The sequence below is a fragment of the Leuciscus leuciscus genome (genome assembly GCF_965113295.1).
Source record: "Leuciscus leuciscus genome assembly, chromosome: 7".
In the NCBI taxonomy this organism is placed as follows: Eukaryota; Metazoa; Chordata; class Actinopteri; order Cypriniformes; family Leuciscidae; genus Leuciscus; species Leuciscus leuciscus.
Window position 1 is genome coordinate 6,346,169 of NC_138731.1, and position 144,179 is coordinate 6,490,347.

The window sequence follows — 144,179 nt, forward strand, 5'->3', positions numbered from 1 at the left end:
ACTGTTAGGCCCATAAATAATAATAAGGATAAATAATATTTAAAAAGTATATAAATATATAACATATGACTAATTAAAAATGAACCACTAAACATAACATGCTAAATGGGGGATATCTATACCTAGCATAAAAAAATGAATTGTCAGAACGTCGTCTCTCAGTTGCTGAATGTCGCGTAGCAACGTTGCTACAGCCCTGTGGCGTCTTACAATTCTACGTTGTTCAAATGTTGCGAGCACGTAGACAGCGACGTTGCCATAGCAGAAATGCAACGTGCCACAGACGTTGCCACAATGTAAATGTGTTTGCTGGGCTCCTGCCTGTATACGTGAAGTGTACTGTCTTTGTAAAATATCTTCTTATTAAACTGTCTGTGGTCGCAGACCAATAAAGGTGATTGACCGCACTCTTTCTCCACAGCCCCACGTCCTTACCCTTACTAAGGGCATCCATTTTTTTACCAAGCCCTGAACACATAAAGAATAATAAAAACAATTACTGTAATCAGTGTTTCCCGCAGCACTGTATAGACCAAGGGGGTGGACTAACATTCAGTATAGGCTATAAGATAAAAATAAGTTTATGTGATAAATTAACCTTTTTGGGCCAAAGACTGGACCACAACGCCTCTTTCCTCAAAAAGAGACTTCTTTCAAATCCCTCCTTCTCCATCCGTTGGCTGTTTCCAACTTCATTGCACTGCAAACACAAACAAATACTTTAGATCAATGCACAGTATATAGTAATTCACATAAAAAAATGTTTTCATTGTGTAGTTGTTTACCTGGACTAGTTGGATGTCTATGACCCTATTGGCTTTGAGGTCCATCATGGTGTAGCTGCCATATTTTGCTGAATGTCCTACAATTGTGATATTTGCACTTTAGTCAATAAAGCCTGTGAATGTTGAAGTCAGCAGGACTCTTCAGTGGGGCATCTGGTCCCTGAAAAAAAAAACCCCGCTGTGAACATACTGATAGAAAGTGAAACTATAGGGCTGCACGATTTGGGGAATACATTTTAGATTTTTCAGGTTAAAATTGCTTTTTAAAATGTACAGAATACACACACACACACACACACACACACACACATATATATATATATACAGTACAGGTCAAAAGTTTGGAAACATTACTATTTTTAATGTTTTGTAAAGAAGTTTCTTCTGCTCATCAAGCCTGCATTTATTTGATCAAAAATACAGACAAAAAAATGTATATTGTGATATATTATTACAATTTAAAATGATTGGTTTTCAATTTATTATACTTTAAATGATCATTTATTTCTGTGATGCAAAGCTGAATTTTCAGGATCATTATTCCAGTCTATCACATGATCCTTTAGAAATCATTCTAATATGATGATTCATTATCAAAGTTGGAAACTACGGAGCCCCCCTAGTCCCACTTTGTCAAAAAAAATTAATTATAACTATCTCGTGGCCTCAAGATAGTAACTCGTGGCCTCAAGATAGTATCTCGTGGCCTCAAGATAGTATCTCGTGGCCTCAAGATAGTATCTCGTGGCCTCAAGATAGTAACTCGTGGCCTCAAGATAGTAACTCGTGGCCTCAAGATAGTAACTCGTGGCCTCAAGATAGTATCTCGTGGCCTCAAGATAGTATCTCGTGGCCTCAAGATAGTAACTCGTGGCCTCAAGATAGTATCTCGTGGCCTCAAGATAGTAACTCGTGGCCTCAAGATAGTATCTCGTGGCCTCAAGATAGTATCTCGTGGCCTCAAGATAGTAACTCGTGGCCTCAAGATAGTATCTCGTGGCCTCAAGATAGTATCTCGTGGCCTCAAGATAGTATCTCGTGGCCTCAAGATAGTAACTCGTGGCCTCAAGATAGTAACTCGTGGCCTCAAGATAGTATCTCGTGGCCTCAAGATAGTAACTCGTGGCCTCAAGATAGTATCTCGTGGCCTCAAGATAGTAACTCGTGGCCTCAAGATAGTATCTCGTGGCCTCAAGATAGTAACTCGTGGCCTCAAGATAGTATCTCGTGGCCTCAAGATAGTAACTCGTGGCCTCAAGATAGTATCTCGTGGCCTCAAGATACTATCTCGTGGCCTCAAGATACTATCTCGTGGCCTCAAGATAGTATCTCGTGGCCTCAAGATAGTATCTCGTGGCCTCAAGATAGTATCTCGTGGCCTCAAGATAGTATCTCGTGGCCTCAAGATAGTAACTCGTGGCCTCAAGATAGTATCTCGTGGCCTCAAGATAGTATCTCGTGGCCTCAAGATAGTATCTCGTAGCCTCAAGATAGTATCTTGTGGCCTCAAGATAGTATCTCGTGGCCTCAAGATAGTAACTCGTGGCCTCAAGATAGTATCTCGTGGCCTCAAGATACTATCTCGTGGCCTCAAGATAGTAACTCGTGGCCTCAAGATAGTATCTCGTGGCCTCAAGATAGTAACTCGTGGCCTCAAGATAGTATCTCGTGGCCTCAAGATAGTAACTCGTGGCCTCAAGATAGTATCTCGTGGCCTCAAGATAGTATCTCGTGGCCTCAAGATAGTATCTCGTGGCCTCAAGATAGTAACTCGTGGCCTCAAGATAGTATCTCGTGGCCTCAAGATAGTAAAGTGTCTGACACATGGACCCTTTATTATTAAACTGGACCCTGTAGTTCAATACTTCACATTCTGTGCAATATTCTCTGTTTTAATATTCATTGTGCAATATAGTTTGCTGCACTTCTGCTTCTATTTATTTACTAGTACTGTTCATCACAATTCTGTTAATACAGTAATGTAAATCTTGTAGGCTGCATATCCATAGTCCTTTATAATTCTTCTTCATATTTTAAAGCCTATATTTATACTTTTTACATGTATATACTTGTTTATTTACCAACTTCTATTATTATTTATATTCCTTTAAATGTCCTGATGTGCACATCAACTGTGACACAATAATTGTCCCCCGGGTTATCAATAGCATCAATAAAGATCAATAAAGTATTTCTGGTTCTGATTTTAAGTTAGCCTATAGTGGAGTGTGCAGACTGGTTCATTAATTATTGAAGTGTTTCACATTTTGGTAGTTTTGAATGTAAGAAAAGCATGTGTCCGTGTAGCCTACGAAAAAAACGTCAGCAGAGGGCGTTCTAGGCTTAGGTCACGGTACCTCCGTCTGGCTGTATTTCCATGTGTATTTCCCGGTATTTCCCAGTTGACGGCAAGGAGCTGTAGAAAAACAGCAGATGATCATATTAATCATTGTGACGGCTTTACAGAGGTAAGAGTGTTTTAATTAGCACGGTGAACATTTAGTTCGATGGCAAATTACTGAGTTAAGATAACTGCAAGACTGGCTAGGTGTTCAAGCTGGAAGCATTAGCGATTAGCATATAAGTTAGGCAGGCTAATTCAACGTTAACGGCTATCATTATTCTAACGGTTCTTTAGCCTCGGTAAAGTCCGGTCAAATTTGTAACGTTAGTAACAGGGTGTATCAAGTAATCATATAATAATAATAATAATAATAATAAAGCGCTATATAAATTAAATGTAATATTATTATTATTATATGATTACTTGATACACAGACATTCTGATATTTCACTGCATCCACTAATAGTCAATGGCCAAAAACTAGTGTTGACACCATCAGTTAACGTTAACTAAATAGAACAACACCACACAAACTGCCGGGCTTTGTCCCTGTTACTAATGTTACAAATTTTACCAGACTTTACCAAGGCTCAAGAACCGTTAGCCTAATGATAGCTGTTAACGTTGAATTAGCCTGCTTAACTTATATGCTAATCGCTAATGCTTCCAGCTCGAACACCTAGCTAGTCTTGCAGTTATCTTAACTCAGTAATTTGCCATCTAACTAAATGTTCACCGTGCTAATTTAAACACTCTTACCTCTGTAAAGCCGTCACAAGGATTCATATGATCATCTGCTGTTCTTCTACAGCTCCTTGCCGTCAACTGGGAAATACCGGGAAATACACATGGAAATACAGCCAGACGGAGGTACCGTGACCTAAGCCTAGAACGCCCTCTGCTGACGTTTTTTCGTAGGCTACACGGACACATGCTTTTCTTACATTCAAAACTACCAAAATGTGAAACACTTCAATAATTAATGAACCAGTCTGCACACTCCACTATAGGCTAACTTAAAATCAGAATCAGAAATACATTATTGATCTTTATTGATGCTATTGATAACCCGGGGGACAATTATTGTGTCACAGTTGATGTGCACATCAGGACATTTAAAGGAATATAAATAATAATAGAAGTTGGTAAATAAACAAGTATATACATGTAAAAAGTATATAGGCTTTAAAATATGAAGAAGAATTATAAAGGACTATGGATATGCAGCCTACAAGATTTACATTACTGTATTAACAGAATTGTGATGAACAGTACTAGTAAATAAATAGAAGCAGAAGTGCAGCAAACTATATTGCACAATGAATATTAAAACAGAGAATATTGCACAGAATGTGAAGTATTGAACTACAGGGTCCAGTTTAATAATAAAGGGTCCATGTGTCAGACACTTTACTATCTTGAGGCCACGAGTTACTATCTTGAGGCCACGAGTTACTATCTTGAGGCCACAAGATACTATCTTGAGGCCACGAGATACTATCTTGAGGCCACGAGTTACTATCTTGAGGCCACGAGATACTATCTTGAGGCCACGAGATACTATCTTGAGGCCACGAGTTACTATCTTGAGGCCACGAGATACTATCTTGAGGCCACGAGTTACTATCTTGAGGCCACGAGATACTATCTTGAGGCCACAAGATACTATCTTGAGGCTACGAGATACTATCTTGAGGCCACGAGATACTATCTTGAGGCCACGAGATACTATCTTGAGGCCACGAGTTACTATCTTGAGGCCACGAGATACTATCTTGAGGCCACGAGTTACTATCTTGAGGCCACGAGATACTATCTTGAGGCTACGAGTTACTATCTTGAGGCCACGAGATACTATCTTGAGGCCACGAGTTACTATCTTGAGGCCACGAGTTACTATCTTGAGGCCACGAGTTACTATCTTGAGGCCACGAGATACTATCTTGAGGCCACGAAATAGTATCTTGAGGCCACGAGATAGTATCTTGAGGCCACGAGTTACTATCTTGAGGCCACGAGTTACTATCTTGAGGCCACGAGATACTATCTTGAGGCCACGAGATACTATCTTGAGGCCACGAGATACTATCTTGAGGCCACGAGATACTATCTTGAGGCCACGAGATACTATCTTGAGGCCACGAGATAGTTATAATAATTTTTTTTGACAAAGTGGGACTAGGGGGGCTCCGTAGGAAACAGTTCTGCTGCTTAATATTTTTTCATAACCTGTGATACTTTTTTAGGATACTTTGATGAATAAAAAGTAAAAAAAAAAATAATAATAAAGTAGCAAATTAAAAAAAAAATAGAAATCTTTTGTAACAACAATATACACTACTGGTCAGTAATTTGGGGTCAGTATTTTTTTTTTTTTTTAAATAAATCAATACTTTTATTCAGCAAGGATGTGTTAAATTGATAAAAAGTGATCGTAAAGAAGATTTATATTATTAGAAAATATTTTTTTATTTTGAATAAATGCAGTTCTTTTTAACCTTTTATTCATCAAATATATTAGGCAGCAGAACTGTTTCCAACACTCATAATAAATCAGAATATTAGAATGATTTCTAAAGGATCATGTGATAGACTGGATGTCATATGTGAAGACTGGAGTAATGATGCTGAAAATTCAGCTTTGCATTACAGGAATAAATTATTTTTTAAAGTATATTCAAATAGAAAACTATTATTTTAAGTTGTAATAATATTTCACAATATTACTGTTTTTTTTCTGTATTTTTTATCAAATAAACGCAGCCTTGATAAGCATTAGAGACTTCTTTCAAAAATATAAAAAAACGTAATGTTTCCAAACTTTTGACCTGTACTGTATATATATATATATATATATATATATATATATATATATATACAGTGGGGAGAACAAGTATTTGATACACTGGCGATTTTGCAGGTTTTCCTACTTACAAAGCATGTAGAAGTCTGTCATTTTTTATCATAGTGAGTGACGGAATCTAAAACAAAAATCCAGAAAATCACATTGTATGATTTTTAAGAAATTAATCTGCATTTTATTGCATGATATAAGTATTTGATCACCTACCAACCAGTAAGAATTCCGGCTCTCACAGACCTGTTAGTTTTTCTTTAAGAAGCCCTCCTGTTCTCCACTCATTACCTGTATTGACTGCACCTGTTTGAACTCATTACCTGTATAAAAGACACCTGTCCACACACTCAATCAAACAGACTCCAACCTCTCCACAATGGCCAAGACCAGAGAGCTGTGTAAGGACATCAGGGATAAAATTTTAGACTTGCACAAGGCTGGGATGGGCTACAGGACAATAGGCAAGCAGCTTGGTGAGAAGGCAACAACTGTTGGCGCAATTATTAGAAAATGGAAGAAGTTCAAGATGACGGTCAATCTCCCTCGGTCTGGGGCACCATGCAAGATCTCACCTTGTGGGGCATCAATGATCATGAGGAAGGTGAGGGATCAGCCCAGAACTACACGGCAGGACCTGGTCAATGACCTGAAGAGAGCTGGGACCATAGTCTCAAAGAAAACCATTAGTAACACACTACGCCGTCATGGATTAAAATCCTGCAGCGTACGCAAGGTCCCCCTGCTCAAGCCAGCGCATGTCCAGGCCCGTCTGAAGTTTGCCAATGACCATCTGGATGATCCAGAGGAGGAATTGGAGAAGGTCATGTGGTCTGATGAGACAAAAATAGAGCTTTTTGGTCTAAACTCCACTCGCCGTGTTTGGAGGAAGAAGAAGGATGAGTACAACCCCAAGAACACCATCCCAACCATGAAGCATGGAGGTGGAAACATCATTCTTTATGGATGCTTTTCTGCAAAGGGGACAGGACGACTGCACCGTATCGAGGGGAGGATGGATGGGGCCATGTATCGCGAGATCTTGGCCAACAACCTCCTTCCCTCCGTAAGAGCATTGAAGATGGGTCATGACTGGGTCTTTCAGCATGACAACGACCCGAAACACACAGCCAGGGCAACTAAGGAGTGGCTCCATAAGAAGCATCTCAAGGTCTCAACATGGACTGCGTGTTCCCGGGGGTGGGGTTTATGTAAATTTTAGGGTTGGTTATGTCACTAACCCAGGAGGAATGTTGTGTAGTCCCTACCAGCCGTTTGTTGTAGCTGTAGTTTTTTCTTTAAAAGCAAATATATTCCTTTGCTTTGAACTTTGAGCGTTGTAACTTTGCAGATGTTGTTTATGCTCAAACAGCAACATTACACACTAATCACCCCTTTAAAATACTATTGAAGTAGCTCCCTTTTTAGGTACTAAATCATCATCGGAGGCTGACATACTGCTCTTACTCTTAGACAGGTGTTGTTGTGCACGCTAGGGAACGTAAATGCGCCATACGTCATTGCATCGCTATATCATTGATATCGCGATATTACACTTCTTTAACATGTAAAAATTTATACCGGTGTTATCGTGGACGGTATGATATGGCACACCCCAGTAAGCAGATATAGCCGCCACATATACCTTTAAGATGGAAGGAGATAATCCAGCAGAGAAACGTTCTTGCAAATAATCAAGTATTGAACCAACGGGGCAGTTGACCGGATCCAATTGACATTCTCTACACCAAGAAGAGAATAGTCTCCACTTCAGTGCAAACAGTCTTCTCGTGGAGGAAGCTCTGGACTGGAGTATGGTCTCCACGACCTCAGTCTAGAGACCAGATTCTATGAGGCCACAGTTTCCACAACTACGGGCGAGGGTGATAAATCGTGCCCCCTGCTTGGGACAATAGGTCCCTCCTGATCGGAATCTCCATCGGAGACCCGTCTAGAAGGGACACCAGGTCTGAGAACCAAACTCGGGCCGGCCAGTACAGGGCTACTAATAGTAGACGGGCCCCGTACCGGTGAACCCTCTCCAGAACTCCCGGGAGCAGAGATATCGGACGAAAAGCATACAAGTGTAGCCTGGGCCACACCTGAACCATCTCCCCAGGGGAGCTGGATGTGTGAGGGAGAACCACATGGGACAGTGAGTTGTCTCTGAAGATGCAAATAGGTCTACTTGTGCTTGACCAAATTTCTCCCATAGGAGCTTCACCGCCTCGGGGTGAAGTCTCCATTCCCCGGGCCTCAGCCTCAACTTTATATATACAGCGCTGAGAGACATTCATTTCCTTTGGGCCCACAGGAGGATCTGGTGAGCCAGTTTGCATAAGTGACGACCTCAGACCCCCCTGATGGTTGATGTAAGAGACCACTGATGTGTTGTCCATGCGGACAAGCACATGATGGCCCCCTCAGGTCTGGGAGGAAGTGTTTGAGAGCTTGAAACACCGCCATCATTTCTAGCCGATTTATGTGCCAAGAAAGTAGAAGGTCCTGCCACAGTCCTTGCGCCGAGTGACCACTCATGTTCGCCCCCAACCTGTGAGGGAAGCATCTGTCGTTAGCGTTACACTGCGACAAGAAGCCCCCAACACTGAGCCTTGGGCAAGGAATCTATGTTTCTTCCACATGACTAAGGCACGTAGGCATTGCCGCGTGACCTTGATCATGCGAAACGGATTTCCCCTCGGAGCAAACCCCTTGGTTCTGAGCCACCACTGCAGAGGTCTCATTGACAGGAGGCCAAAAGTTATTACGTTGGACGCAGCTGCCATTAGACCCAACAGTCTATGAAAGTTTAGTTTAGTTTAGTTTAGTTTATTTGTTTAGCACGTTTAGTACAGGTACAAAACTATGCAAGGAGAGAACGAAGCCACTCTAGGCTTGTACAGAGTTCCACTCCTGCTCATATTAACTCATGAGACATGCAGACTAAAAAAAAAAAAAAACAATTTTGAAACGAAAACAAAACGAAACAAAGCAAGAGCATAAGCAGAATAATAATAAAAAAAAAACAATACAAAACAACAATTCAATAACATAAAAAATGATCAATCTAGAAAGAATGCAGAAAAAGCAAGCAATACCTAGAAAGGACTACATAAAGGCGTCAAGCTAACAATAGTAGTCTCTTCAAATGCTTTTTAAAAGCAGAATAAGAGGACATTGATCGCAACGTTGGACTTAAATCACTCCAGAGCTTAGGACCTCTAAAAGAAATATTAAATTGATGTCTTGTAGTTCGTGTGTATGGTAAGAGTAAAGTATTATTACTATGTCTAGTTTGAAATGAATGTACATGTGAGGTAAGGATAAACAAACTCTGAAAAGAGTCTGGTAGATCTTGTTTCCTATATATAAACTTATGCATAAGTAGACATGTTTGATAAATATTTACCTTATCAATAGGGAGAACTTTGAATTTATTAAAAAGGGGTGCCGAGGGTGCATATCTATTTGAATGAGAAATAAATCTAAGATATTTCTTCTGTATGACTATTAATTTCTTCAGGTAGGTAGGATAGGTAGCTGCCCAGACAATATTGCAATAATTAATGAATGGAAACAGAAAGCTATAATATAAGGTTAAAAAAGCTGAGGAATGTACTAAAGGACAAACCTTCCTCAATGTACCCAACATTTTAGCTGATCTCTTAGATACGAAGTTGATATGATTAGACCATTTAAGACCACTATCTATAATGACTCCCAAAAATTTGGTATGCTGAACCAATTCGATTTGAGTCTTATTAATATTTTTTTTTGATAATTCTATAGGGTAATGTTTGTTAGTATTACAAAAAATCATAAAGTTGCATTTTTTTTATATTGAGAGTAAGTTTGTTCCATTGAAACCATTCCACAATGTATGATAGTTCCTCATTGACCGTTTTGATTAAAATATTAAAGTCTTGGTGAGAGGCTACAAGATTTGTATCATCTGCGAATAGTACTGGGAGGAATTTGGTACAAGTCGTGGCCATATCATTAATATAAATTAAAAATAAAAGAGGCCCCAAAATTGATCCTTGAGGGACCCCAATCATAATTTGTGACTTCATGGAGGTATAGCCTTCCAGGTATGCATATTTCTCTCTGTTAGCTAAGTAGCTTCTAAACCATCTCAAGGCAACATCCTCCACTCCGTATCTGCTAAGAAACTGTTGAAACTGTTTCACAGTGAGTGACTGGCCTAGTTTTACCCCATTTATGGCTGAGAGCATCAATGCTATACGAGCAGGGGAAAGTTGTGCCTGCATCGTCGTTGAATCCCAAACCACTCCTAGAAAAGTGGTTCTCTGAGCTGGAATGAGCACACTCTGTTTGGTGTTGAGCCTCAGTCCCAACTTTCTCATGTGAGACAGAACGACATCTTGATGCCAAACAGCCATCTGCTCAGATTGAGCTAAAATCAACCAGTCATCAATATAATTCAACATGTGAATGCCCTGGAGTCTCAGTGGAGCCAGAGCTGCATCCACGCATTTCGTGAAAGTGCAGGGTGATAAACCTAGGCCGAAGTGAAGAACCCGAAATTGGTAGGCTTCACCCCCGAAAGCGAACCTAAGGAACTTCCTGTGATAAGGGTGGATAGATACATGGAAGTACGCATCCTTCAAATCTATCGTGACAAACCAGTCCTTGGACTGAATCTGTGACACAATCTGTTTGAATGTAAGCATTTTGAACTTAAGTTTCTGAACCCTGCAGTTTAGTTGACGCAGATCTAGAATAGGACTGTAATATTAAATACATCGACTCTGGGTCAATGCGAATTAGCTCAAGAATATAGGGAATTTTGGAAATATTACTAATCATAACTCATGGTCATAATTAATAAATCACATATATATTTACTTTATTAATTTTCGAGATTACCTTGTTCTGTAACTGGTTTGGTCATCAGTCATTCGTCCAGCGAATAAATGTAAGATTATCACAGTTAAGAAGGGGTATCCCGTTTACAAACTCCAATAAAGTTTATCTTCTGGCCACGAACATAAAACTTTCTGAGTTTATGAATTAAAACTACTCAAGGTAGTCTATAATATCGAGCTTGTAGCTTAATTAGATCTTTTATTTCATTGACCTTATAAAGTGGGTTTCAAACACAGAGACAGTTAAAGTATAAATTAATTTTAATAGATGTAAACTAGAGAGATTATATGAGCTACAAATATAAACGTACGTAAAAATGCAAACAATAAAAAAAAAAAACATTTAACCAACAAGAACATAAAAACGTGATCAGAGTGAATGAAATGAAAGGGAGAAAATAAAGTGAGAGAGAGAGAGAGAGAGAGAAAGTAAAGTGAGAGAGTCAGAGAATTGAAGAAGAGCCTGGCAACTTATTACAAACAAAGAACCCTCTTGAGAGACACCATCGATTCAGCTTTAAAATATGTCAGATTATATACTTGCAGTTTGATGCACTCTTTTGTGGAGCTGAGAAAAAGGAATAGGTGTGTGTTCCTTTTAGGGCTGAAATGCGCGTCCTGGTCTTCTTCCGGAGTTGTGTAGCTGGAAGATTTGAAGGTTCACTTGAGCGTACGTTACCGAGAATGATTCAGCTCGTGAATGAACAGAGGCGAATAGGAAAACGAAACTAGACTTATAGAAAAACATACAAAGAAATAAAAGAGAAGAGAAGCAGGCCGAAGCCGGTCCGGACTTGGGTTTCCAGAGTTTCCGAAGGAGGGAGAAGAGAAGATGAGGGTTGAGAGAGCGTAAACTGAAGGTTCGGACTTTTAACAGTGTCCCGTGTACGCCTCCTTTTGCGTGGAGGACGAATCATCTTAGCGCATTTCGAGCGGAAGGTTTTCCTTTGTCCGGTTAGACACGCCCACTCGAATGAGTCATGATTGAGATCGAATTTGAGAAGATTTGCTCAAGACATGAAATGTGTCAAACGATACAAATTACTGCAATTGGTTATCGAAATTCAACTCCGTTAGCTGGAGAGGATTACAGAGATATCAAAAATAGAATATAGACGTTGTAGCAATGCAAAGATACATTATTATGCATTAGTATAGGCATTTGCAGTTCTATTAATGTTACAATAGGACATATATGCTTTCCTATGGTTTACACACACCTCTTAACGCAAAAAGGGATATATTTAGTACATTTAAGAGTGACTTTATGGGTAAAAGTCCTTTTCTGTTTCTGTTTCAAAGTCCAGAGTGTGTTTGTGTGTGTGCGTTGGAATGTCACGAGTCTATAAAAGTCATGGGGAGTTCACGCTGAACTGGGGGTATTCCAGTCACCCTGGCGCTGGTGAATTATCCCGTAGGGAATAATAATAACCAGAGCTGTCTTCCTAAGGTGTTGAGGATTTTGAGGAAGGTCCATCTGCAGGTGACATTTCACTCACTTCACCTACACTTCAGACTCGACGTCAGAGAAGGAAGGGCCACAATAAGAAGCCTATAACCAAGGGTATTCCCAGTGAAGTAGCTGGTTTGTTAAAACACATGACTCTCTAAAAATATGATTTTGAATAAAGAGTTTTTGTCAATTGATGGTTTTCTCAAGTCACATGAGGGAACAGTGACAAGGGTCTTTGTCCACTAATACAAAGGAACTGTTGTATCTTCGGAAAGCAAGCTGAAAACTGGACAGTCATCACAAGACCCGTGCAGTCATGTGCCTTATAGTAAATATGATGAAGATTTCTCAATTCGGACTATAAAAGAAGAGACCTGGACGAAATCAAATTGCTCTTCCTTGCAATCTACAATCCAGAACCCCTGCAATCTGGACAGCAAGAAGCTTTTAAGCCTAGCTAGCATTTCTCTGTTAGTTCAGTACTCTATGATAATCTGTAACAAGTGTTCTTTTCAATTTTGATTCTTTTAATAAATATTGTTAAACATTTATTCTAAATCATCTTGTCTGGACCTTGGATTCTTGAGTATTTGCCTCCTTCCTTTATCCGGATCAGGGAGATCCTAACTGAAGGACACTACAGGAGGGTAAGCATTATTTCTGATATATGAATAATCAGTGTGAACTTTGATTGATTGATAGCCTAGCCAAAGAGGCAGCTTACAACAGGGTTATTGTTGTAGAGCGAACACGGTTGAAGAGTACCTAAAAAGGTAGATTTATACTACAAAGGGAAATTTATTATATTTATAATCCTTATTATCTTTATAATAAAATACTAATTTGTAGAGACTATTCACCTAACTCTTAAATAGCACGACTAAAGGATAGGCACTTTAGTTACCGCGGGATTATTTATATATCCAAGTAGGACGTAAAATAATTTGGAACGGTTTTAATCGTGATAAACTATTACATGGGGGCTCGCCGGTCTTTAATATAATAAAACCCGGAGCAAAAATAGATATTAAATCAATCACTTGAGTGACCCAGAAAAAATTTCGCAAATAAAATAGGGGACGCCCTATTAAAAAGAAAAAAGCGAAACCGCGCGGCAGAACCAGTGAGTATCTGTAAAACATAGATAAAGAATTCCTTAAAAAAGAGAAAAAGTTTTCCTAGTCTGCATTTCCAAATTAAAAGACCCAAATGACTCAAATGGCTCAACTACCAAATGATTTAAATGTATGTCCAGCTCCTCAGCAGGCATCCGTATACCAAATCACTATAACTAAACGTGATAATTTTCAAAAGCAAAAAGCTGCTAAAGAAAAAAATGAAGAATGGTATATAGGAGACTATGAGATAAATAATGGACAGGAATTCATCTGCACTTCAGCGGCAGATGTGAGGGCTATAATAGAAAGAATTAATGGCACTAGGATGAAAGGGGACAAAATTAAAGTTCATTTTGATCCGGGTTTGGAAGTAACATATAAGCCAACCACAGACCCTAGTATAGAAGTGTACTATGGAAAGACAAGAGTGATGTATGATGGTACGGTGATGCCTCAGAGAAAGCGCAGGGATTCTCATGATACAGAAATGTATTTTTCTGATGTAGAAAAACCTGGTCCTAGCGCTCAAAAAAGGCTAGACTTCCAGGAACCTAGTCCTGGCCTTCAATACATACCGCTGGCAAATGAATTAGTTCACACTTTGAATAGTATGAATAAAACTGTCCACATTAAAAATAGAGGTGAAGATACAACCACCGAAGGTGAAGAAACTGAGTGGGATGGTGAAGGAAGTGTAGTGTATCAGTGGGATGAACCCATTCCGCAAAGAAATAGAGTTAATCACAAAAATTCTAGACCATTGTCTCGAGAGAGAAAGAGTAGTAGTTATGCTCGGGAACATATCGATCTAGCGGGAAGAAAAACTCTAACAAAACCGGGGCATAATCTGAAAGAGAAAATCAAAAGAGAAGAGCCTGAATATATGCAGAGAATTTTCCTAGCTGCGACAGGCCCAACATCTGATGAGATTTTGGATATGCCTGACACAAGCATAAAAGCTAAGCAGGATATGATCGCAGAACAAAAAGACTCTTGTCAAAAAGCTCTGTCTTTATTACTTCGCTTGACCCTGTCAGAGAACAGAGGAAGAAGTGGAAGGGACCCCATTATGGGTGATATATTTGAACTCAGAAGAGAAGTTTTAAATGAATCAAAAAACCCTATTTATTATAGGAGACCGTTACCTGAAATTTCAACAAGAAATAAAATAACAGGAGATGATAACCTCTACTATGAGGAAGAAAAAGAAAAGTATAGGCCCAGAGGGGGTCTAGGCATAGACTTAGCCGAAATAGCAGCCTCCTCTGTGATGAAAATTAAACAGGAAGAAAGAAGCCCTCAGATGAGGGGGACTTATAGAGAACAATGTGACTATTATGACGAATCTGTGTCCAGTGAGTCTGTTTGCTTGGAAGAAGTCTCTGACCAGGGGCATGAAAGGAGAAATAGGGCGAGACCTAAACATACGATAACAGCCACAGAAATAGGAATGTTCAATGGAATGAAACTAGATCCGAAAGATAACATGAGAAGTTGTCAGAAAATAGTGGACCTAGGCAAGAGGCTTAATATTCATGATGAAGATATAGAGCTGATGATTAATCAGCTATTGAGTATAAATATAAGAATTAATGATGTTTCCTTACATAAGAGAAACATTTCAGGGGAAACTAAAAAAGAAACGTATGACAAAAGACTGAGAGAAATAAAAAGCACAGGACTTTTAATATTCTGCAAAAATAGAGCTCATGATGGAAAAGACCCAGCGCAAACTGTGGAAGAATTGCTGCAGTTTGAAAAAGATCTTCCAGGTCTTCAACACTTGAAATATTGTGGACATGAGACTAAATGGGAGGAATTACAAACCTTTGCGGTAAGGTATGACAGGAGGTCCAAACATGAGGCAGAGAAAAAAGGTAATCAAGATTCTAACTACCAGGGAGATAGTAAACAGCAAGGTCTGAGACGGTCTGAGAGACTCAAAGCCCAAGGCCATTATGCACAGCAAGGGCCTAAATATGTAGTGCAGTCCAAAAGTTTCAGAGAACAAAGGGACCAATTCAGACCTACTGACTTCCAAAGGAGAGGCAGATCTCAGAGCAGAGGAGTGCAGAGAAAGCCTAACTTGGAACAAAGACCGCCATTCATTAAAAATGCCAGTAGGCAAACCAGCTCTACATATGTCTCTAAAGAAGAATGGGACAGGTTGACTCCAGAACAACAAAATAAAATCAGAGAACAGAGAGCCAAACAAAAAGCAACTGTAGAAAAATCGTACAGTACTGGACAGTCTAAGCCTAAATATGTGAGAAACAACAAGCTTGAAAAAGCACAAAAATAGGACATCCCTGAAGGAAAAGCGACCATCCAATCTGATCTAATTAAAGAACATGAAGGTTTCTTTTATATAGATTACAATGGTAGGACATTTATTTTAGATACAGGTGCTGAGATTAGTTGCCTTACTGACTTACCTGAGGATGCCATTAAACAAAAAGGCATGATGAGGGTATACAGTTTTAATAAAGCTCAAGGTCCAATTGACACTGACTGGTATATGTGGAAAGACATAGCCATTATTCCTAATCAATCAGAGAATCTCATGACATTACAGGATGCAACTAAAATTGTAGGTGAATTTAATAAAGAAATAACAGTCAGATGGATGAAAATGGTCGACCTAAAAGGGGAGATAGCGAGAATGGTGCGAGAAACCATGCTTGATAAAAATAAATTGAGAGAAATCCTTGAAAAACATAAAAAAGGAGCAGCTAAATTTAAGAATGATGTGGGCCTTTTAGGTAAAGAATATGAGTATGAAATCAAGGGAGGTGTGCATAAACCACAAAGGCAATACCCAATCAATAAAAAAGCTTTACCTGAGATTGAAGAAACTATTAAAGAATTAGAAAAATTAGGAGTGATTAAAGAAATAGAAAACCCAATCACTAATTCACCGCTTCAGGCCGTACTTAAACCTGATAATTCTTACCGCGTCGTTAATAATTTCAAATCTTTGAATAAAGTATCAGAACCAGACAGAAGATACTTAATTAATGCAAAAGATGTGACCAATGGTTTACCTAAGGGTAAAATTTTGACTAAAATTGACCTAGCCAACGGTTTCTGGACAGTTCCATTAGCTGAAAATAGTATGGCTAAAACTGCGTTTACCTGCCGATCAAAAGCCTATTGTTACACAAGGCTTCCGCAGGGCTATTTAAATTCTGCAAATGCTTTCCAGTCTATAGTCGTCACGCTAATGACAGGTTTGCCGGTAACAGTTTATATTGACGACCTTTTAATTGTAAACGATGATCCAGGTGAACACCTGAAAATCTTAGATGAAGTGTTTACTAGACTGATAAATGCAGGTTTTAAGCCCAGTTACAAAAAGATCGAAATAGGTAAAGAGGAAGTGGATTTTTTGGGCTTTGCTACGACTGGGATGGATAGAGGACTCTCAAAAACTACCAAAGAAAAATTGGAGGATTTGAGACAAAACAGCCCGAAAAGCCTGAAAAGTTTACAGAGTTTCATGGGACACATGAATTTTATCAGGGATCTGATACCAGGATACGCTAAACTAGCTAAACCTCTTTATGGAGCCACAAAAGGAAATGAATTTAATTGGAGCAATGAATTAGAAAATATTAGGCTACAATTAATTGATTTAGCATTGACCTCAGGTAAAATAGCGAGACGAGAACCAGATCAAAAATTGGTTGTAAGTGTTGAAAATACTGCGGATGAAATAGAACTGGTATTGTACAATGAAAAAGATAGGAAAAATCCAATACAGTTCATGTCATACCCGAAACCTGCTAATCAGCTGAAACAAGAACCAAAATCAGCAGCTGACATCTTAGCTAGTATTGCTAAATGCTTGATACCAATAAAAACACTAGCCCTTGAACAACAAATAATTGTAGAATCAAGAGGTGAAGGCATCACTCAGCTGATGAGGGAATCTAAAAACCTAGTGAGTGAGGCACCTAAAATTCATCAATTTACATGGGCAAAGTGGAGTAAATTGCTACAGGATACTCAAATTATCTTTGGCCAAAGTAAACTTCACAAGAAAGACAAAATAACAGAAATCCCTAAAGGGGCTAATATTTGTTATTTTACAGATGGCTCTAAAGAAAATGAGGAAGTTTGGTGGGGCTTCATTAGAAAGGAAAAAGGAAAAATAGTATTCAAACAAAAGGGGCAATTGTCTAATGAAGACTCAGCACAACTGGCTGAAGTGAAAGCCGTGGTGGAAGCCCTAAGGCATATGAAAGCGACAGGGACAAAGGAATCTATTATTGTATCGGACAGTCATTATGTTTACAAAGCACTAACTGAGTATGTTGCCACTTGGAAACTGAATGGTTTTTGCACTGCTAAGGGAAAGCCATTAAAACAGGACAGTTTATGGAAGGAAATAGCAATATTATTGGAGGAAGTTAAACCGCAGGTGTTACACCAAAGCAGTCACACAGTGCAAACTACATCAGCTGCAAAAGGTAATGCGGAGGTAGACAAATATATTAGACATAAGACAGTTCGAACAACAAAAATTATTAAAGCTATCACTAAGACAAGTGAAGATAATATTGTTGAAAAAATGCACATGGATTTAATGCATCCCAGCCTATCTTATATGGCAAAGTATTGTAAAGCCACAGGGCTTAACATACAAAATCTAAAAACAACCTACCTGAAAATCAGGAAAAAATGTCCTGAATGTAGAAAAGTTATGACCAGCAGGTTTAATGAATACGGATCAATAAAAACAGATAAAGAGAATGAGGAGGTGTCAGTGGATTGGGGAGGACCGGTCAGACCCCAGACGAAGATGAAGAACTGCTACTTCTTAGTAATAGTAGATAACTGTTCTAATTTTCTACAGATATATCCGTGCAAACAAGCTACTGGCTCGGTAGTCGTAGAAGCACTTAAGGAATGGATTAGGTTTCGAGGACCACCTAAACGAATTAGAGGGGATAATGCACCGAACCTTACAGGACGAGAAGTTGAAGAATATTGTAATTCGATCGGAGTCAAATTAATAAAAAGTGTGAAATATCGACCAGAAAGCAATGGGATAGCGGAAAACGCTGTTAAAAGATGTAAACAATTTTTCATCAAGAACGAAAAGGTGGGTGAATGGGATACGTTGATTAATCAATGTACACATTTTCTAAATTACAGAATCAAACCGAGTGAACTCAAAATTGAAGATCAGCCTGAGCAGGAAAAATTTAGCGCCAATCCATTTAAGGTAGGCGACCAAGTAATAATACTGCATAAAATCAGAGGTAAGAGATTTAGGCAGAAAACTGGAACCGTGGATACGGTTACAAAAGTTACTTCAAATACTACTGTACAATTAGAAAATAACGGAATTTGGTCTTTGAGGGACTTAATTAAGGCATAATCATGAAGAAGGTAGTATTTGAGTCCATTATTGAATCAAAAACAGGATGGGTCAGGTGCCAAAATGAAGCATATGCACTGCTAAGAGTTAAAAAATGGCATGAAGACTGCCCTGATGGTACCATTAGTAAATTGATACCATTCACAAGCTGTTGTATTTGTGAAGCAACAGATGTGGCAGAATTACTTTGGGAAGGTCCGAATGAGTCTAGACCAACCAAAATGAGCTTAAGAACACTCCCTAGCATGGGAGAACAAAACCTTTTTTCCTGGTACAATCCGGAAAATAGAATCGGCCACTGCGCCCTGGGCGAAATTTCAGTGTGCGGAAACTGCAGACTAGGTAAACAAAAATGGGTCATTCAAAAGATACAACGAGGAGAAACCAATTGTGTCTGCCGAACCTGTAATTTATGTGAAGAAAAACTTATTTTACTTGGCTCGAAATGTTCGTGTACGTTTAGAGATTCTCAACTAAAACTATGCGAGAGATGTGAAAAGCTAGAAGAACGGAAATGGCTACAGACTGTCAGTAAAAAAGAAGTCTGGTTAACCCGGAAATCGAAATTAGCTATGGGATGTGTTTCCCAGGGTAAGATAATGACCTCATGGGTTAGCAATCCACTACAATTAATGGAAGAAGATGAACAAGCATGGCTATATCGATACTGTGAATTGTCAGGGCTTGGTAATCCCTCTTATACCGACCCTCTAGAGATTGGATCCGTATTAGGCCAAATATTGTAGACAGATCACTTGTTTAGATGCGTGGGAAAGAGTTATCTCACATAATCTAAATGAACCAAAGCAGACCATCTTTGTAAAAAGACAGGGACAGTATGAACGCAGCTCAGCCGAACAATTGATTATTACGGAAATTTAAAAAATGAACTTCCTAATTGAACAACATAACTGGGAAACCAGAGCATGGGAAGTGGGAGTAAGAGAGACTGACATCACTAGGATGTCCAGAAGTCAAATTATCATGACTGGGCAAGCCTGTTATAAAATTAAGTATCGAGAAAATGATGCATCTATGATTAAAAGACTGATGGTGAATCTCTGTTGTACCAGGAGTTATATGGGCATTGGATTTGCCATACAGGGTTTTAATATTAATTGGATAACAGAAGTTAAACCTATTAAACAAAAACTCAAGGACTGGCTGCGCAGAAAACACTTCTAGGGTCAGACAGGCAATTCTTTGTTCTCTCACCCACAGCAACATGGCTAGAGGGGGAAGGGGCCGGAGGCTGAAAACCATATACAGAAGGATCCATGAGGAAAAAGCTGAGAAATTTCAGGAAGTCATGGCAGGAATAAGTATGGCTTTCATTCTCCTTATATCCATATTGGCTGGATTCGGAACAAAGGAAACAGAAGAAATCTATACTGTCTACCCTTGTACTAAAATGGAAAAGATAGTTAAATTATACTGCTATAATCAAACAATAATGGTTGAAGGTTCACCTTTGATTTTAGCAGGAGTAGTATACAATTCTGAGAATAATGCTAAAGTAATAAGAAACTGGATAGCAGACATAGATCCAGAATACTGGAATTGTACTAACGAAGGAAGTTTTCTAAAATCAGTAGCAGAATATGGCCCCACAACAGAGAGAGGGATAACCGTAATGAAATGGAATAAACTTGAAGTGCTGAATCAAACACACGTGTTATTAAAAGGGCAGAAAATAGATGAAGCTGCAGCTAAAAACATTAGTGTGATAAACTTCGACCTAGTATGGTGGACATATTCGTATGGAAAAACAATCTCCACTTTAGAATGGAATTGTGAGACAGGAAAAGCAAATATAAAAAGATTAAAAATATTAGACGAAGTGAACCAAGGCAAATTAGAAGTTGCAGATGACTTAGAAGTGGTAGATGACTTAGAAGTGGCAGATGATATAGAGGAGACCGAAGAAATGGAGTCACCAAAGTCAAGTCCACTGGCACCTGCTGCGCAACGCGCAGGGCCAAAACCAATAGATCGTTGGATTCGTATGAGTGAGTTCAGAGATAAAACTATAATTCATTCAATCCATGAAACCAAACCAATAATTCCTGCAAAAACCACAGAGTGGATAAACTGCTACAATAAGCCTCGAGCTACGCCTATGTGCCATAAAGTTCCAGGTTGTCCATGGTTAGGGAAAATGGTTTGGCCGAGTAACAAAGACAGGTCAACTATTGATCACAAAAAACAGTGTGCTCGTAAATTAAACCCAGAGAAGAAAGTTTGGTATTGTGTCATAAAAGCTGAAGCTCCCTGGAATCAAACCCTTATGGAAAAATATGAAAAAGACACTATTACTATATGGCGTAAATGGATAATGAAAAATTATAATTTCACAGAAGGGACAGGTAGTGAAACAGATAGAACTACATGGACCGTGAAGGCCACATTAGAGGGAAAGAAAAGAGCAAATGGCAATTATAGACATCCATATACCCTAGAATATTTTCCGAATGCAGGGATTCCAGAAAAATTTATAACATTATCAGGAATAGCAAAATACCTGACAACGAAAGTAATAGATCAACAATACAGGAGTGCATTGTTGCTATACATGATGCAGGGAGGGGAAGCCTTAAAACACTATACTATTACTAAAAGACCTAATGGTTACGTAAGATACCACGGAAGACATCAAGATATAAAGGATGAACATACTGGGAAAAAAGAAGTTGATCTCATTTGGCCAGTGCATATGAAGTATCTAGGTTCACACAAAATTGTAAACTCCTATAAATCCCAGAGGATTGGTCAATGGGAAAGTGGTTACTATTTAAAAGTATCTGATCCAAATAGCTACTCATGGGGGACTAGGAGTAAAATATATATCAGACCCACTAAAGGAAATTTCAACAAAAGATGGAATGTCACAGACTGGTATGGAGAGCCATGTACTAGACGACAAGAGATAAATATAGTAAAATCTTCAAAAGGAAAAAGATTAGCTTATAACATGAAATGTGTTAAGGAATTTGATTTAGGAACAGAAGTATTAATGGTAGGTCAAAGAATGGATACGAAGAAAATAGAATTTTGGAGTGATAGAGTAGAGACAAAATATTTATGCACTGGGGACCTATTTAACAATTGGAAGCATGCAACTTTTAGTGCCCCCATTTTCCAGTCCTATGGGGCTAGAAAGACAAAGGGAGGCATTGATAGAAATCACATGTCATGCAACTTTGAAGCCATGGAAGGCGCCCTCTGGGAAAGAGAAAACTTGAAGATCACACCCTTGATTCTAAAACAAATGACAGGGGAAGTGCAAATCAGAAAGGTATGTGCTATTATACCTTATATTAATTATATAAGTGAATGGAAAGATTTACTACACCCTGTTGACAGTTACCTGGAGGGAGAGAGCATTGGAGGGCATTGGATACATAGGATCGACTATTGGTCAAAAACCAGAAGCCCTTCAGAGAATGAGAGTGAAGGAGAACTGCCTGCGGCTAGCGTACAGAACATAAAAAGTTAAGGGCTCGTAAAAATCACTCCATTCTTCTGAAATTCAGCAGACTGAACTGATCGAACCTACTAAGGAGCTTTCTTTGAAAAATTTGACCATGGAATCAATGACCAGACCAAATTGGGGAAACAATTCCAATGCGACTTGCTCTGACTTGCCGGTAAATAAATTTCAAATTATAATCTACAATGTCATTTTGATCCTTTACTGGATATTGATGTTTATGGGGTTACAAGGATTATGGCAAATTCCTATTGCAATATGTAACATAGCCTCATTTAATTTGGAGAAGAGGCTAAATCTGGCAGGTATATTACTCGGACAAGTTGTGAAAGGCCCTAAGATAAAATCCATTTTTGGACTTAGGAGCTTAATCGGACTGGAAATACTTAATATAATACTTGTTGCATGTGATTTACTGAAGTATTATCTTGGGCTCCAATCTGTAAAGTACATAGCATTTTCTTCTACACTATTGATGGTTATGTATCTTATGATACTTGCCACCAGGAGAGTAGAAATGGAAGGTACAAAAAGGACTGTTTATGAAATAACTGTAATTGCAACTGCATTTATGATAATGGTTATTGCAAGCTACTATGATGATCATATAATGTGTGGTATAGCAATAATGATAGTTAGTAATGATTGGTTTTATGTGACAAAACTGATAAAAGCCGGTAAAGAATGTTGTCTCAATATTGAGCTGACAAACCCTTTTTGTAACTTGTAATTAAGGATACAACAACCCCTGGACAGCAGAGGAAGAGATTCCTGGATGGCACCTCAAATGAAAGTTGTGGAAAAAATGTAGTAGAAGTTAAGAGAAACTGTGATATATGTGGAATGCTTCCAGGAGGTTTAAGGATAAGATGTTTTTTGATGGGTCAATGGCAAGATCTATGTTCAAACTGTACTGCAATACAAAATGTGAAAATGGATGAAATTGGGGTAGTGGCTATATCCCAACGAGGAAGAAGAATGGATGTTAGAGGTCCTTGGGTGTCAAAGAGCTTCCTCATATGGTGCATTGAAATGAAATTTAGGTGCTGTAAAATCGATGAAATTCTATCGATGCAGGCTGGTTCTAGAAACAGTTATACGGCTACCGGGTATCACCTGGAACCCAGGATATACCAAAAGAAAAAGAGAAATGGAGGCTTGAAAACAATAGTAGGAATTATTTACAGGCATTGGATCCTGGATAACCCAAGCCAACCCGAAAGTGCTGGACAAAAATTTAAATATAGCTGTGTGTATGTCTCAGCAGGTAGTTCTCTTACCAAAGGCCCCTGGGAACTGGGCGGTGGCACCTTTAACCCTGGACGTGGCCGAAAGAGGACTCATCTTCGCAGTAAACCAGTTAAATCTGGACAAACTGCCGAAAGTCTGGCGGAACAAACACGAATTTCAGTGGCAGCCAGCACTCAAAATGGGGCAAAGGCAGGCGGTTATCCAGAGTCTGAGAACCTGGTGTCTTCAAGCAGGGATGAGTCAGAATCAAGCCAACTCATTAAAAGTGATGATATGTAAAAATGATGGAATTGGTCATCGCCTGTATGAGATCGAATTTGATCGGGTTACACCTAGCGTGTACTGTACTGATTTTGTAAGCAAAATGGATAGATTTACTGTAAGAAATTTTGTGAGTAAACCGAAACGAAAACCTAGAGTTAGATTGAACAAGTTTAGAAGAAATAAAGAAGCTCAATCAATGTCAAGAGGGGGTGTTGAGGATTTTGAGGAAGGTCCATCTGCAGGTGACATTTCACTCACTTCACCTACACTTCAGACTCGACGTCAGAGAAGGAAGGGCCACAATAAGAAGCCTATAACCAAGGGTATTCCCAGCGAACTAGCTGGTTTGTTAAAACACATGACTCTCTAAAAATATGATTTTGAATAAAGAGTTTTTGTCAATTGATGGTTTTCTCAAGTCACATGAGGGAACAGTGACAAGGGTCTTTGTCCACTAATACAAAGGAACTGTTGTATCTTCGGAAAGCAAGCTGAAAACTGGACAGTCATCACAAGACCCGTGCAGTCATGTGCCTTATAGTAAATATGACGAAGATTTCTCAATTCGGACTATAAAAGAAGAGACCTGGACGAAATCAAATTGCTCTTCCTTGCAATCTACAATCCAGAACCCCTGCAATCTGGACAGCAAGAAGCTTTTAAGCCTAGCTAGCATTTCTCTGTTAGTTCAGTACTCTATGATAATCTGTAACAAGTGTTCTTTTCAATTTTGATTCTTTTAATAAATATTGTTAAACATTTATTCTAAATCATCTTGTCTGGACCTTGGATTCTTGAGTATTTGCCTCCTTCCTTTATCCGGATCAGGGAGATCCTAACTGAAGGACACTACAGGAGGGTAAGCATTATTTCTGATATATGAATAATCAGTGTGAACTTTGATTGATTGATAGCCTAGCCAAAGAGGCAGCTTACAACAGGGTTATTGTTGTAGAGCGAACACGGTTGAAGAGTACCTAAAAAGGTAGATTTATACTACAAAGGGAAATTTATTATATTTATAATCCTTATTATCTTTATAATAAAATACTAATTTGTAGAGACTATTCACCTAACTCTTAAATAGCACGACTAAAGGATAGGCACTTTAGTTACCGCGGGATTATTTATATATCCAAGTAGGACGTAAAATAATTTGGAACGGTTTTAATCGTGATAAACTATTACAAAGGACAAAGAAGATGTGTTCGACACCCTCATGATTCACTTAATGTGAAAAGCAGCTGGCCGGATGTCATTGTTGCTACAGGACGCAGCCCTCCATCCTTCTTTGGAACAATGAAGTAACGGCTGTAAAACCCTGGCTCCCTGTTGGGAGAAGGAACCCTTCCTATAGCCTCCTTTCACAGAAGATTCTGTACTTCTTGCTCCATAACCAGAGCCTACTCTGGGTCCACCACTGTAGGGAGGACCCCAAGAAATCTGTGCGGACGAGAACTGAACTGAATTCTGTAACTCTTTTCTATTGTGAGCAGGACCCAATGAGATATATTTAGCAGTTTTTTCCACACTGCCAGAAAATCTGCTAAGGGGACCAGCCTCTCTAGACTGGCCTCTGGTATTGGTCGAACAGCCACCTCTGCGCCCTGAAATGGCGAACCGGCAGGGAACAACTGAACTGACTGTTCTACGACCCTCCTCAGAGGATTGTTGGGGAAAGCAGACACCTCTGTGCCCTGAAGCGGCGAACCGACAAGAATCAACCGAACTGACAGAACTGCGGCCCTAGAGGGTGCCGAAGAGAAATGGGCACCATGTAATGAGGTGGAATCTGTTTCTGCCCTCTGCGTCAGGACTTCTTCCTAGTCGAAGCCTTCTTCGAGATGTGGACAGTCCCCAGATCGACAGTTTCGACTGCGACCGCCACCCAGACCCCCCTGATTGTGGAGGAGCCCAACGCTTTGCTTTTGTTGCACTCTGTGGGACCATCAACGAGGAAGAATTTTTTTAAATGCCGCTGCTTGTTTCTCCGCCTCCTGAAACCTCTCGACAACATTATTTACTGAATTGCCGAAGAGGGCAGAAGGCGAGAGCAGAGCGTCCATAAGAGACAAATCTGTAGCGGGACACAATTCTCGAATTGCATCAGCGCTTACTTCCTCACTTTCATCTAGGTCCCTTAGCAGGTCAGCCTGATATGCTTGCAATATAGACATTGTATGCAAGCATGCTGCAGCCTGACCTGCTGCCGAACATGCTTTACCCACCAGCGTCAATGTAGCTTTGAGAGGCTTGGTGGGTAATGACTTTAGTGATGATACAGACTCAGAAGAGAGATAGATCGCAAGCGTCTCTTCAGCCTGATGCATCGTTACATAAACGTTTATTCAGCAGGCTTTTCTTTTGTACTTCCTTCTTTTTTGGCTGGTCAATCGATATTTAATTTAGCTACAGCACGAGTCACAACCTCCAATCTCCTCATAAGCAGGGGTATGAGGTGGTGAATCCTCAATATCCCCTGCATCAATGCTTACAACATCCAGATCTTCAGAACTGGATAATTGTAGCACTGGTGCTTCATCCCGAGGAGAAAAAACTGCAGCAGGTGCTTCTTCCTGAGATAAGGCACTGGATTTGGCAGGTGAAGGCTGAGATAAGGCTGGGCCGGTCTCAAACCCCTCTGTCAGAACCATTTGCGAACCCCATCCTCAAAGAATGATCGGCGGGAGCGGATCGTCCTCATGGACAGCTTCTCACAATGCACAGTCAGCCCCCTCGCGAACTGACTGGGCATGATCCATTTCCAAACAAGCAACACAAAGATTGTGTGTATCCCCACCCGTAAGGAAACAAGGGCAGGGAAAAGCACACTTCTTAAACTGCTGCTTGTTCACCATAATATATATATATATATATATATATATATATATATATATATATATATATATATATATATATATGTATATGTGTGTGTGTGTGTGTGTGTGTGTGTGTGTGTGTGATTGCATTGCCAATAGACAGAAACAGTATCACAGACAGCGCTTGCTGAGGACACAGAAGCTAGCGCGGCCTGTTTCTGGGTATGCTTTATAGTTTCCTGGTCTGTGACATCACCCGCCTATGATGTCTCATCACACCATTGGACTGATTTCACACATGCTTCATGACGCAATCACGCAGGGGCTGAAAGGGAACTCAAATTTTTTTAGGTAATCGGTTACATCAAAATTTTTAAGTTAAGAAATTCAAAGTTTAAGTTAGCAGAACTGGTAGAATATTTTTTTTTAGCATAACAATTGTTGAATGAGTACGACAATATATAACATATAACATATATCTGTTCTCAAACCAAACTCATGCTCCACTTGTGGCCATGATGGAAACCCCCTAAACACACCACATAACAGAAACTCTTCTAAATTAGTATAGCAAATCATTAAACACTACTACATCTCCCACTTAACATTAATCTTGCACAAAAAAACACACATTTTATAACACTTAATTTAAGCAATTACAAAGCATTCTGAGATATAGAAATCCCAGCCCTGTTTCAATTATATATAAGTTTGTCTAAATTCAAAGAAACAAATTCATGAAACTCAAAACAATAAAAAAATTCAGATTACTTACAATGTGTCAGTTTTGTGAACTCAGAAGAAAAATGAAGTTCTAAATACATATAAAAGATAACTAATTTGTTTAATTTAAATTTACCCTTCTCAAACCAATTCATTATTTTTAGCATTAGGGTTTACAGTGAATGTTTTTTGCATTTACTGTTGTAGAATCTGAACTTTAAGGGTTAAAGGGTTTATAGACTTGATAAACCTGTTTTGCACACGTCACTCAAACACAGAACCAGGAAGCAGGAAGAGTTCGAGAAAGAGACTAAAGTGCAGTTGAGCTGTTGTGTGTTTGTGTCTCAGTATTCATGCAGTAAAATGGCAGAGGCCAGATTTTCTCAGGATGAGTTCCTGTGTCCAGTGTGTCTGGATCTCCTGAAGGATCCAGTGGCCATTCCCTGTGGACACAGTTACTGTAAGATCTGTATTACAGGCTGCTGGGATCAGGAGGATCAGATGAGAGTCTACAGCTGCCCTCAGTGCAGACAGACCTTCAGGCCAAGACCTGCTTTAGCCAAAAACACCATGCTGGCTGAAGTGGTGGAGAAACTGAAGAAGACTAAACTTCCTGCTGACTGTTACGCTGGAGCTGGAGATGTGCAGTGTGACGTCTGTACTGGAAGAAAACACAAAGCCGTCAAGTCCTGTCTGGTGTGTCTGAACTCTTACTGTCAAAGTCACCTTGAACAACATGAGAGTTGGTTTAAAGGAAAGAGACACAATTTGACTGATGCCACTGGACGACTGCAGGAGATGATCTGCCAAACACATGATAAACTCCTTGAGGTTTTCTGTCGCACTGACCAGAAGTTTATATGTGTGCTGTGTTTGATGGAAGAACATAAAAACCACGACACTGTATCAGCTGCAGCACAGAGGACAGAGAAACAGGTATGAAACTACACACTGATGAAATAATGTTGACACTGTTTATAATGGCACCATATGATCAGGAAACATCATTCACACTGCAGACGTCACAGAAGTGAACAGAAGCTGCAAGTGGACTTTCATATTTTTATATTATCTTAACAGAAAATATGGTGAAAATCGTAATCATTTATCAACACAAACTTTTTTTAAACTCTTCACATGATGATATAGTGACAGTATAAAGTGCCATCTGTGTTATTGGTTTGTGCTGCAGAAGCAGCTAAAGGAGACGCAGAGGTCGTTCCAGCAGAGGATCCAGCAGAGAGAGAAAGATCTTCAGCAGCTGAGAGAGGCTGTAGAGTCTCATAAGGTGAGTCTGGAGAAGAAGAGAAGTTTGAGAAGTCTCAGTCAGGACTCACTGAAGCTCACTGTGTGATTGTGATGTGTGTCCTAACAGCGCTCTGCACACACAGCAGTGGAGGTCAGTGAGAGGATCTTCACTGAGCTCATCCGCTCCATTGAGAGAAGCCGCTCTGAGGCGACACTGCGGATCAGAGATCAGGAAAAGACTGCAGTGAGTCGAGCTGAAGAACGACTGGAGCGACTGGAGCAGGAGATCAATGATCTGAGGAGGAGAGACGCTGAGCTGGAGCAACTTTCACACACACAGGATCACATACATTTCCTGCAGGTAACAGAGATCGAGAAGAACAGGACCATGTATTTTTAGTTATTTAAAGATGCGTTACTAATATGCGCCTATAGGCGGGTCCACAACGCGCGAACACTTTGTCCCGTAGATGGTTTGCTTGCCTACTTTAACCTTGCATTAAAGATCCGTTTTTCCACTTGCAAATAGCAACTGGCTTTTAAAGGAAATGGGAGATGAGACTCTGATTGGTTTATTGCACGTTATGCCCAAAACACACCCATTACTCATTAAGAGAATAGGGACGACCCTTTTAGACCATGCGCCGGGAGCGCCGACCATTTTTCCCGTCGTTAAATTATCAAAAGTGGATTCGGACACGCTGTAAGTGCTCTTGCGCCGTGCGCTTTAGACCATGAGCTTAGATCATTAAAATAGGGCCCATAATGTTAAATGATGACAGAGTTGATCAAACGATAAAAGCTTGATCATCAAGGTATTCTTTTTGTAACGGACCTTTAAGAAATTTAATAGCTTCTCCCACTCTACAAATCAATGCTCTAACTGCAGAAATGAAAGTGATTATTTTTTGAGGATGGTAAAAAGTAGCAGTGCACCGGTGATGACTTGAGCTCATCAGTCCACAGTAACCAGGGTCTGAAATAGCACTATTGTGGCACTGACCACACAAGACATACAGTAGTGGCCAAAAGTGATGTGTGGAGGTTTTTTTAAAAGTTTTTTAATGAATTATATTATTATTATTATGAATTATAATATTGATTAAACCATCAAATTATGAGGATTTTTTAAAATATTTATATATTTTTAAAATATTTTAAAATATGAGGGAAGATCAAAACACTAAACTTAGTGAAGGTATTTCTCTGACAAAATTATTTCAAGTCAATTCATCTTTATTTGTTATAGTGCTTTTTACAATACAGATTGTTTCAAAGCAGCTTTATATTGATTATAGGAAAATAATGCAACAAAGTTAGTTTTGGCTGTACAGCAGATCTAGAAGACAATAGTGTCATTGTCCAGCTTAAGTGAGTTCAGTGTTGACTCATTTCCATTGTAAAAATCATTAGTTATCTATTTAGTTCATTTATCTATACAGCCGCTCTGGAGAAAACAGTGATGTCATCGGCCAGCTCAGTTCAGTTCTCAGACAACGGTGTCAGTGCAGGCAGATCAATAATATTGATGAATATTAAGTGACAAAAAAGGCAAACTACAGCTACAGGTTTAGAAAAACTAAAATGCTCACAGGAGAAAAAAAATCATACATTGACTTCAACATAGTCAGTTGTTAATATTTCATCATCCTCTCTTGTTTTTTCATGTGTTCATAATTTCTTTGTATGACAGCCTGGCTAACAATTACGTCTGTACAATTTGGCATGTTTCATTGTGTAACAAATAAACCCTTGACTTCAAGCACAATATGCTTACAAAATCTTTAACACGTTTTAATACTATTTACTATTTATTAAAAGTTATATTACCCTAAATCCAAGCATTTATTTATATTTATATTTATATTCAAGTATTGTTTCGTACTTCACGTTTCATAGTAAATTAAATTAACAAAGACAAAAATATCACATATTAATGCCTTTTCATCACACAAATATAAATTTAGCAAAGTTTTCCCTTTAATTCTGTGAATAAAACAAAGGCTTTAATGACATTCCCATTAAAGAATGTAATTTAACTTTTTAGAGTCCAATTTACATGATATAATACAGCTAAGATAGAGATTGATGCATTTGATCAGGATAATAATATGATTATTTAAAGTATTTAATATGAGATGTTGGTTTATTACTGACCTCTCGATTTTATGAATGACTTTCGAGTTTTCTGGAATTTAAAAAAAATTTATTTGGTTTATTCTGCCAATTTATTTTTTAAATATATAATTTCAAAACACACTAAATTTGGATTTATTTCTATATAAATCGCAGTATTTCTAATAAAATCATGTATTTCTCAAGCTAATATTGAGCTTAAATTGATTTCCTAGAAAGTTCACATATAGTGTAAATGACAAACGCTAGAACTTGTGTCTCTAATGTCACATAATGAATATGAGAAGAATGAAGCTGATGCTGTGAAAGTGCTGGATTGAGGAGAGTTACTAAAGATCAACAAGAGCCGCACAAATCTGACAGTAGAGCAGGTTATTGATGAAGTGTGGAGGTGATGAGCTTTGATTTCTGTTTTCTCTAGAGTTTCCAGTCTCTCTCAGCTCCTCCTGAATCTACAGACGTAAATGACAATCTCTTCAGTTCTCTCTCCTCTTTTGATGGCGTGAGAGAATCTGTCCGTCAGCTGAGAGACAAACTGGAGGATTTCTGCAAAGAGGAGCTGAAGAAGATCTCTGACAGAGGTAAAGTCCTGGAGATTCTGCTCTCAGAAATGATCCTCCATCATCTCAGATCATGTAGAAGATCCTATTAGAAATGTCTTTGGAACGGATGCAGGGATCATTTTCTCTTGACATGATAATCACACTCTTCATGTCTGTTGATTTCCACAGGCACTTTCTCCAACATTGTTCCCAGGACCAGGAACGACTTCCTACAATGTAAGTCACTGAGAAAACCAGCAGAAAAACTCACTGAGTGTGTTCATGTTCTTCCTGGAGAAGTGAAAGAAAACATGACAGAAGAGTTTTAGAGTTGATCATGTAAATGATGATTTGCTCAGGATATCTGGTAAACTGCACTGAGACACTGATGATATATTGAACATGAAGAGTTCAGATACATTAAAAGATCAGACAGATTCATAATTCCTGATTCTGATGTGTTTTATCTCCATCAGATTCCCATCAGCTCAATCTGGATCTGAACACAGTGAATAAATACCTCCGTCTGTCTGAGAGGAACAGAGTGATTACTAACACTCACCCAGATATTCAGTCGTATCCTGATCATCCAGACAGATTTGATGGATATTATCAGGTGTTGTGTAGAGAGAGTGTGTGTGGACGCTGTTACTGGGAGATTGAGTGGAGTGGTGGATGTGTGTGTATATCAGTGTCATATAAGAGCATCAGCAGGAAGGGTAATGAGTGTTGGTTTGGACGTAATGATCAGTCTTGGAGTTTGATCTGCTCTTCTGACAGTTACTCATTCTGGCACAATAACATAGAGACTGAACTCCCTGTAAAGCCCATCAGCAGTAGAGCAGGAGTGTGTGTGGATCACAGTAGAACAGGAGTGTGTGTGGATCACAGTAGAATAGGAGTGTATGTGGATCCCAGTGCAGGAACTCTGTCCTTCTACAGCGTCTCTGACACGATGAGCCTCATCCACACAGTCCAGACCACATTCACTCAACCGCTCTATCCTGGGTTTAATGTTTATAGTGGATCATCAGTGAAACTGTGTTGATGAATCAGGATAGACTGTAGAGAGATTCTACCCATAATGCTTTGAGCTGCATGATAAATCATAAACACTGAGATGTTATAGAGTCTCTTACTTTCTCTTTTTTACATTAATACTACAGCTGAGCTTCTGTCAGTGAAATAACATGTTCAGATTATGGTTGAGTAAGTGCTGAGCTTGAAGATGATATAATATTCCCTGCTAAACTCAATAAACATATTTTCTCATTATTTCTTATGTGTGCCTTGTGTATGTGTGTATGTGTATATATGTGAATATGTGTGTATATGTGTGTATATGTGTATGTGTGTGTATGTGTGTGTATATGTGTGTATATGTGTGTATATGTGTGTATATGTGAATATGTGTGTATATGTGTGTATATGTGAATATGTGTGTATATGTGAATATGTGTGTATATGTGTGTATATGTGAATATGTGTGTATATGTGTATGTGTGTGTATGTGTGTGCACCCCCCCCTATGGCACTTTAAAAACGTTCCCTTTGCGCAGGTCTCCACCTCTGACCACGGTGTACAATACTCTGATCTCATATTTGGTTGAAGTCTGGCGGCGATGGGGTATCTGGTGACGGGAGCAGGGAAGAATGGCCTGGAAGCTTCTAGCTAGAACCCTACACGGCAGCGGCATGGGGTATATGGTCGCTAGCAGCTTGGATTGAGTGGATGCTGCTTTCGGCAGCCCCCCGTGCGACTGAGCAGCCCTATTTAGGGGCCACACTGCTCACCCTATTTGGGAAGGGCCTAGAAAAGGTGGCCTAAAAATTGCCCACTCTACAATCTCCTGGGTAGGTTACCGCGCCTACTGGGAATTCCAACTTGCGGTCGAAATAAGAAAATAATTCCTTTTAAATTGGCAACATGGAATGTCAGGACTCTCCTGGATAATGAGGGTAACAGACCTCATAGGAGGACTGCACTGATCTCTGAGGAACTGAAGCGCTATAATGTGGATATCGCTGCCCTTAGTGAGACAAGGCTGCTGGGTGAAGGCTCGCTGAAAGAAGAGAGAGGAGGGTACACCTTCTTCTGGAGAGGCTATCCCCCTGGTAATAAGCATCAGCACGGTGTGGGAATGGCAATCAAGAACAGTCTCCTGCCCTGTCTCACTGAAACACCCATCGGAGTAAGTGAGAGGTTGATGACCCTCCGTATCCCCCTAGCAAAAGCACGCTATGCTACTCTACTAAGTGCATACGCGCCCACATTACCATCAGATGACAGTGTGAAGGATGGATTCTATCAGCTATTAGATGACACCCTTCAGCGTATCCCTAGGAATGATAAGATATTCCTTCTGGGTGATTTTAATGCTAGGGTGGGAAGAAACAATGATTTATGGCGTGGAGAAATGGGTAGACACGGTGTTGGGCAGGTGAATGCAAATGGTCTCAGGCTGCTAACACTCTGCGCAGAGCATGACCTCACTATTACCAACACATTGTTTCAGCAGAAAACCAAATATAAAACATCTTGGATGCATCCACGATCTAAACACTGGCATCTGATTGACTATGTCATAGCAAGACGTGCTGACATTAGTGATGTTCTGTTGACCCGGGCCATGAGAGGTGCAGAGTGCTGGACAGATCACCGCTTGATTATTACCAAGCTCCATTTCAAAGTGCGCCCCCCACAGCGTCTCAGGAAATCCACCAAAAAGCAACTGAATTGTGCTATGCTAAAGTCAGCTTCACCAAGGAATATGTTCCGCCGTTCAATAGGTATGAGGTCATCAGAGTGCGAGTCTATTCTGTGTTCTGATTACACCATAGATCAGAAATGGGCATCCATTGCCTCAATGTTACATGAAACTGCAGTCGATTCTATAGGCTATAAAACCAGAAAACATCAGGACTGGTTTGATGAGAACTCTAATGCCATCATGTCCATGCTGGAAACTAAGCGCAGAGCATACAGGGCTATCATCAGCTGCCCTGCATCCACCATCCTTCGGCAGCAATGGCAAACAGCACGCAAGGAGGTACAGACAACTTTACGTACTCTACAGAATTCATGGTGGGTGAACAAGGCTCAAGAAATTCAATCATATGCTGATAGAAACGATATGTATAACTTCTACAACTCTTTAAAAGTCATATATGGACCTAGGAATTGTTCTATTACACCTTTAAAAGCAGCAGATGGACTAACAATTTTGAAAGACAGGAAACAGATCTTGGCAAGGTGGGCTGAATATTTTGAAGTTCTCCTTAACCATCAGTCACCAATTGATCATTCCATCTTGGAGGAGCTACCAAATCGACCAACTATACAAGCCCTTGATCATCTTCCAACATTTCAAGAGGTGCTAGCAGCGATCAACTCCCTCAGAGATAATAAGTCCCCTGGCAATGATGGCATCCCATCGGAGCTCCTTAAACAGGGTGGCTACCTGTGTACCAGGATGATTCATCAATATATCCTGCAGGTCTGGGAACAGGAGTGTGTCCCTCAACAATGGAGAAATGCAAACATTGTCACTTTATATAAAAACAAGGGTGACAAATCTATTTGTAGCAACAGTCGAGGTATATCGCTACTAGCAGTCGCAGGTAAGGTCCTGGCAAAAATCATGCTACGTAGGCTGGTAGAAAACCTAACTGAACATTTGTTGCCAGAGTCACAGTGTGGCTTCAGAAAGAATCGGAGTACTGTGGACATGATTTTCACAGTGAGACAGCTCCAAGAAAAATGCCGTGAACAACATCAGGACCTCTTCATGGCATTTGTCGATCTCTCCAAAGCTTTTGACACTGTGAATCGAGAGCTGCTCTGGGACATCTTAATAAAATTTGGCTGTCCAAAAAAGTTTTGTAACATCCTGTCACAGTTCCATGAAGGGATGGTAGCTCGTGTGACCACAGGTGGTCAGGAGTCAGAGCCTTTTGGAGTATGCACTGGGGTAAGACAAGGATGTGTGCTGGCACCGGTACTTTTTAATATCTACCTCCTTTGTGTCACAAAGCTTCTGTGTGATAAGCTTGAAAGCAGTATTGGGATCACTGTTGACTTCAGGTTGGATGGAAATCTCTTTAATATTCGAAGGTTCCAGGCCGCCACTAAGATCTCAGTAATGCGAGTCCTTGAGTTGCAGTATGCTGACGACTGCGTGTTCGTGGCACATACCCCTGAAGACCTGCAAATTATCCTTGCTGCTGCTGTGAAGACCTATAGCAGATTGGGCTTGACAGTTAATACCACCAAAACTGAAGTGATATGCCAATGGAGGCTCAGCCCTCCACCTACCATGCCTGTTTTTACCATAGAACAACAACCACTTACAATAGTGCCATCCTTTAAGTATCTAGGCAGCATTGTATCAGAGGACTGCAATCTCGATCACGAAATAAATAATCGGATAAGGCAAGCTTCTGCAGCCTTTGGCAAACTTCGACGCAAGGTCTTTCAAAATAAACACCTTCAATTGGGCACTAAAGTTACCATCTACAAAGCTGTGTGCATCACCATTCTTCTTTACAGCTGTGAAGCCTGGGTCATATACAGCCATCACCTAAGGTTGCTGGAGCGTTTCCATATAAGGTGCTTGCAGCGAATCTTGGGGATCACATGCTATGACCATGTACCACATTCTGAAGTGCTTGCTAGAACAAACTGCAAGAGTATGGAGGCAACAGTCACTGAACATCAACTACGCTGGCTTGGGCATGTTATTAGGATGCCTCAAGATCGTCTTCCACGACAAATCCTTTATGGTCAGCTGCATCAGGGCCGCCGTTCTGCAGGGGGTCAGAAAAAGCGGTACAAAGACCAACTAAAAACATCTCTAGGAAAGTGTCAAATTAATCCATCATGCCTTGAAGAATTCGCAGCAAACCGTACCACCTGGAAGCAGCTCTGCCACACAGGAATAGTGCAGCTGGAATCGGAGAGGAATATAAGGAAACAACAAAAAAGACTACGGAGACATGCAACCATGTCTGCCTCTACAAACTCAGACTTTACATGCCCAATATGTAATAAAATTTGTGGATCAAGGATTGGCCTCTTCAGTCATAAAAGAGTACACCGCAAATGAAGTGGAATGTCATCATCGGATACGATGGACTACCAAGAGAGAGAGAGAGATATGTGTGTATATGTGTATATATGTGAATATGTGTGTATATGTGTATGTGTGTGTATATGTGTATGTGTGTGTATATGTATATGTATTGTTTTATGGTGCACAATTTTTAAACACCTTTTATTATACCTTTTATATATAATTTTGATTATTATCAGGTTAATAAGGTTAAAGTCAAATCTGTCCTAAATCATAAGCATTTGAATTTTCACACTTACAGTAAATAGGTCACAGAAGACTTCTCCGTGTTCAGTTCAGATCAATCTCTGAGACTTTTGGCAGGTGAACTACAGGTTAAATAGTTTACATACAAAGTACTAATATATAAAAAGAAAAGAAAGTCAAAGACAAATCGTTTACAAGCTTTGTCTGCAGGAAATGATGATAGCAAGAGCATCGAACTAGAGGCCGTTCCTGAGAGTCAGCGTCTGCCTTGATCTCCTCATGTCAGCCTTGTGTTCACAATCTGAGTTCTTGAGGTCTAATAAAACCGGTTTATATAATCCCCTATAAGAACCTGCCAGTTCAGGGTGCATTATCTGCTTCTTCGAGAGAGAGAGAGAGAGAGGCGGTATTAACATTAAGTGACATGGCATCTGACGCACAGAAGCCAATGGCACATGTCACTATGCGCATTGGCACATCCGGTCTTCATTGGCATGTGCCATTGGATAGTGACATGTGCCACTGACACTTGCTGAGTCCCAATTCGCATACTATCCGTCCTAAATAGTATGCGAAACTAGAATTAGTACGTCCCAAATCGTAGTATGTTGAAATGAGTATTCCAAAGATACCCGGATGGTCTACTATTTCCGGTTAGAATTCGAAGTGCAGATCAATGCACACTCTAACGGCTAATATTGCCCACAACCCATTGCGTGCGGGAGGGAGGAGCTTTGTGGTGATGGTGGTGATGTAGACATGGCAGTCGGATGCAGCAGCGGAGATGCGCCCTCAGTTTTTAAGTGTAAGAATTCCAATGTTTAACCCTAATTAAAGTTATATTTTGTCGTCTCGTAATATTAATGGGTTTATGTTGTGCCAAAAAAAGTACCGTGTTTATCTTGTAGGGTCCGATGAAGATACTGAGCGCCTCATTGCAGGCTACAAAACAATAAATAAAAAGGCTGTAGTACAGTGTCATGCAAGTGTCTTTTTTATGTATTTCTTTTGATGTTTCTGTCTGACTTATTTGTAGTAATACTGTGGCTGTACAAATGTTAACTTTATCAGTCCAACCAAAGAAACATGGTTACTACACTTTTACTATAGTAAAAGCATGGTTCATTTTCATCGGGGTATTTTTAAGTATTATACATAACTTAAGTATAAGATTAAGTATAAAATACGTTAAACAATAGTTACACTATAAACTTTGAATATTTTAACTCAGAAAATAAGTAGCTTTCGTTACAGACATTTGCACATGAACGTCAGAACCAGCCGCCTCACAAACGACCTGCGTTTGGTTGATCTACGACGACGCCCTGCTTCACTCCTCAATTTGGTAAAACACATTGCAAATGTATTGTGGAAAAAAAGATGGGAATAGTAAATACAATTATATTGAATATATAAGAATGAATGAAATGTTAAATGTTTTGTTAACAGTCGCGGTGTGCGTAACTAGGCAACCACGTACGTTGCATGACGTCATCGAAGTATGTTCCAGAACGTGCATACTCTTTTGCTACACACTCAAAAGTATGTACTTTTTCATCACAAAAACAGCACATACTTTTAGGTCGTAGTATAAGTAGGCGAATTGGGACTCAGCCACTGTGTCGCGGAACAGGTTTCCGTGTTGTGACACCTCGTGGGTCCGTGTACTTGGCGGCCAACGGATTTTCGTTTTGAAAGGAAAAAAACAAAAACGAAAAACGGCCGGTTTCCCAATTACCATTAGTAAATAGGAAAACGAAAAACGGAAAACAACCCATTATTCGTTTTTTTGTTTTGATATTAAAAAACGGAAAACGAAAAACAAAATCGTTATCCGATTGTCCTTGATGTGTTTATAGATGGAAATCGGAAATCAAAATACGTATGTATAAAGTCGTAATCCTTAATTCTGCATTGGTATTTTTTCGTGACCCGGAAGCGATCCTAAGTAGTAAGCAGTTGTCATAGATACACATATGCTAGATGTTGCCTTGGCTACGGCAGTTCATTGGAACGAATGCATATATATATAATGTTATTTATATATATATATATATATATATATATATATATATATATATATATATATATATATATATATATATATAGCCTATATATATAAATGAGAAAAACTTGGCCACTAAATATTTAATATTAAATTATTTTAATGATCACAATTAAAGTTTTAATTTTATTAAATTGAACAAGTAAACGTTGCATTCATATTCTGGGCTCATCTGATTTTTTTGTACATAGCATAGCCTACTTTGTTATGATTTTAGTATCATAATGATTAATAAATGCACGCACAATTATCCGTGAACTTGATTTGAACAAATGCCTTTCAACTTGTGTGTGCAAAATTCAGAATTAAATGAATGTGCAGCAGTTTGTACAAATAGAGAGTCTGTAGGCCTATTATACTGTTGTAGCCATTAAATAAGCGCTTTTAGTTTCATATTTGTTCAAATATTATAATGTAATTTTTTTCCCATTTATGCTTGCAGTGAACAGCACGAGTAAGATGCGCAATATATCGAGAGACATCCCAGCAAACACAGAACGTTCCCCTAACGTTCCCGTTTGGTTCCCATTTGGTTATTTTTTTGGGAACCAAACAAGAACGTTCTGGGAACGTTCCCTGTAGGTTATTTTTAGGATTAAATTTATAACCTAAAGAGAACGTTCTGGGAACATTCCCTGTAGGTTATTTTTAGGATCTATTTTTATAACTTTAAGGGAACGTTCCCAGAACGTTCCCTGTAGGTTATTTTTAGGTTTAATTTTATAACCTAAAGAGAACGTTCTGGGAACGTTCCCTGTAGGTTATTTTTAGGTTCTATCTGCATAACTTTAAGAGAACGTTCCCAGAACGTTCCCTGTAGGTTATTTTTAGGTTTAATTTTATAACCTAAAGAGAACGTTCTGGGAACGTTCCCTGCAGGTTATTTTTAAGTTCTATTTTTATAACTTTTTATAACCTCCAAATCCGAGACCATGGTCCTCAGTCGGAAAAGGGTGGTTTGCCCACGCAGGTTGGTTCAGTTCCTGCCTCAAGTGGAGGAGTTTAAGTATCTTGGGGTCTTGTTCGCGAGTGAGGGAAGGATGGAACGGGAGATTGACAGACGGATCGTTGCAGCTTCTGCAGTAATGCGGTCGATGTACCGGTCTGTCATGGTGACGTCCAACCAAGTTTTATAACTTTAAGGGAACGTTCCCTGTAGGTTATTTTTAGGTTTAATTTATAACCTAAAGAGAACATTCCCTGTAAGTTATTTTTAGGTTCTATTTTTCTTAAACCAATTGAATGGTTTGCAATGTTTTGTGCTTTAACACCATTTATCAAATGCTTAATTACATGACCATTATCAGGCAGTAGATAATGCCTAAGTAATCAATAACTTTGCTCATTGGTAGGCAGTCTTTTTTAGTTAATTATTATTAGGTTTTATTTTTATAACCTAAAGAGAACGTTCTGGGAACGTTCTCTGCAGGTTATTATTTTAATATCACTTAACAGGCAGATTACCAACTGACAACGTCGTCAGTACGGTCCCCTAAGGTTATAAGATAACCAACAACGTTCAGATCTATTCGCAATAACTTTTTATTAATGATATTTTAAATTATGTTATACATTTTAATTCTATATGTTTATTTAAATGCTGCGTGACTTTGAAGTGTTTTAATGCGCATGCGCGGAATCAAACACTGGAGCGCGCACGTGCGCTCCTCAGCAGATGGAAACCAGAAACGTCATCAACAACTGACAAACAACAAAACTCCCGTCTGTCGCTGTTGGTTTCACTGCTTTCAGGTAAGTTTAGTCAACAAAATCTCACAAATAATACACACAAACGTCCCTGACACATTTCTTACGTGTAATTGACACGCTTCTGTTGAATATTTACTTTAAAGAAATGGTTTTGTGTCTTTGAAAAAGTCCGTTAGCATCTAAGCTAACCGGTTTCAGAAGAGAACGTTAGGCCTAAGTTACGTTAAGTTAAGGTCTTATTTATGAAAGTTTGGGTTTTTAAACACATATTTAGTGTAGATAACAGTTTTTTATAGTTTTGCTGGTAATTTGTCAATGGGTGATTGGAAGTAAGCTAATTTATTTAACCTAAAAGAATGCACTGTATTGTTAACTTAATCAGTGACGTCACTTACCAATATTGCTAAAATGTGATTTCAGAATAGCGAGAGAGAAAAAAAAATCCTCTACAACAAGGGGTGAGTTATTGTTTAATCATGATAATAATTCCATATGCATTTATTTTACAATATATTATCTTAAGATTTTTATATATTTATCTTTTCTGCATTTCCCCTCTGTTCTAGCTTGGTTCCTTTTATTAAACCAATCCCATGTAATATTGTTGGCTCTGTGACAAATAGCATGTTATGTTCCTAGATCATCATGCTGTGATGGCCTGCTGCACCCCCGTCCAAGACAATCTCCACAGCTATGAACCATATGACTAGTAAGCAAAACCACCTCAAACATACAGTGCACTGCTGTTCAAAGGTTTGGGGTCTGTAAGATTTATGCTTTTGAAATAAGTCTCACATTTTAAAATCATTAACCCCAGGGTTTTTCAGTGAGATTGTCCTTGAGAAGCCTGTAGGCTAAATAATCAGCTAAATAATAGGCGACTAATACAATATTATAATGGTCATAGTTATAATAATAATTCATTTAACTATTATGATAACATGATATCCTGATCATTAGTATATTTTATTTTATTTCTTTAGGTCTGTTTTGAATTATGTTGGCCAATGAGACTGACACCATACTGTCCAACTCAAAGGTATTTATGTATTTGTATGTTTTTTTTTATTGATCAATACTGAAATTCTTTGTACTTTTAAATGCTGAATGTGGTTCAGGGGGTCGACAACTTTAGGCAGTTATTTTTCACAGATATCTTGGGCAGCTGTGGCTCATACTCTTAGCCTTTAAAAATGTTTGAATTGATATCCCCAATGCAATATCAGGGGGTAAATATATCATTAGAGTTCTTAAAGTTATGGCTTTGCTCTTGTTACCAGATGAGATATAATCCCTATTGTTTGGCCCTGTGATTCTTCAGGACAAGACCTTGATGCCATCCATAGTCAGTAGATGAAGAAGGTGAGTTTAGCCCATCTTGTCAAAATGCCCATCTTGGCGAGTTTCCTCGTAAACAGTCTTGTGTGTTTTAAACAGAAAGAAAACAGATGCGTGTCATTTATATTAGGTCTGCGCATTCGTCTTAAAGGGACAGTAGCCTAACGTACCCGCAGCTGTTTGTGTCGCCAATGGTGATCAAACATCAAAAGAGAAAATGACTTGTAGCTTTAGCAAAGATACATTTAATTAATTTATAGTTATTTTATTTTTACAGTGAAGACTTATTTTACATTTTGATAATTCAATTTCTGTACCTGATGTTTTCAGATTTAACTGAAAAACATAATGCACTGCTTATTTCAACTGTATTTTTCTTCTATTGTATTTATCTATACTTGTTATCTATTGTAATTTTCTATGCAGGTTCACTCCTCTACAAAATCCCCCCAATAGGGGTTATGCGGAGCGCCCAGCGGTCGAACCGGAAAGAGGTCTAAGCATTTCTGCTTTTCACTTCTGTACACATCTGCAGCGGTAGGTGATCTCGGTTTACTGTTCATTTTCGCTTATTACACTAAAATTCTTATTTCTGTTTTAATTAAAATGTCACGAATGCTAAAATATCAGTAAAGGGAACATCCGAACAGCAGTTTTTGTTGTGTGCCGATCTGCTCTATGTCGGGGAAAATGAGTAGTACAGAAGTACAAATGGGTTCTGTACTCATAAAGTGACATCAACATTCGCGTCAGCAGTAGCATTCGCCATCAGGCAAATGTTATTTAAATAAACTCCTGATTTTACTTACAAACTTTCCAATGCCTGGTTTAATGAGTACAGAACCTATTTGTACTACTGTAGAAGTTTGGTGCCATTCTGGGCATTATTAGTGGGGTAATTTACGAGATACAAACCTGGAGCCGCGCATGCACTAAACCATACGGCTGATATCTCTAAATAAACTCTAAATTTTTCAATATTGTGCAGCCCTAATATTGAGCATATCTTAAAGTGAACTTGGAATGATAATTTGTGATACCAGATGAGATGTATGATAGATAGATTTTGAACTGTAATATATATATTTTTTTTTTTTCAGGTTTTCTGGGATCCCAGCGGAAGGCATCAAGGCATCAGATGTTGGCCTGGACAGATGTTCCTGTAAACTACACCAACCTTTGCTTTTGCATGGATGGCTGATTATTACCATGTTCTGTGAGGGCATTATTATAGCAAAACTGAGCACCTGTGACAGTGGAATTTGTAGGTGTAAAGTCACAGATAAAAAAAAAAAATTGATAGTAGTTTCAAACTTTTTTTCTCTTTCTCTCTCATAAACAACACAGCAGTTACAGGTTTTCAAATTCTTCATTGGAGGTGAGACTTATACGTTATATGTAGAGCGAATTCGCAGGTCAGAGTTCACTAGACTTGAATATTATTTTCTCTGTTTTTTATTTGACTTCAGAGTTGAAAGTGGGCTTAAAGGGTACATAGGCTTAATGGATATCCTTACCCTAAAACATTCCTTTTTTGATTTGTAGTCTGAAATAATAAATAGTGCAATATAAATAAATGCAATGTAGTGTTTTCAAATATATACATTTTTCTATACACATTGATGCTGAAATATCTGAATAAATACACGATACCAGCAGTGCTCGTGCTCTCATATCTCCTACAGCTTGTGACACACAATCCCACCTCACTCTTTTCATTTGCTCCGGATGAATTTTAATGCCATTACAGGGCTTGAATTTTGGCATGGGATTGTGTGTACATGTAACGCGTTGTCTTTTTATTTTCTTGTTAAATTTGCAGATGGTTTTGGGAGTTTAAATGTTTTGAGCGGAGTGAAGATTGGCACATTCATGTATATTGTATATAAATGAAGACTTTTTCAATTTTGTTCTAAGTTATAGGCTACAGTTTGCAAAAAGATAGTTTTAATTAAAATGTTTGTGCAGTTTTATTTATTGAAATATTTTCATGTTTGAAATATTAAATGTAAATTACTGTTCCTGAATACATTTTGCTAACGCTGTTTTTGATGACTTATTTTAGGTTGATAATTAAACAATGAATCAACAAAAACATGGATTGTGTGCTGATTTATTTATTTAATACAAACTGATTGATTTACTTATTAATGATAGTTTCTGTAAATTCAATTTATTGTAATAATATATTCATAGGATTTTAAGTGTTTGAACAATAAACAATGTAGATTATGTTGTTTGTAGACCTATAATTTGTGTACAGGCATATCAGGATGTGTAGACGTTAGGAGAACCTTCCGGGAACGTTCCGAGAACCTTCCGGGAACGTTCCGAGAACCTTCCGGGAACGTTCCGAGAACCTATAGGGAACGTTCCCCTAACCTATAGGGAACGTTCTATTAACGTAAAGAAAACTTTCCTGGCTAACCAATAGGGAACGTTCTTGGGAACGTTCCGGGAACGTTCTGGGAACCAAAAACTAACGTTCCCAGAACGTAAAATTGTTAGCTGGGATGGAGCGGGTCAGACATGATTTTGACCACTTCATTAAGTTTTGTTTTGTAGAAAGCCGTTCTTTAAAGTGTATTTCGTTTTGTATAAATTGTATCTTAATTTTAATAAATTTTTCATCAACATAATTGCCTGGATTGAATAAATAAGAAGGAAATATAACAGCCAATATAATCATGGAGGCGCTCGCGCGGTCACTTGCATTGCACGTTAACTGGAGCTCATCTCATCCTAACTTAATGAAACTCAGTGTATGCCTCACACAGACATGAGAAATACATCAAATACACAAAGCTTGAAATGTCTTAAAAACTAAATAATTCAAAACGAAAAGAAAAAGGCTATTCTCTGATTATGTAATCCATGATGTGCATTTCTCTCTATATGCACGTTCACTACGAATATGGCGATCGTCAACTTCATCTTTGCAGTCGACACTGTCAGAAAACACTAGTTTATTAATAAAAATCAATGCATGCGTCACCGGATTTACAAATGCACATCTTGCTTGTTGCACGCACACATAATTATGTCGAAATAACGAGATATTATGTTGAAATAACATTATTATTAATAATACATCTTTTAGAATATTTGATTGAATGCTGAATGTTGCGCTTGTTCAATTTAATAAAATTAAAACTTTAATTGTGATCATTAAAATATACGCATTCGTTCCAATGAACTGCCGTAGCCAAGGCGACATCTAGCATACAACCGCTCATAGGTGTATCTATGACAACTGCTTACTACTTAGGATCGCTTCCGGGTCACGAAAAAATACCAATGCAGAATTAAGGATTACGACTTTATACATACGTATTTTGATTTCCGATTTCCATCTATAAACACATCAAGGACAATCGGATAACGATTTTGTTTTTCGTTTTCCGTTTTTTAATATCAAAACAAAAAACGAATAATGGGTTGTTTTCCGTTTTTCGTTTTCCTATTTACTAATGGTAATTGGGAAACCGGCCGTTTTTCGTTTTTGTTTTTTTCCTTTCAAAACGAAAATCCGTTGGCCGCCAAGTACACGGACCCTCGTGACTGACAGATGAGCTGAGCAGCTATACTGACGTAATTGTGAAACAAAAGCCTATATCTAGCATATTTTAAAAATAAATAAATGTCAATTAAACGTTTTAAAGTCAGTAATTTATTTTCGCAAACAAGTCAGTTTGTGACACATCAGTAGCCTATCTAAGAGGAATATCAGCCACTGAATGTATGTAATGCCAATGTTGTTGATCACGCAAACTGCCCATCCTATGAAACACAAGGAATAATTCAGAAGTAACTAATAGTGCATTAACAGTCACATCCGTTACTGTAACATTTATTTTTGCTTGATGCTCCATGCTCGCCAGTAGGTGTCAGTAAGTCCACACTGGCTAGCACAAAATAACCTAAAACTTGCGACAGTTGAGGAACATCTGGTTAAAAAAAAAATATATATATAATCATAATCAGAGTCTGATATCGATATAAATAACCTACAGATAATGATACTGTCGGTATCATTATACCACAATACTTTTGGTCAAACATGAACGGTAAGTCAGTCGGTTTCTTCGTCGATACTGAGGATGAGTAACTTTAGTCAATGTAATGTAAGCCATCGAGATAAAAATTCCCAAAAATGAAATACCCTTAAATATAAATAACTTAGAATGATGTAGATTCCATTGATTATTATATTATGTATAATATGCATGCCATGCAGTGGTATAGCCTGCTATTGTTATGGTTTAGAAGGAGAGAACCCAATCGCAGACATCTCTAGGGTTTATTACAGAAAAAACAGGGAAAACAAAACCCACGAGGGGGCAAAACAAGACAGGATTGACAAACAAGACTAGACTAAGACTGACAGAAAACTGAACAATAAACTAACAGCTAAGACAGGATCAAAACACTTCACAAGACTTCTCAACAGGTTACTCACAAATGAATCTTCACATAAAGATTGGCAATGAACCGGCACAGGACAGCAAACACAAGGGGATTAAATAGGGAGAAACTAATGAGGGAAACAGGTGACGGCGATGATACAATAATGATAACAAGATGAGATAACAAGGGGGCGGGGTTACATGACGAGACAACGCAAGCACATGGCCAAACAAATGGCCATGTGCTGCACATAAAACATGGGTCTGTCATGATCCTGCCTCAAAACAAGAAAGATCTAGGACATGAAGGCAGAACCATGACAGAACCCTCCCCCCAAGGAGCGGCTTCCAGACGCTCCCTAGAGGGAACATGAAACTCGGGACAAGACCGACTGAGACATAGACACAAACCAACAATACATGACAAAAACTAATAAAGGCAGACAGGAATACACAATGACAGGATTGGGGTGACATAATAAAAATAAAAAACAAGGAAGAGGAGGCGGAGACAACACAGAGTTCATGGGGGAATGTCCAGGGTGGGTGGGTGGGACTGTGGTCTTGGGTGGACAGGACGATGGCTGAGGGCGAGGGGTCCGGGCAGACTTGGATGGGGACACACGAGGAAAAGTCTTAGGGGAAACAGTCCGGGGTGAAGTGGTGACAGAGGGAACAGCTACAGCCGGCAGCGGAGCGAAGACAATGGGTGAGGCAGGTGGTAAGGGAGTGGAGAAAGAAGTAGACTGTGATGCTGGGACAGGGCTGGACACATCAGCTGGGACAGGGCTGGACACACCAGCTGGGACAGGCATCTCCAGAATCTTGGCTAGACTGGACAGATACTCGGACAAGGCTCTTGCAGCGATGACATTTGGCATCTCGTGGCTCGCCGAAACCGACCGCAAAACAGCCTTAGCAGCTGAATCGGCCGCTGCTCGCTCTGCAGCCCTCATGACTGCAGACTCTGGAACAGCGCTTGCCGAGGCTGGCTCTGGAACAGCGCTTGCCGAGGCGGGCTCAGGAACAGCGCTTGCCGTGGCGGGCTCAGGAACAGCGCTTGCCGTGGCGGGCTCAGGAACAGCGCTTGCCGTGGCGGGCTCAGGAACAGCGCTTGCCGTGGCGGGCTCAGGAACAGCGCTTGCCGTGGCGGGCTCAGGAACAGCGCTTGCCGTGGCGGGCTCAGGAACAGCGCTTGCCGTGGCGGGCTCAGGAACAGCGCTTGCCGTGGCGGGCTCAGGAACAGCGCTTGCCGTGGCGGGCTCAGGAACAGCGCCTGGGACAGCGCTTGCAGTAGCGGGCTCTGGAACAGCGCTTGCAGTAGCGGGCCCTGGAACAGCCTGAGATGAAGAACGAGAGGCTCCCTTTCTCCTCTTCTTTCTCCTTGGCCGCGGAGCTGATGCCATGGACGGACTGGTGACAGGAGAGGGAGGTGAAGCTGGAACCGTTACAGGAACTGGGGAGCTCAGCGCAGGCGAGGAGGACTCCGGGCAGGAAGACTCTGATGCTGACTCCCACGACGGGTGCCTTCCACGCTTACCATGAAGACTGATGGACGTGGAAGGTGTCTCAGGAGTCGCGGCAGGGCTGGGTTGGTCCCCATGTGTAGCAACGGCTAGCAGGCGACCCTCAGGGATCACAGGAAGTGAAGCAGGAGAAGACCTTGTAGAACCCTCTCGATCACCTCTACTGCGGCCTCCACGGATCCCGCGAAACACGACCAACCGGGTCCCTTCAAAAGGTTGTCGCTTGGCAGGAAAGGACATACTGTCTGCTGGGTTCAATATTGGCTGGTTCATTCTGTTATGGTTTAGAAGGAGAGAACCCAATCGCAGACCATTTGCAGACATCTCTAGGGTTTATTACAGAAAAAACAGGGAAAACAAAACCCACGAGGGGGCAAAACAAGACAGGATTGACAAACAAGACTAGACTAAGACTGACAGAAAACTGAACAATAAACTAACAGCTAAGACAGGATCAAAACACTTCACAAGACTTCTCAACAGGTTACTCACAAATGAATCTTCACATAAAGATTGGCAATGAACCGGCACAGGACAGCAAACACAAGGGGATTAAATAGGGAGAAACTAATGAGGGAAACAGGTGACGGCGATGATACAGTAATGATAACAAGAAGAGATAACAAGGGGGCGGGGTTACATGACGAGACAACGCAAGCACATGGCCAAACAAATGGCCATGTGCTGCACATAAAACATGGGTCTGTCATGATCCTGCCTCAAAACAAGAAAGATCTAGGACATGAAGGCAGAACCATGACAGCTATAGCTTAGTGTTAGTAGGCTATATGAGCGTATAGGCCTACTACAGTCGTATCGTAAAATGTTATATTCGCATATACCACTATAATTTATAAGCTATAGTTTAGAATTGTAGTTATATAGTATTATATTATAAAATATATGATTATATAAATGCAATTGTATATTAGGTGCAGTATTGTATTGTTTTGTCCCTTAGGTCTTCAAACGTTCAAAGACCGTATTAGTTTAATTAAGGCCAATGAAGGAAAAAACTGCCAGCTATGCAGACAGGCTGTGGATGGGTCAGAAGAGCACCAGGAAAAAAAGCATTTTAAATATGCTGTGCACTTTAAAGATGGTGATTTTGGTGAGCATATGTTGGTTTTGTAACATATTTTATTCACTAAATTATTAGTTTTATTATACACTATTCTCTTTATGTGCTTTTTAACAGTTCTGTTCACTGTACCATGCTTTTGTGACAAAATTGACAAATTAAAAAGAAGTCACTGGCATTGCTTTAAGTGTGACAGGATTTTACAAAGGCGAAATGCATTTGAAGATCATCTGCAGAAACATGGTAGGAATTAATTATGCTATTACATGATTATTAATCATGCTATTGCCAAACACATAACCTATTAAAAGTACTGTTTTCACTGACTTAATATACTTGTTTTGCAGGTTGCATGGTAACACCATTCAAAGACCTGCCAAATAAAAGTATGCATTTGTTAATTTTACATTTGCATAGTTATAATTTTCTGTTGATATTTCAAGCCTACGACACTTAATGTTTTCGGTCATTTCATAATATCTAAATTGGAAACTGATTGTTGTAACAGATGACATTTAGTCTTGGTCTACAGTATGTGTACATAACATGGTCCATAGCTATTAATTAAGCCTGGTACATAACAACATATGACATTCTAATCAAACTCACTCGCTAATTCTGAAACTGCTACTGTAATTTATGTACATTTTTAGGTGAGCCAAAGAAAAATGAAAATGCAGCGAGTGCTCCTGTTGGTGAGCAGAGCTTTCTGTGTTGCCACTGCTTATCCTCTTTTACCACAGCAGGGAGTCTTTGTAGACATGAGAAGTAGTTGATGTACAGCAAGGCGTCTTCATCACAGCCAAAAATAGTAGATAAGAGGCCAAAGAGTGCCGATACATATGCAGAAAAGCACCACCTCTCAAGTCATTGCCTGTGAAGTAGCAGAGTGCCGGGAGTTCATGACTCTGGCCAAACTTAGTGGAAAGCCTGGTGCAGAGTGTGAGCATTTAATCAGAGTTTCTTCTGCTCCACCATACATTCCTCCTGAGCCTGTGAGAGAAGAATCTTTGAAGACGATGCAGGAAAAAGGACTGATTTCCACCACCAGACTGACGGAGTGCACTAAACTTAACAGTTCAGCGTCATTAGAGGGAATCTGCTCTGTTTTTCCTATTTTCTTTGAGAAACATGGATATTCTAGCAGATTTGTTTACTTTTCCATTTATTCGGGAAAGAAAGAAAGATGGTGCCTCTTTGGGCAGACATGAGTGTCCTTTGACAAATTGTTGGGGCACTGGTATTGCCTTTGTAAAAGCACAAAAAAACAGTATCGATGTGTCCATATCTATATGGCAATGTGGTGGCTCTTCCAAGAAAGAGAAGATTTATTAATTGAGTCTTCCAGAGCAGACAGTGACTTGTCAGGGGACCCCTCTGAAAATGAAGAGATTGAACTTGGTGTTGTAGGGGAAGGACTAAAGAAGCATCAACTCGCTGCAATGACCAACTATCTCTGGCAAAACAAAAGAATACCAGAAATTTTGCCACAGCAATTAAGGACTCAGGCAAGTCAGGTCCCGATAAGGTTTGAGCCCACAGAGGCAACATGTCCTTATTGCCCTGGGCCAACCCCACCAGGTCTTACAGAACCAGTGGTTGCCACAAAGACTGCGTCAGTCTACGATATAGATTCAGTGAAGAAAGGTTTGTACATTAAATAAAAAAAATTCAAACATTTGTAAATGTGTGATAATGCCACAGTAAAGTATGTTTTTTTTTTTGTTCTCTCTCCTAATAAAGGTGTTACAGTGTGTGTTAAATACTGCCTGATCTGCAAGACACCAGTCAGATTTCAGGAATACACTTCAGGTTTTCATAATTTCAATAATAGAATCATTTTGACTACTCGTCTATGTGCTATGATGACATCTGCCCTAAAGGTAAGAAAAAGTTATTTGTAATACATATGAACAGCATGTCAAATTGATTTTCAAGTCAAGTCACTGCTTTATGTCAAGCAATTCAAGTCAAGTTGTAGCTTGGGTTAAGCAAGTCACTGGCAATTCATACAAATGTTTGACGATTTAACTGAATTTATATATTAACATAAGTTAAAACTGCAGTAGTTACGGACTATGGGATTTTTATTTGCAACAAAATTTTTTGCAATATGCATTTCTACTCAAAAGGACTCCACATACAGCTGAGTTGTTAATACAATACAAATCTAAAAATAAATAAATAAATAAAATGTAAAACTACATTGCCTAAAATGTAACTAAAATTAGGCCAACATAAAAGCATGTAAAATTCTGAAACAGCTGCTGTACCTAAATATGCCTCAAACATTGCAGAAGACCATTAAAAAGTATTAATCAATGCAAGTATAATGGTTTCTATGCCACCAAATGGCATTCTTCAAACAAGCATCCCCTTTATGGAACATGAACATATATATCCTCAAGTTAGAGTTAGTGTGTGGAGAGAGAGAGAGAGAGAGAGAGAGAGAGAGAGAGAGAGAGAGAGAGAGAGAGAGAGGTGATTTGAGTGTGATTAATATTTGTGAGTGAATGTGTGTGCATCTGTATGAGTGAAGAGTGTATTGTTTGTTTGCATGTGCATGGTTGTACTTGCAAGTTCGAGGTTTTTCTAAATGTTTTGTTTGTTTTGATTTGTTTATTTGTGGATGCATGGTTGGGTTCGCAAGTCTGTATGAATTTTTTTATTTATTTGTGTGTGTGAAGGTGTATACAATTTTTTATGTGCATCCCCAAAAACTATCCATAGGCGTTTCACTCAAAGTCTAACACTGAAGACCAATTATTAGACAGTGTACGATTGCAAAAAAAAAAAAGTTTACAGTTTGACAAAAGCACAAGATTGTGTTTTATTGCGAGTGTACACAAATATAAGTAAACACTTTGCAGTTTGAATGATGTCCTGTACTATGAACTAAATTACAGAGTATGTTTTTATGTTCCCACTGTTCGATCGCGCCCACGCCTCTCTCTCTCTCTCTCTCTCTCTCTCACACACACACACACACACACACACACACACACACACACACACACACACACACGCAACATATTTCAGCATTGCAATCTTGACATTGCACTCGCAGCCTGTTCATTATAGCCACAGAGCTAAGGCAGGACAGATTAGGTGACCGTTAAGAACCTGCGTATCTAACAGTAGTTCCGCATTACATTCATTAATTTGCACGTGAGTGTTATTTATTTTTATACCGTGTAAATTCATGCACCAACCGTGACGCCCGTACCGTTTCGGTTCAATATGAATACATGTACCGTTTCACTCCTAGTCTGTGCAGCGCCAATTCCAAGTCGAACAAGCCTGTTAGCACTCTCTGCTTGCCTGCTGCGTCACGTGATTAGGTTGTGGTGCGTTCAAAAACAGATATTTATTAAACAGAATACAAGTTATTTCGAGTCATTTAACTCAAGTCCGAGTCAAGTCTCAAGTCATGAATATAAAGTCAAAGTCAAGTCAAGTCTTTTATAAATATTTGTCAAGCAAGTCTCAAGTCCTAAAATTTGCGACTTAAGTCCAACTCAAGTCAAGTCATGTGACTCGAGTCCCCCACCTCTGGGTCTTAACGTGTTACCGTGAGGCAAAGTATATTTTTTTATTAAATGCAATACGTTTGAATATGTATTCTCTCGTTATTTCATCTGACTCCATAAATGAAAAGGTTTTAATGATATCTGTGGATCATTAATTGTAAGTGAATGTTTGACTATTCCTTTTAACTCTTTAATGAAAATAATGTCAAAGTCAGTTAGAATAATCAAATGTAACAATTTATTATATCAGGTAAATGTATCATGGCAATTTCATAATCAATTCAAAGATAATCGATACAAAACATCAAATGCTCTGGAATAGAGAGAAGAGATGCAAACCCAACATTAAGAAATACATGAGGCTGAGAGCTCTCTCTCTCAGCCTCACGGGCCAATCTGAGATACAGAAAAGGCCCTGAATTTCCTGCTGCATTTCATTATATAGACAAACCTTTCACATGGAAACATGTATTGACAAAAGAAATTTGCATTCAGAGGTTGCACCTTTTGGGGGTGTGTGACCATTTGTCAGGAGATCATCTTCCTTTGTCTGCCAGTTATCTTTAAACTCTTATTACCTTTTGTGTTACTTATTTGGGAATGCGACATTTGTACCAGTCGCACTGTGACATTTTAAATGATACCAAACATGAAAGATACTCTGTGGTAGTCATTCACATAAAACTATACATTTTCTTGGGTGAATTCAGGTGATCATCTGAGCATGAGAGAGAGGGGGTGAGGGGAGAGGGAAAGAGATGTAGATTAGGATGACTCGGAGGTGAGACTTTCGTCTCGATGGTGCACGAGGGCTAGTTCAAATGGTAATTTGTCCTTTGTCCTCTCAGGGTCTGGTCTCTCTTCAAACAAACTGTCCGGCATTTCCTAATTTCTCAATTCTTACACGGCCATTGGGCGATTTCTGTCAATGATGGAGGACCTTCTTCAAGTGACAATTCACCACAACACCCTGAGGAAAGCAATTTTTCATTTCTGGCAATGACCAGATATAGCTATGACTTTTCTTGTATTCGCTGTGGCCATGAACCACCTATCCTAATTGCTGATGGTAATTGGAAGGTGGCCTTTGATTTACCTGGTAAGCTATTTATAGAAATCACAGTGTATATAAATAACAGTCATTTATGATTGGTGTAGTGAATTTATGACAATTTTTTTAATTTGTGTTGGTTTCAGTTATGGTAAGAACTATACTCACAAACACTAATTTATATGATCATATGGATTGTCATTTAAAGGGATAGTTCACTTTGAAATTAAATTTTGGTATGTTTTAGCTTACCTCAAGGGCATCCAAGATGTAGGTGTCTTTTTTTCCGCAGTAGTTTAAATTTGTATATTTTTAGGTCAAACCGTTCTTGTCTGTCAGTCATATAATGCAGGTCTATGGTCACTGTCTCAAACAGCATGCACAGAGTCCAAATGAAACAATTCCCCATCGTAAGTACACATTGATGGCCTAAGACACGAAACGAGCGGTTTGTGTGAGAAAACGAACAGTATTTATATCGTTGTTACCTCTTGTACACAGCCACGTCCAAGTGATCTGAGAGCGCGGGCGGGTATAGATATATACACTAGATGTCGCCTTGGCTACGGTTTCGTTCCAATGAACTGCAGTAGCCAAGGCGACATCTAGTGTATATATCTATACCCGCCCGCGCTCTCAGATCACTTGGACGTGGTTGTCCAAAGTGAACTATCCCTTTAAATACTACATAATTGCTAAGATATATAATTTGTCATTTCCCCCTTCATCACCTATAGAAACAAAAGAGAGAAACCCTTTCTCCAGTGAACTGTCCTACTCATCTCATCATTTTGCCCCTTGGCTTGGATCCTCCTGCAGAGCCGGAAAAGTTTTAACAAAAACAGAGATCCTCAAAGGGTTTTCAGATCGTCTAAGTGACAAGTCGCCACCTGTGGACTCGCATGCTGTTGAGGACACAGTGCTAAAACTGCTAGAAATAAAAAGGTGTTACTATGCCATAATTATTACTTATAAACACACATTTTATTTTGAATCAAAAAACTAAATAGTTACATTTCTTTTTCAAGCCTTCCAAAAGTGAGCTGCTGGCAGCATGTGCACAACTTGGAGTATCTGTTGCTGGCTCTGCCTCAGATATCATTAATCGCTTGGAGGAGCTACTTCTATACAAAGACATTTACCCCAAAATGTTCATCAAACTACAGAAGACTGGAGGTGTGGCAACCATGTACAATTTTTCAATTGAGTTTGTTAGAAGAAATGTTTTAGCTTTTGTCAATTCTTTTTTTTCAGGTGGTGTTCTCCATGTTGGCTGCCCACATGCCATTGTTTACGTTTGTTCACCTCTTTGGTGGTAAGAGTCAGCGAGGGACCACGTTGACGCGCTTTTGAATTTAAAAACTCCACCGACTATCTACATTTCAGATGTAGCTGGACGTGTTGCACGACATGCTAACAATAGAACTCGACAGGCATTTTTCAGACCTTTTGATGGCAGATTGTGTGAGGCCACAGCTGAAAATGTGGCCAAGGCCTCAACCAAGGAGCTTGTCGTTTATTTACCCTGGGTTAAAACCATGATAGAAGGTGGACGTGTCCAGAGTCAAGATAATGAAACCACTGAAGCACTTGACAAACCTCACCCTATCACAGGAACTTCAGATAGACTTTCACTGTATGACCGCTTCCATCAACGTAACCAAAAACAGGAAAAAGAGAAACTGAGAAGCTTTGATCTTGTCCCAGATCTCCTTGGTCTCATTAACTCTTCAATGGCAGAGCAACTCAACCGGGAACTTGCCAACTTTCTTTGTCAGCTGAAAGATGTTCATTTTATGTTTGCACTTCGTTTGGTGTTCCATTTGCATAACAGTAAAGTGAATAAATCATTCATGGACAAAATGATGAGACAGACACAAGGGGCAGCTGAAGTTGGCCTGGATGGCAGGCTGAGTCTCTTCACTACATGTGAGATTGATATCGTATCTTAATTTGTGCATTTAACCTTATAACTATCTTGCATAAACGTTGATCTAATCAATGTGAATTGTTACAGATAGAGGCACTGACTCAAGATTTCAAATTCCTGAGCATGTCAAGGAAAAGAAGAAAGAAGTAATCTCGGGTGAAGGACTACACTTTAGCACATCACTTTTCCCCATCTTGAAGGAAAACAAGGTATCATTGCAAATATTTAGATTTGGTTTAGCACAAATTGATTTTCAATAACAAAATCATGCCATGTTGGAAATGTTATCATAGTGTGTTATCATTCTACATGTCATTATTTACCTGTAGGACAAGCTTTCTGAATTGTACTACACTGTACAAAATCATACTTCAGTCCTTGTGCAAGTTGACAACTGTACAGCAACAGTTAAAGACTTAAAGTCACTCTATCCTGCACAATCCATTTTACCCAACCTCCTACATCCTACCCAACCAACCATGGCTGACTGATGAAGTATGTACAGTATTTTTGTGTGCCATGGGTATTACAATGTAAGCATGGTTTACGAGGACACTTCCTGTAAACCAAATGGCTTAAAAAATATATATACTCTTCTTTTTTTGTATTCTAAAAATGCAGGAAGTTTTCTGTGATGAGTAGGTTTAGGGGTACGGTTAGTGTAGGGAGATAGAATATACATTTTGTATAGTATAAAAACAATTACGCCTATGGAGAGTCCCCTTAAACCACATATTTGTGTGTGTGTGTGTGTGTGTTTATGAAACATTAACACATATTTATGTGTAATAGGCTGTCAATACTAGAGTAGCACAGCTTGCATCTACAACACCCATTACATATACTATTTTCAAGAGATTTAAAAAAAAAACTGAATTAATTATAAATATATGTAATAATTATTTATATCAACTTTCTGCAAGGTTGTGATACTTCCAACATTTACATTTATTTGCTGGTGGAGAGACTGGATCACTCAAACAAAAATATCCCCTCGAAATGTATCATGCTTGAAGGTATACTGTTCATGTACACGCAATCACACATATATATGTGTAGGTGTGTGTGTTTCTAGATTGTTATGGAAATAGCAATTATTACACAGAATTGTTTTTAGGAAGCGACACTGTGGTTTTTCCTCGATGTGTCAGTAAGAGTGAGATCCCTGAGATTGGGAACCACTTCATTTTGTGGGTTAGTTGAAATAATTAGATCCTACAAATTTCCTTTAACATTAACTATTTTTTTTCAGTCTATTTTCTTCAGTCTCTTGTACATCTTTTCTTTTTGATATCTTCAAACTCAAAGGTGTTCTGTGGTCAAAGTCATGAGATCCGGGTGTTTGATTCCATGGAGCTTTACAAAGATACCTTTACCAAAGCGTCATATGGAAATACTTTGGTAATGTATTTGTATCCTTTTTTAAATTTCTGTGCTGCAGCATACTAGGTAGATATAAAGCACATTGACCATTAAGTCAAACTGTATTAAAGATGTATTTTTGTCTACTGTAAAGTAACCATGTGTAATCTCTTAGTCATAAATGACTATTACATATGGTTTATTTCACATTAATATAAAGGCAGGGTAATCTGAATTAACTTTCAATATAAATGTACAGTCTAAATGCACTTTATTACGTTCAGATCAGCAGTGTCTAATATTGTTCTTGTCTGTGACTGTCTATGCATCTTTTTCTTCATCAGTGATGCCTTCAGTAACACATGGGAACTTGCTGATTGGATTATCTCTTATCCACCACCACAGTGGCTTCAGAGCCAGGGTGATGCAAACAACTGTGGAGTGTTTGTGTGCACTGTAAGACTTAAAGGGCCCTATCTTGCACCCAGCGCAATTGACTTTGTACAGCGACGCATGTATCATTCCTATTTTGCACCCGCGCACAGCGCGCTTTTCCCTCCACAGACGCACGTCGGTTAACTAAGAAATACACTTGCGCTCCCGGGGGCGGTTCAGCGCAAAGAGGAGGCGTGTTCCGGCGCAAACGTTCCCTCATGCTATTTTGCAGGTTTAGAAAACAATTCCGCCACTGACCGAAAAAAACTAGTTTAAAGTCAGTGGCGCGTTGCGCATGTTATTCATATGCTATTTTAAAGGCGCATGTTTGGCCACAATCAATGTAGCGTGTGCACAACGCACATACACTTTGATTCTCTCATCTACACAGAAGCAGCAGTTTTCATTTTTGCAAATCATACATTACGATAGATAGATAGATAGATAGATAGATAGATAGATAGATAGATAGATAGTTTATTATAAAAGCATACATCTAGCTTACACATTTACCCAAATTAAACCATCCCCAACGTCACTTCTCTGTGTTTTACGGCCCTGACGAGAACGTCGGTCTCCTCGGCTGTGAACCGCTCCTGGCGCGCGCCTGGCAAATCCGCCATTATAATAGGAATCCGCTTTAGAACAAGTGCGCCTGCTCTTAAAGGAAATGTGAGATGACGCTCTGATTGGTTTATTTCACGTTACGCCCAAACCACACCTATGAATAATGAAGCTACTTCAGACCAACCCCTTTTAGATTTGCGTCAGGCGCAAGAGGCATTTATCCCGGCGGGAAAATAGCAACAGCGCCGAGACCCGCCCACAAAGTTACTTGCGCTTTGCGCTTGACACTTGCGTTTCAGATCGTTAAAATAGGGCCCATTGACTATAATAAATATATTTTTTATATTTGTAGTTCCAAAATTTTCAGCTAGCTTTTAAGAACATTGTTTTTATTTCATCAGAAAAAGATAAGAAAGGTAAAATGTTATGGTCTGTCTGATTTAAAAAATACACAACTAATGTTTCATCTTTAATTTTTGTTCACCTTGAATAGATGGCAGAGATGGAGCTGAAGGGCTTCAGGTTGAGCAAAGAGACCATTGGTCTGTCACAAACACAATATCTATGAGAATATCATGCAACAGGCTTAGTAGAAGATGTTGTTGTAGAGGTTGGTTGTCTTATTATTTTAACTTGAAAAATGTTTCAAACTAGTAATTTACAGGAACAGAACATTATTATTTTTCATCATAGGACTCAATGGAAAAAAACTGAAAAACCGATGGAGTGTATGGGAGGTGACTTGCGTGTGTGCTGTTTTCAGAAAGTGGGCAAAGGGTAGGCCATGTTTGTTTTTATTGTATATTTTTAGGTGAATACACTAATTATACCATGTGTATCTTATTCACAGGCCATTGTATCCCAGTGTTGTGAAGACCTTGTGGGTACAGTGTGACATGTGTTTGGGCTGGCTACACACATATTGTGCTGGAGTGAAAGAAGCTGATGTTAAAAAAGGCACTTTCAAATGTGGATGTGATTTTGACACAACCATACACTTTTGATGAGTAAGTTTAAATAGAAAGCTTTTACTGTCATTAAGAAATGTGGAGTTGGATCATAGTCTAGCCCAGAATTACACTTATTTTCACTAAAAAGTTTATGCTAGAAAAAAATAGGAACAAAAGATACTCAACATTAATAATATGGTACTTCTATTCATGTTACATAATCAGTATAAAGCTACATAAACTTTGATTTAGCTAACCACTTATTAACCACTTTTGTGGTGCCACTGGCTCATTGTCATCTGAATAATCAGCAACTATTCTATAGCCTGTTTTTTGTTCTATGCTATGTCATAACCGGATGTTGATAACATCTACATTGTTTCTTTGTAGCACTCGGAAGGCTCTGAGACTTGGAATTGAAAACATAATCTCAGATCAAGACATAAAAGTGAGTACTTAAAATCACAATTAACATTTCTTGCCATATATATATATATATATGCATGTATATGTATGTCACAGGTCGGGGGGAGCGCAAGCAGGCCGCCCACCCCTAAACTGGAGAACCGCCTCGAGGAGGAGACCGTGGAACACATGAGGCAGACAGGAGGTTGAAATAAATAACGATGTCTCTTTATTTTGCTTAATTATAAAAACAGTCTTTTAAAAGTTGGCTCCGTGGTTCTTCATTACTGGTGATAGAGGCTAGACAGCAGAGGAGCCGTTAACAGCTCTTAGCTTCACCTTCGTTCACCGGCTCAATGATTCTCCATTCCTGGCGACAGAGACTGAACAGCAGAGGGCCAGTAACAGCTCATAACTTCACATTCGCTCAATGGTTCCTCCAGCTCTGAATAACAGAGGGTCAGCAACAGCTCATAGCTTCACATTCGCTCACCGGCTCAATGGTTCCTCCAGCTCTGAATATCAGAGGGTCAGTAACGCTTATAACTTCACATTCGCTCACCAGCTCAGTGATTCTTCATTCCTGGCGACAGAGACTGAACAGCAGAGGATCAGTAACAGCTCTTAGCTTCTCATTCGCTCACCGGCTCAGTGTTTCTTCATTCCTGGCGACAGAGACTGAACAGCAAAGGATCAGTAACAGCTCTTAGCTTCTCATTCGCTCACCGGCTCAGGGTTTCTTCATTCCTGGCGACAGAGACTGAACAGCAAAGGATCAGTAACAGCTCTTAGCTTCTCATTCGCTCACCGGCTCAGTGATTCTTCATTCCTGGCAACAGAGACTGAACAGCGGAGGATCCGTAACAGCTCTTAGCTTCTCATTCACTCACCGGCTCAATGATTCTTCATATTCACTCAATAACTAGGACAATAAAGGACAGTAAAGGACAATCCAGCACCGCTTCACAGAGGATCCATTCGTTGGGCCACCAGTACACTCCACAGTATACATCCCACACTCGTGCATGCACTGCAACCATATAACTCTTCACACGTGATCAAAATAACTTCAAGCACTGTAAATACAAGACTCACATGGAATAGGGTGGTTGTACCGTGTCCAAACTAATGCCTCAGCAGATGGAAATATCAGAGCGCTGGTCAACTGAAGTTCGTTCCTTATCCATGGGTCCTTCGTGCCGCTGGCTTGGGGTTCTCCAGACTGTGTGAGTGAAGACTCAAATTTCATCATTTACTGTTGTTTTTTAGAATTATTATTACTTTTTATTAATATTCATAATCAGTAGTATTATGTATCTCTTTTATACTCTTTATATACATTCATAATTATTTGTACTCATTGTATTTTGTGAATATGTGGGAGAGACTTTGGGAGACTTTGGACTTGAGTGTGTGCTGCTGCTGGACTGAAATGTATATGCATAGCATAAGGGGACTACATTCCAACGTTAATGGAAACCATATGTTGGTTTCTGCTGAATGTATGTGTTCCTATGGTGATGTAGTTTTTTTCCTTGGTCAGGGATATAAAAACCAAGCCCTGTTTGTCCGAAAATCAGGAAGAGACGGAAATGTAAAGAAGGTGACTGAGAAGCTGAATTAGACCTTAGCTTGGTCCATTGTCTCTTCCTCCTATGTTTTATAACCCAAATAAATAAGAGATCTCTTTGCAAAATCACTGGTGTCTGTTTCCATGAAATTAAACAACAGGGGAAAGCAAGATTTTTAAATCAACAATTTGGCGTCACGAAGAACAAGATAGTATATCCAGAAATAATGTCTCAAGGTAAGACTTTTTCCTTTATATAAAAGTTCTAAGTCTGCCTGATGATTAGAGACAATGACTGTAACTGCTAAAAAGAACTGTGTTGTTTAAGGAGCCTGTGGTTTTGCCAAAGAATATAAAACATAGTATAAAAATAATTCAATTTAATTTGGCTTATTTAAGTTCTCTGAAAAGTAAACCTCTAAAGTTATTTGATATGCTGGGATTGAGAAGGATCTTTTTTAGAAAAAAGACCATCTAGTCAAAAATTTGGGAGAATTAGCTGTAAGACGGTAAAACTATTATTTGCTGGTTGTCACTGATTGGTGGTTGGATAATATGGCGAGACTGTTTAAAACGATGGCAGAGTAATCTCTAAAATATATCCAACACACGGAAGATTCGTACTCGAGGCGAGGAGGTGAAACACAAGCAAAGCTCGATTGACATGAGTGGTTAAAGTGTGGCGAGTCTGTTTAAAACGATGGCAGGTAAAACTCTAAAGCACGTTAATACACTGGAGTAATACGAGTTAAAATAGTTAGGATCGCGTGCATTCCAACTTTGACCGTAAAGCTGTTCAAATATTTTGAGGATACTGATCAGAGTAAGCTTAAAGAAAGAAAAAAAAGGAAAAAGAAAACAAGAAATTAATCTGAGAGAAAATCCACAAATATTCAAAAATTGTTTTGAGTTAACTGGAACCTAAACAAAATACTGAAAAACATTGAAGTTAACTTTTCTATAAAATTTTCTTTTGTTCTGTAAAGGGAGAAAGAGTGAGGCAGCCCCTCCCTTCAGAATTTGCTCCATACCTTCATGCACACACATACTGTAGTTTGGAGAAGGGGGAGAGAGAGAGAGAAGGGTAGCCTCTGACACACACACACACATACATACATGCACATATGCATACACACACATACATAGGCTTGCAGTTCTGAGCGCACACACATAATATACAGAGAGAGCGAGAGAGAAGCAGAGTACCATAGCCCCACCCTTAGAGAAACACACTCACAGACACACACATCCCTGCTGTTCTGAGCAGCACAAAGTAACTTTGCAAGATGGCAGAAAGTGACTGTAACAGCAGAACAATTTCGGCTTGGTACCTTGAAAGAAAGAACAAGAAACAAGCTAAGCTTTTGAAAAAAGGACTTGACATAAATGCAAATATGGATGCACAGTTACAATGGTTCGAGTCTCAAAAAGACAAGATAAAATCACAAGCATTTCCAATACTGGCAGCTCATTGGATTGTAAAGCAAGGTGGAATTTGTTGTGATATAAATGGCGGTCCAGTTCCACTTGCTGAAGCAATGAAGCCTCAAATTGAAGCATTTAATAAGTTGAACAAAATCATGTCTATTAAATGTTCAGATGGAGAAAATACAACCAATGATGATTCGTTTGATCCAGATTGGACAAATATAATAACTGAAGCGGAAAGAAAATATTCACAACTACCAGTGAAATCCGCAACCACAGTAACGCCTCCTCCTTATAAACCAATCTATCCAGCTTTGCCTGAACAATATACAAGTTCATCTAAACCTGTGACACAGTCTCAACTTTCGAGATCAAATGGAGGTCCAGTTGACAAGATGTACATTGCATCTGCACAAGCAGCTCCAATAATAACAAGATCTAAATCAGCCCAGCCAAACAGAGACATGTTGCAATGTACACCAGCTCGTAATTATGGATCTGACTGGGATGATGAGACAAGAGATGACGACATGATCACAGTTGACAAGATCGGTCCTGAATTTTCTTCACCTGTTATTAAAAGGGAAGACTTACAATCTGAAATGATGACAGAAGAGAGACCATTCACACCAGGAGAACGTCAAGCCATTCTCACAGCCTTGCCTCCTCTGAAGAGACAAGATCCAAACACGGAGTTTTGGCGAGAATTAGACTCTCTGGTTGAAGCACATCAAATGACATTAAAAGACATACACACCATTGTGAAAGCTAAAATCCCAAGAGACAGATGGGAACGCTTGCCTGCTTCGATAACCACAGCCCAATGGATAAATTTGTGGGTTGATGACCAGGGGCGACCCCTGGGTCTTTGGCAAGCATTAGATGTGTTTCGAAAAGAAATCCAAGAAATCTTGGGCAGTGGAAAAATTCCTTTCACATTAGTGACATTGATTAAGCAAAAGGATGATGAATCTCCAGATGAATATGCTCTGCGTAAGTGGAATGCTTACGAGAGATGGGCTCTCTGTGCTAAGAAACAACCTGACAGAGATGATGTACAGTTCACTGACACACTTGTGGATGGACTTAGTACAAAATACCAACAAGCCTTATCACTTGGAGTCAATCCAGGTGAGACATATGATCAGATTTTACAATGGGCTGGGCGCTTAGAGATGGCTACGAGATCAAACAAGGAAGAAGGAAACAAGCCAAATCGAAGAGGAGTGGCAACAGCTCAATACAACATGGACACAAAGAAGAGGATGATTTTCTGCACCAACTGTGGAAAGCGTGGCCACTCAATAAAAGATTGTTGGGCTAAAGGAGGTGGAGCAGAAGGTCAAGGTCCATCATTTAAACAAGTCAGTGCGAAGAAACATGATGAAACCCCTCAAGGGAAAATGTTTACTGAAGCTCAAGTCCGTCAGCTCATAGAGGGAATTATGCATCCGCAATAGGAATCAGCGGCCCCCTGTATTAGTAAGAAAAGAGACAATCGCCTTTTCGTTAATGCATTAATAGGGGGCCACCCATGTGACGTGTTGCTCGACACAGGAGCGGCGATTTCAATAACAGATCTGAACCTACCTACAACAGATGAAACTATGGAAGTTGAAGGAGTTGGAGGAGGTATCACTAAATTTCGCAAAAGTATACAAGTTCCTTTGCAAATACATGAAGATGAAGTCTTATGGACATTCTTCTGGGTGGGTCCGAATTCACAAGGAAGCCTTATTGGCATGGACATTCTTCCACTGTTGAACATGATCATATTTACCGACAGTCGTCAAATCGCTACAACAGCTGGAATAATACCACACGAAGATCGCACATGTAATCTAACGTCTGTTGGTACAGCAAAACCAATTATCAGAGATTGGGGAAAAGATGGTGTGTGGGGACTTCGGTGCAGTTTATATCCAGATGTTTGGGCTAAACACAAATTGGATTGCGGTAAAGCCAACATTGACCCTGTTGTTATTGAGGGACCGATACATGCCCCTCATAAACAATACCCTATCCGACCTGAAGCAAGACAAGCTGTGGAAGAGATAGTGGCAGACTTGGAAGCTGAAGGAATCATCAGACAATCTTCATCAACCACTAATAGTCCTGTATGGCCTGTCAAGAAATCGGATAACTCATGGAGATTAACCATCGATTACACAAGACTTAACAGTGTAACACCAAAACCGCATCCTATTGTGGCCAATCCAGCCACCATTCTGAATGATATTCCAGGAAACGCAAGAATTTTCACAGTATTAGATGTACTGTCGGCTTTCTGGTCTATACCTATTGACGAAAAATCACAAGAGAAATTGGCCTTCACAGTGGGGGCAAAACAGTTTGTCTGGAACCGACTCCCACAAGGGCTAAATTTATCTCCTGTGGTATTCCATAGAACTTTGGATCAGTTCTTAACGGAGCGAAAAGCTGAAATTGAGAGTTCAGGGAGTGTTTGCATCCAATACGTGGATGACTTGTTGATTGCAAGTCCAGACGAAAAGAGTCATATATTTGCTCTAAATGTTGTCCTACAAGCCCTTAGGAAAGGAGGATTCAAAGTCAACCCCGACAAAGCACAGTTGGCCAAAACCAAGGTTATCTACTTGGGCCAAGAAATATCTGTCGAGGGAAGGAGAATGACAACAGAGCGTGTAGAGGCATTACGGAAACTCCCAAAACCTCTAACAGTTACAGGAATACGGAAGGTGATGGGACTTTTCAACTACTGTCGCCAGTATATACCTGATTTTGCCAGCATCACTAGTCCTCTCATCGACTTGTACAAGGGAGGAAAGCCTGGAGTGGAGCAGATAACCTGGACACCAGAAGCTGAGGAAGCATTTATATCTATGAAAGAGAAACTGACATCAGCCCCAGCCTTGGGACTTCCCGATGGACGATTGCCATTCCATTTGTGGACCAGGGTGGGAAATGAGACCTACTCAGCAGTACTGTGTCAAAAACCAGGTGATCGATACAGACCAGTTGGATACTTTTCCACAAAGATTCCTGTCACAATGATTGGTCAACCACGATGTATACAAGCTCTCGATGGTGCCACATGGGCAGTGGATGCTGTGGAAAATTTGATAGGAGCACAAACTATCATACTTCACACTCCACACAGTATAGTGACGTTGTTGAACAACACAAACATCAAGACCATAACTGACGCAAGAAGAGCAAAATGGGAAGCAACTTTGTTGAACAAGGATTTGAGAGTGGAAATAATCAGAGACACATCCCTTAACCCTGCAACAATGATGCTAGAACCACATGAGGGAACACCACATGAGTGTGAAAAACAAGTAGAAGAGGAAAGCCATGGTCCTGTTAATCCAATCCCTCTTGAAAATCCAGATAAGGAGTTATGGGTTGATGGATCCAGTTATTACGTTGATGGAAAACGACATACTGGATGGGCTGTAGTGGAAGCTGATGGAACTGTTGTGAAGAAAGGAGCTCTTCCTGGGCAATTTTCAGCACAAGTAGCTGAGCTCACGGCACTTACGGAAGCTTTTGAACTATCAGAAGGAGATCGAGTCAACATCTACACAGATAGTCGTTATGCTTTTGGCGTGGTCCATGACTATCTTGCTCTGTGGAAAAGACGTGGACTTATCACTAGTAGCGGGAGCGAAATACAACACGCTTCCATAATTCGTCGCTTGATTGCAGCATGTCACTTACCAAGAGAAGCAGCCGTGATCAAAGTAAAATCACATCAATCAGACAAGTCCAAAGAAAGTCAAGGAAACGCGGCAGCAGATGCAGCAGCTAGAGAAGCAGCTTTACTACCTCTTACTCCTGTTACCATGGTACAAGAAAACAGCAAAGATAATCCTGAGCATCATCTTCTGTCATATCAAACAGAGACAGATGAAGAGAAAGAACAATGGATAAAAGCAGGAGCGAAAGAGGATGATCAAGGCATCTGGAGAATTCCAACCGGACAAGTGGTGATGCCGATTGGAACAAGAAGAGAACTAATGCAGCTGTATCATGGAAAAGTGCATGCTGGAGCAAGAGCAATGAAAGCTCAAATCAGCGAGACGTGGTGGTGGCCACGAATGATGAGAGACATTGATGATTACTGTAGAAGATGCTTAATTTGCATGAAAGCAAATGTGGGAAAATCTGTAAAGGTGCGAATGTCACATGCACCCAGACCAACAGGTCCATGGACACACCTCCAAATCGATTTCACAGGACCTTTATCACCCAGTGGAGGGTACCAATACATTCTAGTAATCATGGACAGATTTACTAGGTGGGTGGAAGCATTCCCTACGAGAACTTGCACAGCTGAAGCGGCAGCACGAGTAATGGTGGAAGAAGTTTTTCCTCGCTGGGGTCTTCCATATGAAATTGATTCTGACAATGGAACTCACTTCACTGGAAAACTGATGAAGGAAACAATGAAATTGATGGGGATCAAACAGAAGTTTCACATTCCGTACCATCCGGAAAGCTCAGGCATGGTAGAACGAATGAACAGATCGTTGAAAACCGCTCTTACCAAAGCCATTCTGCAAACTGGCCAAGGTTGGCATAAGTTATTACCTGCTATTCTGTGGAACTTGAGAGCAACTCCAAACAGAGTAACAGGACTAACTCCTTTTGAACTGATGACTGGAAGAGCAATGGTCCTACCTCCTGATGCTCCGCCACCTGCGGGAACGGGAGGAGATTCTACTTTGTTCCAAGAGAAGTTACGACGCTATCTAACAATGCTGGACAAAGCTACCAAAGACAATAATAAGAAAGTGCGAGAAGCTCAACAGCAATGGGATGAAAAACATACCACTACTGATATTCCACACATTCCTGAGTTAGGCAGTTTTGTTATGGTCAAACGCATTGCTAGGAAAGGTTTAGAGCCTAGATGGGAGGGACCATATGAGATACTCTTAACAACCGATACAAGTGTTTGCCTTAAAGGGAAGGGTGTAGGAACAGATAGATGGTATCATTGGTCACAAGTTAAACCTTGCTTAGTGAATGAACAAAATGATAATGACGGCTTAAGGCCTGATACTGAGCACTGTTCATCCATTAGCTTTAAAGATTGGGAATAAAGAAGTGATGTTTAATTATTTCTCTGCTTCCATTTCAGGAATCAAGTCCATAGACATTGATTAGAGATGGTTGTAAGTTATTCTCAATACGAGACATATTGATAGATCCAAGAATGGGAAATTCTGTGTGAAATAAGAGATTTTACACATTCTACACTACTTACAAAACACAACCTCACAAACAATGAACACCCGCCTATTGATTTTCTACCCCGAGGGATAGAATCCTTTAAGATCAACGTTTATTTTAGTTTGTTGTTTTGGCCAGGAACTTGAGTTGTTAAGTAATTAACGAGTCAAGGCACTGGCGGAAGATTTATTAGTTTTTCTTTTCTTAGATGATTGGGGTTCATTTTTAAATGCTTACACATAGATGTTAAATTAACACATAGTACGGGGACATAACATGGTTGGGGTTCTTTGTTATTTTGTTCTTTGTTTTGTTTTTCTTCTTTTCTGTTTCTATTCTTCTGTCTTCTATTCTATTTCTTGGTCTGCTTTTCCTCCTCACTATCACTTCTATAGGGTCGCAACCTGGGAATGATGGTGGAACTGACGGCCGTAGTTCCAGTGGAGGGACTGAAGACTCAAATTTCATCATTTACTGTTGTTTTTTAGAATTATTATTACTTTTTATTAATATTCATAATCAGTAGTATTATGTATCTCTTTTATACTCTTTATATACATTCATAATTATTTGTACTCATTGTATTTTGTGAATATGTGGGAGAGACTTTGGGAGACTTTGGACTTGAGTGTGTGCTGCTGCTGGACTGAAATGTATATGCATAGCATAAGGGGACTACATTCCAACGTTAATGGAAACCATATGTTGGTTTCTGCTGAATGTATGTGTTCCTATGGTGATGTAGTTTTTTTCCTTGGTCAGGGATATAAAAACCAAGCCCTGTTTGTCCGAAAATCAGGAAGAGACGGAAATGTAAAGAAGGTGACTGAGAAGCTGAATTAGACCTTAGCTTGGTCCATTGTCTCTTCCTCCTATGTTTTATAACCCAAATAAATAAGAGATCTCTTTGCAAAATCACTGGTGTCTGTTTCCATGAAATTAAACAACAGGGGAAAGCAAGATTTTTAAATCAACAGTGAGGAATAAACATACCACAGGTACTACAAGTTCTCTTCTTTCACGGCTTCCCTCCGCTGCCTTCCTGTGTCTCTCTCCCTGTGTCTTCGCTGCTCTCCCCCTCTTTTCTCTTCTCTCTTCTCTCTTCAAAATGGCCTTTTATACTCCACTTTGGGAGCATGTGCCCCAATCACCGCTCTAGCTCCTCCCCCTCCACACCTGCCACTCATTTTCTTAATAATCACCCGGTGACATATATATATATATATATATATATATATATATATATATATATATATATATATATATATATATATACGATTTTAACATAATTCTGTTCCAACAGGCTTTACATGAAGCTTTTCACAATGGAGACATCAAATCCTGTCGGTTTTACCTGTGGAAACATCCAGAGACATCACTGAAATTCAAGCAGCACTTAAAGCCTAAACAGTGCCATTTCAGCGAAAGTGATGTGAGGAATAAGCCCATTGTTTTAAGCGTTTCACATTTTACTTGCAGTATATTTTATTGTTATATTACAACAAGTTCCGTATTATCCTAAATTATTTCATATTCTCATATTTAATAGCTCATCAAACTTGCTGATAAAATAAAGAGAGCAGTGGATGCAGATGAGGATCTTGAAAACCTGAACTACATATTTGATGTTATGATTCCAGAGGTATGTGGTAATTATCTTAATGATTGAAGTTGATTTGTGTTATTAGTTGTTTGATGAAAAACAACTTTTTTTATTCTTTTTTTTAAGGTGACCATACTTCTTGTATTAATTTGGACTAATCGCACGTTTATATTCAATCCTGGGTGCATATATAGCCTATTCTGCGCTCAAGCGCATACATAAATCTTGCTGCAAAGCACCGGCAAAAGTAGGCTAATGATAATAAATGTGTCTGAAAAAATAACGAAGCATTTTAATTGTTTATTAATAAACTGCTGTTTTCTAAATCAGTGTCGGCTGCAAACATATCTCCATACATCTCCGCTGTAAAGTAGACGCGCCTTCAGAGAGAAATGCACCTTTCATACGGACATGATTACATAATCATATGGTACCGTATTTGCTTTCCATTCGATTTTTTCCGTTGGGTGACATTTCAAGCTTTATATAGATATATTTCTCATGTCTGTGAGGCTAGCAGTGATGCCGGTAACGAGTAATCTAACGCGTTACTATTTCCAAACCAGTAATCAGATTAAAGTTACTTATCCAAGTCACTGTGCGTTATTATTCTTGTCATTTTCCTTAGTAAAAATATATTTATTTCTTCTTGTGTCTCTGGGAGTGAAGTCACGTATGCGACAAGTCACGTTTTCAGCATGGGGTTCACCTCACGTGTAATGCGTACCACGCAGCGAGACAAACGTAAACAATAATGGAGGGAGGAGAGAGATGCGCGTTTTTTTACTGGAAATACAGTCACTATTTTGAGTTTGTGTCAGCTAAAGATGGCAACATTAAGGTTCGTTGTACACTCTGTGCTGGCGACAAAGTGCTATCTAACTACAGAAACACTACGTCGAATTTGAAAAAAAACATTTGGAGTCGCAGCACTGCATAGTCAAACTCAGGCACGTGCACACATAGACATCAAAGGGGGCTTGAGCACCTGCCCTTTTTATTCCTGGAGAGAAAGTGCCCTTTTTTCTCGGGTGTTTTAAAAAAAAATTTTTTTTTTAAAGATAATATGTGACCCTGGATCACAAAACCAGTCTTAAGTCGCATGGGTATATTTGTGGCAATAGCCAACAAAACATTGTATGGGTCAAAATTATCGATTTTTCTTTTATGCCAAAAATCATCAGAATATTAAGTAAAGATCATGATCCATGAAGATATTTTGTAAATTTCCCACCTTAAATGTATAAAAAAATTATGTTTGTGAGTGGATGCAGCACAATCGCCTATAGAAATGGACAACTTTAAAGGCGATTTTCTCAATATTTCGATTTTTCTGCACCCTCAGTTTCCAGATTTTCAAATAGTTGTATCTAGGCCAAATATTGTCATATCCTAACAAACCTAATATCAATGGAAAGATTATGTATTCAGCTTTCAGATGATGTATAAATCTCAATTAAAAAAAAATTACACATAAGACTGATTTTGTGGTCCAGGGTCACATATATATTCTTTTTTGCGCACAGCTTCCCTGTTAAACAAATATATATTTTGAAGAATAGTTTAAAATGGAGTTTAATTGATTTAAACCCGATTGTATTGCTTCCGCTAAAGAAAATAGTAGGCTACGCTCCGTCTCTACGGTAGAATCCTGTGAGTCCATAGCAACGCTCTGTTTTTCATGGCAACGGTCTGTTATACTCCGCACAGCGGTCTGTTATCAAGAAATAACACACCGCATTCTACATTGGAATTCAATCAAGCCATGCAATAAAATAAGTTAGTAATAAAATAAGCATATCACCACCAGGTGATATGCTTTAGTTATTTTGTTTATCCTATTTACCTGCATTGCCCTGTCAATTAGATGCAAATGTGCGCATTTTAACTAGTTGACGCCTAATTCGCCCTCAAGTTGTTTCAACCCTTTTTTCTGCTGAACACAAAAGAAGATATTTTGAAAAATGTCGGTAACCAAACAGTTGATGGACCCCATTGACTTCCATAGTAGGAAAAAATAATACTATGTTCAGCAGAAAAAAGAAATTCATACAGGGTTGAAACAACTTGAGGGTGAGTAAATGATGACATAATTTTCATTTTTTGGCAAACTATCCCTTTAATAAATAAAACTGAGTAGAAATAAGTTAACATTAAACATTAAAAATAACAATATTTATAAATTAACTTTTTATTTATGAGTAATTAATAAATTAGCAGATTTTGCTATCTGTAACAAAATAGCAGCAACAGCCCTCTTCAGTTTAGAGTGAATATTTGTGTTGATTTTAAAGTGTTATGTAGTCTGATAACACCAAAGTAATTAAAATGATGTAGTGCCTTGTGCAAAAATAAACAAATTATTAGTAAAACACGCCCCTCTGCTTGATGCAGTTATTTAGGTTATTCTAAATATATACTTGAAACTAGAAGCATAGAAAATGTTTTCAAAACATGCACATTGTGGAATGGTTTCCTTTGCTGCTCTATAAACCTAGTGAATACTAAGGAGGCCATGGTTTCTGTGTGAACTGATTATTTTGTAGACATCTTTTGAAAATGAAACAATTGCGTGAGTTTGAGGAAGATCAAATTAATTAACTTTTTAAATAATTTTTTAAAAAAGGAAGTCAGAGTTGCGTTAATATATATATACTTTTTTGTTTAAAAAAAGAAAAAAAAAAACGTAATTATGAGAAGTGCCCTTTATTTCACTTGAGCCCCTGCCCCTCAAAATGTCTGTGCACGTCCCTGGTCAAACTTACAGAGCAAGTCCCACCAGGTGATGCGAAGCAGAGAGCAGGAGGTCCACTACCACCCAAACAACAAAAGCTGGACTTCGGTGCAAAACCAGTAAGTGGGGGAGAGCTGAAGAAGTTGGTTGAAGAAACTGCCGTTTGTTGTAGAGGAAATGCTGCCATTAAACACGGTTGACTCGCCCTCGTTTCGTGCCATAATAAACAAGATCCCTACTACTGTCAATGCCGCGCTGCCTCACAGAACAGCTTTTTCTTCTTACATGGAGGAGGAGTATGCAGTGATGGAGAGAAATCTGAAGGCCGCGCTGAATGAGGTCGACTTTGTGTCAACTACCGCGGATATTTGGACTGCTAACAACAGAAGTTATATGGGAGTAACGCTCCACTGGATCAGTAGATCCACATTAGAGTGCAACAAGACTGCATTGGCATGTAGGAGAATTGGCGGTAGACACACGTATGATGTTATTGGTGCAGAAATCTAAAACATTCACTCTTCATATGGACTACTCAACAAAGTAGTTGCAACAGTGACTGATAATGGATCCAACTTTGCGACAGCGAGTGAAGCGGCTAGGAGACAGAAACGCACATATTTCATCACAGGATAAGCGGTGAGGCTGTTTCTCAATTCCAAGAACGCAGAGAACGGACTTGTGTTCTCGTGGAGACCGGTCTTGCCAAGCTTCCTTGGAAGAACGAACTCGGAACCGGCCGCAATGACTTCTGGGACACCAGGCGAGTACTAGCTCAAGTCTGCATTCGATGCATCCTCGGTATCAAGAACACATCCGGGTTCTTTCATGCGTTCTCTGTACTTGCGTTCTTGAGAATTGGGTCTGAACTTCGACGGTTAATGATGACGTAAAACGAGAAAACAAGGACGCAAGATCGCTGAAGAACGCATATTGAGAAACACCCTTTGACTCAGATCGGCACAATGCGCAATGACTTGTTTGCAATTGATGAACCGCCTTCACAACCAGTGATGACCACATTTCCTGTATAGCCTATATTCCGTGCAGTTGTATATGAAGAGTTTGGTTTCAAAACGCGATAAATCCATTATGATTAATTTGAGTAGCCTAATAATGTGTTTTCTTTACCAAGAGAGTGAAAACATGAAAAACACTATTTTTTGTTTCAAACTTTCACATAGCATATTTAGGTTATAATAACATACAAATTTCAAATCCAGATTTCGATTTTCAAATATTTATTATAAAAAATGATTAGTTTCCTCCATAATGCAATAAATTCATGACACTTTTTTTTTTTGCCAAAATGCAATTAATCCATTGAATCAATATAAAAGTTATTTTTCATATTTTAACTGTTGAAAATACACAACAAAGTAAGTTGATCCACATATGACAGCCTCTGAACTCGGTCAATACTAATCTTATATAACTTACAGACACTGCACTAAAAATAGCCGACATTAAATCACCATCGCTAAGAAATATCTCCTGAACTTTTTTGACGGCGATCAGCTGTAAAATGGCTTGGTCCTGCTCGGTTTTCGTTGACTTTGAGTAAAACAATTGAAATTTTTTCAAAACTTTGTCAGCATGTCAGCGTGACAGCGTGACAGAAGTTTGATGCTGTCGTGTGAGAACCTTACAGTCTATGGTGAGAACAAGCAACAGTCTGCATTTTTCCTCCTCCCGCGTAGGGGGAGACCGGGGACAGTTGCAACACTTTTTGCATTTCTCTCAATTACTCAGAGACTATTTGGACTAGACCAACCAAATTTGTATTAAACTTGCATCTGTCTGCTAATTACCCATACCATTTAAAGATGATTATATATGACATATCGTTCACAGTATTTATTTGAATGGAGATGTTGCAACTGACCCCGACCCAGGGGACGGTTGCAACACAACCAGGGACGGTTGCAACATGTTAAAAATACCTTAAATTTCATTAATTAACTTAAGCTTTTTGTCTCAATGAGCAAAGAATTCTGAAAATATTAACTGTTTTAGGCCTACTATAATATTATAGTATTATTTATTTCAATAATATTATTGTAGCCTATTATTTATTTAGTCATATTTATCAAATAACAGTTATTGAGTTTTGTTTGTTCATGTGTAGAACATAGGCCTACATAGATTCAGTGTGCAGGTGTTACAGATGCTATTCAATCCCTCCATATTTCAGTGTCAGACAGGAAGAATTGAACAATTTGCAATGCAACAAACTTTTATTAAACATGCAATTTATAACATGTTGCAACCGTCCCCGACCCTATCAGCCATGACAGAACATCATAGGCTACTCCTGCTAGACACACTGACTTTGACACATGCTAACCATGTCACTTAGAAGTCAACAAAACCATAATTCAAACGAAGTAAGTTTTGATTAATTCATACAAAATTTCAGGACAGTATGACAAAAATGTATCTCATGAAAAAATTTACTTTCATACCTCCAAAACAAATTTTGTTCAATAAATGCAGCAGCAGAAGTTGAATATGTCTACTGTCTTCTTGGTGGGTGGAGGGTCTAACTGTGCATGTGCAATATGAGTGTCATCACTCTAGCTTGTTTCTGATTGGAGAAAAATGACATGTTGCAACCATCCCCTGTTGCAACTATCCCCGGTCTCCCTACCTCATCTTAATCTCATCAAGTAGCCTAAATGATTAGATAGATTTCGATGGCTTATACGTTTCTTTCCCACCGCAGAAACCACCACAGGGTCACCAATGCCGTCAAAAATATATAAAATAAAAATAAAAATTGTGGATCACAAAGTAGCCTAGAAGGAAAACTAGGATGCCGGGTTTATTCAAAGCGCCGTCGTTACGGTTTACAAAGCGTGGAATGGTGCGCTCACTGCGCTGTGATTAGTTGAGCGGATGTATCGCATTCTGCAGAGAAAGTGAAAAGGAAAAGGAGAAAACATGACAGAATAACACGCCGGATATCGCATTTTACGTAAAATTAAAAATGGACTTTTCAACACCGACCAGATAGGCTACAATACAGATTTTTGCGGGAATTAAATAGGCTAGGCCTATATATAGGCCTATATATAGGCCTATATATAACGTTTATCGCGTTTTGGAACCAAACTCTTCATATATTTGCTGAGTAAGATGACATCATTGACACTTTTTATAATCGCCCTCGTAGAATCATGTAAAAGATAATAATCGCCAAGCTATGTCGTAGGCTGCTAGAGCCTATAGGCTATATATATAAATATATATATATATACATACATATATATATAGATAGATAGATAGATAGATGTTTATTAGTTGCCCCCTCATTTTAAGATGGGCCCCCCCAAAAATAAAATTCTGGCTACGCCCCTGCTGTGTAGAGGAGCAGCACAGCAAAATGCACAGCTCTTTGGACCAAATCAAGTAGATCTACCCTTGCATCAGAAACAGTGGAGGAAGTCAGCAAAAGAAAGCTCCTGGTACCAACATCCCCAAGGTGGAATTCATTTTTTGATGCTGTAAAGATAATTGCAGAAATCGCCATGAGTGAGCTGAATACTCTGTGCACCAAGCTGGGAGTTAAGTGCTTCAAAGACAAAGAGTACCAGTTCCTGCAAGAGTACTGCACCGCCATGAAGCCTCTGACTGCAACACTGGACATTTTACAAGGTGACTGTCCTTATGGGTGTAGCGTTTATACGCCCGTATAAATATAACTAATTATTATTCATAACGGATTATGATCAATAATTAATTATTTAATTATTTTCAGAATTTACTGTAGCAGAATCAATAGTAGCCTATGCTCATTCTATCAGTTCATCCAATGAACAGAAAACATAAACAATTTTTAACTCTAGGAAATATAATATCTTCCTGGCCAAGAAAGAATAATCCCCAGCTAACAGTAAATTAAGAAATAAATCAAGGGTAACAGCATAGGTAACTTAGATCGAAGTTCAAGACAATAAATTCGTAAGCACATAACACAAGTAATACTTCTCTTTTCAAATACAAACAATGCTTTATTGATTATATAACTAACACATAAAACTAATATCTAACACAAACACACGCACACGCATTCATACAAGTTGCCAAAAGAAAGAAAGAAAGAAAGAGTTTGGAAAGAATGAGTTTAAGAGTGAGACGATGAAATCTCAAGATTCTATGCACTTATAAGACATAACCTGAACGAACCATCTATCATTTATTTAACCCTTCTATCATTTCTTAGACAGGTTATTAAATTTATATCAATACACCAGTTCAGCTTAAAAGTCTGGAGGTTACTTGCTCGTTTTGCGTTCCTTTTCCTCTTGGGATTCCCTTTCGGCATGAGAGGGAATTCCCGAGTTCGTTCGTTGGCTGGTCTCCTCGTGCTTGGATAGATGTCTGTGGCGGCCACTCACGTGGTGTGGATGGCGGATTGATGGAAGTCTTTGTTTGAAGCTGGTTTTGCAGAAGAAACGTGGACCGAAACTTTGCAGCAAAACTTAACTTAAAACCGAGACTTTCAATCGGAAAAGAAGAATAACACAAAGAAAGAAATAAAATGAGATACGGAAAGTAGTTGGATGACTGGAAATGAATCTAACCCATCTGATCTTAATTTGGGTTGGTCTGGTCGTCTGTTACATGGTTAGGCTATAACCATCCTCTGCTCTTCTTCATCTTTGTTCTGCCCCCGTCCTGCTCAACTTCTGCTCAACTTCTCTAACGCTCTGAGCTGGGTTTTTAAAGGGTTTCTGCAGTTCTGACTGCTGCTTTGTTTTCAAAGTCGTAAATCATGTCTTCCCTGGGGGTGTCGGTTCTCTAGCTTTAATTAGAGACCAGATGCAACAGTTTAGGCATGATTTCTAATTATCAGAATATGAAACATTTTACACAGATTTAATTCCAGCCATCTTTTGAATTAAGAACATACGATCACGCTGACAGGAAGCATGACACACTTTCATTCACACACCTAATAGTTATAACAATTACATGAATTATATGGCATGTAAGTATATTAGATACACACAGATATTGTAGAAACAACATAAAATGATGTAGTTGCATGATGTTTGATTACAAGTCCAATGAAAATTGTTCTTGAATTATTTTATGTATAGTTATAGGCAAAATCTCAGTTCTCTGGTTTAAAGAGAAGAGAACTCTGGTTTGGTCCTTCAGAGGTCCTACCGGGGGAGGGGTCAGGAATGTTGAGGGGTCCAGCAACATCTGCTGGTATCTTGACAGAGCACTGAGTTGTGCCATCTCTGAACCAATCATTCTTTTTAAAAAAAACTCACATTGACAAGTCTTTCCGTTCGTTTGGCCCTAAAAAGTTCTCATTGTAGCCTTACTGGCGCCGGGATGGGTGATTTGAGCCTGGAATGTGAGGACTCTGTGTGGGACCTTGGTCTCTGTCTTTCTCTTAACCAATCAGTATTCGGCAACAAAGCTAGCATTGACCAGTTATTTCGTTAGTGCTGGGGGCTCTTCTAAATAGTCAGACCGGTGATGCCGGACCCGATGGCAAGATTGATGATGATCATGAAACGTTCTGAACAAATCTTCCCTCTTCATTCGCGAGAAGCAGAGAGTTTGAATTAATCTTCTGGAAGAAGATTAGTCTGTGTTTGGTTCATACTCGCAGTCGTTACATGGGACTTTACTATCAACACTTGAAGTTATGATGCAGAAGACCCTGGATGTGAAAGATGCCCTCTCCAGGATGACTTTAGGCCTTCCAGATGCCATAGTGCAGGTATGTTCCATCTTTTAAGCTAGTTAAAATTTCTTGAAAATTCTTAAAAAGAATTTAATAGTTACATTTATAAACAATGTAGATTATAAATAGTAAGTTTTGCCATTACAGTGTTAACAGTTAAATATGTCAGGTCAAGAAAGACTGTCTTTATGTTATATTTTTAGAAAAACAAGTATTTATGTAAAGTGAAGTCAAGAAAGACTGTCTTTATTAGATTTTTTGTCAAAACATGTATTTTTTCAGGAAATAGTTTTTAAGTTCAACTTAAAATGTCAGGAGATACATTGTTGACGTTACTGTTAAAAATGCACTTCCAATAAAGTGAGTGTTGGCAAAACCGGTTGTCATTTTTATGTTGAGGCGGCGGGGGTGTTGTCGGCAGCTGCTTAATGTAACTAATTAAGTAACTTGTAATCTAACTTAGTTACTTTTAAAATCAAGTAATCTGTAAAGTAACTAAGTTACTTTTTAAAGGAGTAATTAGTAATCAGTAATCAGATTACTTTTTCAAAGTAACTGTGGCAACACTGGAGGCTAGTCTATACGCTGTTTTTCAGCGTGGCGGCGAGCGGCGGCCTCGACGGAACAAGACTCTGGAATGGCGGCGACCCTCTTGGTCGAGGGCCCACGGGAACGGAACCGATGTGTACGTTGCCCACACACACAAAACAGCCGTGGCTGCCATGATGAGCGCTGCATCCTCCGTAGCCGACTCAGGCGCGGCGGCCATCTCGTCTGAAGACACAGGCTCGGCAGACATGGCGTGAAGAAGCTCAGGCTCGGCAGACATGACGTGAAGAAGCTCAGGCTCGGCAGACATGACGTGAAGAAGCTCAGGCTCGGCAGACATGACGTGAAGAAGCTCAGGCTCGGCAGACATGATGTGAAGAAGCTCAGGCTCTGCAGACATGACATGAAGAAGCTCAGGCTCGGCAGACATGATGCGAAGAAGCTCAGGCTCGGCAGACATGACGTGAAGAAGCTCAGGCTCGGCAGACATGACGTGAAGAAGCTCAGGCTCGGCAGACATGACGTGAAGAAACTCAGGCTCGGCAGACATGATGTGAAGAAGCTCAGGCTCGGCAGACATGACGTGAAGAAGCTCAGGCTCGGCAGACATGAAGAAGCTCAGGCTCGGCAGACATGATGTGACATGTCGATGGGACGAGATTCTGGAAGGGTGATCCCATGATGGGTGATCCCATGATCCCATGATCCCACGATCCCATGACGGGAAAAGATTCTGGAAGGGCAGTGGGGACGGAAAGAGAATCCGAAACTGCTTCTATTGTGTAGGATGATCCGCTCACCCACAGGATGTTGTCAATGTGTGAGTGCAATCTGACAGGCCAAAATTTTTAAAAGATGTATCAGTATCGCCCTCAGTAACATGAGAAGACATACTGTATTTATAGTTACAGAAGGTGTTATTGGTCATGCAGTTGTATGATAATGTAAAGACCTCCTTACAAAGTGGTGACCCTGACGTGATCTCCAGTCAGGGTTGGGTTTACCATTTTGTGGGCCCCAAGCAAAGTCAGGATCTCAGGCCCCCCACACCCCAACATTGCGTAACATTTCACTTGGAATTGGACTATGACAATATTGAACATATAACATATATCTGTTCTCAAACCAAACTCATGCTCAAACCCCCCTAAAAACATAGCTATATCTACCACTTAAAGGGATAGTTCACTTTGAAATTAATTTTTGATATGGTTTAGCTTACCTCAAGGGCATCCAAGATGTAGGTGTCTTTGTTTCCGCAGTAGTTTCAATTTTGATATTTTTAGGTCAAACCGTTCTTGTCTGTCAGTCATATAATGCAGGTCGATGGTCACTGTCTCAAAACACAAGCACAGAGTCCAAATTAAAACAATTCCCCATCGTCCAAATGAAACAATTCCCCATCATAAGTACACATTGATGGCCTAAGACACGAAACGAGCGGTTTGTGTGAGAAAACGAACAGTATTTATATCATTTTTACCTCTTGTAACCACAGCCACGTCCAAGTGATCTGAGGGCGCGGGCGCTTCGGTCTGCGCAAGCGCCGGAAGTGATCTCTCGCGCATGTACGTCACTCATTGTTTACACAGAACAGAGATTGTAGGTAAGACGGCTAATAGAAATGGTACTAATTTGCTCTTATCCGGGATGTTTCAACCGTCGTAAAAGAAAACAATTACGTATGCTCGCGCAAACTCATCCGGGAGTGGTGTTTTCACGAATTCCCAATTTATGAGCCTTCTCTCTTGAAGTTATGGTTGATCGCTCTTCGGCTGGATATCAACACACCCATAAACTTACTAAAGTTGAGGAGGGTCTGCAGCGATCATTTTTCCCCTGATGATTTTATAAACCAAGGAGTGGATCGCTTAGTACTGAGATCATCAGCTGTGCCTATGATGTTTTCGCATCCAATGGAGGTATGTGAACAACGTCTTTGTATGTGTCCTTTCTATTTGTAAAGCTGACAACATATGCTCTCCACTTCTGTTGGCATCTCACAACACTTGCTACAAGAACAGCACCAATTTTGAAGAGATCTCAGTCTCTCTGAGGCTTGAAGACGTGCTGCTGCAGCGGATGCTTCGTCCATCGCTCTGAGTTCTTGCTCTATGTATTCTGGTTCAAATAAATCTGGTTGTGAAAAAAATTCAACGTTGTCTGTTGATATATCGAAATCGTCTTCCATTGCGATTTCCTGTATATCTAAATAGGTTTAGATCTTCACAGTGAAAGGTAACACTTCCGAAATCTCTGTGTAAACAATGAGTGACGTACATGCGCGAGAGATCACTTCCGGCGCTTGCGCAGACCGAAGCGCCCGCGCCCTCAGATCACTTGGACGTGGCTGTGGTTACAAGAGGTAAAAACGATATAAATACTGTTCGTTTTCTCACACAAACCTCTCGTTTCGTGTCTTAGGCCATCAATGTGTACTTATGATGGGGAATTGTTTCATTTGGACGATGGGGAATTGTTTTAATTTGGACTCTGTGCTTGTGTTTTGAGACAGTGACCATCGACCTGCATTATATGACTGACAGACAAGAACGGTTTGACCTAAAAATATCAAAATTGAAACTACTGTGGAAACAAAGACACCTACATCTTGGATGCCCTTGAGGTAAGCTAAAACATATCAAAAATTAATTTCAAAGTGAACTATCCCTTTAACCCCCTGAGGTCGGCTGTCGCGCCGGCGCGATAGGCTAGTTTTTTTCCTTATCAGTGTAACAGAGACGAGAAATACTTTGTTGATTTTGATCTTACAATCTTGTGTTTTACATCACTCTATCCTGTTAAGTGTGTATTATTTTTGTGTATACTCACAATAAAAACAAAGTGTTGTGCTTTTCGCCAAATAAAGAAAAATAAACATGATGCGAGTTCTGTCTTCTCTCTGTCAGTGAAGTCTATTCTGAAACGCGTCCGAAAATGAACTGTAACTCAGCGAATATTTCTCCCACTGACACGTGAAATATGTCTTTATGAAGCTTGAATTCTCTTCTTTTAAATGAAGTAATTTATATAAAAAACAAATATTCTCAGCTTATGTAATCCATTTGAAAGCAAGGAGAGGTACAATTTTTACGTTCTCCCTTCATTATATTTAATGAGCTGAGGCCGCACTGCCCCCAGCGCTATTCACATGGTAAATAGTTTAGGTGATCTATGCATCGCACCCGCCCCCCGATCAATGCCATAAAAACACAGTCTCTTCATCAGATTCACTGATAGTTCATCGCGTTTAGAGAGGATGGCACGCTCCGGTAAAGACGCCCTTCAGATGATTCTGGACAGCGAGGAAGAATTCACCTTTTCCTCAGAGGAAGATTGCAACTCGGACGACAAACGGCAGCATTTTCAAGAGCGAATTGATCCCGCCGAGGATACAAGTTCAGAGTAAGTTGTTTACTGTTATATAATTCCTTTTCTTATAATATAGAACTCATATGAATTTTCAGACTATATTTTGCCTAGTTTTGGCTAGCTTTTTACATCTTACAGGAACGATTGCCTTACAATATCCCTAACATTCGTGTATACGCTCAAGTGTAACCTTTTTTAAATGTGATATTACTCTTTAAACATATTTGTATATTAAATATATTTCACTCAGTTTTGATTAGCTTATGACACTGGTTAAAATGCTAAAATACTGCCTTATGCGTAATGTAGCTTGTTTGCGAATATCTGCTTAGGTGTAATGTGATTTAGTGCAAATATATTTCAGCCTCCGGTAAAATATGTGATACTGTCTAAACACATTATATTTTTATATAAATGTTCGGTTTTGGTTAGCCTATGACTGTTTATCATGCTTCAATACTGCCTTATGCACAGATGTTTGTGAATACAGGTGTACATTTTTTTTAAATGTAGCGATGTGTCGTTCGCGAACGATCCGTTCATTGCGTGCGTCACTAAATGCGTGCGATGTATATAGCCCATCAACAGATACTCGCGGTGACGCGGTCTACGGCCCAGAAATCGATATTTCTCCATCCTATGGCCCATCAACAAAACATTGTGCGTCCATAACCATCAATTGCTCATCAGTTTACTTTGAATAATGTATGCTAACAGTTTTATTTTGTTGTTGTTTTTTTAGGAATGTGTCTGGATCAAGCTCTCCTTCTCCAGCACCCCGCAGAGGGGCACGCAGTCGTTCAGTTCTCAGTGCGATCGAGAATCATACTGAGTAGGTGCATAGACGTAATATTTTACAGATGAAATGTAGCCTAATTGTGTTTACAGCGTCATAATATAAAAGTAGCCTACCTATTCTTGAGTGAAATGACAAATCCATGGCCATTAGTGATTGATAATGATAATACAATTTCTTTAATTGTGTTATCAGCATGCTCACGTGTTTTTTTTTTTGTGTTTTTTTTTACAGATGTGACAATGAACTTGTCCAAGCACCTGTCCTGAAGAGAGCCAAGGCTAACCAGCAGGCAAGCAACAGGCAGTCCACTCTGGCATGGAAAACAGAGACTGATGTTGACATGGTTTGTTTATTTTGCTCACATTTGATTTGCTTAGAGCCCGCATCAACGGGGCATAAGCATTTACTGTGAGATACCTCCCTTTACTTTTGTTTATTTATCGCTCACAATTGCTTTGTTTATAGCCGACTGATTATTTTTTTTATTTTGCTCACATTTGATTTGCTTAGAGCAAATTTAGAACATTTAGTTCCTCCACATAGAGGAATTACAATAAAACAGATTGAAAAACAAAACCTTTGAATCTCCTCTTTGTTCAGGCTTTGTAAAATGCTTTGCTATACTGAGATGAGTAGAAATCGACTGAAATATGTTGAAATAAAATGTCTTTGTATAAGCAACGTATTAAACTGCAAATTAACATTTATATGCCCTAATATTTCATAAAAACAACGTTACAGTCAGGCGAAATATGAAAGACAACATTTTGTTGACTAGATTTGGGTACAGTTTTTACTGTAGAATATACTGCCACATCAAATAAGCTTTTGTTTAGCAATTTCTGCTCATATGTTCTATATATATATATTTATATATAAAATACTATTTTTGTCAAAAATAAAGTCATCAACTAAGATGTTAGCTGTTCCAATGTTGGCTATATTCAAACTAATGAATACATATGATAAAATGTAGGCCTATAATAATTGTTTTACAAAGAAAGAGTACACTTGAAATATTGTTGAAATTGTAATTATTGTTGTACTTGTAACCTTTTTAATAAAATAGCAAAACATATTTACAAGATAGATGTAAGCAAAATCTTAAATGGTCAATATAAGTCTTCTTCTAAATATATCTTTTGTCCTTGCATTCATTCTTGTGGCTCAGTCAGTGTCACACCTGAATGAATGGCTCATTATGCAAGTCATTACGCATAATGGGTGGGACATTTTTTTAAATTTAATACTGTGAAGCTGCTTTGATACAATCTGTATTGTGAAAAGCGCTATACAAATAAACTTGACTTGACTTGACTTGACTTGACATTGTATTCTCAGGTGTAAACCACTCCTCCTTCACGCCCCCCTCGCATATTGGCTTTCCAAGCAAAACCTGTCTTACACAATTTAAATCAATGTATTGTTTTATGTGAACGATAAAGCAATACTATTTTCACATAATTTTGAAGCCAGAACTCGAAGCGACAACATCCATTAGTCAAAAGTCTTGTGGACACATATTTAGTATGAGTTTTGTGGTCTTATTTCAGCAACTTTCATTAAAAAAATTTTTCAATAACCACGCATAAACATTATTCTCTTAAAAATACAAACATCTACATACATGTTGCTCACATATTATGGTAGCCCTGTTTGTGCTATATAGTGAATTTACACCTTTTCCATTAACATGTTTATAAATAACTGAAAAAAGCACAAATGTCAGGGCATGTCAAAACATCCCAAGGGCCCCAAAAACACATCAGACCCCAGAGGGTTAACATTAATCTTGTACAAACAATATTATATAACACTTAATTTTAGCATTTACAAAGCATGCTGAGAAATAGAAATCCCAGCCCAGTTTCAGTTAAATATAAGTTTGTCTAAATTTCAAGAACGATTTCATAAAACTGAAAACAATTAAACAATTCAGATTACTTACAATGTGTCAGTTTTGTGAACTTTAGAAGAAAAAGTTCTACCAGAAAGAATAAATACTGTAACAATTATACATTTATTACCAGCCCAGCAAGCAATATATGCTATAAAGTTCTTTGGTGTAGGCCCCGACCGTAGCTTGCAACCCGAGGGTACGGACTCTGCATTTCCTGCCTGAAGACGAAGGCGGAGCGCAGCCGACCCCCTGGAGGTATGGGAAGGGACCATCCTGGTGGTGGTGGGGAGGATGGAGGGGAATGAAAGCATCAGCATCTGCGAACTCAGACATGTGTAAGTACCGATCTTTTATACTACAAGTATTAGAACATAATTGGATAGATGAGAAGGTAATAAGTGACGTAACAATTGAGTCTTCCCAGCAGAACTTACGCTAAAGCTTTCTTTTCTAAATAATCATGAAACTAATTTGTTTAATTTAAATGTACCCTTCTCAAACCAATTAATTATTTTGAGCATTAGGGTTTACAGTGAATGTTTTTGCATTTACTGTTGTAGAATCTGAACTCAGCAAGAATGAGGCTTTGTGAGGGTTTATAGACTTGATAAACCTGTTTTGCACATGTCACTCAAACACAGAACCAGGAAGCAGGAAGAGTTCGGGAAAGAGACTAAAGTGTAGTAGAGCTGTTGTGTGTTTGTGTCTCAGTATTCATGCAGTAAAATGGCAGAAGCCAGATTTTCTCAGGATGAGTTAATGTGTTCAGTGTGTCTGGATCTCCTGAAGGATCCAGTGACCACTTCCTGTGGACACAGTTACTGTAAGATCTGTATTACAGGCTGCTGGGATCAGGAGGATCAGATGAGAGTCTACAGCTGCCCTCAGTGCAGACAGACCTTCAGGCCAAGACCTGCTTTAGCTAAAAACACCATGCTGGCTGAACTGGTGGAGAAACTGAAGAAGACTAAACTTCCTGCTGACTGTTACGCTGGAGCTGGAGATGTGCAGTGTGACGTCTGTACTGGAAGAAAATACAAAGCTGTTAAGTCCTGTCTGGTGTGCCTGGAGTCTTACTGTCAAACTCATTTTGACCGTCATGAGGAATATTTCTCCCGTAAGCCACATAAAGTGACTGATGCCACTGGACGACTGCAGGAGATGATCTGCCAAAAACATGATAAACTCCTTGAGGTTTTCTGTCGCACTGACCAGAAGTTTATATGTGTGCTGTGTTTGATGGAAGAACATAAAAACCACGACACTGTATCAGCTGCAGCACAGAGGACAGAGAAACAGGTATGAAACTACACACTGATGAAATAATGTTGACACTATTTATATTGTCACCATATGATCAGGAAACATCATTCACACTGCAGACGTCACAGAAGTGAACAGAAGCTGCAAGTGAACTTTCACTGCTGAGCGTATTTGTGCTTCGCATTTAATTTAAGAAATTAACTTAATTAACTTAAGCAGAAAATATGGTGAAAATACACCGTAATCATTTATCAACACAAACTTTTTTTAAACTCTTCACATGATGATATAGTGACAGTATAAAGTGCCATCTGTGTTATTGGTTTGTGCTGCAGAAGCAGCTAAAGGAGACGCAGAGGTCGTTCCAGCAGAGGATCCAGCAGAGAGAGAAAGATCTTCAGCAGCTGAGAGAGGCTGTAGAGTCTCATAAGGTGAGTCTGGAGAAGAAGAGAAGTTTGAGAAGTCTCAGTCAGGACTCACTGAAGCTCACTGTGTGATTGTGATGTGTGTCCTAACAGCGCTCTGCACACACAGCAGTGGAGGACAGTGAGAGGATCTTCACTGAGCTCATCCGCTCCATTGAGAGAAGCCGCTCTGAGGCGACACAGCGGATCCGAGATCAGGAAAAGACTGCAGTGAGTCGAGCTGAAGAACGACTGGAGCGACTGGAGCAGGAGATCAATGATCTGAGGAGGAGAGACGCTGAGCTGGAGCAACTTTCACACACACAGGATCACATACATTTCCTGCAGGTAACAGAGATCGAGAAGAACAGGACAATATATTTTTTGTTATTTAAAGAGTGCGTTACTAATATGCGCCTATAGGCGGGTCCACAATGCGAGAACACTTTGTCCCGTAGATGGTTTGCTTGTGCGCTTTAACCTCGCGCAGGAGCAGATCCGTTTCCTCGCTAGAGAAACGTTCAGTTTTTCCACTTGCAAATTCCTCCATGTAAATAGCGAATCCGCCACGGATTTTTAAAGGGAATGGGAGATGAGACTCTGATTGGTTTATTGCACGTTATGCCCAAAACACACCCATTACTCATTAAGAGAATAGGGACAACCCTTTTAGACCATGCGCCGGGAGCGCCGACCATTTTTCCTGTCGTTAAACTAGCAAAAGTGGATTCGGACACGCTGTAAGTGCACTTGCACCGTGTGCTTTAGACCATCGGTTCCCAACAGGGGGGTCGCGGCCCACAAGGGGGCCTCAGCGAGCTCTGTGGGGGGTCGCGTCATATTTTGAAAAGTTTTGAGCAATGAGCATTAAATAAAATCATTAACATTTTTCTGTAAAAAATTTACAAAATTTATATAATGAGCGAGTTCATCATGAATCCATTTTCCAATCCGTGTTTTTGTCTTATCCTGAACCACTATGGTACACCTATAATAAGTGTTTACATTGGGACTATTTAACACTGGTTCGGATCGCTGCCGCTGCGGAGTAGCACAGTACCTGCGTGACTCGTCATAGATGTACACAGAGAGAAGTAGTTCCGGCTACAATGTTCTTCCGAAAGACGCATTATTCTGTTAATAAACGCAAGTTTACTAAGTTTACTCGCTATAGCGCCAAAAGCGTCAAAAATAAAGCCTCACATTGATAAAGCCTCACAAATAACATGCAGGTATTGAGGTCCCAGACAGCAGTCATTTAGTAATAGCCTATATTCATTTTTTTTTTTTTTTTTTTACCTACACACCAGTATGAGTATTTTTGTTATTGCATTTCAAATAGGGCCAATTTATAGGCTACTCCTAAGCCTACGTTTTTAAATTACAAAGGGCCTACTAATGTTTTTGTTATTGTATTTTCAATATTATAGGCTATTATTTGTGCATAAACATATCTGGTTATAGTAAACATACCGTTTGTTTGAAAACAACATATTTTGTCATCCTTGCTGCAAGCTTACAAGAGCGATAATATCATTAAATGTGAAGGGGGGCCCTAAAATATTTTCTTGGGGAAAAGGGGGTCTCAGACAAAAAAAGGTTGGGAACCACTGCTTTAGACCATGAGCTTAGATCGTTAAAATAGGGCCCATAATGTATTGGAGTTAAATGATGACAGAGTTGATCAAACGATAAAAGCTTGATCATCAAGGTATTCTTTTTGTAACAGACCTTTAAGAAATTGAATAGCTTCTCCCACTCTACAAATCAATGCTCTAACTGCAGAAATGAAAGTGATCATTATTTTTTGAGGACGGTAAAAAGTAGCTGTGCACCGGTGATGACTTGAGCTCATCAGTCCACAGTAACCAGGGTCTGAAATAGCACTATTGTGGCACTGACCACACAAGACATACAGTAGTGGCCAAAAGTGATGTGTGGAGTTTCTTTTTTTAAAGGGATAACTTTTTTACCAAATTTTTCCTTCTGATTTCTCATATAATGGTGAAATCTGTGAACTTGATGCAAGCAATCTGAGTAATATTCATCAAAGTTGCATCAGATGATTTTAAAACTTGACAGAATTGAGAGTATTTTCATTATTGTTTGCCTTTAAAACGTTGATAAATTTGACCAGGAAGACCTTAAACAAGAAGTCTGTATATTAGCAATGCTTCAACATACTGAAACCACACAAAACCTGACCTTGGGATCGTGTCCTAAGAGGCCTTGTGGTTCTCTTACGAGAGTCCTCTCGTACTGCGTTTTTGTAAAAACGCTACGGGAAAAGTCTCTTTTCACGAAATACTGAAGCAAAAAATTATCCTTAATTTTCATACATGTAAAGCGCGTTGCGGCAGTGCTTAGCTATGGCGAGACGGCTCGCTCGCTCATTGGCTGCTCTGCAGCAACTGCATAAGCCTATCGAGCGAGGCCTGAGGTGACGTCAGGCCAATGAGGACGCTTCGCGCCCTCCTAGCCATTTCCCGCCGAGATGGGTGTGGCTAGCCTCTATATAAGGAGCTCGAGAAGGCTGATTCACTTGATTTTCATCTCTTCAGCGAAGCTCACGCATCGCTGGATCACGAGGAAGCAAGCGTCGTTTGAGGCAAGCATTTCAGCGGGACGAGCCACTCGAAGCTGCTGGCAACGCCGCCTTCTACAGCCGTACCTGCTGCGCTTTCCGGCGCTATATATCCTTTATCACTCTGTTTGTGTGTGTGTGTGTGTGTTCGCTGCCGCGACACTCACCCCCTAAAAGAGCTGCGTCTTTTTAAAGATGCCTTCATGTGGCTCGTGCCGAGCCCCACTCGCCCAGGGAGACCAACACGTCATCTGCGTTTCCTGTTTGGGTGAGAACCATGCAGCACTCGCGCTCGCTGACGGCGGCTGCCCTCACTGCGACCTTTTGCCGATGGTGACTCTGCGGACTCGCCTGGCATCCTTCTCAGAGTCTGCACTCCCCGCCGCGCTGCCGCGCCGTAAGAAGCGCCGCTCGCAGCGGGCCCCGGAACCCGCTCCAGCTCGACCAAGCTCGCCGGTTTGCCCGCCTGCTTCACCGGCTTCTCCTGTTTCACTTCCTGATGCTCAGCGCCCGCAGTCTGCCGCCGCTTCATCAGAGGAAGTCATTTCTGAGGCCGCGTCGAGAGAGAAGGATTCCTGCTCTCTGCTAGCTTCAGGCAGCGAGGACTGGGCGAGCTCTGAGGACCTCGCGCCTCCTGCCCGCAAGCCCACTACGAGAGCCAACATAGAGAAGGAGCTCATGCGAGTACTCGCGCTGGCCGCGGCGAGCCTCGGCCTCGAGTGGTCTGCACCGGAACTCCCTTCTCGTACCCGGCTGGATGGTAGCTTCCTCCCTGGTGAGCGCACTTCTCCGGAATCTAAGCCCGCCCCCTTTCTTCCTGAGCTTCACGAAGAAGTGGCGAAGGCTTGGAATGCGCCCTACTCTGCGCGAACGCGCTCGTCTGTGTCGCCAGCATTTTCCTCCCTGGATAATGCGAAAGACCGAGGCTACCTTTCACTTCCGCCGGTGGAACAGGCGATAGCGACCCACCTTTGCCCGCCCTCTGCTGGACGGCGGACTAAACCGGTGTTGCCTTCTAAAGCCTGCCGCATGACGTCGACGCTGCTCGCGCGAATCTTCTCCGCCGCTGGGCAGGCTGCGTCAGCGCTACACACCATGGCTACACTGCAGATTTTCCAAGGTGATCTCCTCCGTAAGCTGGACGAGATGGGACCGGAGGCTATCTGCATCGCGGATCTGAGGAGCGCTTCGGATCTAACACTCCGCGCTACCAAGTCTGCTGCACAGGCCATGGGAAGATGTATGGCTTCCGCCACTGTTGCTGAGAGGCACCTATGGCTTACGCTCACGGAAATGGCTGATTCCGAGCGCAACGCGTTTCTCGACGCCCCGCTGTCTTCCGCTGGCCTTTTCGGTTCTTCTCTCTCCGAGTTCGTGGAGAGATTTACCGAGGCCCAGAAAGCGTCCCAAGCCTTTAAGCACTTCCTACCGAAGCGCTCCGGTTCTGCAGCGAATCGCGATAAACAGAATCCGCGAAGCTCTCAGCATCAGCCCCCGCCTTCCGCCACACCTTCTCAGCAGCGACAGCAGCGACAGCAGCACAGCTCTAGGTCCCGCTCTCGCTCTACCAGCCGACGCCCTGCTCAGCGCGGGCCTCGGCCGAGGGTTGTGGTGAAGCCGGAAGCCCCGAAGAAGTCCTAGCACTCCTAGGGAAGCGCAGGTGTGTGAGCCCCGCTGCGGCCGGTCTCTCACCCAAGCGCACCGCTGTTTCAGTCCCAAGACTTGCGACTGTTCCAGCGTTTTCTGCAAGACGCAAGCCTGCACAGTTGCCCGCTCGCCTGCACACAAAAGCCGTTTTCACGGCTACCCAGATATATCCCGGAAAGAGTGTATTTTCTGGTGTCCCGGCCACGGCCGTTGGTGCTATAAATGTAGTGTCGATGCCCACTCCTCAGTGCCCATCCCTACACACAAGCACAGCCCTACACTTAGGGCTCGCGCACATAAAATCGACTCAGGTCGATTGCGCTTCCAATATAGTGAAAGTGCCCACTCCCCAGTGCCCACACACACTATGTCTCACAGACCACAGGCTCTCTGTAAAAACGAAACCTGTGCGCGCTCGCTCTGCTCAGACAGGCAGCGCGGCCAAAGCAGTAAATGTGCCCGCTTCCCGCCCACGTTTACTCGCAGACATGAGTCCCGCGGGGCTCGCCCAGACCTCCCTCACTCAGTTAAGCACTGTAGTAAGGTCGAGGACGAGCGCTCTGCCCGCTGTATTAAGCGCGCCCCCCGCCTCGAATGCCTTATCGCACCTCGCACCTCGAAGCACCTCTGTCGCACGGCGAACAGAGCGCGCTTCGCATCCAGCCCTTAGCCAGCCATGCAGAAGCATGGGCAGCGCTTCCAGGGGTTTCGGACTGGGTGCTAGGCATTATAAAGAGAGGCTTCTCGCTACAGTTTTGTCGACGCCCTCCCCGCTTCACAGCGACTACGGACTACGGTGAATTTAGAAGTAGCACACCTACTTCGCGCCGAAATATCAAAACTGATATGCAAAGGGGCGATAGAGCATGTACCCCTGGCTCAAAGCGAAGGGGGGCTATACAGCAGATACTTTCTAGTCCCCAAAAAGGACGGTGGTATCAGACCCATACTGGATCTAAGACGGCTGAACAAAGCATTAGTGAAACGCAGTTTCAAAATGCTCACGACCAGGAAAATTCTCGCGCAGGTTCGCCGAGGAGACTGGTTCATGTCAATAGATCTGAAGGACGCGTATTTTCAAATACAGATAGCGTCACGTCACAGGCGATACTTGAGATTCGCCTTCGAGGGTCAGATATACCAGTATACAGTCCTTCCGTTCGGCTTGTCCCTGGCACCTCGTACATTTACGAAATGCATGGACGCGGCGCTCGCTCCTCTCAGACTCAGAGGCATGCGAGTGCTGAACTATTTGGACGACTGGCTGATCCTAGCTCAATCACGATCACAGCTCGTGGAGCACAAAACCATTTTACTCGACCACCTCGAGAATCTTGGTATCACGGTCAATTGGACGAAGAGTTCACTGAACCCCAGTCAAACGATTTCGTTTCTGGGTACCATCCTGGACTCACAGTCTATGACAGCGCGGCTGTCGCCACAGCGCGTGCTGCACATTCAGCGCGTGGCGAGATCTTTCCGCTGCGGCGCGTCTACCCCGCTCAAAACGTTTCAAAGGATGCTAGGTCTCATGGCCTCAGCATCAACGGTTCTCCAGCTGGGCTTGCTCCGCATGCGCCCTCTGCAGTTCTGGTTGAAAGCGCGAGTACCGCGCGGAGCGTGGGTGTCCGGCCGGTTGCGTCTCAAGGTCGATCAGAGCTGTGTCACAGCCCTGACACCTTGGTTGGCAGACGACTGGTACCGATCAGGTGTAAGCCTGGGGACTTCCTCGAGAGTGAGGATGGTGTCGACCGACGCATCCACCTCGGGATGGGGAGCGCTGCTCGAGGGCAGACCGTTCTTCGGCCTGTGGTCGAAACGAGAAAAGCTCCAACACATCAACTGCCTGGAAATGCTGGCAGTGCACAACGCGCTAACGCGCTTTTATCCCCACATCAAGGACCAACACGTCGTAGTCCGTTCGGACAACACGGCCGTGGTGTCCTATATAAATCGCCAGGGCGGTCTGAGATCCACATCCCTGTACAGGCTGGCGAAACGCCTCCTAATATGGGCTCAGCACAGTTTGCGCTCGCTGAGAGCAGTGCATGTGCCTGGGCTCCAGAATGTGGGCCCAGACAGACTGTCCAGGAACAACATTCCCCTGGGCGAATGGTCTCTACACCCACAAACAGCCCGGCTGTTGTGGGAGAGATTCGGCAGAGCGGAGGTGGACCTATTCGCGTCCCGCGAAAACGCTCATTGCCCCGTGTTCTTTTCCAAGAACGACAGCGCGCTGTCCCACGTGTGGCCGCGCTGCCCGCTTTATGCTTTTCCCCCCGTCTCCCTCCTGCCTCAGGTGTTAGAGCGGGTCAAGGAAACGAAATGCTCAATACTGCTTGTAGCACCGTTCTGGAAGAACCAAGCATGGTTCCCAGTCCTGATGCAGCTAGCAGACATCGCTCCATGGCCAGTGCCATTGAGGAGAGATCTCCTCTCGCAGGCCGGGGGCTCGATTTGGCATCCGCACCCGGAGCTGTGGTCGCTTCACGTGTGGGCGCTCAACGGTTATCCGTTAACCTCGCAGAGGGAGTGATAAACACCATCACTCAGGCCAGAGCGCCGTCGACTCGGCGGCTTTATGCCTCGAAGTGGTCGGTTTTCTCCGGCTGGTGTACAGCTCGGAGCATATCACCTCTCAATTGTGAGGTGACGGAGGTTCTCTCCTTCCTACAGGAGCTGTTGGATAAGGGCAGATCCCCTTCCACGCTCAAAGTTTATGTGGCGGCTATTACAGCGTTTTCCAGAACAACGCTGGGGCAGTCTCTAGGAAGGAACGATTTAGTCATCCGCTTCCTCAGGGGAGCTAGGAGGCTAAATCCTCCCAGACCTCCTTCAGTTCCTATGTGGGACCTTTCTACGGTTTTGGCGGCCATGAAAGGTGCCCCTTTCGAGCCTATCCAATCTATTAGCCTCAAGCATTTGTCTTTCAAAACAGTGTTTTTGATGGCTCTCGCTTCAGTGAAGCGCATAGGCGACCTGCACGCACTCTCTGTGAGCCCAACGTGCTTAGAGTTTGGACCTAATGACTCTAAAGTCATACTCAAACCTAAGCATGGATATGTGCCAAAATCCCTCAACACACCATTTCGGGCTCAGGTCATCTCCCTGTCTGCCCTGCCGGGATCAAGTGAGGAAGGGGACTCAAGTTTTCTCTGCCCCATTAGGGCTTTAAGAGCTTACGTGTCCCGCTCTGCTGTCTTCAGACAGACTGAGCAGCTCTTTGTCTCGTTCAGTGGACGTTCCAAGGGAATGGCTGTTTCGAAACAGAGCCTATCCAGATGGATAGTTGACGCCATAGCGCTGGCTTATACTGCCAAGGGCCTCCAGTGCCCGTTGGGAGTTAGAGCGCACTCCACGAGGGGTGTTGCCTCCTCGTGGGCTTGGTCCAGCGGGATTTCCCTACAGGATATATGTACGGCGGCGGGCTGGGCCTCGCCGTCTACATTTATTAGGTTTTACAACCTAGAGGTTCCCGCCTTGCAGGCTAAGCTACTATCGGTGTAGCCGATTCAGCTGTCTAACTAGAACACTGAAATCGCATGCGCAATGCGCTGCCGACTGTCTTATGGGCAGAATTGTGTAAGACCCACATTTCCCGCATTTAGCTCAGGTTTCCCCACCCTGTCTATGCTATGTCATATTCGCGTCTGCTGACGCAACCTTATAAGGACAGAGGAATCCCCTCTTGTCTCTAGACTCTCTCTGTGAGGTCATGTTTTACGTCCGTGGACGTTGCAATATGGGGAATTATGTAATCAGACTCTTTGTGAGTCTATCTGGTGATTATGCACTGTACACCTGGTTTGCTCCAGTGATTGGTGTCTTTATCCCAGCACGCACGGCGCTTTACAAGGGGTTCCCGTAGCGTTTTTACAAAAACGCAGTACGAGAGGACTCTCGTAAGAGAACGTACTCGGTTACTAACATAACCTCGGTTCTCTCTAGAAGAGGGAACGAGTACTGCGTTCTCTGCCGTGCATACGGTTCACTCTGGTTCGCTTCGGCGATGAAAATCAAGTGAATCAGCCTTCTCGAGCTCCTTATATAGAGGCTAGCCACACCCATCTCGGCGGGAAATGGCTAGGAGGGCGCGAAGCGTCCTCATTGGCCTGACGTCACCTCAGGCCTCGCTCGATAGGCTTATGCAGTTGCTGCAGAGCAGCCAATGAGCGAGCGAGCCGTCTCGCCATAGCTAAGCACTGCCGCAACGCGCTTTACATGTATGAAAATTAAGGATAATTTTTTGCTTCAGTATTTCGTGAAAAGAGACTTTTCCCGTAGCGTTTTTACAAAAACGCAGTACTCGTTCCCTCTTCTAGAGAGAACCGAGGTTACGTTAGTAACCGAGTACGATTTCAGTGTCATTAACTGCTCAAAAGTTATAAATAATGTTCAATCTACTCGTAGATTTTGAACTGCTTTTCCTGAGCGAATCTAGTCAAGTCAAGTCAAGTTTATTTGTATAGCGCTTTTCACAATACAGATTGTATCAAAGCAGCTTCACAGTATTAAATTAAAATAATACAACAAAGTTTGTTTCAAGAGGAATTTATTGATTGATAAAATTAAATTAAATATCCCCAAAATATCCCCAACTGAGCAAGCCAAAGGCAACAGTGGCAAGGAACCGAAAAACTCCATCAAGTGACCTAATGGAGAAAAAAAAAAAACCTTGGGAAAACCCAGGCTCAGTCGGGGGCCAGTTCTCCTCTGGCATTTATGAGCTAGAGGCCGGATTGTAGTTTGAACTGTAGGATTATATGAATGCCTGGCTGAAGAGATGCGACTTTAATCTAGTTTTAAACTGGGAGAGCGAGTCTGAGCAACGCACAGTATCAGGAAGACTATTCCAGAGTTTTGGAGCCAAATGTGAAAATGCTCTCCCTCCTTTGGTGGTTCTGGATATCCTAGGTATGACCAAAAGCCTTGAATTTAGTGATCTTAAAGAGCGCGATGGATTATAGGGCGATAGAAGATCCGTTAAATAGACTGGAGCTAAGCCGTTTAGGGCTTTATAAGTCAGTAGCAATACCTTGTAATTAATACGGAGCTTTATAGGTAACCAATGCAGTGATGATAAAATCGGTGTTATATGATCATATTTTCTTGATCTCGTAAGAACTCTAGCGGCGGCATTTTGGACTAACTGTAGCTTGTTTATTGAGGATGCAGGACAACCAGCTAATAAAGCATTACAGTAATCCAGTCTCGAGGTCATGAATGCATGAACTAACTTTTCTGCATCAGAAATTGATAGCATATTACGTAGCTTAGCAATGTTTCTAAGGTGGAAAAAGGCTGTTTTTGTAACATATGAAATATGATTTTCAAAAGACAGGTTGCAATCGAGTATAACACCCAGGTCTTTTACTGTAGAGGATAAAGTAACAGGACATCCTATGATGTTAAAGTTGTATTGTGCGAGGTTTTGTGGGCGGTTTTTTCTGAATCTACTCAAGTCTACAATGAGACCAGGGCCGTTTCTGAACATTTTGCCCCTTCCCAAAACTTACACACTCAAAACCTAAATAGCAACGTTTCTAAGCGTTGATATGGTTTTTTTTTTTCCTTTTTTTTTTTCCTTTTTTTTTTACAAATTAAGCCGCGTTTCCACTGCAGGAACTTTCCCCAGGAACTAGGGACTTTGGGCTGGTACTCCGTGTGTTTCCACCGCAGGAACCAGGGTATCCGGGAGGTAGTACTTTCTCAAAGTTCAGGAACTTTAGGGGTGGGACTTGGACGCTGAACATGATGATTGGTTGAGTTCATGCCGCATTTTGATTGGTTGACTCCACGCTGCATTTTTATTTCAACCACCATTTTTTAAAACAAACAGTTGTTTGCTATTCGAATCAACAATGTAGTTTAAAAAATATGACCGGTGGACAGACGACGAAGTTCAGGCTTTATTATGACCGCCGCTAGCGTAGCTAGCGAAAGCGGTCATATAGGGATTGTCAAAGTATTTTTTTTTTTTTTTTTTTTTTCATCAACTGAATTTTTCGCCAACGATACCAGGGACACAGAAACACCGGGGAACATGAAATTTGGTGGGCATGTAGCCCCACTAGACTTTTACGGAAAAATTTCGTTTGGTCCCCGGGGGCCACTCCCCCCCCGCGCTGGGCCCCCCGAAACCCAAAAAATGCAGTTTTTCCTAAATAACTACCTGAACCGTGGCACCGAGGATGAAGACATTTTTATGCTATGTTGGTCTTAAGGGCCCACGTCAACCTAGCCCATAATCACTCATTTGTGATTTGCGCCCCTTCCCATAAAAAATGAAAATGCAATATTATTCTGCTTTAATCGCCCCTATCTTCAGTTGAGATGTTCAGAACTGCACCATATTTCATGTGTATGATTAACTTGACATCCTCTGGGGGTATGCTAAGTTTCGTAGAATTTCATCCATGGGGGGGTATAAAATAAATTCATTTATGTGCACATTTAGTGACTGTACACTCATCGGCCTGTAGATGGTGGTGTTGAGCGAAGGGTTGCTGGTTTAGGATGAAACTGTCACACACACACATGCAGGAATACAAACAAACGCAAGCATGCACACACACTGACATCCACACGCACAGACACACACCCATACACACACATACAAATCCACATGCACAGACACACACACACAAACACACACGCACACACACATGTACGCACGCATGCATACACGCACAGACACACACACACACACACACACACACACACACACACACACACACACACACACACACACACACACACACACACATACACAAACACACATACACACACACACACACACAGACAGACATGCACATACTACTACTTTTTTTAGGTATATACATAAACACGCAATACAGCCAAATTGCTCCACGTCATTTATTTTTGTGGAAAGCCAGTGCAGGCCTGAGCGGCGGTCATATTTTGTACCGCCATGCGGTACATCTAGTTAAGCTTAAAATTCAGAGGATGAAATCCAGCGGGAACTGTAAAGTAGCGCGCAGTCCTACGTCACCGGACTATTTGCCTAATCTTCACAGTACTTTAGACCGCGGTGGAAACACAGACAGCAACAGGTCTGGGGGAAAAATTGTTCTGGGTAATTTCGGTGGAAATGCGGCTTTATATTAATAAGTTGTTTCTTAACATTGAAATGATTCCCAACTGATGTACATTCATTCTTTTTTTCTGTTCTCATATTGGTTGTAAGAACAACATTAGCGTTCGGTGGTTCAGCGTAGTTTGTTAGCAATGAAAGTTTGACAGGTTCCAGTGCACAGTATCCAAATCTAAACTCATTTATAGTAAATTGATTGTCCAGTTTACTTCTATACAGATTTCTAGTTGATCTAGATTTTAAATAAAGCCAATCTCTAGACACACAATGTATTCAACGAAAAATAAATGGACAATGTTTAGAATAAAATTATTTCCTTTAATAATATAACAGTATTGTTTCTTCACTTTCAATAATGCAACAGTAGCCTATTATTTTTTTAAATAAAACTTAAAGTTCTTTACTAAAAGTTATATTACCCTAAATCCAAGCATTTATCAAAGTATTGTTTAGTACTTCACGTTTCATAGTAAATTAAATTAACAAAGACAAAAATATCAAATATTAATGCCTTGTAGCGACAATGACATGAGAATTAAACTCTGCCAGATGGTTTCTGCATCAAGAGAATCATGAGGTTATCAAACACATCCCCTCCTTAAAATCAACAAGCCGCACCACGCGGTGAGCTTCAAACAAATACAAATCACACATCGGCTCCAGCTAGTTGGCAACTTTTACGGCTCCTCCAACATTTTATAGCACCCTAGACAGAACGTTCTGCATTCCAAACCCCCTTCCTCTCTGCACCAAAGAGATAACGGAACTCTATGCGAAATTCAAGACTGAGAAGTCACCACACACACACACAAACGTCCTTTGTATGTAACTCAGATGTTCTGAATTAGCGAATCATGATTTACTAATTCAACCTCTTTTGTCAGAGGAGAAGACAAGAGCTTCTGTTTTGACCGCCTTAGTTCCCTAGTGCTGAAACCTCCCGCAGCACCGCGTGACTTTTACGCCACACACACACACACACACACACACACACACACACACACACACACACACACACACACACACACACACACACACACACACACACACACACAAAAAGACTTTCCTATCAGACACAGACTCTGAGATTAAAGTCCTACAAAGAACCCAAATCTAATAGCCATTACGAATGTTTTTGATATGTATTTTTATGTGTGTATAATTGGCCAGATAATGTCTGAGGTATCTATGCAACGTTATTATGTTAATCAAAATCACTATGCTAGTGATTATGAGGAAATTATGTAACCCTGTATTTCTGTCATGCAAAAACGTCATTCGAGGTGTCAATGTAATGGGAAAAACATGTCGGAGTCGAATCCTGACTGCAAAGTACAATAATATGCATTTATTCTAGGTGCCACCTTATCGTGGTGGAGGGGTTTGAGTACCCGAATGATTCTAGGAGCTATGTTGTCCGGGGCTATATGCCCCTGGTAGGGTCTCCCATGGTAAACAGGTCCTGGGTGACGGGTCAGACTAAGAGCGGTTCACAACAGACCCCCAGCTATGGGTTAAATAGTTTTATAGCCATCAGACAATGGCTCCACTGCCTTGTGGATATCTCCGGGAGGAGTAAAGGCTAAGGAGTAAACCCGACAGAAATCCGGAGTGGAGCCCGTTAGGCGGTAAGAATGACTATTTGTCACCTTTCCGGCAACTCCTGCAGCCAAGCTAGGTGCCAAATGTCGTGCTTCGCACTCCTTTGGACCCCACTAGCGAGGCCGAGAGGGGGATTCTGACGAATGGGCAGCCCAGGATCTCCTTACACCGTGCCCAGGCTATGCGTCCTGGAGAGGCCACTCCAGTATCGCTGCTCGCAGTGATAAAAAACAACACGGGAGGCAGCAGTTACGAGTGATAAGTCCAGAGTAAATTGGCGTACGCTCAGACGCTACGGGTTGTCTCCGACGGTGGGAGGGATCATTGAAATCCTACTGGTCAGCTACCGCCCGCCTCAAGCTGGGCAGCCCCCAGCCAGTAAGGTGCTGACCCGCCACAGTCTGCCTGCTTCATTGGGTGCTTGGAGCTAAGGGAACAGACCGACAAGCAGACTGTAAACCTCGCACCAGGCAAAGAAATAAAAAAGCATAAACCACCAATCTTGCGACTAGCAAGCTGGAATGTCAGGACTATGTGCCCTGGCTTTTCCATAGACTTTGATCAGGTTGATGACTTCAGAAAAACAGCAATCATCAATCGTGAGCTCTTGAGGCTGGACATTGACATCGCTGCACTACAGGAGACCAGACTCCCCTCAAATGGCAGCATCAGGGAACAGGAGTACACTTTCTTCTGGCAGGGAAAGGAACCAGACGAACCAAGACTGCATGGCGTTGGGTTTGCAGTTAGAAACTCTCTGCTATCGTCAGTCGAACTGCCAGCAAAAGGTACAGCCCGTATCCTCTCCCTTCGCCTCTCAACCTCCACAGGCCTAGTGAACATCCTGAGCGTCTATGCTCCTACACTCAGCTCCCCAGCCGAGGCCAAGGAAGAATTCTACGAGGAACTTATGACCATCATTAAAGGAATTTCCCCCACCGAACAACTGTACATGCTTGGGGACTTCAACGCCCGGGTGGGAAATGACTGTGATTCCTGGCCCCGCAGTATTGGTCATTTCGGCGTTGGCAGATTGAATGAAAACGGACAGAGACTGCTTGAGCTATGCTCCTATCACGACCTCTGTATAACTAACACATTCTTCTCCACCAAGCCCAACCATAGAGTATCCTGGCGACATCCAAGATCCCATCACTGGCATCAGCTGGATCTCATTATCACCAGAAGAGCCTCACTGAACTGTGTTCTCATTACACGGTGCTATCACAGCGCTGACTGTGACACCGACCATTCACTGGTTTGCAGTAAGGTGCGCCTTCAACCGAAGCGGATCCACCGATCAAAGCAGAAAGGACGCCCACGCATTAATACAGCAAGGACGACAATCCCTGATCTGTGTGAGCGATTCGCTGCTTCCATCACAGAGGCCCTCAGAAATTGCCCAACGGGCAGTGCAGAAGAAAGATGGAATCATATCCGCGACGCTATCTTAAATTCTGCCATGGACACCTTCGGTAAGAAAGAGAGGCAAAACCCAGATTGGTTCGAAGCAGGAATCCTGGAACTTGAGCCAGTCATCACAGCTAAGAGAGCAGCTCTGATCAGCTACAAAAGGGAGCCATCAGAGAGGACGCTCACAGCTCTCAGGAAAGCCAGAAACGATGCCAAAAGGATTGCTCGACGCTGTGCCAACAACTACTGGTTGAATCTTTGTCAGTGCATCCAACTCTCAGCTGACTGTGGTAACATCCGCGCTATGTATGATGGCATGAAGAAGGCCTTCGGCCCAAGCGTTACCAAGGTAACACCCCTAAAGTCCTCCTCGGGAGAAATTATAACAGATCGGGGTAAACAAATGGAGAGATGGGTGGAACATTACCAGGAACTCTATGCAAGAGAAAATATCATCACTACCTCAGCAGTCGAGAACACCAACCTCCTGCCCGTCATGGATGAACTAGATGCTCCCCCTTCTATGGAAGAACTTCGTAAGGCCATCAACTCTCTAGCCTGCAACAAAGCACCAGGCAGCGATGGTATTCCTCCAGAGGTCATCAAGGCTGGGAAGAAGACCATTCTTCTTCACCATTTGCATGAGCTCTTGTTGCAGTGCTGGGAAGAAGGAACAGTGCCCCAGGATATGCGTGACGCCACCATCATCACTCTCTATAAAAACAAAGGAGACCGTAGTGACTGTAACAACTACCGTGGGATATCACTTCTCAGTATAGTTGGGAAAGCCTTTGCCCGGGTAGTACTAGTCAGGTTACAGGCACTAGCAGAGCGCGTATATCCTGAAGCTCAGTGTGGATTCAGAGCAGGGAGGTCAACAGTTGACATGATCTTCTCACTGAGGCAGCTACAAGAGAAATGTCGCGAGCAGAGGCAACCATTGTTCATCGCCTTTATCGACCTGACTAAGGCGTTTGATCTGGTCAGCCGTAAAGGCCTATTCACGCTACTGCAAAGGATAGGATGTCCCCACAAGCTTTTGAGGATTATCATCTCTTTTCATGATGATATGCAAGGCATTGTCCAGTACGATGGCTCTTCCTCAGACCCATTCCCTATCAGAGGTGGAGTGAAGCAGGGCTGTGTACTCGCTCCAGCGCTCTTCGGCATCTTCTTTTCCTTGCTGCTGACCCATGCCTTTAGTAAATCAGAAGAAGGCATATACCTTCACACTCGAACCGATGGAAACCTGTTCAACACAGCACGCCTCCGAGCAAAAACCAAGGTGCGGAAGGTTCTGATACGGGAGATGCTTTACGCAGATGACGCTGCCTTGACTGCACACTCCGAAGAAGCTCTACAACAACTCATCAACCGTTTTGCGGATTCCTGCAGTGATTTTGGCCTCACCATCAGTCTCAAAAAGACCAATATAATGGGCCAAGATGTTAGCAGCATCCCGAATATCTCCATTGCCGACTACACCCTCGAAGTGGTAGATAACTTTACCTACCTTGGCTCCACCATCTCCAGCAACCTCTCCCTGGATGCTGAGCTAAATACTCGGATTGGTAAGGCAACAGCAGCTATGGCTCGCTTAGCAAAGAGAGCTTGGGACATTTCCATGCTGACAACCTATACCAAGATGAGGGTGTATCAAGCTTGTGTACTCAGTACTCTATTATACGGTAGTGAAGCATGGACCCTGTACTCCCGGCAAGAACGCAGGCTCAACTCATTCCACCTGTGCTGCCTCAGGAAAATTCTGGGCATCACATGGCAAGACCGTGTCCCAAACAAGGACGTTCTGGCCAGGGCGGGAATACCAAGCATGTTTGCATTACTCTGCCAGAAACGCCTGCGCTGGCTAGGCCATGTCAGTCGCATGCAGGATGGTCGTATACCCAAAGATATACTCTACAGCGAGCTTGCTACGGGCTCCAGACCAGCAGGAAGGCCTGTTCTTCGCTACAAAGACGTTTGTAAACGAGACTTGAAGGCAGGCAACATCAATCCAGCAGTCTGGGAAGAAGCAGCTGCAGATCGCTGCAGATGGAGGCAGGTTGTCGAAGCAGGCATCAAAGTGTCCGAGAAGAAAAAAGAGGACGAGTGGGAAGAGCGGAGAAAGCGCAGACAGAGGGTTTTACCCGCAGATATAGCACCAACAGATCCAGACCCAGGCCCATACTACACCTGCAGCAACTGCAATAGAGCCTGCCGTTCCAAAATTGGACTGTACAGTCACAGCAGGCGCTGCATACCAACCAAAGAGACTCTTTGACGCATATTCCATTGTCTCAAGAGACAGACGGATGCCAACAATTCTAGGAAATACCATATTTCTAGATATGAATGTTAATTTCGATCTCTCACATGTTGGAGTCAAAGTAGGCGTTTCTTCACAAACAAAGAAACTTCTTTCCCGCTTCAGATCAGCAGATCCGATTTGCTGTTGTCCCAAAAAAAAGGCCTGCTTCTCTTCTCTTTTATTTCTTTGTATGTTTTCTATAGTCTAGTTTCGTTTTCCTATTCGCCTCTGTTCATTCACGAGCTGAATGAACTTAGCCTGAATCATTCTCGGTAACGTACGCTCAAGTGAACCTTCAAATCTTCCCGCTACACAACTCCGGAAGAAGACCAGGACACGCATCTCAGCTCTAAAAGGAACACACACATATTCCTTTTTCTCAGCTCCACAAAAGAGTGCATCAAACTGCAAGTATCTGATATATTTTAAAGCTGAATCTAGGTGTCTCTCAAAAGGGTTCTTTGTTTGTAATAAGTTGCCAGGCTCTTCTTCAATTCTCTGACTCTCTCTCACTTTGTTTGTTTTATCGTTTGCATTTCTTTATGTACGTTTATAGTTGTAGCTTATGTAACCTTGACATTTATTAAAACCCATTCATACTTTAACTGTCTCTGTGTTTGAAAATCCATCTTTATAAAGTCAATGAAAATGCAAAAGATCTAATTAAGCTACACACTCGATATTATAGACTGCTTTGAGTAGTTTTAATTCATAAACCCAGAAAGTTTATGTTCACGGCCAGAAGATAAACTTTCTTGGAGTTTGTAAACGGGATACCCCTTCTTGACTGTGATAATCTTACATTTATTCGCTGGACGAATGACTGATGACTAGACCAGTTACAGAACAAGGTAATCTCGATAATTGATAAAGTAAATATATATGCGATTTATGAATTATGACCATGAGTTATGATTATTAATAATTCCAATTTCCCTATATCCTTGAGCTAATTCGCATTGACCAAGAGTCAGATATACAGTTTACGTTACAGCCTTTTCATCACACAAATATGAATTTAGCAAAGTTTGCCCTTTAATTCTGTGAATAAAACAAAGGTTTTAATGACATTCCCATTAAAGAATGTAATTTAACTTTTTAGAGCCCAATTTACATGATATAATACAGTTAATATGGAGATTGATGCATTTGATCAGGATAATAATATGATTATTTAAAATATTTAATATGAGATGTTGGTATATTACTGACCTCTCGATTTTATTTCCACATCTAAATGAATCACTTTTATTTTACTTTTGGTTTATTCTGCCAATTTTTTTTTTATATACATCATTAAAAAAATAAATAAATTTGGATTTATGATCGCAGTATTTCTAATTAAAATCATGTATTTCTCAAGCTAATATTGAGCTTAAATTGATTTCCTAGGAAGTTCACATTTAGTGTAAATGGCAAACGCTAGAACTTGTGTCTCTAATGTCACATAATGAATATGAGAAGAATGAAGCTGATGCTGTGAAAGTGCTGGATTGAGGAGAGTTACTAAAGATCAACAAGAGCCACACAAATCTGACAGTAGAGCAGGTTATTGATGAAGTGTGGAGGTGATGAGCTTTGATTTCTGTTTTCTCTAGAGTTTCCAGTCTCTCTCAGCTCCTCCTGAATCTACAGACGTAAATGACAATCTCTTCAGTTCTCTCTCCTCTTTTGATGGCGTGAGAGAATCTGTCCGTCAGCTGAGAGACAAACTGGAGGATTTCTGCAAAGAGGAGCTGAAGAAGATCTCTGACAGAGGTAAAGTCCTGGAGATTCTGCTCTCAGAAATGATCCTCCATCATCTCAGATCATGTAGAAGATCATATTAGAAATGTCTTAGGAACGGATGCAGGGATCATTTTCTCTTGACATGATAATCACACTCTTCATGTCTGTTGATTTCCACAGTCACTTTCTCCAACATTGTTCCCAGGACCAGGAACGACTTCCTACAATGTAAGTCACTGAGAAAACAAGAAGAAAACTCACTGAGTGTGTTCATGTTCTTCCTGGAGAAGTGAAAGAAAACATGATTGAAGAATTTTAGAGTTGATCATGTAAATGATGATTTGCTCAGGATATCTGGTAAACTGCACTGAGACACTGATGATATATTGAACATGAAGAGTTCAGATACATTAAAAGATCAGACTGATTCATAATTCCTGATTCTAATGTGTTTTATCTCCATCAGATTCCCATCAGCTCAATCTGGATCTGAACACAGTGAATGAAAGCCTCCGTCTGTCTGAGAGGAACAGAGTGATTACTGGCACTTTCCTAATGTTTCTGTCGTATCCTGATCATCCAGACAGATTTGATAATGTGTGGCAGGTGTTGTGTAGAGAGAGTGTGTGTGGAAGCTGTTACTGGGAGATTGAGTGGAGTGGGAGTGTGTGTATATCAGTGTCATATAAGAGCATCAGCAGGAAGGGACGGGGTTATGAGTGTGTGTTTGGATATAATGATCAGTCCTGGAGTTTGATCTGCTCTTCCTCCAGTTACTCATTCAGACACAATAACATAGAGACTAAACTCCCTGTAAAGCCCATCAGCCGTAGAACAGGAGTGTGTGTGGATCACAGTAGAATAGGAGTGTATGTGGATCACAGTGCAGGAACTCTGTCCTTCTACAGCGTCTCTGACACGATGAGCCTCATCCACACAGTCCAGACCACATTCACTCAACCGCTCTATCCTGGGTTTTGGGTTTATAGTGGATCATCAGTGAAACTGTGTTGATGAATCATGATAGATTGTAGAGAGATTCTACCCATAATACTTTGAGCTGCATGATAAATCATAAACACTGAGATGTTATAGAGTCTCTTACTTTCTCTTTATTACATTAATACTACAGCTGAGCTTCTGTCAGTGAAATAACATGTTCAGATTATGGTTGAGTAAGTGCTGAGCTTGAAGATGATATAATATTCCCTGCTAAACTCAATAAAACATATTTTCTCATTATTTCTTATGTGTGCCTTGTGTATGTGTGTATATGTGTGTCAGAGATGCTCACAAGTCTCTGAGCTAGAGTCCAAGTCAAGTCTCAAGTCTATTGTGGTTATAATGAGTGTTGCATCACGTACAGCGACCCATCCAGGCTGCTTAGAACACTGCATAGCTATATATAAGGAATTCAAAGCATTGTAACGTAAACGACTCTGGGTCAATGCGAATTAGCTCAAGAATATAGGGAATTTGGGAAATATTACTAATTTAAAATAACTCATGGTCATAATTCATAAATCGCATATACATTACTTTATCAATTTTCGGAAATACCTCGTTCTGTAACTGGTCTCGTCATCAGTCATTCGTCCAGCGAATAAATGTAAGATTATCAGTTAAGAAGGAGTATCCCTGTTTACAAACTCCAAGAAAGTTTATCTTCTGGCCACGAACATAAAACTTTCTGAGTTTATGAATTAAAACTACTCAAGGTAGTCAATATCGAGCTTGTAGCTTAGATCTTTGATTTCATGGAGGGTGGGTTTTCAAACACAGAGACAGTTAAAGTATAAATGGATTTTTAATAAATGTAAACTAGAGATTATATGAGCTACAATATGAACGCATGTAAAAATGCAAACAGTAAAACAAACAAACATTTAACCAAACAAAAACATAAAACATAACGTGATAGAGAGAATACAATGAAATGAAAGAAGGAAAGAAAGAAATAGAGAGAAGAGATAGAGGGTAACTTAATTCACAGACCTAAGAGCTGGACACCTGAAATCAGCGTTTAGAGAGAGATAACGTTACTTGCAAGATTCTGTGCTCTTTCAGTGTGGTGCTGAAGAGGGGGCGCGCGTGTGCGCGTGTCTGGCTGGTTTGCGTCTAGCTTCGTCTTCTGGGTCGTTTCGCAAGACGATGTAAAGGCTCACTTGAATTTAACGTTACCGAGAAAGTTCAGATCATTTCCCTTGTGGAGGGGAAAGGCGAGTAGGAACTTAGTTGCAAAAGAACAGCAGCTTCTACACGACGCAGGGATGCGTCCCAGAGGAGAAGCCAAGGCCTGTCCAGCTGGTTGCGTTGGGAGGAGAAGCGCTGCGCGTGGAGAAGAGGAAGATGGGGGTTAAGAGCTGAGAGTTGAGAGAGAGAGTAAACTGAAGGTTCGGACTTTTATCAGTGTCCCGTGAGCGGTGTCCCACGTCCCCTTTTTCGTGGCAACAGCGAATCGGATCTTCTGATCTGAAGCGGGAAGAGGTTTCTTTGTTTGTGAAGAAACGCCTACTTTGACTGTCATGTGATGGATTGAATTTGAGAAGATTTGCTCCAGACATATGAAAGATGTCAAACAATACAAATTACTGCAATTGGTTATCGAAATTTAACTCCGTTAGCTGGAGAGGATTACAGAGATATCAAAAATAGAATATAGACGTTGTAGCAATGCAAAGATACATTATTATGCATTAGTATAGGCATTTGCAGTTCTATTAATGTTACAATAGGACATATATGCTTTCCCTATGGTTTATACACACCTCTTAACACAAAAAGGGATATATTTAGTACATTTAAGAGTGACTTTATGGGTAAAAGTCCTTTTCTGTAGGGGGTTTCCGTTTCAAAGTCCAGAGTGTGTTTGTGTGTGTGCGTTGGAATGTTGCGCCCCCGTGGTCTCCTTTGCATAGGGCTGGATGAGCTTGGTGGTCAAATTTTATGACCTGCCAATGAGATCGGGTTACGGGATGCGATTCTACTGGGAGAACATTCTTCAAAAATACATTTCAGAGCCAAACACTCGAAGATCATAACTATATGATCAAAACAACATTAATCACACATACATACAGGAAGTTCAGATACAAGTCTGAGTTACATACATTAAAGGATGTTAAGTTAAACACAAAGGATGTTTGTGTGTGTGTGTGTGTGTGTGTGTATGTACGTGTGTGTGTGTCATTCAGAATTCAGGCTGCTTTGGTGAACTCTTGTCCTTTCCCCCACCCTTTCGGGGGTTTTCAGGATGTGAGTCCCGTGAGTTGGCGAGATTTGAATCAAGGGACTAGGTCGACCCTTTTTGCTCAACGCTCGGCTTGTTATAAATGTGTCATGTGCCAGGGAGGCCCTAGCCCAGGCGGCGCCCCCGCTGGTCAACATGCCCCAAGGGGGTCGTGAACAGAATGCTCTTTGTTTACTCAAGAAGAAACGAGCTGTGTTTTGCAAATCAGGATTCGCTAATTCAGAACATCTGGCCGGATGCCAAGTCAGTGTCGCGGACGCTACAGAGCGGACGCTACAGCATGTAATATGTTATTATGACTAATTTATTTATTACAGTATTGTCACGGGGACACACAGGAAAATAGGTAGATCCAAATGCAGTATGGCAGTAGGTGTTTATTAAAGTGTAATCCATCTCGTAGTCATCCAGGCAAGGTTCAAAGTCCATGTTAGCAATCCAAAATACAAATACCAATAAACAAAACAAGAAACAGGCAAGAACGCAGACCAGAAGTGTAGTGACGATTAACAATGACTCTGTGACAAGGACTAAAACAGACAGGGTATTTATACACAGAAACTAAACAATGTAATGGGAAACAGCTGCGTGCAATGATGAGTGATGAGAACAGACAAAGGATTGTGGGAAATGCAGTTCCAGAATGAATGTGACAGTAAGGGAGAGAGACCTCTAGTGGACACCCGGGGAAACACAGACACTGTGACATAACCCCCCCTCTACGGAGCGGCTACCAGACGCTCCAAGACAAAAACAAAACAAAAGTTCAGGAGGGAGGTGGAACGGTGGAGGATCAGGGGGAGGGATGGGGGGCCAGGACCATGGAAGGGAACAGGAACAGGTGGTGACGGCTTAGCCGTTGGCCAGGGTGAAGCAGACTGCCCATCGGGCGGCCAGGGCGGAGACTTTCCCTCAGGCGGCCAAGGCGGAGCAGACCATTCATCAGGCAGCCAGGGCGGAGCAGATAGTCCATCGGGCGGCCACGGCGGAGACTTCCCCTCGGGCGGCCACGGCGGAGACTTCCCCTCGGGCGGCCACGGCGGAGACTTCCCCTCGGGCGGCCACGGCGGAGACTTCCCCTCGGGCGGCCACGGCGGAGACTTCCCCTCGGGCGGCCACGGCGGAGACTTCCCCTCGGGCGGCCACGGCGGAGACTTCCCCTCGGGCGGCCACGGCGGAGACTTCCCCTCGGGCGGCCACGGCGGAGACTTCCCCTCGGGCGGCCACGGCGGAGACTTCCCCTCGGGCGGCCACGGCGGAGACTTCCCCTCGGGCGGCCACGGCGGAGACGACCCCTCGGGCGGCCAGGGCGGTGAAACCCCTTCGGGCGGCCACGGCACAGGAACAGACACCGGCCCAGGAACTGGAACAGACACCACCGGCCCAGGAACTGGAACAGACACCACCGGCCCAGGAACTGGAACAGACACCACCGGCTCAGGAACAGACACCACCGGCTCAGGCCCACCGGCTCAGGCCCAGACACCACCGGCTCAGGCCCAGGAACAGGAACTGACACGACCGGCCCAGGAACAGACACCACCGGCTCAGGCCCAGACACCACCGGCTCAGGCCCAGGAACAGGAACTGGCACCACCGGCCCAGGAACAGGAACTGACACGACCGGCCCAGGAACAGGAACTGGCACCACCGGCCCAGGAACAGGAACTGGCACCACCGGCCCAGGAACAGGAACTGGAACTGGCACCACCGGCTCAGGCACTGGAACTGGCACCACCGGCTCAGGCACTGGAACTGGCACCACCGGCTCAGGCACTGGAACTGGCACCACCGGCTCAGGCACTGGAACTGGCACCACCGGCTCAGGCACTGGAACTGGCACCACCGGCTCAGGCACTGGAACTGGCACCACCGGCTCAGGCACTGGAACTGGCACTGGAACTGGCGCCACCGGCTCAGGCTCAGGAACAGACGCCACCGGCTCAGGCTCAGGAACAGACGCCACCGGCTCAGGCTCAGGAACAGACGCCACCGGCTCAGGCTCAGGAACAGACGCCACCGGCTCAGGCTCAGGAACAGACGCCACCGGCTCAGGCTCAGGAACAGACGCCACCGGCTCAGGCTCAGGAACAGACGCCACCGGCTCGACGGCGGCCATCTTGTCAGGGGACACAGGCTCGGCAGGCGTGACGTGAACAGGCTCGGCGGCGGCCTTCTTGTCCGAAGACACCGGCTCGGCAGGCGTGACGTGAACAGGCTCGGCGGCGGCCATCTTGTCCAAAGACACAGGCTCGGCAGGGGTGACGTGAACAGGCTCGGCGGCGGCCATCTTGTCCGAAGACACAGGCTCGGCAGGCGTGACGTGAACAGTCTCTGGCTGGGCAGACGTGACGTGAACAGTCTCTGGCTGGGCAGACGTGATCTGAACAGGTTCGGCGGCGGCCATCTTGTCCGAAGACACAGGCTCGGCGGCGGCCATCTTGTCCGGAGACACAGGCTCAGCGGCAGCCATCTTGTCCGGAGACACAGGCTCGGCAGATGTGACCTGAACAGTCTCTGGATCGGCAGACGGGACCTGAACAGTCTCTGGATCGACAGACGTGACCTGAACAGTCTCTGGATTGGTAGATTGCATCGGTGGAACCGGTAGGGTGAAGCACTGGGATGGCGCTGGCAGAGCGAGGCGCTGGGGCGGTGCCGGCAAGGCAAGCCGCTGGAGCGGTGCCGGCAGGGCGAGACAATGGCGCGGTGCTGGCAGGGCGAGGCGCTGGAGAGGTGCTGGCAGGGCAAGCTGCTGGAGCGGCGCCGGCAGGGCGAGACTCTGGGGCGGCGCCGGCAGGGCGAGGCACTGGGGAGTTGCCGTCAGGGCAAGCAGCTTGGGGACGGCCTCCGGGACGACAGCGGGCTGTACGGGGACTACCTCCGTAACCACAGCTGGCTGCACGGGGACGACCTCCGGAACCACCACAGGCTGCACAGGGACTACCTCCGGAACCACAGCGGGCTGCACGGGGACGACCTCCGGGACATTAGGGAGACGAGAAGTCTTCTTCTTCCTCCTCCTTGTCCGGGAGCGACTGGGTGCTGTTCTCTCCCCGCAATTAACCAGGAGCGCAGCACTCTCCTCCCTGATACGAGCACACAAGGCATAACACTCATCTAACGTCATGCGTGGCTCCTCCTCTTCAGCTTGATGATTCCCATTCCGCTGTTTCCTCTCCCTCTTCGTGATTGAGGAAAAATCACAAAAACTCATACCGCTGGATCTATATGGTGACGGAGTCATTCTGTCACGGGGACACACAGGAAAATAGGTAGATCCAAATGCAGTATGGCAGTAGGTGTTTATTAAAGTGTAATCCATCTCGTAGTCATCCAGGCAAGGTTCAAAGTCCATGTTAGCAATCCAAAATACAAATACCAATAAACAAAACAAGAAACAGGCAAGAACGCAGACCAGAAGTGTAGTGACGATTAACAATGACTCCGTGACAAGGACTAAAACAGACAGGGTATTTATACACAGAAACTAAACAATGTAATGGGAAACAGCTGCGTGCAATGATGAGTGATGAGAACAGACAAAGGATTGTGGGAAATGCAGTTCCAGAATGAATGTGACAGTAAGGGAGAGAGACCTCTAGTGGACACCCGGGGAAACACAGACACTGTGACATAACCCCCCCTCTACGGAGCGGCTACCAGACGCTCCAAGACAAAAACAAAACAAAAGTTCAGGAGGGAGGTGGAACGGTGGAGGATCAGGGGGAGGGATGGGGGGCCAGGACCATGGAAGGGAACAGGAACAGGTGGTGACGGCTTAGCCGTTGGCCAGGGTGAAGCAGACTGCCCATCGGGCGGCCAGGGCGGAGACTTTCCCTCAGGCGGCCAAGGCGGAGCAGACCATTCATCAGGCAGCCAGGGCGGAGCAGATAGTCCATCGGGCGGCCACGGCGGAGACTTCCCCTCGGGCGGCCACGGCGGAGACTTCCCCTCGGGCGGCCACGGCGGAGACTTCCCCTCGGGCGGCCACGGCGGAGACTTCCCCTCGGGCGGCCACGGCGGAGACTTCCCCTCGGGCGGCCACGGCGGAGACTTCCCCTCGGGCGGCCACGGCGGAGACTTCCCCTCGGGCGGCCACGGCGGAGACTTCCCCTCGGGCGGCCACGGCGGAGACTTCCCCTCGGGCGGCCACGGCGGAGACTTCCCCTCGGGCGGCCACGGCGGAGACTTCCCCTCGGGCGGCCACGGCGGAGACTTCCCCTCGGGCGGCCACGGCGGAGACGACCCCTCGGGCGGCCAGGGCGGTGAAACCCCTTCGGGCGGCCACGGCACAGGAACAGACACCGGCCCAGGAACTGGAACAGACACCACCGGCCCAGGAACTGGAACAGACACCACCGGCCCAGGAACTGGAACAGACACCACCGGCTCAGGAACAGACACCACCGGCTCAGGCCCACCGGCTCAGGCCCAGACACCACCGGCTCAGGCCCAGGAACAGGAACTGACACGACCGGCCCAGGAACAGACACCACCGGCTCAGGCCCAGACACCACCGGCTCAGGCCCAGGAACAGGAACTGGCACCACCGGCCCAGGAACAGGAACTGACACGACCGGCCCAGGAACAGGAACTGGCACCACCGGCCCAGGAACAGGAACTGGCACCACCGGCCCAGGAACAGGAACTGGAACTGGCACCACCGGCTCAGGCACTGGAACTGGCACCACCGGCTCAGGCACTGGAACTGGCACCACCGGCTCAGGCACTGGAACTGGCACCACCGGCTCAGGCACTGGAACTGGCACCACCGGCTCAGGCACTGGAACTGGCACCACCGGCTCAGGCACTGGAACTGGCACTGGAACTGGCGCCACCGGCTCAGGCTCAGGAACAGACGCCACCGGCTCAGGCTCAGGAACAGACGCCACCGGCTCAGGCTCAGGAACAGACGCCACCGGCTCAGGCTCAGGAACAGACGCCACCGGCTCAGGCTCAGGAACAGACGCCACCGGCTCAGGCTCAGGAACAGACGCCACCGGCTCGACGGCGGCCATCTTGTCAGGGGACACAGGCTCGGCAGGCGTGACGTGAACAGGCTCGGCGGCGGCCTTCTTGTCCGAAGACACCGGCTCGGCAGGCGTGACGTGAACAGGCTCGGCGGCGGCCATCTTGTCCAAAGACACAGGCTCGGCAGGGGTGACGTGAACAGGCTCGGCGGCGGCCATCTTGTCCGAAGACACAGGCTCGGCAGGCGTGACGTGAACAGTCTCTGGCTGGGCAGACGTGACGTGAACAGTCTCTGGCTGGGCAGACGTGATCTGAACAGGTTCGGCGGCGGCCATCTTGTCCGAAGACACAGGCTCGGCGGCGGCCATCTTGTCCGGAGACACAGGCTCAGCGGCAGCCATCTTGTCCGGAGACACAGGCTCGGCAGATGTGACCTGAACAGTCTCTGGATCGGCAGACGGGACCTGAACAGTCTCTGGATCGACAGACGTGACCTGAACAGTCTCTGGATTGGTAGATTGCATCGGTGGAACCGGTAGGGTGAAGCACTGGGATGGCGCTGGCAGAGCGAGGCGCTGGGGCGGTGCCGGCAAGGCAAGCCGCTGGAGCGGTGCCGGCAGGGCGAGACAATGGCGCGGTGCTGGCAGGGCGAGGCGCTGGAGAGGTGCTGGCAGGGCAAGCTGCTGGAGCGGCGCCGGCAGGGCGAGACTCTGGGGCGGCGCCGGCAGGGCGAGGCACTGGGGAGTTGCCGTCAGGGCAAGCAGCTTGGGGACGGCCTCCGGGACGACAGCGGGCTGTACGGGGACTACCTCCGTAACCACAGCTGGCTGCACGGGGACGACCTCCGGAACCACCACAGGCTGCACAGGGACTACCTCCGGAACCACAGCGGGCTGCACGGGGACGACCTCCGGGACATTAGGGAGACGAGAAGTCTTCTTCTTCCTCCTCCTTGTCCGGGAGCGACTGGGTGCTGTTCTCTCCCCGCAATTAACCAGGAGCGCAGCACTCTCCTCCCTGATACGAGCACACAAGGCATAACACTCATCTAACGTCATGCGTGGCTCCTCCTCTTCAGCTTGATGATTCCCATTCCGCTGTTTCCTCTCCCTCTTCGTGATTGAGGAAAAATCACAAAAACTCATACCGCTGGATCTATATGGTGACGGAGTCATTCTGTCACGGGGACACACAGGAAAATAGGTAGATCCAAATGCAGTATGGCAGTAGGTGTTTATTAAAGTGTAATCCATCTCGTAGTCATCCAGGCAAGGTTCAAAGTCCATGTTAGCAATCCAAAATACAAATACCAATAAACAAAACAAGAAACAGGCAAGAACGCAGACCAGAAGTGTAGTGACGATTAACAATGACTCCGTGACAAGGACTAAAACAGACAGGGTATTTATACACAGAAACTAAACAATGTAATGGGAAACAGCTGCGTGCAATGATGAGTGATGAGAACAGACAAAGGATTGTGGGAAATGCAGTTCCAGAATGAATGTGACAGTAAGGGAGAGAGACCTCTAGTGGACACCCGGGGAAACACAAACCAGACACTGTGACAAGTATCAGCTTTGATTTTGGTATATAATCAATGTAAACAGGCTATTGAAACATGACAAAAACACCAAGAATGCTTTACTTTTAAGTTAATATCTGTATTTTGCCTTGTAGCATGAACATACAGTACAGACCAAAAATTGAGTTTCTGAAGAAAAAGGGCTCCCTTGTCTGTCGCTGAATTATAATGAAAGGCCTTGGCTCCTATTGTGCTGGCTCTGTGGGGCTATAAGACCAAATATATAAAAATGTTATACCTTACACTTACAGTACTAAAATTGACATACTCCTATTTAGTGCAAAACTGAAAAACATCACATTGTAGCTAAATGCAAAACACTATTGCAACGAACCAAATTATGTGAAATATACTATTATAAAAATATACTTTTATTGACCCCTTTCCGTGGATGAAAAACACTGAAAAACACTGATTGATCGATATCATGTATGAGGAATATACATTTCGGTAAGTTGTACTGTATCTTTCAACAGTGTTCGTGTTTATTTACTATTAGCTAGTAGAAAGGATCGGTTCACGTGCCGCTAGGGATCTGTCACGTCACATTTACAAGCACCAAAACGGTATTTATTGTTTGAATTTCGTAATAGAATTGACAGAATCTGAGAGCTGAGATTTTTTTCTATCATAAGTAACCTGCTCTGTCTAGTGTGTCGGTCTCCGTGTCCTCTTTGCCTTGCGATTTTTCTGTGCGTGAGAAAATGGATGTGTGGCGTGAGAGCGTGTGAAAAGTGTCAATCGCGTGAGTCTCACGGTGAATGCGTGACAGTTGGCAGCTCTGTTGAAGTTTTTAAACCCAAAGTTTACGATGAATGGCACAGCAGCCAGTGGCCGGTGCAGTCGACATGTTTGTTGTCCTCTCATGTGTGGCCGCGCGCAGCAGTTACGTAAGCAGGTTATAGGTAAGGGAGGGAGGGGAATAACAGCGAGCTCGTCAGACGTTTCCTAATAATAAACATTGTTCACGAGTCCCGCAGCTCGAGTCCGAGTCGAGTCTGAAGTCTTTCGAGGATGAGTCTCAAGTCGAGTCTGAAGTCACGCTGTGTGCGACTTAAGTTGCACTCGAGTCCGAGTCTCAAACTCGAGTCCCCATCTCTGATGTGTGTGTATATGTACACTCACCTAAAGGATTAATAGGAACACCTGTTCAATTTCTCATTAATGCAATTATCTAATCAACCAATCACATGGCAGTTGCTTCAATGCATTTAGGGGTGTGGTCCTGGTCAAGACAATCTCCTGAACTCCAAACTGAATGTCAGAATGGGAAAGAAAGGTGATTTAAGCAATTTTGAGCGTGGCATGGTTGTTGGTGCCAGACGGGCCGGTCTGAGTATTTCACAATCTGCTCAGTTACTGGGATTTTCACGCACAACCATTTCTAGGGTTTACAAAGAATGGTGTGAAAAGGGAAAAACATCCAGTATGCGGCAGTCCTGTGGGCGAAAATGCCTTGTTGATGCTAGAGGTCAGAGGAGAATGGACCGACTGATTCAAGCTGATTGAAGAGCAACTTTGACTGAAATAACCACTCGTTACAACCGAGGTACGCAGCAAAGCATTTGTGAAGCCACAACACGCACAACCTTGAGGCGGATGGGCTACAACAGCAGAAGACCCCACCGGGTACCACTCATCTCCACTACAAATAGGAAAAAGAGGATACAATTTGCACGAGCTCACCAAAATTGGACAGTTGAAGACTGGAAAAATGTTGCCTGGTCTGATGAGTCTCGATTTCTGTTGAGACATTCAGATGGTAGAGTCAGAATTTGGCGTAAACAGAATGAGAACATGGATCCATCATGCCTTGTTACCACTGTGCAGGCTGGTGGGGGTGGTGTAATGGTGTGGGGGATGTTTTCTTGGCACACTTTAGGCCCCTTAGTGCCAATTGGGCATCGTTTAAATGCCACGGCCTACCTGAGCATTGTTTCTGACCATGTCCATCCCTTTATGACCACCATGTACCCATCCTCTGATGGCTACTTCCAGCAGGATAATGCACCATGTCACAAAGCTCGAATCATTTCAAATTGGTTTCTTGAACATGACAATGAGTTCACTGTACTAAAATGGCCCCCACAGTCACCAGATCTCAACCCAATAGAGCATCTTTGGGATGTGGTGGAACGGGAGCTTCGTGCCCTGGATGTGCATCCCACAAATCTCCATCAACTGCAAGATGCTATCCTATCAATATGGGCCAACATTTCTAAAGAATGCTTTCAGCACCTTGTTGAATCAATGCCACGTAGAATTAAGGCAGTTCTGAAGGCGAAAGGGGGTCAAACACAGTATTAGTATGGTGTTCCTAATAATCCTTTAGGTGAGTGTTTATGTGTGTATTGTTTTATGGTGCACAATTTTTAAACTGCTTCTTCTTCTGCTTCTTCTGCTACTTCTTCGATCTGCTTCTTCTTTTTTATTGGCGGTTAGCAACTATTTCTTGTGCATTACCGCCACCACTGGACTGGAGTAAGGAACGGGAGTTACTGACTATTCTGTACTGTTTTAAACAAACAAAAAAATCTAACAAATAAACAAACAGATAAAGTAGATTTTATATCCTTTTAAAAATGTTATGGTTTAGAAGGAGAGAACCCAATCGCAGACCATTTGCAGACATCTCTAGGGTTTATTACAGAAAAAACAGGGAAAACAAAACCCACGAGGGGGCAAAACAAGACAGGATTGACAAACAAGACTAGACTAAGACTGACAGAAAACTGAACAATAAACTAACAGCTAAGACAGGATCAAAACACTTCACAAGACTTCTCAACAGGTTACTCACAAATGAATCTTCACATAAAGATTGGCAATGAACCGGCACAGGACAAACACAAGGGGATTAAATAGGGAGAAACTAATGAGGGAAACAGGTGACGGCGATGATACAATAATGATAACAAGATGAGATAACAAGGGGGCGGGGTTACATGACGAGACAACGCAAGCACACAGCCAAACAAATGGCCATGTGCTTACACACAAAACATGGGCCTGTCATGATCCTGCCTCAAGACCAGGGAAAATCAGAGACAAGGCAGAATCATGACAGAACCCCTCCCTTAAGGAGCGGCTTCCAGACGCTCCCTAAGGGAACACTAAACACGTGACATGACGGACTGAGACATGGACACAAACCAACAAAACATGACAAATAACAATAAAGGCAGACATGAAAAAACAATAACAGGGTTGGGGTGACATATCAAATACAATAAACAAGGCAAGGGAGGTGGAGGAAACACAAAGTTCTTAGGGGGCAGTCCAGGGTGAACAGGTGGACTAGGGGTCTTGGGTTGACAGGACGATGGCTGAGGACGAGGGGTCCGGGCAGACTTGGATGGGGAAACACGAGGAACAGTCTTAGGGGAAACAGACCGGGGTGAAGTGGTGACAGGGGTGTCCGGGGAAACAAACAGAGGTCGGGTGACAGCTGGTACGGGGCTGGACACATTAGCTGGGACAGGACTGGACACAGACATCCTCCTGTCTGCTGGGACGGGACTGGACACATCTGCTGGGACGGGACTGGACACATCTGCTGGGACGGGACTGGACACATCTGCTGGGACGGGACTGGACACATCTGCTGGGACGGGACTGGACACATCTGCTGGGACGGGACTGGACACATCTGCTGGGACGGGACTGGACACATCTGCTGGGACGGGACTGGACACATCTGCTGGGACGGGACTGGACACATCTGCTGGGACGGGACTGGACACATCTGCTGGGACGGGACTGGACACATCTGCTGGGACGGGACTGGACACATCTGCTGGGACGGGGCTGGACACATCTGCTGGGACGGGGCTGGACACATCTGCTGGGACGGGGCTGGACACACTAGCTGGGACGGGGCTGGACACACTAGCTGGGACGGGGCTGGACACACTAGCTGGGACAGGGCTGGACACACTAGCTGGGACAGCACTTGCAGTGGCGGGCTCAGGAACAGCGCTTGCAGTAGCGGGCTTCAGATCAACACTGGCTGCAGCTGACTCAGGAACCGGATCTCTTGCAGCTGTGGATTCAGGACTAGAGGACTTGACAGGACTGACAGGGACCTCAAGGATCTTGACTAGACGTGACAGATAATTAGATAAGGTCTTTGCCGCGACAACAACAGGTAAGTCTTGATGGGCTGATACGGCTTGAAGAACTGCTTCAGCAGCTGAATCGGCCGCAGCTTTCTCCTCAGCACTCACGGCAGTGGGCTGAGGAACAGCGCTTGCAGTAGCGGGCTCTGGGACAGCGCTTGCAGTGGCGGGCTCTGGGACAGCGCTCGCAGTGGCGGGCTCTGGGACAGCGCTCGCAGTGGCGGGCTCTGGGACAGCGCTCGCAGTGGCGGGCTCTGGGACAGCGCTCGCAGTGGCGGGCTCTGGGACAGCGCTCGCAGTGGCGGGCTCTGGAACAGCGCTCGCAGTGGCGGGCTCTGGAACAGCGCTCGCAGGAGCGGGCTCTGGAACAGCGCCTGGGACAGCGCTCGCAGTGGCGGGCTTTGGAACAGCGCTTGCAGGAGCGGGCTCTGGAACAGCGCTTGCAGGAGCGGGCTCTGGAACAGCGCTTGCAGGAGCGGGCTCTGGAACAGCGCTTGCAGGAGCGGGCTCTGGAACAGCGCTTGCAGGAGCGGGCTCTGGAACAGCGCTTGCAGGAGCGGGCTCTGGAACAGCGCTTGCAGGAGCGGGCTCTGGAACAGCGCTTGCAGGAGCGGGCTCTGGAACAGCGCTTGCAGGAGCGGGCTCTGGAACAGCGCTTGCAGGAGCGGGCTCTGGAACAGCGCTTGCAGGAGCGGGCTCTGGAACAGCGCTTGCAGGAGCGGGCTCTGGAACAGCGCTTGCAGGAGCGGGCTCTGGAACAGCGCTTGCAGGAGCGGGCTCTGGAACAGCGCTTGCAGGAGCGGGCTCTGGAACAGCGCTTGCAGGAGCGGGCTCTGGAACAGCGCTTGCAGGAGCGGGCTCTGGAACAGCGCTTGCAGGAGCGGGCTCTGGAACAGCGCTTGCAGGAGCGGGCTCTGGAACAGCGCTTGCAGGAGCGGGCTCTGGAACAGCGCTTGCAGGAGCGGGCTCTGGAACAGCGCTTGCAGGAGCGGGCTCTGGAACAGCGCTTGCAGGGGCGGGCTCTGGAACAGCGCTTGCAGGGGCGGGCTCAGGAACAGCGCTTGCAGGGGCGGGCTCAGGAACAGCGCTTGCAGGGGCGGGCTCTGGAACAGCGCTTACAGTAGCTAGAGATGACGAGCGAGAGGCTCCCTTTCTCCTCTTCTTTCTCCTTGAACGCGAAGCCGAATCTGTAGCTGGGCTAGCGACCAGTTGGAGATGTTCAGCTGGAACCGTAACAGGAGCAGGGATGGCGTTCTCGGGCAGCGCTGACTCGGTCGAGGAAGACTCAGACGGGGAATCCCAGGAAACTCGTCTCCCTCGTTTACCATGGAGAACAATGGGAACAGAAGAGGCCTCAGGAGAAGAAGTGGAACCAGCCTCATCACCAAGGGCAACAACGGCCAGGACGCGACCCTCTGGGATAACAGGAAGTGAAGCAGGAGAAGAAGACCTTGTAGAACCCTCTCGATCACCTCCTCTACTGCGGCCTCCACGGATCCCGCGAAACACGACCAACCGGGTCCCTTCAAAAGATTGTCGCTTGGCAGGAAAGGACATACTGTCTGCTGGGTTCAATATTGGCCGGTTCATTCTGTTATGGTTTAGAAGGAGAGAACCCAATCGCAGACCATTTGCAGACATCTCTAGGGTTTATTACAGAAAAAACAGGGAAAACAAAACCCACGAGGGGGCAAAACAAGACAGGATTGACAAACAAGACTAGACCAAGACTGACAGAAAACTGAACAATAAACTAACAGCTAAGACAGGATCAAAACACTTCACAAGACTTCTCAACAGGTTACTCACAAATGAATCTTCACATAAAGATTGGCAATGAACCGGCACAGGACAGCAAACACAAGGGGATTAAATAGGGAGAAACTAATGAGGGAAACAGGTGACGGCGATGATACAATAATGATAACAAGATGAGATAACAAGGGGGCGGGGTTACATGACGAGACAACGCAAGCACACAGCCAAACAAATGGCCATGTGCTTACACACAAAACATGGGCCTGTCATGATCCTGCCTCAAGACCAGGGAAAATCAGAGACAAGAAGGCAGAATCATGACAAAAAAGGCCTGTACTTTTCAAAAAAGAAAGTAAGAAACCAAAAATTTCTCCTGAACTTCTTTCTAATAAGATCTTAGTATCTAGAGACACTTTCTTTGCTTCCAGCTGAGTAACAAGCCTTTGCCTAGCCTGATTGTATTTATGACAGTAAATTATTACATGCTCTACTGTTTCGGGTGTATGGCTCTGGCAATACTCACAATTTCCATCACCATGTTTTCTCATTAAGAACAGTGTACTATTCAGCTTTGTATGACCCAACCTCATCCTAGTCAGCACAATTTCTTCCTGTCTAGATCTGGTTGTGTGTGTGTCTTTTCCCACTTTTCCTTGTATACTATATAGATGCCTTTCTGTGCACCCATTGTCCCAGATATGTTGCCACTTTTTAATGGTTTTAGCCTTAACTATACTTTTTATCTCTGCTTTACTGTATTTCACATCTATATCTATATTATTTTTCCCTGTTGCATTCTTTGCATGTTCATCAGCCAGTTCGTTACCCTCCACTCCTATATGGGCTGGGACCCATAAGAATGTCACCCTCCTTCCTGATGCTTGCATTCCATTTGCTAGCTGTAAAATTTCAATTAAAATATCTTCCCTTGATTCAGACTGAGAGTTCTGAATACTAATCAGTGCTGAACTAGAATCAGAGGCAATCACTGCCTGCAAACAATTATTAGACTCTAGCCACAAAAGCGCTAGCCATATGGCTACCAGTACACCGCTAGGTCATCATTTATCCTTTTAGCCTTTGCTATGCCCACCTCAGGGATTACATAAGCTACCCCTACTCTCTTCTCAATATTTTTAGACGCATCTGTAAAAACCTTTACACACTGTTTGTATTTTTTCCTGTTATATAGTTGCTTACCCCATACTTATCCACTCCATCTTTCTTCCTTTCCTCCAACAGTCCTAAATCAACCTTCAATTCCTCTAATATCCAAGGAGGCACTACTGGATATGTCACAGTTGGGCTGATGTTCAGAGAACCAATTCCCATATTATTCACCTTATCTTTTATAACCCACCCATAACTTTTAATTTTCATACTTTCTTTTTCCTGACATTCCCTTAACACTGTCTGAGACATGTGGTTCTCTTTATGCCCCTTGATATTTGCCCAGTATACCAGTGCTAGCTGGTCCTAGAAGTTTATATTGCTCCACTAATTATCCTCATTGCTTGATTGTGCATACCATCAAGTTTGCTTAAACTTGTTTTGGAAGCTGATCCATATGCTATACAGCCATAGTCAAACACTGATCTCATTAGACCTGTATAGATGGTTTTTAATGCTGACCTTGTAGCTTCTTCCGCTTCTTCTTCTGCTTCATTTTCTTCTTCTTCTTCTTCTACTTCTGCTTCTGTCTCTTCCTCTGCTTCTTCTTCTCGTGCCCTGCGTCCCAATGTGCATACTATCCACCCTATCTGCCCTAAATAGTATTGACAATTACTAACGTCACATACTATTTAGGATGGATAGTATGCACATTGGGACGCAGGCTTCATTTTCTGGCAGATCGCAAACAACTTTTAAAGGTGCATACCGCCACCTACTGTACAAGAGTGTGTATCACCATGTCACTTTTATTATTCAATCTAGTGTTCTGTTCCCAAAACCCTTTTTAGATCCCACACCCGTCCTGTTTCTCTTACTTTGTCATGTAAGTTTCTTCTGTCAGATTCATATATGGAACAGTGCATGATGACATGATCTACATTTTCTTTAACTCCACAGTTAGCACACTTATTACTATTTATTTTCCCTAGAACAGCCAACAAACTATTTAATCCTGTGTGATCTAATCTGAGTCTTTTATTATTATTTCCTCTCTTCTGTTCTTTTCTTTATAGATCTTTATTTTAACTGCTTTTTGAATTTTATAATATCTCCTTCCTTTCAAATCTTCATCCCACTTTTCCTGCCAAATCTCCATACCTTTATTCTTAACCAGGACTTTCCCTTTCCCTTCTCCTTTTCCTAATGTAATTGATATTATAATTTCTTTTTTTGCAAGTCAGCACCCTCAATTCCTTTCAGTCCCTGATGAGCTGGCACCCAACAAAACTGCACATCAATATCACATCTATGAATCCTAAACCATTTTTGAAAGAGTTCTATGATAAGATCATCTCTATCCCTTTTCCTCGACTGGATGCTTCCCAAAACAGCGATTGAATCAGAGCAAATTACCACCCTATCGGGTTTAACCCATTATAACCCTATTATAACTGCCACTAATTCTGCTGTGTAAACTGATAAATAATCAGAAAGTCTTTTAGCAATGGATATTTTAAACTCAGGAATGAATACACCGGTTCCCCACACTCCTTTGCTTATTCTTTGACCCATCTGTGTAAATTTTAAGGTAGTTGAAACACTTATTTATTACATATAGACTAGCTTTGTTACCCACTTCATTCGTTTGCCATTCTCTTTATTTTCTATTATATTAATATCTACTTCTGTTGCTGGATAAAGCCATGGTGGAATATTACTAATTGGGGAAGTCCTAGTGAACTCTATAGACTCCAAGCCATATTTCCTAGCTCTTCCTTTCAATGTCCATCCCAAATCCACTTCTCTTAAATTTTCATATTCCCAGCAGTTCTGAATTGATATTTTTGTGGGGTTTTCCTCTCCACATCCTTTTAACCTAATCCAGTATGAAAATGATAATTTGTCTCTTCTGAGCTCTAATGGTATTTCACCTGCTTCTATTAGAACAGCATTAAAGGGTTAGTTCACCCAAAAATGAAAATTCTGTCAGTAATTACTCACCCTCATGTTGTTCCAACCGCGTAAGACCTTCGTTCATCTTCGGAACACAAATTAAGATATTTTTGATGAAATCTGAGTGCTGGATCCATAGGCTGCTAGGTGGCCCAAACTTGCTGGCCCAGAAAAGTTATTAAAGAGATCGTTAATATAGTCCAAGTGACTACAGTGGCTCAATCTTAAGTATATCAAGCGACGAGAATACTTTTTGTGCGCAAAAACAAACAAAAATAACGACTTTATTCCACTATTCATTTCCTTCTCTCTGGGCCTCGTAGTGTTTTTGCGCTGCGCGTCTGTGTTATACGTCATCACGCATCACACACATGACCAGCGTCGGCCAATAGTGAGCCTACGTGGTGACGTGTAACACAGACGCGCTGGGCAAAAACACTACGAGGCCCAGAGAGAAGGAAATGAATAACTTTTCTGGGCCAGCAAGTTTGGGCCACCTAGGAGAAGTGATCCAGCACTCAGATTTCATCAAAAATATCTTAATTTGTGTTCCGAAGATGAACGAAGGTCTTACGCGGTTGGAACAACATGAGGGTGAGTAATTACTGACAGAATTTTCATTTTTGGGTGAACTAACCCTTTAATAGGGGTTGACTTTATGGCTCCAATACACAGCCATAGAGCTCTATACTGTATCTGTCTATGTTTTATTGTCTTAGGCCACATCCACACGAAGCCAGAGGTTTCCCTATCCGATGTTTTTTTTTTTTTTTTTTTTTTTTTTAAATCCGTAAACACGGCGTCGTCTCAAGAAATATCTGCGTACACACAAAACCACTGAAACCGACTCAAAACTATGTAGTATACATGCCAGACCAGTATGTGGTGCTGTAATTCTGCCACAGAGATACACTAAACACGGAGAAGGAGAGTTGGAGCATGCGCATAACCTTGCGTGCTGTATACGAATACCTCGACAGAAGATAGAAGAAGAAGAAAACAACGAAGATGGCGAATGCAACAACATCAAGAGCAAGAGTGGAGTCGTTCGTATGGACTGACGACGAAGTTGAACTTCTACTCAGAATTACACTCGACTACAAGTCCACTAAACTCCAAGAAAACGTTGACTGGGAGTCGTGTCACTCCAAATATTCTGACATAATGGACGCATTTCATACGCAGTATCCGAGGGAGCTAACCGAGAAGGATTTCCCTCACGATGCTAGCATGGTCTCAAAATCCCAAGTCACCGCAAAGTAAAAAAATATATGCAGCAAATACAGGCATGCGGTGGACACAGGGCGTCGAAGTGGCCAAGGACGGGTAGTGCTCATATTTTATGAGCTTTGCGAGGAGATCTGGGGTGGGTCGCCTGCTACACACTCCATTGACGCCGGCATCGAGACGGGTGACCTGGAAGAGTCGTCTACATCGACAGTGGAGCTGTCTTCCGATTCTCCAAACTCCACTGAATCCCTCGACTGTCTTCCATCTGCAGTTGTAAAGCAGCGCTGGGATTTGCTCCAGGCTTATGATTTCAAGCTTAGCGAGTTAGACATATGGTACAGTACCGTTTGATGTGGGCATAGTTAGGACAGAATTGGGCGGAATTGGATAGACCTAAAAGTAAAACCAATCAGAGCGATCGTCATTGTGTAAAGCCAGCCCCAACGTTTCTGATTGGTGCCGCGATTTCGACGGATTAGAAATGGGCTTGAATGAGCTCTTTGCCAGACTACTTGCAGAGCAAATCTAAATTTGCCGGAAGTTGTCTGGGTTTTCCCAGGCTATGTTCTTTGTGTAGGTGTGTTGATTTAGTGCATTATTCATAACATAGCTTTGGTCTTAACTTATTTTGGGTAATAATTATGCGATTTTGCTCTGTTATATTCAAGGCAAAGTTGAACAGCCACAGAGGAGAAAGGCTGAAGAGAAAGGTTCAGGCCGATCCGGCAGAGGAGGACCTAAAAATAAAGAGGAGGATGTTGGAGTTGATGGAGGACTCCGCTAGACGCAACTCCGACAACATGCAGATCAATACAAACATTGTGAACATAACCAGTACCATTCAGGAGAGTTTTTCCTTCATGAGGGAATTGTTGTTCCAATGCCAATTTACACCCCCACACAGCAGCAGTGGACAATTCCAAGAGCACACACCATCATTCATGCACACAACACCACACCCCACTACACCAGCCTTCCTGCACACACCCCGGCCCAATGAACCAGCAAACCAACCTGGACAATACCGCCCCGAACGCTACACACCTACACCATCATGTGTCACCCCACATCAGCAAACATCATTTTCATACAGACGTGCCCTGCTGTAAGATGACACAGAGTGACTGCACTGTTGCACTAGATAATTTTACCTGTTGTATATGGTTTGTGTTTATGTTGCGTGCACTGTTGCACTTTATACAGTTTTACCTGTTTTGTATAATTATTCTTTTACCTGTTGTAGTTGACATGTTGTATATAGTTCTTGTGTATATGTCTGTTGCACTTTATACAATATTACCTGTATTATTAAGCATTATACAATTTACCTTAGCAAATTTTACTAAATACTTAAAAAAAAACGGAACAAAGCAGAAAACAAATTGTTGGCCAGCATGTTAAGGGTCAAGGTACTTTGTGAGTACTCTCCTCACTCTCTTTCCCTCTCCCTCATTACAGTCTGTGAGGTAGTTGTTGCATTGTGTAGGGGGCTGTAAGTCTTTATCACATTGCATCGTTCTCAGGGTTCAGCCACAGTCTCCTTACTGCCCTCACAAAAATTGTGGAGAACAAAGCAGGCGTAAATGACATGGGTTAGGTCCTGCAAGTTGATGTCCATAGGCCTTTTCAGTGCAGCAAATCTGGCTTTGAGGCGACCAAAAGCACACTCAATGACCATCCGTGCCCTACACAAACATAGCCCAAAGTACTGTTCTTGAGGTGTGGAGCCACCGTTTGCATATTCCTTCATTAAGTAAGGCAGCAGAGGGTAGTCTGGGTCACCAAGAAGAAAAATTGGTATGGCCTCCTCGTTGTCCACAATCTTTTTTTTCAGAGCAGGGATCTTGCCAGTCTTAAAGTACAAATTGAGCTTTGAATTAGCAAAAACCTGTGCATCGTGTACACTCCCAGGCCACCTTATCACAACATCAATAAATCTGTACTTATAATCACAGACCGCCTGTACATTAAGAGAATGTTTGCCTTTCCTGTTGATGTAGTCCATTGAGTTGGTAGATGGCTGCTTGATTTTGATGTGTGTTCTGTCAACCGCTCCCAAACACTGTGGCATGCCATGAGCACGATGGAAACCCAAAACCAGATCCTCGGACTCCGTAAAAGGCAACTTGATGTATTTTGGACCCAGGTGGATAGCAATCGCTTTGCATGTTTGCCTGACAACAACGGACACAGCCTGTCGCGACACTCCGAAGGCGTTAGCAGTCTTCCGTAGCCGTCCCTCATCGCTCAAGTAATACAGCGTTAACGCAACCTTTTTAAACGTCTCAATTGGTGCCCTCAAGTTTGTTGTTTGTCCTTTGATATATGACTAAGTTCTTCGCTCAGGGCGACGAGAGATGCTTTGGACATGCGAAAATTCTCCCTCCCTTCGTCTTCCACAACAACGCCATTGACAAAGTTGTCCCACCAACTGCTGGTTCTACCAGGTCTTACCCAAAATGTTCTCCTGGTTGTCCTCCGCGGTGTACTTAAGAGCATGTGGCGTATGGTGTTGTCCATAATCACTTGTTGCTCACCATAGTAGCATAAGAGCAGAAGATTTTGCTTTAGTAAAGCTAATAGGCTCAGTAGGTTCTGCAGCACGAACACAAGCATATAGTCCACCATTGTTGTTGCTGTTACGTGTGACGTAGCGGTGTCACATGGTGTGATGATTCAGCGCAGCTGTGCACAGATCACGAGCTGATTTCCCACACCTGTCTCCTATTCCATTTTCCTTTATATTCTCTGCTGTGTCTGCTCCTGTTCTTCAGTAGATCATATAAGGGTTTCATCTCATGTAGATCTGTGGTCTTTGTGTTTTATGTTTTACCTTGTTCACCACTGTGTCCAGGACGCTTAGACGAGGAGTGACAGCTGATAGTTTCCGGGCTGTTCTCTCTGTCTACGTTTCATTGCCCATCCGAGGTTACGCTGCTTCATGTTCTCTGACATATACAATTGTTGAAGTTTGTTCATGGGTTTCAAAAGGAATTCCAATTGATGTCGATTGAGAAACATTACTTCTGTATTGTTCATAAAAATATTTAGTTGATGTGCTTTAACTGAATAATGATCAGAAAATTGTAAATATGTTATAGTGATTGAGAAAAAAGATTTATTATGTTAAAAGATTGTTTATTGAAAGTATTTTAATACACGTTATACAAACGGAGATTGGGTAAACTGATAGATTTAATTCTTGATACATTTATTTTATGATGTTCCCTGTATATATATATATGGAGGAAAAAAAAAATGTATACATGAAAGTGAGTATTTTTGAAATGCAGATGATTAATTTAGTATGCTCACATGTACTGGTGTTAATTAGCTAAGCTAACACGTGTAGGAACATGTGAGTGATGCTTTTGCGATTTAATTTACTCGTGTTTAATTTACTAGTTTATTGTATGACAAGCATATGTGAATCTTGAGAGATGTTAACTGTTTGTGTTTTGTGAAGATTTTATTTTTTGTTGTTGCCTGATTCCATCCTGTGACATGATCAGTAATGTTCTTAAAACGACATAAAAAACGACATATGTCGTATTAATAAGATGTTATGTCGTTAAAACAACATAATTATGTCACTTCTGTGGTCAATTTTTCTTCTTTCTGCACCAGACCTAAGTCTACCTGGGTCTCGTCTACAATCAACATCCCCGAACATCTACAGTCGACGTTAGTTTATCTGGGTCTCGTCTACAGTCGACGTTAGTTTATCTGGGTCGACGTTAGTTTATCTGGGTCTCGTCTACAGTCGACGTTAGTTTATCTGGGTCGACGTTAGTTTATCTGGGTCTCGTCTACAGTCGACGTTAGTTAAAGGGATAGTTCACTTTGAAATAAATTTTTGGTATGTTTTAGCTTACCTCAAAGGCATCCAAGATGTAGGTGTCTTTTTTTTCGGAGTAGTTTCAATTTTGATATTTTTAGGTCAAACCGTTCTTGTCTGTCAGTCATATAATGCAGGTCTATGGTCATTATCTCTAGAGCATGCACAAAGTCCAAATTAAACAATTCCCCATCGTCCAAATTAAACAATTCCCCATCGTAAGTACACATTGATGGCTTAAGACACGAAACGAGCGGTTTGTGTGAGAAAACGAACAGTATTTATATAGTTTTTGTCCTCTTGTAAACACACACACCCAAATGATCAGAGGACGCGGGTGCTTCGGTCTGCGCAAGCGCCGGAAAGCGTCAGAGGGCGCGGGCGCTTCGATCTGCGCAAGCGCCGGAAATTATCTCTCGTGAATCCACACTGTCTATTACTATTATTATTATTATTAGGCTAGTAGTAGTAGTAGTATCATTGACTGCACCCTTATGAGTAGTACACATAGTTTCACATTGGTTTGACTAGCAGCTGCTTAGTATAGGCTACACATATCTTCTCTTCGTATAACATATCTTATATAACTCTCTCATGTAAAACCATTCTTACCAAATATATGGTGCAGAAATACATTTTATTGCTCATTTCATGTAATGCCAGCTTTACAAATACAAAGGACACATACAAAGATGTTGTTCACATACCTCCGTTGGATGAGAAAACACCATAGGCACAGCTGATGATGTCAGTACTATGCGATCCTCTCCTTGGTTTATAAAATCATCAGGGGAAAAATGATCGCTGCAGACCCTCCTCAACTTTAGTACGTTTATGGGTGTGTTGATATCCAGCCGAAGAGCGATCAACCATAACTTCAAGAGGGAAGGATTATAAATTGGGAATTCGTGAAAACTCACCACTCCCGGATGAGTTTGCGCGAGCATACGAAATTGTTTTCTTTTACGTCGGTTTAAACATCCTGGATAAGCGCAAATTAGAACCATTTCGATTAGCCGTTTTACCTACAATCTCTGTTCTGTGTAAACAATGAGTGACGTACACGCGCGAGAGATTATTTCCGGCGCTTGCGCAGATCGAAGCGCCCGCGCCCTCTGACCTTTTCCGGCGCTTTCCGGCGCTTGCGCAGACCGAAGCACCCGCGTCCTCTGATCATTTGGGTGTGTGTGTTTACAAGAGGACAAAAACTATATAAATACTGTTCGTTTTCTCACACAAACCGCTCGTTTCGTGTCTTAAGCCATCAATGTGTACTTACGACGGGGAATTGTTTAATTTGGACGATGGGGAATTGTTTAATTTGGACTTTGTGCATGCTGTTTTGAGACAGTGACCATAGACCTGCATTATATGACTGACAGACAAGAACGGTTTGACCTAAAAATATCAAAATTAAAACTACTGCGGAAAAAAAGACACCTACATCTTGGATGCCCTTGAGGTAAGCTAAAACATACCAAAAATTAATTTCAAAGTGAACTATCCCTTTAATCTGGGTCTCGTCTACAATCAACATCCCCGAACGTCTACAGTCGACGTTAGTTTATCTGGGTCTCGTCTACAGTCGACGTTAGTTTATCTGGGTCGACGTTAGTTTATCTGGGTCTCGTCTACAGTCGACGTTAGTTAATCTGGGTCTCGTCTACAGTCGACGTCCCCATTCAATAATATTTATATTCTAGCACGTCTCCTCATCGTCGTCGGCAGAGTCCCCTAACCCCAACTTGCTGCGCAGCAATAATAACCGACAGACTTCAGACAATGCCTTCGAATATGCTTTAATCACGACCGGAGGATCTCAGACAGATTTCAGAGAGAATCCCACCAGCAAAAGGAATTCAACAGTTTTTATAGAATAGGAGCATGGCAAAAATGACATGAAACATTACATAATTTCCCTACAATTTGATTGGTTCTTCATATGCAAACCCTTTTGTTACTACAGTAGGTAGGAGCAAACTGAGATCTCAAATCATTAGAAATAATGGAAAAGGGTTAAGAGTTCAGTTGATTACTCAATATGTCATGTGACAATTCTAGGCAGTATATTTTTGATATTGTCATGGTCAGCACTTCAGTGTTTTAAAAGGACACATTATTCAAAGAACAGAACATTTTAGCACATTTTGTTCAAAGTGTTAGGCCTAAAAAGGGAAGTAAGGTTAGATGTTAGAGTTATGATTAGTTTGATATAGTTTACAATTTTATTCATTAAAAAAATCCATCACAACACCTATTATGCTGTTAAAACAATATCTTTTCTCATAATAACGAGATATGTCATTAAAACGACATATATTTCTTGTAATAATGAGATGCTATGTGTAGTCATGCACAAAATATGCCTTTCTCCACATAAAATTGATAAAGCCTATCACACCTTTATCATATTTCTACGTTCAAAAACAAACACTTCGCGGTAAATAGTAGCAGCCCCCAATCAGAGGCGAACCTACACTGACCGGGGCCCAGGCAAAATTAATCAGTGAGGCCCTTTTTTTAAAATATATTTTATAGAGGCCTTTAAGTTTTTTATATATACTTATACTATATTACAGTTTTTTACAATCGCTATGACAGTTTTTTCAATACATTTAACAAGTTTCCTAAACTCTTAACGCACCAACACACCTAAAACACACAATTGGCAAAACGGTTAATTTCATGCTCAAAATCACACATTGTAAACTAAACTCCAACACTAATTTTCAAAATACAATAATACACTAACACAGTACACTATGTCTAACAAAACACTGCAAACATGTCTCAAAATCAAATAATTATTCAAAACACTAACACATGTTCTCTTCCAACAGGAACATTAAGTCAATCATAACACAATGACAAAAAAAAAACACTATCATCAGCTGAAATTACAGAAACTGCATTATTTTATTTGTCAGGTCTGCCCTTATACAACAGACAGTATATTGTATTGATCATAGATTGTGTTTTGCACTGTAGTTTCTTTTGAAGCCTCTCTACATTTTTGTTTTGTTGGGTTTAGTAAATGCATGCATTTTGTTTCTTTTGCTGCAGAAATTCATTACAAAAAATGAATGACCATCTCAGAGTAGCTTTATAGAATGTACAGTTTATGAAAAAAAAAAAAAAAAAGACACAGACAGAATTGCTGCAGTAAAGACTTTATTTGCAAAAGGACATTACTGCAAGATAACAAAAATATGCAATATAGCTGCCATTTATTATGTGAAAATACAAAATATACGAACAGAAAAAGCACCAGAAGAAAAAGAAAAAAAAAAGAGTCATCTTCTAATTATCTATTTGCATAATTCAATAAGCTGTTTCTCAGTAACAATAGAATAAAATACAGGGGATATTTGTGTTTCAATTCACAATATAAGCAGCTGTTTACCTTGACTTTAGCCTGTAAGGTTAGGTTTAGAACATGGTGTTATCTGTTCTGACATACAGTGTTAAAGCATTGGTAAATTTGGCAGTAAAAATCCATTGTTTTGGTCTTGTTTGAGCTTGTGTGTAAAAGAAGTTTAAGCATTTTAAATTTGTGTTAATTGCATGCATTTTGTGTGAAAGCAACAAGAAATGTGTTAATAGTATAGCTTACACAGACGGATGTAGTGCTAACTGTGTTAAAAGTATTGAAAAATCTGTCATAGCAATCGTAAAAAACTGTAATATATAATATTTATTTTTGTTAATTTTTGTTAGGAGTAGTTTATATGTGGTAGCTTGTGTCACTTTTGATTTATGAGGACTTTTGGACACTTTATTTATGGTTTTATGACAGGTTATGTCCATATATGGCCATTTATGGTTTTATGACCAACAGGTGGTTTGTGACATTTGAACACGTGTGCTTCTTTTGTGTTTATGGTTGTGTGTTTATTACTGCAATTTTGCTTGGTGTGACAAGGATGTGAATGTTTTTTCAAGATGTGTGTTTTATTATTGCAGGATAATGTCCACAAAATGATGCTGTAATGGTCATCAGCTGGAGTGCCCTTGCGAGCCACCTGAGGGCACTCTACATCAGACTATTATTATTCACTCACAACTACATTTCCCATAATTCACTGCCCGGATTCATCATCCCTAATTATCACATTCACCTGTGTCTCATTATATTGTTTAGTTCACCCCATATAAGCCTGGTTCACCTCATCATTCCCTGTGAAGTCTTGTACGTTATTCCACTGCATTTCTAAGCTTTTCCTTTGTTGTCATTGTTCCTGGTTCTTGATCTCTGCCCGTGTCCTGGTTTTCCCGTTCCTGCTCATCCTCTGGATTTGTCTGTTTGTTTGGATTGCCTGCCTGTGTATGACCTTTGCCTGGATTCGGATTACGAATTTGATTTACTTTAATAAACTGCATTTGGATCCTCAACCTTCGTGTCTCGGAGCAGTTCATAACAGATACAATTATGAAGATGAAGAGATCTGTCATGGATTTGATTTTCAGATTTCACTGCAGCGTCCATAATGTCTGTGGGAGAGAATGAAAACGGGGGAATGAGTTTAAGAAATAGCATTGACAAATAAAGCATATAAAATAACAGATATATGAAATAAGAAGTTAATTTAATTAAGTATGAGCATGTGTTGAACTTACCATAATCATGTGGTCCTTATGCGGCTATCTGGTTAAAGTCACAGATCCTTAAATCTTTCTGAGCAGATGAAATGTCACAAATTAGTTTCTTAAGAAATAAAAAGCATTGCGGTTAAATAAAACACATAAAATAAAATTAAATAAGATGAAATTTATTAACTATTTCTAAAGTTAGTTTTAATCTTTTAATCTTAGTCTTCTGAAGAGACAATCGCTTTACATGATGAACAGATTTAATTTTAAAGTTTTAGATTCGTATATAAACACTGATCTCTTATAATTTTCTATCCATTGAAAGTCCATGCAACCAAAGACTTTGCTGCCTCAAAGACATCATAAATGCAATCGATGTGAATCGAGCGGTTTAATCCAGGTCTTCTGAACAGATTTGAAATCACTTTGAAATCAAAACTGACAATTCTTGTTTTTAATGCAATATTAATTGCAGTATTTATTATATTTTGCACATTATTATTGCTTTAAATATCATGTTCCTCATAATTTTGAATCAGAATAACTTCCCCTTCCTCTTGCAGCTCATCTCATCTCTTCTCTGATGATGAGGGCGGGGCAACCTGTCACTCACATGAGATCCACTAATAGCAAACCACAACCATCCAATCAATTCCACACGGACAGAATCAAGCCCCGCCCACATTTGTTCTTGTTCCAGAAGAAGCGTTTCACTTAGATATGCATTACAATAGAAAGAGGAGCACAACTTCTGTTTCATGCCGACTTTAATTTAGACTGTTATTCATACTGTATATAGACATTAATCAACGCATATATATACTGTAGACCACATTAAATAAGGAAGCTCAATGTGAATGTGTGGCGCACGAGAACCAATCTCATTGGTTTTCATACATTAACGTATGTTTGTTTGTTGATCGGTGTATGTGTATATGTACACTACACATACATGAAGATCCATCATTCCTCGTTCCTCACAAAACATCTCTAAAAGAAATGAGTACAGCTTTCAAATAGCAGGGCAGACTCTCCATCCACTTAGTGTGAATAACTCCAGCTCTTGAGATGTGTTCAGTCTGATCTCTGAGCATCTGAGCACTAAAGGCTGTTCAGACACACACACATTAGTCCAGCGGGCTTGTTTTCCTGTGGGTGCTGACAGCTGACAGCAGACCTCATTCTCCTCAGCACACAGCAGATCACAGACGGGTCAGGTGAAGATCTCCTGCAGTGTGTTCCTGGGCTCTGAAGTGGAAACCAGCGGACTTGAACCGCACAGACTTCTTCATTAGGAAGGATCTGCCGGACAGCAAGACAAGCTCACAAAACATGACAGTCAGCGCTGATCATGTGTCATGACATGTTAGTTGAATCACTCTTTCTTCATTTGTAGTGGTGATTTAGAGCAGTAATTTCCTGCTTACACCTGCAAGTCTCCAGTAATTCAGTATCATCATGGTATGGAAATATCATAGTATTACCATCAGAAATCCCTGAAGCATGGTAACGCCACCGGGCTTTCTTTGTAAATGTGAACACTGTTCACTGTTCATCTCCCTCTCATCACAACTCACACAGCCACTTTGTCTGGTCTCGTCATTGCTACAGATTACTTACCTGTTCTCTCCATGTAACGAGTCTCCATCTTCTTCCTGTTCCCCAGTGTTTCCAGTGTCTTCTGTGCTGTTGGTACTCACCTGATCAAGCCATTGAGGTGTTTGCTCCTTCATTCTATCCATTCACAATCTCAATTACATCTGCAAAAGGAGAGACTGTCAGTATCATTCCATTATCCATCTACAAACTACTATATCTGTTGACAATACTCACCTACATTGCTTATTTGTTCATCTGTGTTCAATAAAGAAACAACTATCGATTCATTTATTTTTTGTTCTGTGAAAGAAGACCAGACCAACACAGTTTCAATATGAGCAACTAGGATCCATTCCAGAAGATCGTGGATGCACTCAAGCAAGCACTCACAAGCACCTCTTTCCTATCATCGATCACCACCAGTTGTCGCCAGTCCCGTGGCCAACCCAGCGCTCACTCTGGCTCATCAGAGGATTGCAATGTATTTCTCCTACTATGTTTGCTGGCCCTGGAGATACAGTCGCACCGCTTCACCACCGAGCGAGCAAAGATTGGCTTCATCATATCCCTGCTGACGGGGCTTGCACTGCAATGGGCCCAAACAATATGGAATCAAGCTGGTCCTGTCACACAGACCAACCTCCTGAAGAACAAGCCCAAGTCTCTGTCCTGGACACCTGCCACCACCCAAGCTTTCCAGAGCCTCAAAGAAGCCTTTTCCAGCGCACCGCTCCTGGTTCATCCAGAGCCCAACAAGCCCTTTGTTGTCAAAGTCGATGCATCCACCCTGGGGGTAGGAGCGGTGCTGTGTCACTGATGTCTACGGTAGCAACCAAAATAGAGTAAATCACCTTTTGAAAGTCGCTTCAAATAACGAGTGTATCGATTACATCTGATGCTTCAAAACATTCATAAGAAGACTTTTAAAGCTGCAGTCTGTAACTTTTTTATGTTCAGAATTTACCAAATGTATATAATGAGGGAGTACATCATGAATGCCTTTTTTCAAACCATGTTTTAGTCTTATCCTGAATCACCACGGTTAGCCTGTAATAAGCGTTTAGACTCTGACTACATTACACGGGTCGGGTCGGCACCGCTGCGGAGTAGCCCAGTGCCTGTGTGACTCACCCGCGTCACAGACATAAACAGAGAGAAGTAGCTCCGGCTACAATGTTCTTCCTCAAGACGCATGCTGTTCTGTTTATTAACTGCTAGAGCGCTTGATTCATCCAGTAATGAAACAAGTGAAGTCTTTATGAATCAATCATTCAAACCGATGTTAAAAATATTATGTTTCACCTGTCTGGATCTTACATGTGTGTTCAAGCATATTCTACCCTTTCTGAGAGAGCATTCTCCACTACTGGAGATATAATAAGCTATTGGAGAGGCCCCAAATTATCATACAGAATGCAGAAATGTTTATTTTCCTTGACGTAATTATTTTTGCAAAAATTGTTAAATAACATGTTGAATTTGTTGACATTACCAGTCTGTTAAACTCATTTGACAAGTATAAAAAATAAACACAAAAAGGATTGTGCATTTTCCCCATACTACTATTTTTTTATTAGTTGTTTTAAAATTTTTATTGAATGGGAACCGGAACCGGAATTGTTTGGCGGAAAATTTCTTACGATTCCCAACCCTAGTCGTAAGTCTCTCATCTGGCTATCATCCCCAGTCGAATGGGCAAACGGAGAGGAAGATCCAGGAGATTGGGTGCTTCCTGAGAACCTTCTGCCACGGCCACCAGAACTCTTGGAACCAATTCCTAGGCTGGGCCGAGTACGTACAGAACTCCCTCTGTCAGGTCACTGGACTCACTCCCTTCCAGTGCGCACTCGGCTACCAGCTTCCACTGTTCCCTTGGTCCGGGGAACCATCGGATGTCCCATCAGTCGATCGTTGGTCCCGAGAGAGTGAGAGGGTCTAGGACGCTGCTCACCACCATCTGGATGCCCGGAGAGCTGAAACACCCACATTCCAACCGGGACAGAAGGTTTGCTCTCTACCCGTGACATCAAATTGCGCATTCCCTGCAAGAAGTTGAATCCCAGATATGTTGGCTAGGGCTGTAGTCCTTGGACTGGTCTTGGACTTGTCTTGGACTCGACAAAGGTGGTCTTGACTACAGCCCTAATGTTGGCCCCTTCTTCACCATCATCCTTAAGATCAATCCAGATCAGTCACTGACAGTTACCTCTGCCCTACAGACTTCACTCTTCATTTCATGTCTGACTGTTAAAACCTTATCACTCACCTGTGTCTATTTACCCCACAGAGCCTATCCCAACAGAGGAAACCCCCCCTGGAAAATATTATTTTGTTGTTATAAAAATTGTATACAATATTTTTTATTAATATTATATAAATTCAATAATGTTGATGGCAATAATAAATAATAATACATTAAATAAAAATGTATCTCTTTATTCTTATGTAAAATTTATATTATTATGAATGTAATAAATTATAGTAATAATAAAGTATTGTTATACATTATAAAAATAAAATTGTTATATAAATTAAATACAACTTTTTATATATTATTATATACATTTAATATTTATTATTATATAAAATGTATAATAATGATAATAATAAATTATAGAATTATAATTCTATAATTATTCAATTCTATTATTTTATAAATTAAATAAGATGATTATTATTATTATCATCACATGAATTAATAGAGATTACAAACAAAAACGCATGAGAATAGGACAACACCACAGACGGAGAAACACTTCATTAACACTAGAGAGCGCTGACTGACAAGAATTGACAAGTAAACTTTCATTATTTCATTTAAACGTGTGCTAGTTGTCTTTTGTAGTGTCAATGTGCCACACACACACACACACACACACACACACACACACACACACACACACACACACACACACACACACACACACACACACACACACACACACACACACACACACACACACACACACACACACACACACACACACACACACACACACACACACACACACACACACACACACACACACCAGGTCAAAGGTCAGCTCTGTTTCTGATTTGCTCCAGAGTCAGTGAGAATGCATGTTACTACTGTGGAAAGCTCTGGAACCAAAGCGGCACCTCATGAGTTCCCGTCACACATGATCATCCTCATTTCAGCCTGCTGCTTTTTAAAAGTTTTAAATCAAACCACAAATATGTCATCTTTTGTCCTGTATTACTGGCAGTGGTCTGTCTGGATTCACAAACACAGCACACTTGCTGAGCAGAGGAATTAGATTCATGAATATACCCTGCAATAAATCATTTGAATAACTGACTATAACAGTATTTGATGAATTAAATTTTTGTGTTTAGTGTGTGTGATGCAATTAAACAGTAAACATAAAACAATAATTTTATTGAACTTTTTTTTGTGTGCAAAATTTATCAGCCAGTTTGGATTACTTTTTATTTTTAAAATAAAAATAAAATGCAAAATATCTATGTATTCCTTCTTTTCAACCCCATTATAGTGATATTTCAACCTTCAGTGCAATGCTTTATTAATCTGACATTATAAAATGTTGTTAACGACATGGTTCAAAGAGTTATCAAGTCTTTCATTATGTTTACACTTATACTGGCCTCATCAAGTTAAATATTTTCAGTCTATGTAAAAAATTATAATAATTGAATTACAAAATATTGTGCTTTGCAATGCATTGTGCTTTTATGGTTAACTTATCAGAGAAGGTACTGATCTTTTTTTTTTTGTTGTTACACTAAAAGTGATTTATTTATTTGTCTGAAGAAATTTTTTTGTAATGGCACAAACGCACAATAATATGAATGTAAATCATGTGGTATTAGACATTCTTAAACTGATCTTCAACCCCAAAACAAAGAGAAATATATTTTTTTCTAATTATAATGTGTGGCTTTTTACAAGGCAGACTGAATGTACTGAAGTGCACATGCATGAGCAGAGAGGATTCTGGGAGTGGATGAGGCTGTAACTGTGCCTGTGCTGAACGTCTCATCACTTCTACATCATTTCCTCCGGCACAAATATGAGATGATGTGAGTTTAGCTCACTCAAACTACTATACGCACTTACAATATTACATTTGGCATATTTCTCTGACATGTACTTCTGCAGTAATCTACTTCTCCACTGTAGACCCAAAGCAGGTGCCTGTCGGGTCAAAGGTCAGGACCTCAGTGTGAGCAGGGTCAGATAACTGGTTTTAAACGGTGTGGCAGCCACCTGTGCAGAGGTCAGAGGTCAGGGGTATGGAGGCCACCAGCAGCCACACAGAGACTGTGGGAAACAGATCCAGTCCTGTCACCACACAGCACACACTCCGACACGCATTCGCCATCAGAGGGACACCAGATTTATCATTAATGGGCTTCAAATGAGTTTTTATTTTTTATTCTTGATTCTTACATCTAACCCTAAATAAGTGGTAAAACCCTTGAAAGTATCAATAAATATTTATTGCTAATAACCCTAACACATGTTTATGAAAAAAATGGCCACTAATAGCTTTGTATATCAAATATGATTAGTATTCGCAGTCAATATTTCTGTATAAATAACATTGTAAAAATGTATTTATTTGCTTTTCCAGTTTCCAGTTGAAATATTGATCTTGACGAGGTCAATATAAAGCATAAACATTGTGATCTACTGAGAAAGACTAGAAGAAGCCTCATACTGTTTCAACCTTGTGCTCAACATTTTTTTTTTGTAATGTCACTTCAGAGAGATCAAACCATTCTTTTTAAAAGGGAGAAATGCCACTGCACACTGGGGTAAATGGTGCAAACTTTGCATTTGCAAAAAAAAAAAAAAAAAAAAAAACCCTCGAAGAACAGGTTTCACTTCAAGGCGTACGCACGTCTCGTAGACGCCGCCCGAGCCGAAGCCGAAGCGATGGTGTTAAGTACCTCTGGGGGTAAGTCACCTAGAACCTCCACATCCCGTCCAGGGACCAGACATGGAGTTTCCAGACGGTGCCATACGGTGCCCAGTCTCTGAGTGAGAAGGTTCTTCCTCTGAGGAATGGGTCAGGCAGGGACTGTTACGAGGAGCATGAGTTCTGGGAACCAGGTCCGGTTGGGCCAATACGGGGGAACCAGCAAGACCTGCTCCTCGTCCTCCCTGACTTTGCACAGGGTCTGTGTGAGAAGCCTCACAGGGGGAAACACATGTTTGTGAAGGCCCCGGGGCCAGCTGTGTGCCAGCCTTTTTCTTTACACACAAACAGACACAAACATGATTACAGAGTCATTGAAATCAGGAAATGCTGTAGAATGAATTGTTTTTATAAAAAGATTAATGATTATAGATGAACTATTATTAAAGTGATCAAATGTAATTATAATTAATATAACTTTGAAGAGTAAACATGAGATTGAAGGGAGATTCCTTCAATGAGATTCTCACAAAAACTTTTCTTTTTTTTTAACTGTTTTCAAGATTTTAACACTAGCCATAAATGATCTGAGAATTGTAATAATGTGACATATCTCCAAAATGCTGCTATAAAATGGTCTCATATGAGGTGTGCATATAGTATGGGACGTCCCCTATAAGAACTGATCATTGTTTTTGGTTTTTTCTTATTTATTAGAAATGAGGACTTTATGATTCATATGAGGTGTGGTTATAGTATGGGACACTGCAAGCAAGAATAATGGCATATTTATGGAGCTGTAAGGGAACGCTAGGGGTCCAAGGAAAAGTCTTGTTGGGGCAACCAGCTTGTTTTTTTTACAAAAACATTGTAAAAATAACTAAATAATAAAAAATAAGATTAAATTAACTAACTAACTAACTAACTAACTAACTAAATAAATAAAACATTGACTCAATTAAATAAATTGATTAACATAAATTAAATCATTTAACAATTAGTCTACAGTACAAGCTGAAGTGAGTAGAAAAAAAATGTTTTTAAATACAGTTTTAAAATACTAAATACAGGATTATCGTGTTAATGCCTAAAGTGTGTGTGAGTCTCTCTGTGTGTGTGTGCGTGCACGTGTGTGGGTGTGTGTGTGTGTGTGTGTGTGTGTGTGTGTGTGTGTGTGTGAGAGAGTCTCTCTGTGTGTGTGTGTGTGTGTGAGTGCGTGCGTTCATGTGTGTGTGTGTGTGTGTGTGTGTGTGTGAGAGTCTCTCTGTGTGTGTGTGAGTGCGTGCGTTCATGTGTGTGTGTGTGGGTGTGTGGGTGTGTGTGTATGAGTGTGGTTTCTCCTGCTGTTCCTGTGAGCATGAGTGATCAGAGTTTCCTCCACACACAGTGGATCTGACACGACTTGGCTAGACCTTTACATGTTTAGGAAGTGAGAAATCCCTCCTCTCTTTCTTCTGCTCTGCAGGAGGGAGAGAGAGAGAGAGAGAGAGAGAGAGAGAGGGAGAGAGAGAGAGAGAGAGAGGGGGGGAGAGAGAGAGATTTTTTCAAGCATCTTTATTGAACAAAAGATTACTTACATAAAAACAAAGTATATTTTGTTACACCAATTTTTATTTATTTTTTTTTTTTTTTTTTTTTTACAAAAAGAGTGCAAATATAAGTTCATTATCAATGACAGAACACAAAGCCCTTCTGTGACACCATATTCCTTCAAAAACATTTAAAGAGTCCATTACTTTATAAAAACGAAAATCAATTACAATCCTTGATTTGATCATAGCTGCAAACACCCTCTCGACATTATATTCACTTTTTTGCTCAATTTGATCTCTTCTACTAATATAAATGGCCATTTTGGCTTTACCCAAAATAAAATTCAACAAATGACACTCATACTTTCGCCTTTGAACATATTTAAAACCTAAAATAAAAGTTTGCACAGAAAAATTCTCATCAAAACAATTAAAAAGATTCTGCAAACTATCAAATAAAGGCTTTAGTCTTGAACAATACAAAAAAGTATGAAAAACAGTTTCTCTCTGGAAACAAAAAGGACATTCTTTGCCAACATCTGGATTTAAAACAGAAATAAAAGCATTAACAGCAACAATACAGTGTAAAATTCTCCACTGTAAATCTCCATCTCTTTTAGCTAACGGTGGCTTGTACAATGCTCTCCACGCTGGTCTGACATTATCATTCATCTGAAAAACTGTACGCCATGGCGTGTCAACTCTTCCATGTAGTCCCTTTTTGTTAAAAGATTTTACACAAGCTTTATAAAACATTTTTCCATTACTTTCGTACAAATCCATATCTGTCAACTTTTCAGATTCTAGAAAAATTCCTGCATATTCACCTAAATTTGGTGAAAGAAACAGATTTGGAAACAGATCCCTCTCATTAGGGATAACTTCCCCTTCACAATACTCTTGAAGCATTTTTGTCTCTTCTGTTGTAAAGGCTGAATGCAGTTTCTTTAACACTTGTGCCACAATTCGAATAGATTTAACTCCCAACAAAACAGCTACATCTTCAACTTTTTCAAAACTCGGGCCAGCCACTTTAATTAAACACCCAAGTGTTATGATCTTAGATTTAATAAAATCTGCAGACAATGTCCCACATGCTCCTAAAATGTCCAAACATGACCCATAAAACAGAGGTTCTTTCAACAGCCAAAACAATGATGACGTAGAATCAGTTCTTTTAACTTGAAAGAGGTCCCAAACTTTAAAAAGATTCTTGTAAAACTCTGGCAATCTGGATGTGTTGATTTTCCTGGGATTTAACAAGAACAACGACTTGTCCAAACATAGTCCTTCAGCAGTCTTTAGAATCGCACTGGCCACTGGCCTCCAGCTTAAGTTCTCTGGACCAGTGAGAAATCGCTGTATAAATTGTAGCCGAAAAGCTGCAGTCCTGCTCTGCAAGTGTACAAGTCCTTGTCCTCCTTCCTCTTTTGGTAGATACAATACATTATGAGGTATCCAATGCATTTTTTCCCAAAAAAAATCTACTAGAAGGGACTGAATCTTAGCAAGTATCAATGCAGGTGGATCAATACAAGCCAGTCGATGCCATAGGGAAGAGGCCACCAAATTATTAATAATCAGAGTACGTCCTCTATATGATAAACTCTTTACAATCCATTTCCATTTCATTAGACGACCTTTAATTTTTTCAACTGTTCCCTCCCAGTTTTTTTGAACAATCGATTCATCTCCTAAAAACACTCCTAAATATCTTAAACCATCTTTTCTCCAACTTAACCCACTTGGAAGTATAGGTACCCCTCTTTCCCATTTTCCTACTAACACTGCTTCACTTTTACCCCAATTAATTCTTGCTGAAGATATAGTTTCAAAATCTCTCAGTGTTTCTAATAATAAATCCACATCATTTTGTTTATTAAGTATAATGACAACATCATCAGCATATGCTGATAAACATAAAGTGCTGTTACAGGTTTGTAAAGATACCCCTTCTAAAACTCTTCTCAATTTATTTAAAAGTGGTTCTATTGCCAACGTGTAAAGTATTCCTGACAGAGAACACCCCTGTCTTACCCCACGACACACTTTAAAAGGAGCACATAAGCCACCGTTAACTTTCAGTAGACTCTCAATGTCATTGTACAGAATTTTAATATAACCTATAAAATCAGAATTAAAACCAAATGCCTGCAAAGTTTTCCACAGATAATCGTGTTCTACACGATCGAACGCCTTCTCCTGATCTAAGGAAATCAAACCCATGTCGACTCCCAATATTTTTGAAACATCAAATAAATCTCTTATAAAATGGATATTATCAAATATTGATCTTCCAGGTACGCAATAAGACTGACCAGAATGGATTACCTCCTCCAAAACTCTTCCTAGTCTAGTAGCTAAAACTTTTGAGAGCAATTTATAGTCATAACACAATAAAGACACAGGTCGCCAGTTTTTTATGTCTCTCACATCACCTTTTTTTGGCAAAAGAGTAAGGACCGCTCTTCTACAGCTCAGCGGCAGAAGTCCTCCGACTAGACTGTCACTGAGAACTGCCAGCAGGTCCTCCCCTATCACAGGCCAAAAGGCTTTATAGAACTCAACTGGGATTCCGTCTATCCCAGGAGCCTTGCCATTCTCCATACTCTGGAGAGCTTTGTGCAGTTCTCCCAGGCTTATAGCTCTCTTGAGTTCTGCATTGGAGTCTTCAGAGACCTTTGGTAGCTCTTCATAAAAACACTGCTCAACAACCCGATCTTCTCTGTGCTCACAACTATAAAGCTTTTCATAAAAACCTTTTGCTCTTTTCCGAATTTCAATAGGGTCTGATTCAAGAGAACCGGTCTCAGAGAATAAAGAATGTATAAAGCGTTTCTGACCGTTCTTTTTTTCTAGACTAAAGAAAAATTTGGACGGTACATCCATCTGGTCTATATCTTTAAAACGTGATCGAACTAGCGCCCCCTGTGCCTTCACTTTTTGTATGTCAGACAAAACAGATTTCTTTAAAAAAAGGGATTCAATATGTGTTTGATTTCCACTTGACTGTGCCGCTTCTTGAAATTTAAGAATTTCATCTTCTAATACTTTCATGGATTTGATTATATCTTTTGTGACATTGTGAGTGTACTGTTGACATAGTTGTTTGGTTTGTACTTTACCAAACTCCCACCACTTTTGTAAGGACTGAAAATGATCTTTTTCCTTCCTAAAATTCTCCCAAAAAAAATTGAATGTTTCTCTAAAATGTGCATCACTTAATAAATTTGTGTTAAAGTGCCAGTACGCACTTTTCGGCTTGACAGAGTGTAAAGTTACTGTACATATAACAAGACTATGATCTGAATAACCAACTGGAAATATGAAACTATTTTTAAAAGTACTAAGATGGTGTTTATAACAATAAAATCTATCCAGACGTGCTAAAGACAACCTGTTATCACGAGCATGTGCCCATGTGTACTGCTTTAAATTCCCATTTAAACTCCTCCATACGTCACATAAATCATTTGTTTTAATCATCTGAATAAGTCGCTTACGAGAAAGCAAATGTGGCTCTACATGATTTCTATCCATATTATTTTCTACACAGTTAAAGTCTCCACCTAAAAATAAATGCTCCTCACCATTACATTTGTCCAACGTTTCACAAAGAGTGTGTAAAAACACCATTCTTTCTGCTGGCAGAGTTGGAGCATATGCACATATAAAAATAAAAGTGTGGTTCTCAACCTGGGCTCGAATCTTTAGCAATCTACCGTTCACAACCTCTTCCATCTCAGTAGAACAGGGAGTAAAACTATTAGCAAATAAAATAGCGACACCACCACTAAGTGAGGATTTGTGACTA

General features: G+C 41.7%; 4 protein-coding genes and 1 long non-coding RNA gene across 9 annotated transcripts; all 5 read left to right on the forward strand.

Moving 5' to 3' along the window:
• Window positions 1–27,672: 27,672 nt before the first annotated feature.
• On the forward strand, window positions 27,673–32,577 carry LOC309503365 (tripartite motif-containing protein 16-like). 2 transcript variants are annotated; one of them, XM_082176166.1, is made up of 6 exons: window positions 27,673–28,312; window positions 28,569–28,664; window positions 28,752–28,985; window positions 31,182–31,341; window positions 31,492–31,539; window positions 31,779–32,577. In XM_082176166.1, exons 1-6 carry the CDS (start codon window positions 27,740–27,742, stop codon window positions 32,348–32,350), a joined length of 1,683 nt encoding a protein of 560 aa, XP_082032292.1. In that variant the 5' UTR covers window positions 27,673–27,739; the 3' UTR covers window positions 32,351–32,577. The 2 variants fall into 2 exon arrangements, with proteins under 2 accessions (XP_082032292.1, XP_082032293.1); XM_082176167.1 differs by lacking the exons at window positions 28,569–28,664; window positions 28,752–28,985.
• Window positions 32,578–39,345: 6,768 nt separating this feature from the next.
• On the forward strand, window positions 39,346–44,182 carry LOC309503504. 4 transcript variants are annotated; one of them, XR_014207666.1, is made up of 8 exons: window positions 39,346–39,386; window positions 39,845–40,853; window positions 41,035–41,104; window positions 41,379–41,434; window positions 41,676–41,757; window positions 42,160–42,270; window positions 42,834–44,060; window positions 44,100–44,182. It is a non-coding gene; the product is annotated as an uncharacterized lncRNA (long non-coding RNA). The 4 variants fall into 4 exon arrangements; XR_014207667.1 differs by lacking the exon at window positions 39,346–39,386 and having other exon boundaries at window positions 39,703–40,437; window positions 40,816–40,853; window positions 44,100–44,176; XR_014207669.1 differs by lacking the exon at window positions 39,346–39,386 and having other exon boundaries at window positions 39,841–39,855; window positions 40,066–40,853; window positions 44,100–44,180.
• A 14,020-nt stretch (window positions 44,183–58,202) lies between these two features.
• LOC309503478 (uncharacterized protein) lies at window positions 58,203–69,732 on the forward strand. Its single transcript, XM_082176319.1, has 6 exons — window positions 58,203–58,231; window positions 58,315–58,398; window positions 58,962–59,019; window positions 68,498–68,626; window positions 68,744–68,836; window positions 68,924–69,732. The coding sequence occupies exons 2-6, from the start codon at window positions 58,343–58,345 to the stop codon at window positions 69,017–69,019; spliced, it is 432 nt and encodes a 143-aa protein (XP_082032445.1). The 5' UTR covers window positions 58,203–58,231; window positions 58,315–58,342; the 3' UTR covers window positions 69,020–69,732.
• Window positions 69,733–80,465: 10,733 nt separating this feature from the next.
• On the forward strand, window positions 80,466–97,929 carry LOC309503482 (uncharacterized protein). The gene is made up of 4 exons (XM_082176322.1): window positions 80,466–81,192; window positions 81,902–81,991; window positions 82,190–82,788; window positions 94,203–97,929. Exons 1-3 carry the CDS (start codon window positions 81,047–81,049, stop codon window positions 82,368–82,370), a joined length of 417 nt encoding a protein of 138 aa, XP_082032448.1. The 5' UTR covers window positions 80,466–81,046; the 3' UTR covers window positions 82,371–82,788; window positions 94,203–97,929.
• LOC309503367 (E3 ubiquitin/ISG15 ligase TRIM25-like) lies at window positions 84,497–105,163 on the forward strand. Its single transcript, XM_082176169.1, has 6 exons — window positions 84,497–85,157; window positions 85,457–85,552; window positions 85,640–85,873; window positions 103,792–103,951; window positions 104,102–104,149; window positions 104,388–105,163. Exons 1-6 carry the CDS (start codon window positions 84,585–84,587, stop codon window positions 104,933–104,935), a joined length of 1,659 nt encoding a protein of 552 aa, XP_082032295.1. The 5' UTR covers window positions 84,497–84,584; the 3' UTR covers window positions 104,936–105,163.
• The last annotated feature ends 39,016 nt before the right edge of the window (window positions 105,164–144,179 follow it).

Bases quoted from the DNA above. Each gene is read 5' to 3' on its own strand.
- LOC309503478 (XM_082176319.1), top strand. From the start codon at position 58,343: ATGGAGTGTATGGGAGGTGACTTGCGTGTGTGCTGTTTTCAGAAAGTG. The intron at 58,399-58,961 runs GTAGGCCATGTT...GTTTCTTTGTAG, and splicing joins TTTCAGAAAGTGGGCAAAGG to CACTCGGAAGGCTCTGAGAC. The intron at 59,020-68,497 runs GTGAGTACTTAA...CTGTTCCAACAG, and splicing joins TCTCAGATCAAGACATAAAA to GCTTTACATGAAGCTTTTCA.
- LOC309503367 (XM_082176169.1), top strand. From the start codon at position 84,585: ATGGCAGAAGCCAGATTTTCTCAGGATGAGTTAATGTGTTCAGTGTGT. The intron at 85,553-85,639 runs GTGAGTCTGGAG...GTGTCCTAACAG, and splicing joins AGGCTGTAGAGTCTCATAAG to CGCTCTGCACACACAGCAGT. The intron at 103,952-104,101 runs GTAAAGTCCTGG...TGATTTCCACAG, and splicing joins GAAGAAGATCTCTGACAGAG to TCACTTTCTCCAACATTGTT.
- LOC309503365 (XM_082176166.1), top strand. From the start codon at position 27,740: ATGGCAGAGGCCAGATTTTCTCAGGATGAGTTCCTGTGTCCAGTGTGT. The intron at 28,665-28,751 runs GTGAGTCTGGAG...GTGTCCTAACAG, and splicing joins AGGCTGTAGAGTCTCATAAG to CGCTCTGCACACACAGCAGT. The intron at 31,342-31,491 runs GTAAAGTCCTGG...TGATTTCCACAG, and splicing joins GAAGAAGATCTCTGACAGAG to GCACTTTCTCCAACATTGTT.
- LOC309503482 (XM_082176322.1), top strand. From the start codon at position 81,047: ATGGCACGCTCCGGTAAAGACGCCCTTCAGATGATTCTGGACAGCGAG. The intron at 81,193-81,901 runs GTAAGTTGTTTA...TTGTTTTTTTAG, and splicing joins GCCGAGGATACAAGTTCAGA to GAATGTGTCTGGATCAAGCT. The intron at 81,992-82,189 runs GTAGGTGCATAG...TTTTTTTTACAG, and splicing joins GCGATCGAGAATCATACTGA to ATGTGACAATGAACTTGTCC.